The sequence below is a fragment of the Asterias rubens genome, chromosome 3 (assembly GCF_902459465.1).
Source record: "Asterias rubens chromosome 3, eAstRub1.3, whole genome shotgun sequence".
Classification (NCBI taxonomy): Eukaryota; Metazoa; Echinodermata; class Asteroidea; order Forcipulatida; family Asteriidae; genus Asterias; species Asterias rubens.
Window position 1 is genome coordinate 11,867,378 of NC_047064.1, and position 120,447 is coordinate 11,987,824.

Below are 120,447 nucleotides of genomic sequence, written 5' to 3' on the forward strand. Positions count from 1 at the left end.
TTTCATTGTACTTTCTTATGTTTTGTTAATTAGTATTACCTTTCCAACAACATGTATAATTTTTGTCATATAAACTACGTCAAACTAAAGGAATTGACAAAACAAAATCGCCACAGAAAACTCCATTTGGTTGGGACATTAATAGTCCGGAAGTTCGGATACGCTTGGATATTTGCGAGACTTGCACAGTCTATTGGTGCTATTCGAGTTGGCAAGTAGGGTTCCACTACGGAGCCAACTACGCCAGTTCCAGGCCTGCCACAGCTTGTTGCACTGGACCTGAAGGCTAATCAGACCGGTGTACACCTAAAATTCCTACCTTTCCAATCACCCTATATAAATTTGAGGCGTTTCCGTTCGGACATTTGACCTCACATTTGACCTCACCATTATTGCAAAGACAATCGAGGCAGCACTTAGGAGGCATGATCTTTTTTATCCCTTGACGATTTGCTGGTCGTGGGTTGTTCTCGGGAGGAAACACCCCAACTTACACGCCTCACTTTCCTTTGTGTGTCCCTCCACCTGCGCGAGGGGTTAGCGCGCCTATTGGAGTACCGCCTGTTGAACCTTCAACAGTGCGTGTCCCTCTTCTTCCTGGTGGTAGTGGCTCCTGCTCTGTCCTGGCTCAGGCAAACATCGTCCCTCGAAATGCTCAAGTACTGACCAAGATCAAGCGGTGATCTTATCAGGGCAAGTGGATTTCATCTATCATCCCAACTCTAGGGTGACTCAAAGTAAAGACCAGCTAAAAGATCTCAGCGCACAACTAAGAACATCATTTCCAATCGTTTTCATTTACCCAAATCTGTGCTGTCTCAGCAACAAACTACTACAGCCAGATGTTTTCACATAGGAATCAATCATTTTTCTCACGTACACACTATTCCTTGGATGGATGTTTTCAGCATACATGTACATGTATCTTCTGCCAATACTCAAGGTGGATCTCATCACTTCGCTAATTCTTGTTGTTAATTCATTCTACCCAAATCCAATCTTAGAGTATTTCAGTAAAATCTCTGTTCGCTACATGTGCAGAAGAACCTATAGAAGATTTAATGTGTGAAGTTTGAAATTTGGGGCAATGATAGAATGGCAGTCTAATGTGACTGTTTGGGACTTCTTATCCTGAACTCTTGGTTATGGATTTGTCCATGGAAAATTACCTTGTCTGTACACCATGTCTGAGGAAGGTCATTGATGATGTCATAACTTGGAATCAATGTATAATATTTAAAAAATTCATATATGGAAAACCAAAGAAGCCACGTACAGGAATTTTTTACCAAGCTATGAAAGCTCTTGTAGTATGTCTTACTTTAAAAAAATTGTCCCCTAAACCTGCAATTAAAGAGTGATAGACCTTTTTGCAAATACCCATTGCGCAAGTGCTTACTGTTGAATGTGGTGCAAGGGATCAAACTTGAGCACTAGCTAGCCCAGCATACACCTCATTCAGCTCCTACATTGCATGTATGCGATAAGGTCTATGTCATGAAACTATATTCAACAGTACCCTCTCGTGACAAGTTTGTTAAAAAAGAAAATATTTTGCTAAAAACCTCATCGAAGTTCAAAACAGTTGAAAACTTGCATTCATACATTTATCTCAATGTCTGGATAAAAATAAGCTACTGTATGACTTTAATGATAAAGACATCATTTTTCAAATAAGCCTTGCATCATGGTCACAGTTTCTATTTTTAAAAATCACCTTCAAGTTTATTTAGTAAATATTGTCTGGACTTTTTATTAGTGTTCAGTGAACACTGTTTTAAAATGGACATAAGTCAAATTGTATTAATTCTTTGTTTGTTTATAGCACAAATATAATGACTGAACCATACCAGTTAGAGACCAGTCCCAGGCATCAGGTATCACTTTCGAGTACTGTTAATATGAACCGTACCAGTTAGAGACCAGTCCCAGGCATCAGGTATCACTTTGGAGTACTGTTAATATGAACCATACCAGTTAGAGACCAGTCCCAGGCATCAGGTATCACTTTGGAGTACTGTTAATATGAACCATACCAGTTAGAGACCAGTCCCAGGCATCAGGTATCACTTTGGAGTACTGTTAATATGAACCATAGCAGTTAGAGACCAGTCCCAGGCATCAGGTATCACTTTGGAGTACTGTTAATATGAACCATACCAGTTAGAGACCAGTCCCAGGCATCAGGTATCACTTTGGAGTACTGTTAATATGAACCGTACCAGTTAGAGACCAGTCCCAGGCATCAGGTATCACTTTGGAGTACTGTTAATATGAACCATACCAGTTAGAGACCAGTCCCAGGCATCAGGTATCACTTTGGAGTACTGTTAATATGAACCATACCAGTTAGAGACCAGTCCCAGGCATCAGGTATCACTTTGGAGTACTGTTAATATGAACCATAGCAGTTAGAGACCAGTCCCAGGCATCAGGTATCACTTTGGAGTACTGTTAATATGAACCATACCAGTTAGAGACCAGTCCCAGGCATCAGGTATCACTTTGGAGTACTGTTAATATGAACCGTACCAGTTAGAGACCAGTCCCACAGGCATCAGGTATCACTTTGGAGTACTGTTAATATGAACCATACCAGTTAGAGACCAGTCCCAGGCATCAGGTATCACTTTGGAGTACTGTTAATATGAACCATACCAGTTAGAGACCAGTCCCAGGCATCAGGTATTGGTACTGTTAATATTGCTCTTGAAAATAGCCTTCCTTGGTTACTAGTGAAAAGCCAATTGGTCCTTATTGACATACAGCTAGAAATTCTCTATCCCTTGACTATGTAAATTTATCTTTAACTTTTACACGTAGGAGCTCCAAAGAGTGCATCACCATACAACAGAAGAAACGAACCCAGCAAAGACACCATTTTCACATTTGAAGACAAACCAGTACCAAAGCATGGAGACCTTTTGGGTGAGTAAAACAAATCACATAAAATTAACAATAAGAATATGGAAACTAGTAATAACAAGGGAATAAAAGGGTAGCGACGAGTTCTTAAAGGGGCATTTAAAACCGTCAGGGTCATTGCCGTGTGATAATCGCTCGGCAATGACCATGCAAGGTTTTAAACGGATGTTCAAGAACGAGTCCCTACTCTATTTTTCCGATTCGTAAATGCCCTCTTTTTTTTCCCCCTTTTTTTTGCAACGTTTAAAAAACAACTATAGACACTTTGACTTTGTGAAGAATCTGTTTGATGCGCGTGGGTTCTGTGTACGCGTGCGGGCACTGTTACTAATAGCTATGAATTGCGTTCTGCGTGCTAATCTTGCACGCGCGCGCTCGGCTCGCGGAAGCCAGTCGGTTAGCTCCAGCTGGTCATTATCAACCGTTTAAACATTATCAACCGTTTTGACGATACAAAAGTTGTTACGTCACGATGACGTCATCAGTTGACGAGATACATGTACACTAATTCAAAGTTTATTATTTCAAAAAATCATAACTTTTGATCTACATGAGGGATTTGTACAATCAATACATCATCGGAAAGTTCATTAAAAACTCTGTAAACGCATCACACCTTTTTGACCTTGTCTTCCGGTTCAAATCGAATTTATTGTATATTTTCTTCAAACGTACATTTTGTGGTTTTATCTACGACCGTACTGCAATGATAACACCGGTTCCCGTCCGATCACTGAAGTTAAACAAAATCGGGCCTGGCCAGTACTTGGATGGGAGACCAATTGGCGACCATATTTTGTATTATTTATTTTTTTATTTAATATTTTTCTTCTCCTATAAATAGCTTCGTTTTTAGTCTGTTTTCAAGGCGTTTTCAACCAACATTTCTTTTCCGGATAGTTAGTCTCTTCTTCAGCAGAGATACCAACATACACGATTTGGGCGTAGCAAATACGATTTCGAGCCGTGACTACGACGCTACGATAATACTCAATAAAACACGCTAAACAAGCCGCCCAATATAATTTTATTACATCGTACAATACATGCAAACAACTAATGAACTATTAAGTGGAAATAAAAATTAAGAAAAATATCAAAACAATTGTAACAGAAAAGAAATAAACACTTTTAATTTTAGAACGCAGTGTTGAATAATAGCGGCGAATTCACTCGAACAATGTACTCGACATAATGATTGTTGCGTGCCCTCCCCCGCTGAGTGTGCATTTTTTACGCTAGTGCATTTCTGCAAGATCGTACCCATTGATCTCTATTACACGATGGGGAATAGTGCACACGTGCGTGGGGAATGAGGTTGTGTGTGAGCTAACGTGTCACAGTAACCTCATTCCTCATGTATCCACTATTATTGTGCCCACGCTGGCTGTACATGTACTTCATCGAAGCTTGGCAAAAAAAGTACGAAATAATGGCGACAAAAAAAGGAGACCATCTGAACAAAAATACCTTCAACTGAGTGGCCTGTGAGGTCTAAGCTAGACAGTTTCCATGTTTTCCTACCAGTAATTGTAGCGTCGATGTCCAGACAATGCCCAAAATACGGACACGTATTTTTTGCCCAAAATCCGGACACGTTTTTTTTTTTTTTTTTTTTTTTTTTCTCTCTCTCCCAATAGCTTGTTGTGGCGTTTCTGATCATTAAAACAAAAACATTTAAGGAAGACCACCCTTTTTTATGTTACATTTAAGTAAGGCCACCTTTTTTTATGACACATGTATTTTTGAAACATAGTCAGAAGATGAGGGAAATCAGGGTTTTTTCAATTTTTTTTTCACTGGCCACTATAAACATTTGTAGCTGTTCTGTTGATGCATACAGGTAATTGTTATTTCACAACAATGCCTGAAAATGAGCTAATTAGCATTGTAGAGAGTAATAGAAAGATCGGTTTAGGGAGCCCAAGCTGCGCTCGCCCTAAACATTTGGGAGATGCTACTCTTTTTTAAAAATCAATGTTGGCATCTCTGCTTCAGTCGTAATTATGCATAAGGTCCTCAACCACAATAAGCTATTTTGACAATCTATACATCATATGAAGGGGCTTTAAGTACATAGTCTGTTTTCAAGGCGTTTTCAACAAACATTTCCTTTTCGGTTAGTTATGTCTCTTCTCCAGTCGTCATTATGCATAAGTTCACATTTCCTCAACCACAAAAGCTATTTTGACAATCTATACAGCATATGAAAGGGCCTCACGTACTTCACAAAAATAGGTTTGTTTGGTGACCTTCTCTTGACCTTTTGACCTTTTTAAACCGGAAGTGGCTGTAAAATGCTTTAAAAAGGCATTATTTAAAGGCTTTTAGGTTGAAATGTACACTTTTTGATGCTTAACCATAAAATTATTACACATATAGAAAACTGTTTGGTTTTGATTTCTTTGCAATTTGACGAGCTATTAACAACACTTTTTTCATTGATTCAAACACTGACCCAACAATAGCCGAACACCTAGTGTTTGTTTCTACAAACACTATATCTAGTTATTGTTTTTTGGGTGTTTTTTTTAGGTGTTCGGCAACAGCCCGAACAACTCTTTGATATTGTTTTTTTCTTTCTTTTTAGGTGTTCGGGCAATAGCCCGAACAAATCATTGTTATTGTTCGTTTTTTTTAGTTTTTTGTTTACTTCTTCATCTTCTTCTTCTCTCCGTCCCTCACAGACATGACCCCATTTTGACTTCGTCTTCTGGTTCAAATTTGTTTGTATATTTTTGACTACGACCATACTACATTGAAACATCGGGCCCGTCAGTACTTGGATAGAGACCTCTTGGCCACTTTTTATTTTTATTTTTATTTAGTCTTATAAATAGCTTAGTTTTTAGTCTCATTTTCAAGGCGTTTTCAACAAATATTTCCCTTTTGGTTAGTTAGTCTCTTCTCCAGTCGTCATTATTCATAAGTTCGTATGTCCTCAACCACAAAAGCTATTTTGGCAATCTGTATATCATATGTAAAAGGGCTTTACGTATTTAACAAAAATGGGTATGTTGGTGACCTCCTCGTGACCTTTTAACCTGTCTAAACCAGAAGTGCATGTGAAATGCTTTAAAAAGGCATTACTTCTTGGATTTGTCGCTTTGTTATTGTCCCCCAGGCTTGTATTTTTGTACTCCTGAAAGCTATAGATTTTATACTTACAACATGTGTAGTGTCACGCTCCAGTGCTCATCCATATACAGTATAGTCTGCGTTCAAGGCGTTTTCATAATAATTTCCCCTTTTCAATTTGTTAGTCTCTTCTTCAGTCGTCAGTATTTCATAGGTGCTTATTTCCTCAACCACAAGCTATTTTGACAATCTACACAGTTGACGAGATACACTAATTCAAAGTTTATTATTTCAAAAAATCATAACTTTTGATCTGCATGACGGATTTTTACAAGCAATACATCATCGGAAAGGGCATTAAAAACTCCGTAAACGCCTCACAGACATGATCCCATTTTGATTTTGTCTTCCGGCTCAAAAGAGAGGTTGAAAATTTCAAAATTCACGTCTAAAGAACAACGTAAATCCCCGTTGGTATGTGCATAAACATTACACTTGGGCATACACACAACGTGTAGTGTATTAGCTGTGCGGGAGAGTCACGCCTTAGTGATCATCCATAGAGCGCGAAAAAGCTTTAAGCTTGGGCGGTTCCAGAAATTTGGGGCTCGGTTCCGGTTCCGAAAAAAAGCTCGGTTCTGAGACATACCCGGTTCCAATTCAATATAAAACATAAGCCGCCCGTCCCGAGCTCACACACACACAATTGAGCCGATATATTTTAACTGAAAATAACCAAGTTAATCAGACATCGGTCCCGAGCTCACACACACACAATTGGAGCCGATCTATTTTTAACGAAAATACCAGAATACCCACCCCAAGTCAATCAGACATCGTGCCACCGAGCACCTATTCTCCCTGCATTTAAACAAGTCTTTGGTTTAGCCGGCAAGTCTTTGATTTAGCCGGCAGTATGTCCGTTGTGTAGCAGTACGTGCTTAGTGCAGTACGTCCGTAGTGCAGTACGTCCGTAGTGCATGCAGTGTGTCGTCTCTGTACATACAAGGGTACATGCCTGTACATGCCTGTACATGCATACAGTACTGTGTGTTTTGTGCATGGGGCAAGCTTTTATGAATATGGATATATCGGCAGCCAATCACAACGTGCTGTCTATTTGGACTTTGGACTCTGTACATGTACATGTATATGCATGAGATATAGATGCCTATGCATTGGAGGGGGCTGTGCACTGTGTATGCAGCCACACGTGATAGTTGATACTCATGTCGGCTTGAAGCCTTTGCACACTGTATCTGCGGTCACCGCTTTCAACATCAAGCCTCAATTTCTAGAGCCGGTTCGTCGCAGGATCGGCTCCACAGAGCCTTTTATAGTTGGGACTCGGTCTTTAAAAATCGGAACCAACAAAAGCGGGTACCCGGTTCCACAGAAGAGTGGAACCGCCGGTCCGGTTTTCAATTTGGAACCGGGTAGAACCGGGTAACCGAAGGAACCGCCCAAGCTTAAAAAGCTTCATGTAGAATAGTCTTCGTTCACGGCGTTTAACCTTTTGATCTTGTCTTCTGGTTCAAATCAAATTTATTGTACATTATCTACGACCGTACTGCGTTGATAACACCGGTTCCCGTCCGATCACTGAAGTTATGCTAAATCGGGCTTGGTCAGTACTTGGATGGGAGACCAATTTGCGACCAAATTTTGTATTATTATTTTTTTTTTTTTCCTTCTAATTTTTCTCTGCGTCGATTGTCCGCAAAAAAAAGGCATAGTTGCGAAGCTTGCATTAAGGTGAAACTTTGCACACAGGTAGACAATAAACAGTAGATGATTATAAAGTTGTGACGACACAATGACGTCATCAGTTGGTGAAATATGCTAATTTAAAGTGTATTGTTTTATACCTCATCTGAAAGGTCTTACAAAGGGCTTCAAACACTCCACAGACATGACCCTTCCGGTTAGTTAGTCTCTTCTCCAGTCGTCATTATTCATCAGTTCACATTTCCTCAACCACAAAAGCCTTTTTTACAATCTATACATCATATGACAGGGCCTTACATACTTTACAAAATGGGTATGTTGGTGACCTTCTCTTGACCTTTTGACCTTTCTAAACTGGAAGTGCCTGTAAAATGCTTTGAAAAGGTGTTAATTAATGGCTTTTAGGTTGAAATGTAGACAATGATGCTTTGCTATATCACAAATCGAGAAAACATTTTCGTTTGATTTCTTTGAACTTTGACGAGCTATTAACAACACTTTTTTCATTGATTCAAACATTGATGCAATAATAGCCGCACCTAGTGTTTGTTTCTACAAACACTAAATTCTAGTTGAATTTGATTTTGTGACCTCAATTAAAGATGGCGCTGTTTATTTTCTCTGCCAGTGTTTGCTTATTTTTATCCAAATAAACAATATTTATGGATATTGCTGTTAACCCAGGCCCTCGTATTGGATCCACTAGTCATGACGAGTTGCATTTTATACATATATTTCGCATTCTATCATGTCTAGTAATTCAACTTTAATGTATTCCTGTGGTCAGCTTTTAACATCCGTAAGACTTCTTGTCACTCCATTCAGCCTGGATTGCTTTCTATTCTAAAAGTGACCGGAATTTTTCGGTTCAGGGGTAATAGAGCGGGTCATTGTAACTATAAGTGTAAAATTCCTGTTCAAATTGGTCACAGGCTTGTCCTCCTGTCCTTAAACACATTGTTATGAATCCTGGCGATCCCTCTGATGATCTATTTAAACTCTGTAGCTTAAATACTAGACCTCTTAAAAATAAAGCAGGTTATTTTGTTTCTTGTGCTATTAATAGCAAGGCTGATTTGTTAGCCCTTACAGAGGCTTGGTTTACAGATATGGATGTTGCCCACAAGGTTGAAGCAACTCCACCTGGTTTTAGATTGCTATATCATCCCCGGAAAAAACATGTAGGGGAGGCACTGCTTTGTTGTTTTGTGATCATTTGAATGTCAAGAAAATTGCTTGAGATAAATTAGACTCATTTGAGTTTTCAGAATGGTCTGTAGGGTTTAATTCGTGTAAATTACGACTTGTAATTATTTATAGGCCACCTTACTCAGCTAGCCACCCTTGTACAGTTAATCGGTTTATCAATGATTTTGCTGATTATTAAGGGACACTCCTTATAAGGTCTTGATGAGCTTACCAAGAGCTATAATTCTCTGCTAGCTGGTGCCTTCAATACACATGCCCAATTAAAGTCTAAGATGGTCACCGCTAGGCCCCCTTGGTTTAGTCAAGAAATCAACTCTGCCTTGAGGATGAGGAGACGTGCAGAAAAGAAGTGGCGACGAACAAACATGGTCTCTGATCTTTCATAATAAAAGCTTATTAGAAATGAGGTTACCTTTCTTCTTAATACTAATAAAGCTCGCTGCAATTTTTACAAAGACTTTATCGAAAGTAATAGTTCCGACCAGAGGAAATTATTTAGAGCATCTAAAAAGCTGCTTAGGCATAGTGTTGACGTCCTCTCTCCACCTTTTAAAGATAAAATGACTCTTGCTAATGATGTGGGTAGTTTTTTTGTAAAGAAAATATCTAATATTCATGCTAAACTTGATGACTTGGAAGTTTCAACCTCTGTGGACAGACCGTTATCTTTTACAACTGAAACATTGTCCAGTAAAGTCCTGTTTGATAGTTTCATACCATTAACCGAGTCACAGGTAAAACAGCTTGTTGTTGATTCTGCTAAGGGATCATGTGTTCTGGATCCCATGCCTACTAACCTTGCGGGTGAGCGCCTTGATGTTTTTTTCTAATAAAGAGTTATTTATTATTAGAACATAATTTCTCTGTTGTTAAAAGCACAAACCGTTGATTGTTTTCTCTTATAATGTAGGCCTATCACTACTTAAACAGGTAGGCCTACCAGGTGTAGTCTAGACTCAACAATGATACAGAAAATTGTACTGTATATCAACTTTTAGTGGATTTTAAAGTAACTCATTTTCGATTACAATTCTCCCCCGTTTTAGAGAGTATTCACCACAGTTGACGAACCAATCTGACTGTTGTAGGCTAACAATTGAAAAAATAAGTTCCAGTTTGTTTGTTTGTTTGTTGGCAGTATAACGCATTGTTAATCGTGTTTGTACACACGGACAAATTGCACACAAGAAGACGATAGTAAGATTCCAAAACAAAGGACAACAACATATGTATCCCCTCCATTGATAAAACAATCCACCCCTCTCTTTTCAGCTGGGTGTGAAGAACAAGGAAACAACAAAATATCTCATTATTCATTATCATCGCTCAATCCACAAGTATAGACTGACTCCTATACTTTATTTTTGTATGTCAGCTAGGACGGTTCCCAGCAATGAATCATTCATGAAAGGTGTGCGTATCTTCGATATTATTAGCAATCATAGTTTGGAGTACAAACTGTGGCAAATTGTTTTGCTAAACAAAAAAGCTTAAGTCAAAAGACTGTTTTAGTTTTAGCTAAGTACACCAGGCTCTTACTTTGCTTTTCCAGCAATATTTTATTTGGGAAGAACAACAGGAGTTTAAACTTTTAAAACCAACTTCAAGAAAAGTCTTAAACCCCCCAAAAATGAAAATAGTAGGTTAAAAATGAACCTAATCGTAAAAATGTATAATAATGTGATAGTATATGATTTTTGATTTAGATGACTCTGTATATGTTATAGTATAGGGTTTAAGTGGATGCTGGAAAGGATGACATACACTGAAAAGAAGATGCCTCCTTGCACTAAGCTGTTGTATGTGTTTCAGTGTTGTATCAGTACCACATACCTTCTCCCGTATACTTCTATCATATAGTAGACCAGCCAAACTTTAAAAAATGCTCTAGAAAAAAAAACCACGGCATAGTTTGTTAATGGCTAGCATCCATGGTAGATGTATGGATCATGGGCTCGGGAAGACGATTAGGGTGGATGCCCAGCTTGATTTTGAATTTTAAGGTCATTTTGGGGTAAAAAGGTCAAAAAAGGTCAAAAATCAATATTTTCAAAATTTATGTCAAATTTATTCACATTTGATAGATCTATCCATAGAATGTATTTGTAACTTTATGTTGATACTACAAACCTATGTAATTAACGTATAAACTTTGACCTTGTGCACAAATGTATAGCAAAACAAAGTGTAAAAGTGTGATTATCTTGAAAAGGGTACATTTTGAGGACACCAATTGTTTTTGCACTCCCCATCCTCATTGGTGCATTTATTGGTTTCAAATAACTTTTTTTGAAAGGTAAATATACCCAGGCAGTTTTTGAGAAAAAAAAATAATTCAAATACCACCTTCATGTGGGGTCTTACCGACTTATTTTAAGGTCAAAGTTTCAAATAAAGCAAAAAATTAGCATTTTTGAAATTTTCACAAAATTTGATTCCAAGTGATAGATCTATCCATAAAATGTATTTTTACGTTAATGTTGATATGCCAAACGTATGTAATTAACGAATAAACTTTGACCTTGTACACAAACGTATAGCAAAGCAAAACGTGAAAGTGTGATTATCTTGAAAGTGTAAATTTTTAGTATACCAGCTTTTTTTGCACTCAATGGTGCAGTTATGTGTTTCAAACAACTATTTTTTTTGAAAGGTTAATGTACCCAGGCAGTTTTTGAAAAAAGAAATTACTCAAATACCACCTTCATGTAAGGTCATATTGAGGTCAAAAAGTGCCAAAAATGTCAAAATTTAATTTTTTAAAAAATTTTCGCCAAATTTTACCCCAGGCGGCAGATCTATCCATAAAAAATAGTTTCATCATCAAAATGACATGTCAAGTCTGTGAAATTATGAGTTAATCCTTTGTCTTGTACACAACGTATAGGAAAATTAAATCTTCAATTGCAATTTTCTCAAAAAGTGCGTATCTTGAGCAGTGTTTTTGCACTTTCTATCCCAGCAATGCATATAAATGTTTGAAAACAACTTTTTTTGTGAAAGGTCAATATACCAAGGCAGTTTTAGTTTAAACTAAATTCATATTACACCTTCCTCATTGGTAAATTGAAACAAGAAATGCGTATGCTGATTCATGCAATTAGTTTGATATAGTAGTTGTATAGTTTGACGTGCTCAAAAAATGCATGTTTGTATCAAAGTTATTTCAACACTCCCAATCTTTCCAAGTACATGTATGCAGTTAAATACACAACTTTTATTAGTGAATTAACAAAGTTGAACATTCTTTTTGCAGTCAAATTTTGTTTTTTCCTAGGTAGGCCTATACATTGTAGCTACAATGGGGGGTATGGGGTATCGTGCAGTGGAACATTGTATACTTTCTTATCTGGAGTGCCATTAGTCAAAGCTAACTCCAGAGCTACATGTAACCAGGCACACCAAAACCACTACAGCTTGACATACTTTTATGCCAAGTTTGTTTGATGAAAGAATTCTCACTACTCTTCAGGCACTAGCAGACAGCAATGACAATCTCATCACTTTGATCAATCAGTTTGTGGACATAACACAGGTCAGAAACATTCCATCATCACAGTTGCCCGGCCACTATACACTTCAGGAAGAAATGAACTTAAACGGGCAAGTCCAAAGTTTGAGATTTAAATCTCTTTCAAGGGAGGACTACGTCTGCTTAAACAAATTCAACAAGCACTCTAGAAATCCAAACTCCCGACTGTGGTCTCATTACATTGTGATGGTGGAGATTGAGATCCAGGACTCGGAAAGACAGATACTTGATCACCAATCTGGAAGCTTTTTCCGTAATGCTGCCGTCCCCATCATCTATGACCACAGTAACTTTGATCGATATGGATGTGTTCATCTGGCAGATATGAAACTCCTCAAGAAGACAGAGATGTTGATGATGTTTAGAAGCTTTCATAACAAACAGTAAGATTTGATGTGTTCCGACTAAACCCAACCTTGGCGAAGAAGATGACACAGACTCTGATATTGTTAGAGAGATACCACTGGTATCTTTGACAACAAAAGACATTGCACCAGTTGCTGTGGTAAAGTGATCTTCTAACAACTCCAAATCATGAAACGCAGTATATAATAACCATCTGGAAGCACCGTCTGCTTCAAGAAACTGATGGTTTTAGTGACGCCCTGAAGAAAACATTGCGCAAAAACTTTCTCTGATCTGTACAATGCAAATGTTTCAAACAAATGAATTATGTACGGTACAAAAGCCTATCAAAACGGACAGAAAGTTACTGCAACAATTGCTCAATGCTGCCACTGGAACCTACAACCTGGTCTTGATCGCTAGATTGGAGAGGGCTCCACCAAGGCAGTGACACAGTCGAAGAGAATGGGAAACAAAAGGCCAATTCGAAAGTTCATCGATAGACCGGGGTTCCACACCTATACACGTCAGGTATGGGCTATTGAACAAACCTGATCTCAAGTTCTTGTCAGACGTTTTTGTAGAAAGGGCAAGGGTCTACTGGAAAGATGAGGAATAGTACAGGCGGGGGTTCCTTTATGTTACGGAAGCCATGGTCCTTTAGGAGAGATGACGTTTTGAGGACACCTTAGCAGGCTGACACCCGGTTGATGCTCCATGCATAGAGGCAGTCAATGAAGGATAAGAGTGATTTGCAGGTGGAGAAATGTCACATTTGTGTGTTCAAAAGCGTCAGAAACTTGGAAATAAATGCACATTAGTTACCCGATAGGTGCAGTAACTGAGAGACTTGCCAAGCTTACATGCTCTTAAATGATGCAACACAGCCTCTCCTACATGACCATTGGGAAAAGCAAGTCTCCGAAAAGCAAAGTTAATATGTGTCAAGGGAATCGGCCGTTAAGGAGAACTTGCTCTCATTGAGCAGTTTGGTAACACTTGTGCACCTTGGTATAAAATCATCAACCTTGTCAGGCTCCAACTCTTTGATAAATAAGGCGAAGAAGTGTCTGGAGATGTTACCGCCAACAAGAGATGCACTGAAACTTCACACAGCATAAACTAGGAATGCATGGACGTCTCATCTCTCACACTGACACAGACACACATGAGCTTAAAAGAAAGAGTGGGGTTACCTGGAAGACTACCCCTATCTCAGATGCTTGATTTGAGCTAGTTTTATTAAGGTGCAAATCAAAGGGCACCAAGTCAAACTGTAAAACTATGTCAAACTGTTCTGCGTGAATAGCATACAAGTACCTTTTTGTTTCATTTTACCACATAAGAAAGTCTGATATGATTTTTTTTAATGCCTTGGTATATTGACCTTTCAAAAAAAAAGTTGTTTTCAAACAACTATATGCATTGCTGGGATAGGAAGTGCAAAACACCGTATTGTGCTCAAGATACGCACTTTTTGAGAAAATTGCAATTTAAGATTAAATTTTCCTACACGTTTGTGTACAAGACAAAAGATTAACTCATAATTTCACAGACTTGGCATGAAACTATATTAAATGGATAGATCTGCCGCCTGGGGTAAAATTAGGCGCAGAAAGTCAAAAAAATTAAATTTTGACATTTTTGGCACCTTTTGACCTCAAAATGACCTTACATGAAGGTGGTATTTGAATTATTTTTTTTTCTCAAAAACTGCCTAGGTATATTTACCTTTCAAAAAAAGTTGTTTGAAACCAATTTATGCACCAATGAGGATGGCGAGTGCAAAAACAATTGGTGTCCTCAAAATGTACCCTTTTCAAGATAATCACACTTTTACACTTCGTTTTGCTATACATTTGTGCACAAGGTCAAAGTTTATACGTTAATTACATAGGTTTGTAGTATCAACATAAAGTTTAAAATACATTGTATGGATAGATCTATCAAATGTGAATAAATTTGACACAAATTTTGAAAATATTGATTTTTGACCTTTTTTTACCTTTTTACCCCAAAATGACCTTAAAATTCAAAATCAAGCTGGGCATCCACCCTAATCGTCTTCCCGAGCCCATGATCCATACATCTAGCATGGATGCCAGCCATTAACAAACTATGCCGTCCAAAGTGTAATTTCACACTTTGGCTGGCCTACTAATAGCATAACATAAAATCAGGTTAATTTTAGGAAAAAAACACTATTGGATTTTGGGAAATATCAGCTTGAATGGAATGCTTTGATGCGTCGATTCCATAGAGGCATTTTTGTAATGTCATGTAACTGTATCTCCCCAAAGGAAATTTGCATGTTTACAAAATTATATGTTTGCTTATCAGTTTCCTGAATGATCACCGGTGGAATGATAGTCCATCTGCATGATGATTTGTGTTTTTTTCGCAAGCCATTATTCAATCGAATTGCAATGTGTTTCTTTTATAGAAATGTCTCTGAAGGACAGGGATGGGAGCCCAAATACTACAAAATATTGTATAATGTTTATAATTTATATACATTGGGTTATTTATTGGACATAATATTAAGTGACATCAAACTGAAACACTTCAAAATATCGCTTGATTTTCGCACTCTAAGTATCTTGAACTATTCTGACAAAAAAAAGCTGACATACAAAAATAAAGTAGGAGTCTATACTTGTGGATTAAGTGGTAATAATGAATAACGGTTTGTGCTTTTAACAACAGAGAAATTATGTTCAAATAATAAATAACTCTTTATTAGAAAAAAAACACCAACTAAAATACTTTCAAATTGACATTGAAAGCACCTGTTGGTCCCTCTGAAAGTGCAATTTGATTGCAGATCTATCCAGTACACTCAAAAGTTTGTTACGGATACCTGACCTGCACCCGGGTACCTGCCCTGTATGGTATCCTGACAACATCAATATGGAACCACAGCAGAACCTGACTATTTTTCATGTGAGAAGTCCGTCGTCTGCTAGGTTTTCTGTATTGTTTTAAATTTGATTTTTCAGGGTGAAGGACTAAAAATTAGCCTTGGTATCTGTCATTTTCGGATTCAGCACCCCCAAATTAGTTAAATCAGGTATGTTACCAACTTTTACTCAAAAATGCCGCTCGAAGTTTTTTTTTTTTTAAATCTGGTCTAGACTATAGGACTAGTCCTAAGTTAGGACTACCTTTGTGAAATCCACCCCTGCCCCGTTAATTTTTTTCCGTCCTGATTATTATTTTCTCGTCCTGTTTTCTTGTTTTATACTATTTGTCAGTCGAATTAATTTTGTTCCGTCCCGTTCATTATCCCCTGTTCGCGCACTTGTTTGCGTTTTTGCAATGTTTTGCAAAACTAAAAAACTTTCTCTGATCTGTACAATACAATTGTTTCAACCAAACGAATTACATACGGTACAAAAGCATTTTAAAACGGGCAGAAAGTTACTGCAACAATTGCTCAATGCTGCCACTGGAAGTACTTTGAAGAGAACAGCCTACAACGTGGTACTCGCTAAGAGGGCTCTGTGGTACTCGCCAAGGCAGTGACACGGTCAAAGAGAATGGGAAAGAAAAAGCCACTCCTACACGTCAGGTATGGGCTATTTAATGGCTTGAACAAAGCTGATCTCAAGTTCTTGTCAGACGTTTTTGTAGAGAAGGGCAAGGGTTTACTGGAAAAGATGAGGAATAGTACAGGTGGGGGTTCCTTTATTTTATGGAAGCCATGGTCCTTTAGGAGAGATGACGTTTTGAGGACACCTTAGCAGGCTGACACTAGGTTGATGCTCCATGCATAGAGGCAGTCAATGAAGGATAAGAGTGATTTGCAGGTGGAGAAATGTCACTTCTGGTGAACTTAATGTGCTCAAAAGCGTCAGAAACTTGGAAAGAAATGCATGTTACCCGATACGTGCAGTAACTGAGAGACTTGCACAACCTATGAGGCAGTTTCCATGCTCTTACATGATGCGACACAGCCTCTCCTACATGACCATTGGGGAAAAGAAAGTCTCTGAGAAGCAAAGTTAAGATGTCAAGGGAATTGGTCGTAATGGAGAACTTGCTTTCATTGACCAGTTTGTGTATCACATGTGCACCTTGGTAAAACCATCAACATGTCAGGCTCCAACTCTTTGCTTAAAGGTGAAGAAGCGTCTGGAGATGTTACCGCCAACAAAAGAGAGTTTTCCTCTGGTGTGAACGGTGCTCTTTGTTGAAACATTGTTGTCTATTGAGAATAAGGTTCTTTATAAGGCTAGTCATCCATGGCTTGGGAAGTGGGTATTTATTGACTTATTCAGAGTATCGTGGAAGGCAACACATTTGTCGGTAGCATTAGATTTAGAGTAGACTTCCTGCCAGTCATGATGAGTGATCCACATACCAAAATGTTGTATTGAGGAATCCTTCATTGGTCGTACTACTCATGTATATGAAGTGTTTTCCTTGTTGGTTGTTTTCAGCTTTGTTTTGTCAAGAATAGCACCTTCTCTAGTAGGTTGTGTAACCACCTGTAGGAGGCCATTTCCTAAGTTCTTGCAGAGTTCTAAACACAGTTGGCTCAGTGGAAATGTTAAAGTTTTTGGAATAATTTTTTTTAAAAGTTTTATTTCAGGCTCAAACATTGACATCTGGATTTTAAAGAACCAAACTCAAACATAAAGTCACCTGGAAGTGGTACACATGTATTTTGTCAAAACAAAGCTTTTGTCACTAAAATATGTGTTTTGATGAGTGGAATATGAATAAACAATTAACTAAGGTTTAAACAAATTAGTTTCCATGTTATTTACCAATTTGAAAATAAGCCCGACCCGAGAGGGCGCTGTTCGTGGCGTCAATCGAGGCGTGATGAATCGCATGCAGTGCCAACACAAGATAGTGACGCTTGGTGCAAGCTTAAAACATGCCCTCAAAGTTGAAACAATACCTGATTTTTATTTACGTAAGGCAAATGCTCCTTGAGGTTCGTACCGTCTTTCAGGTACCTTCTTCGACTTCCCCACTCTCTGGAAAAATTGTTGGGATGGCGTCATGTTTTAGAAAAGAACTTTTCTCTTCATGTCAAAATGTGTTGTGTATTCCGGATTCTCAAAGCCAACGGCTCGAAGTGATTGCTGCACAGCGCTGGAAAAGATGTCGGACCGGACCACTTTGCCCCATTAACCCCATCTTTAGTTGTTTTGCTGCATCAAGCAGCAATACAGTTGTTTTGCTGCATCCAGCAGCAATATACACCTGGTCGACTTTGCCAAAAAAATGCAAGATAAAACCTTTTTTCGAAACGTAAAACTCACGACTAGGACTTGAATGTACTTGCAGGTACGTGTGTTCGATGTTTGATCGTGGCAGTCTCCCTCGATTGACGTCACAACAGGGGTAGGCGGAGTCACCCCCCACACAACTGTTTTTTTTTATTTTTTTTAAATCGTTTAAAACAATACTCAAAAATTTATTTAATTGTTCAGAAACATATACTCTACTGTTTGAAGAAAAAATAGATATATTTCCAGGTGACTTTAAATCTTAAGGTTTTGAAATAATTTGCTTAAAAAAAAATCAATCTCTCTCACTGGTTTCAGTTTAATGAGCTGAAACAATAAAAACCTTAAATGGTCATAACTCCTGATTGCAATGATGTACTGACTTGAAACTTAAATCAAATATTGCTTCCTACATATAGATACATATGAAAAGATAAAACTCAAAGAGTGTATCACTGGTTCCAGTTGAATGAGCTAAAACAATCAAAAAACCTTAAATGGCCATTAATTCATACTTGTCAATGTCTCCACCCCTTTGACCATCAGTTGATCAAATGATTGGTTTTTCTGTCAGTCATTGGTTCTATCTGACGATCGGCAGCTCGTCATGGCAGCTTCGCTGTCTAGGTTAATATACTATTGTCAATCCAGTCATGTGGGTCAGCGGAGCAAGGTTGCAAATATAATTTACCGTCTAATTTTTGTTTACCCATTCAACTTAAGGGATTCGGGTACCACACGTACACAGACTGGAGTCTGCAGAGTTCTTGCAACCACTATTAACTGTATTTATTTTAATATGATCCTCTTTTCTTTGTAATTTTCAAGTTGCACGTCTGTTTTTTTTAAAACAGGTACTAGTCTACAAAGCAGGAAGACAATGGCAAGTTCAAGTAGTGCAATAAGCGTTGATAGTCAAAGTAATAGCCAAGAGAAAACACAGTTACTCTTACAGCCTCAACCAATTTTTATGTAAGTATCATACATGTTAGTGGAAGTGTCGTGGCCGAGCGGTTAATTAAAGAGCATCAAATTCAAACTAATCAGCAGAGTGTGGGTTAGAATCCCCAGCCGTGACACTTGTGTCCTTGAGCTTCGTCCTTCGGATGGGACGTAAAGACATTGGTCCCATGTGTTGTGTAACGCATGTAAAAAAACCAGTTCACTTATCGAAAAGAGAAGGAGTTGCTCAGGTGTTCCTGGTTGTGGCTGCTATATGCGCCGTAGCACCTTGTAAACCCTTATACGGTGCTAAATAATTGGGTCTCAGAATCCATCACTGCAATACCCTATCTTTCTGAAAGTTTGTACGTACTCAGCGCCTTGTTTGGTAGATACGTGCGCTATATATTATATAGCGCACGTATCTACCAAACAAGGCGCTGAGTATGTATAAGACTTTGATGTTATTATTATTATTACATGTTTATTAAAGTACATGTACCATTGAAAGCTTTGCATAGAAAAAATAATGCAATGCAATGAGAATGTAAAACATACATGTAGAAAGGGTTTCACCAGAATAACAAATCAAAGGTTTTGTACTGCCGGAGCAGGCAAGTATTTTTTAAGACCGGGAGGATATGAAAACTACATAGTGAAAAAAGTCAACTTTATAATACCTGAAGTATTATTCTGTTGTATTTTTGAAATTCTAGTTGTTTTTTATTGAATTCTTTTCCTGCTGTTTAATACTTTTCACGTCGTGACCAGACAGCAGCAAAAAGTAAGGTAAATATTTTGGTGTACAAATTTTTCCATTAGGACACTTGGGCAAATTGAACAAATAGGTGTTTAGATCCTGTAAATTTGTTTTGAACAAGTCCTTTTTCATCGCCGTGGTTAAAGGGACACACTGGCTCACCATTAACGCAATTGATTCTATGTAGAATCATAGATAAAATTTATCAATTTATTAAAAAAATCATCAAAATATGACGTAATTAGCAAACAATTATTAAAAACCCCCAAAGCGGTCTAAGATCAGCGTATACGCTTTTCCAGCCATTGAACTGTCAAATCTTGGGACATAGATGCGCACTGTTGTAAGTAGACTGGTGCTCTGTTTATATCAATGTTTTACTATGACGCAGCTTAATGATTCAGTCTACAAATCCATTATAACTTTAATAAGCAATCAACATATTACACGCATCAGGGGTGCGTTCCACTCGCGCAAACGTTGCCAACAGTTGCGCACGTTCGCCACCAATTTCAAGTGGAACGAGTTGTGTGCTGCCACCGTTGAGGAATGTTGGCAATTTTAGGCGAACATACTTCTGAGGTGTTGGCGAGTGGTTTTTGAAATGGTGGAAAAGCATACGGTATTATTTCTTTGTCACAAACATAATTGCATTGTATTTTCGGTGAGTTAATTAGTTGAACAAAGATGTAGAAAAGAGGACTACATACAGCAAAAACTAAAGTTTAAAAAAATATTATGTACGGTGCGCGCCATCTTCATTTCAGGGCGCCGCCATTGACATCGCATAATGCGCACCAATCAGTCCAAAGATAAAAAACGTTTGCGTGAACAGTTGCGAGTCGTTTGTGCGAGTGGAACGCACCCTAGGCAAATCCTTTCAAAGATCGTCCCAATCAAGAACACAAAGAAACTACCCCAAAATATGTTGGGACAAATTCAGAACAATTTAATAAAGCTTTTTAGATCCAAGGGTGACTGACATACCACAGGCACTAGTAAATAAGGCTCCACTGATTTGCTTTGATGCAGTTGGGAATGCGATCGTGGCGTTACATGCTCCTGACATGCCAGGGCCCAAAGTCACAAAGCCTGTACTAGCACAAAAATTTGCTTAGCACAGAATAGTATTTCTCAGCAGAAACTGGTTACTAGCCCAAAATACTTAAATTTGAATTGCTGTGGCTGGTGCCCGATTAAATTTTTGGTTAGTAAAGAAGTCGATTAAGCAGTATTTTCTGCTTTTAAAACCATGTTAACAGATGAAACTGGGAACTGGTGTTACATGAAAGATTTTTAAAGCATCTTGGAATTGAAAGCGTACCTTGATGGACTGAAAGCTTCTTGAGAGAACGTAAGCGTAGCTTACTATCACAGCAGCGTCAAAAAAACATTCAAAAGTTACAACGATCGTCATCATCTGCAGGCAGCATGAACTCATCCGTGTGGTATGATAGCGGCGAATTCACACGTGTTTTCGTTCATATATATTTAGTTACCAATCTCATCTCTATGATCCCATAGTCCATCACACATATTTGCCTACATGACGTCAGTGTAGGCAACCTTATACTGCATACATTCTACAGTTGCTTTGTAGAAATAGTTTCTACATCTTTTCTAAGACTTCATGACTTTCACGTGTGTGGGATGCAGCGGCAAGCGGCAAACATTCGCTGATGTGATGACTTTTTGTTTTGTAAGCAAAGTTCGGTGTATAGTTTGTTTGAAACATTGCGATCGATGCGTGCTACTTTTTTTCAGAATTCAGTGTTTGCATCTCTTTGGTATTTTAATGGACTGCACTTTATCCAAAGCATTCTTGTATAGACACCGCCTAGTGCTCTTTCTTGATTGGCAGTAAGAGTCCATGTGTCAGCTCCATACAGAAAATACAGACTCAAACAGATGTCTCTTGATGTCATCGTTGAGCCAAGGGGCCAATTTCACTAAACGCCAAAATCGGTCGCTAAACACGAAATCTATCACAACTTAGCGATGGATTTTGGATAACGATTTCACTAAAACTTTGCGATGTGTTTACTGATTGCGCACTTGTAACTTTTGTGCAATGTTTTTTGTTTTGTGCAAATTCCTGTACTGCGGGTCCCGCTACAGACTGGTATTAAAACTGGGCAGTTAGCTGCAGAATACCTGCTACGCTTAACAATGTGCACGGTTGATGATCTGATCATAGTGCAAAGGGGGGTTATGCGTTACACAATAACCACGTGACGAAAGTCAAGTTGCATTGACATCATCAGATCACAACAAGAAATCAGTGGTGTTAGTTTTATTGTCAACTTTCACTTTAAAAATAATAACAATATTCAGGAAACACCCATCAAATTGCGTTTTAAAGATATTGTGAAGCACATGTGTGACTTATGCAAGCTGCCATTTATTACACCAAACCAATCCAATGACTTCATAATTAAAGAATAGCTGATAATTAAGTGTGTAAACTTCGGCTGGTTCCGGGGAACTATTACTTGTGCGCGTTTGGTAATTAGCAAAATAAACACCTGACACGTGGTGATGAATGGACCAATGAGAACTCGACTCTTGGTCATGAATATGTATGAGGTATAGTAATATTTCGTATGCACCAACATGAAAATGATTTTTTTTTTTTTTTTTTTCTAGCAACGTCTGACAGTTTTGTGGCGGGTTATGTCAAAGGTCACTACTTTTAGTTTCATACCAAAACTTTATTTTCCTTTTTAAGTCATTGCAATTGCGATGACTTAAATGAAACGCAAAATTAGCGACATCGCAAATGCTATGGACTTGAGGTTTGCGATCTCATCACAAATGTTTTAGCGGTGAATGAAATATTATACAAATATTGACTGCTTCGAGTGCTATGGTTAAAACTATGACTTCCAAGGTGATCCCCAGAGCGTTCTATTTTCCCGAGGCGAAGCCGAGGGAAAATAGAACGCTACGGGGATCACCGAGGGAGTCATAATTTTAGCCATTGCACGAGTAAAAGCAGTCAATATTTGTTTTATAACACCCCAAACATTTCTAAATACTGTACTATTATTATTAAGTTACAGACCTGAAAGCTACAATCCACGGACGACGCGAATATAGATTGGAAAAACTTTTACTGTGCTGCGTGTAGTGTCGTGCAATCCGAAATGGTTACAGACTATTAATTTATGATCCTAGTATACGCAAAGGACGTCTGGGTACTGCACGCCGTGTGCTAGTCTTCGGACTAGCGCACGTCAAACCGACGCACTATCACACGGCCCTCATCTAGCAAAACTAAGACATGTCATGTGACGCGCTCTAAACCAATGAGCAGGCAGTATACTTGTAAGGGGTGTTATAAAGATGTTTAGTGAAATTGGCCATAGCTCTCCACAGTGGCCTCATGCCATGTAGGGCCTTCCATGCCATAGCTCTCCACAGTCGCCTCATGCCATGTAGGGCCTTCCATGCTAGAGCTCTCCACAGTCGCCTCATGCCATGTAGGGCCTTCCATGCCATAGCTCTCCACAGTCGCCTCATGCCATGTAGGGCCTTCCATGCCATAGCTCTCCACAGTCGCCTCATGCCATGTAGGGCCTTCCATGCCATAGCTCTCCACAGTCGCCTCATGCCATGTAGGGCCTTCCATGCCAGAGCTCTCCTCACTCTTATCTCCATAGCTCCTTATTAATCATGTTCTGACTTGAAACTTTAATCAAATATTGATTTTTACATAAATATGCATATGTTAAGATAAAACTCAAAAGAGTGCATCACTGGTTCCAGTTGAATGAGCTGAAACAATGAAAACCTTAAATGGTCATAACTCCTTATTGCAATGATGTATCAACTTGAAACTTAAATCAAAATTGCTCCGTACATGTAAATTCACATGAAAAGATAAAACTCAAAGAGTTTCTTACTGGTTCTAGTTGGCTGAGCTAAAACAATGAACACCTTAAATGATCTTAACTCCATATTGCAATGGTGCACTGACTTAAAAATAAGGTAAACTCATGAAAATATAAAACTCAAAGAGTTGATCACTGGTTCCAGTTCAATGAGCTAAAACAATAATTAGGGAATAACAGTGCGAGTACCCGGTCTTCACTGCGTGGTAATTTCCGGGTTGGTGGCTGGCGCTGTTAACGGACCGAGCCGGAGGCGAGGTCCATTAACAGCGCCAGCCACCAACCAAGGTCATTACCACGCAGTGAAGACCGGGTACGAACACTGTTATTCCCACTAATAAATACTTTTTTTTAGCGAATTAAACGGCTACAATTGTCCAAATTTTGTGACTTTTCTCTCCGCGGTACTTCCAGACATGTTCAGGGGCCATATTTGAGCTTTTGATGGTTCCCATCTCTTTCGTGCGTTAATCACATTACTGATCTTTGAGACCAGTGACTCTTTGAAATAATGATCTGTTCAGCGCCTTCACTGGGGTCAAAGGAGGCAAATGATTGGACGATAGCTGTTCCTTGTGCATTAAAACGCGCGCATGAGCGCGGCGTCAGTTTATACGCGCGCACTCAAAATTGATACATTTCCAGCGCGCGTACGCGTAAGTGCGCGAAGTTGCTAAGAAACTAACAGGGATATAAATAGGGGTGCGATACAGTGCAATGCGCAAGGTTTACACAATGTATGCTTAAGGTATTTATTAATATTAATAGTCTTATTTATTAATAGCCTTTAATGGTCATAACTCCTTATTGCACACTGTTCTGACTTGAAACTTCAACCAAATATTAGCTCTTGCATGTAGCTTCATACAAAAAGATAAATTTTAAAGAGTTTATCACTGGTTCAAGTTGTATGAGCTAAAACGACGAAAAACCTGTTAAGATCATCACTCTTTTTTGCAATGATGTACATATTTAAAACTTAAATCAAATATTGCTGCTTACTTGTAGATAATATGAAAAGATGAAACTCAAAGAGTTTATCACTGGTTTCAGTTGAATGAGCTAAAACAATGAAAACCTTAAAAGGTCATTACTTCATACTTGTCAATGTCTCCAGCCCTTTGACCATCAGATAATTGATCAAACAATTGGTTTGTTTTTCAGTCATTGGTTCTATCCACGACAGGAGGGTTAATACCTCCTCTAGGTGTTACCTCAATTTGTACCTTGGCTTAAAGGCAGTGGACACTATTGGTTATTGTCAAAGACTAGTCTTCTCTTTTGGTGTATCTCAACATATGCATAAAATAACAAACCTGTGAAACACCCTTGTCACACGAAGCTGTGTGCTTTCAGATGCTTGATTTTGAGTTCTAAACTTGAGGTCTCGAAATCAAATTCGTGGAAAATTACTTCTTTCTCCAAAACTACGTCACTTCAGAGGGAGACGTTTCTCACAATGTTTTATACTATCAACCTCTCCCCATTACTCTTTTCCAAGTAAGGTTTTATGCCAATAATTATTTTGAGTAATTACACTGCCTTTAAAAAATTTCATTACTATTATAACTGCTGTTATTTAATGTATTTTCAAGTTGTGCAAATTGAAATTAACCAAACAAACAAACTATTTGTATGTAAGTGATGGCTTGAATATCACCTTGCTTCCTGTGCAAATTGTATTACAAAGCTTAATTATACACTTAATTTTATTGGTCACGTTTTAGAACTTATAAGCGCTTCACTCAAATTTCTTTGCATAACGATTTAATATTGAGGTTCTCTTTACATTTACTTTTTATACAGACTTGGAACTGACAGAGATGATTTAAGTGAATCTTACCAAGTAACCCTCAGTAATGTACTTTGCCAAGGACATCATATGCTTGTGCAAGTTGAAACAACATGTCCTCCACCTCGGAAAAAGAGTAAAAGAAGAAAGCGAACTGTCATCAGGAAACTGTAAGTACATGCATACATGTACATTGTATACAAGACATTTATAAAGCGCATTACATCAAGAACGCAGTGCATTAAATTGGGTATAAATAATTTTTGATATACTTCTTGAATTTGCATAAAGAGTCTGATTCCCTGATTTAGACGGTGAGTGCATCCAAGGAGTGGACATAAAGTATTATGTTGGAGAAGATGGAGTCTTAAAAACTTGAAATTTGTATGACCTTGGTTTTTTTTTCATATCCTCGTTTTTGGTTTCTTTTTGTACTGAATATTTTACAATATCCTTATCTTAATTCACTTTATTGCAACGTCAAGTTATTTGCATTGACAACCATATTCTATTACAGGAAATACGTTACGTCCGATACCTACAAATACGTCACCTCCGATACCCACAAATGCATTGACAATGCGCAAGCGCAAGCGACTCCGCTGAACAAGAACAAAGCACCCCTCCTTGCTCTGCAGGTCCCGTGTGTACACATAAATTACGCCCTTTTTTTACAGCGCCCAGAGTGTCAAGTTGTTTTTTCCCAAGCTCTCTGAAAACAACGTAGCATTGCACACTATATAGGCAAGCAGTCCAGTTTCCGGACACCTCCATTACAATGTCAGAATCGACGAAAGGAAAGAAGAAACAGAAAATTGAAATTTAGATCCTGCGGTGGTCTTCCCTCGCCCTTAGAGTTCGACGTCCATGCAACATGTCAGAGATGTCGCGTTTGTTCGTAGGAAAAGCCTACAGGGTCTGCCCCGGCTGGTCTACCAGCGAATTAGCAGGATAGTCTGGCGTGCAAGTCACCTACCCAACGGAAAAATTTCCAGGGTTAAAGGGACAAACTAACATTTTACAGTTTCCTTCTCCTTCTCCAAAAGCCCTTTCGCAGAGGTTCTGCCCAACTCACTACTTCACCAAAGTTTACCATTCCTGTTGACAGCTTCTGCTCTGAGGCTACAATGTATATTGAAGAGGCTTTCTCAATCTTTCAAAAGAAAAAGCATGTGAGAATTCCTGCTCGTGTATCATCTCTCTTTAATATGAATACTGAAGATACTGAGAAATTTTTCACGGTGCCGACAATTTTATCTAAAGTTGAAGTTATGCTTTGGTCTGATAAACCAACCCTAACAAATATCTTCCCAGATAAACGCACTAAAGACCTAAACAGTTCATTTGAGAAGCTAGACCGTCATTTAGGCTATGGGGCCAAAGTAGCCATCATGTCTATTTTATTGTTGGAAACTCACGCTCGGGCTTCAAAGGACCCCACGACAGTGGATCAAGAGCTCCTGCCAGTCATGTTTAGTTTTCTTGATGACTGCCTCAGTTCATGTTTACAGTCAATTACTAGAAGTTTGGCTATGGCTACTTCCCTGCGTAGGTCACTTTTCCTCGATCAGCTCTACTGGCCCTCACAGTATTCCAGAGAACAGATGGAAAAATGACCTTTCCTCGGTAGTGATCTCTTCGCCAATAAATTTGATGATGGTATGCTTCAAGAAGCCAAGCTTCTTAAGACTGAAGTGAAGATCAACCTGCGTTATCGTTCCCAATCCTCTGCAGCCAAGGCAACACCCTCTAGCTCAACCCACTCCTTCAAGACCCAGTGGTCTCGAGGACCCAAGAGACAATGACTCAACAACGCCCCTTACCACATGTCTCACCAGCTACGGGACCGGTAGGAGGAATGTTGCTAGACTTTGGGACTCTGCTCGTCAAAGGTTTAGAAACAAAATTAAAAATGCTAAAGTTCCTCTTCCTAAATACTGGATCTGTTGGCTCCCGATCATCAACCTTCGGCCCCTCAGTGCCTTACTCAAACCAAGCATTTGCTGATGGAAACGCTTTGAGCTGTCCTAAAGAGTCATACATATCACCAGTTCCGATGCCTCCAAGGGTCTTTACAAGAATCATATTTCTATGAACCTGGACGACTGGCTGGTCATTTACATGGACACTCGTCGAAGCTCTTCAACAAACTAAGGCTCATCATCAACATAGAGAGGTCTTCTCTAGTTCCGTCTCAAAGATCACAATTTCTAGGGGCATCCCTCAACATGACGACCGGGAAGATTACCCACCCACCCCCCCTCTACTGTGGAATGTTGCCTCACCATAGCGGAATTTGTTCAAATATTCCTTACTCCATCAACTCTCCCAGCCAGGCGTGGCTTTGTCTTTTGGGATTGATGGCCAGTCTTGAAGACCTAGCACCGTGGTACAGAATGCTCATGTACCCTCTCCAGCTTCATCTGATTTTTTTCTTTACCGACCCCGAATAGACACTTTAACCAAACCAGTTCCAGTCAATCCCATCTGAAATGGTACATTCTTCTTCTTCTTCTTCCTTTAAAGTGCTGCTTCAGAAAATTTGAAGATTACCGCACTGTGGCTGGGCGCACGCGTGAAACCATGGGACCGAAAGCCAATCAGGTGCAAAATATACATGGTGCAAGTAAAAACTGGCCAGCAAGATAACTGACAAGGTGAGACCCTCAGTGCATTCTTGAATGCATCTAGAGGCGGTGAGAGTGCAGGGTCCGTCTTCAAGCAGTTCCAGTCCCTAATTGTGCGAGGAAAGAACGATGATACATAGACCTGATTGCTGCAGTGCGGGATGTAGAAGCGAGATTAGAATCTACCCTGCGGTAAAATAATTATACTCGCCACCCATTAGTGACTCTGAATACAGATTCCTCACTGCCGTGTTGTGGGGCGGCCACCTGGACACCTTTTCAGTGGCGGGAACTTGGTCACCTACAGAAAAGCTACATCTTCACATCAACCTGCTGAAGCTTCTACCAACTGAAGGGGCTCTTCAGCATTAGAAGAACAGAGTCATATATCGTACAGTGCTTATAAAGACAGACAATTCCACAGGAGGTTCCTACAGAAATCTGCCAAGGGGGTACCCAATCACCTTCCCTCTACACGCACACATGGGAACTCCTAAAGTGTTGCACTCCCCATCGGACCTTACTACCGGTACACCACCAGTTTTCATAAACAGTTATTTATGTGACAAAACCTTCCTCAATAAAAAACTAGTATTTATAACTTGACATGAGTGACCTTTTAAAATGAAACGAGTGATAAAATTTGCAAGTAGATGTAAATAACAACAATTAACGAATTCATTGGAAAAAAATACGCAAATAAATGGCCAAATAAAATAAAACTTGTGTTCCTAACTTGATAATTATTACGATTGACCTTTGAACATAAAATGAGTGCTAAATATGAACAATAGAGTAGATTTATAACTTAATTTGAGAGTTTATTTGCTGCCAAACGTCACGTAAGTTCAAACATTCCAAAACTAAGTAGATGCAAATAAAATTTTACAAAATTGATACCAAAATATCAGACAGTTTAAATAAATAAATAGAATTTGATGAAGGCCATTTAAGTAGTTTTCATAAAGTTATTTATGTAAAAAAAGCTTAGTTAAGTTAGATTTGCGTTAAAAATAAATAATTAATTATAAATTAAAAACTTAAAATAAAATAAAAAAGGAAAAGAGTGTATCAATTGACTATCAAGTTAATTATACAACAACAATTTAGTTATAATAATAATGAAATACTAATAAATACAAATAAATATAAATATATAAATACAAATAGTAATACTTAAAGGCCTAGCTTCGTAGCTAATTTTCAGCACTTGCCGTTCAATGCATCCTTCAGTGTTTTGGTGTAACTGTCCCGTGCCGTTGCAACCGGCCACTGTAAGTCTGCTTGGGCCGCTATGGCCTGAAAAGTAGGATTTCTTTTTAGCACCATTTTTTAAACTTCCTGTCCCTTGCTCAGATCTCACAACCAACTTCAAGACGAAGTCCTTCGGATTGTAGACCTTCTCAAAAATGTCTAAATATACAGTTTTAGACATCACATAGACGGCTATGTCCGGATGTCCGATTAAGATTTCCCCATCTGCTCCACCAACGACCTCGACGTAGTTTGGGACTCCTTTCCCAGCCGCCCTTAACCCCCACTGCTCCCGTAGCTTAGAACCTCCATGAGCAAAACTGAGAGCATATCTCTGTTTTGACGGGCTACATTGTATTCTAGCACAGCATTTGCCAACTTGTTCTGTTTGACAGGACTGGTTGATGGAGGCAGGCGGAGCTGGGCCGGTGGAGGATGTAGGATGGCTGGAGGCAGGCAGAGTCGGGCGGCTTGAGGCAGGCGTAATGGGATGGCTTGGGGCAGGCTGAATAGGATGGCTGGAGGCAGGCAGAGTCGAGCGTCTTGAGGCAGGCGTAGTTGGATGGCTTGGGGCAGCAGGCGTAGATGATGGGGGAACAAAGTCCACCACAGTTGGATCAGGAGAACCAAGTGCTACTCGTTTTTTCCTCAGCTCGTTCAGTGGAATGTCCTCGTCGCTCTCATCGCTGCTCTCATCAAGGCTTCGCTTTTGTCCTTTAAAAAAAAAAAAAATAACCATAATTAAAAACATTGTTTATGAACGAAAGTCAAACGTCCATTCCTTCTTAAAGTGGTAGACTCCAATATTCATTTAAGGATTTACAGTCGATTAAAACTTAAACTTTTTAGTTTGAGGTTCTGCTCTCTCATAAAATTTTGATCCAAAAAAGTTATTAAGTGCAGCAAATAGGGGACAAGAACGCAAACAAATTAAATAATAATAATTTGGATTTTCAGTTTTTTATTTAGACCCACAACTTCGGAAAAAATAGGTCTGCTGTTTTAATTTCTGTTTCAGGCAACTTATTGCTTTCAGTTGAAAATTGTTATATTTAACGTCAAACAAAATGGTTCAAATGAGATAAAATTTGTCGATTCACCTGAAAAATGGAAAGTCTCTTTTTAGGGATTTGTAAGTTTCAGTGTAGGTTAAGGTTGTTACTGGTTGTTAATGAAGATAATAGTATTTATAATACAACTTGCCTCCATTGACGTTCACTACTTTTGCCTTGAAAACTCCGGACTTGTAAGTCGTAAGAGACCTTGATCTCCTGTCCGATGTCAAACGGTCCTTTGGTTTTCACACGGCCAACTGGCACCTCTTCCTGCACACCTAACCACTTGGACGCGAGCCATTCGATGCAGACAGTTTTTGACATGACGACGATGTTAAATTGAAGAGTCTTGCGAGCAAAGTGAAGACTTACAAAAATATGCAGAGTTTAAATGGAAAGTTATCCTTATTAGGCATAGACAAAGCTTATTATGGTGGTAGTTTGATTGACATATAGGACGCTTTTTAAGTGCTTAAAGCAAATCACAAAGGTATATTGGCCACCCGCAGTGATTTCTTTAATACAGAAGGATGATCACAATGCTTGCAGTGGTCTGTTGCTAAGGGTATTCGTTGCTAATCAAGTGCCCCCACTGAAATTTCCCCCACTGAAAGTGCCCCCACTGAAAGTGCCCCCCATGCATTGCTGCTTCCGCATCAGTGTTTGTTCGTTCTCTTGCCTTTCATCTGTTAACATGGCTCTTGAGAGAATTGAAAATTTTGACCACCTTTTCCAGAATCGTCCAAAGGTAGATATAAGCCATTTGCAGAAAAGTCCCTAAAAACAGAAATCTGTAGCAAAACGGCCTCCAGAAACTCACGACTCCTCCAGAAACTCACAACAAATTTTACATACACTTTAAAAAGACATTTGAACACCAGTCAACTGTTACATAAGCGACAGAAAGCGAGGCTGCCCATCGGTGAAGGGAATTTTTCCAACCTGTGTCGATTCAGCTCGAAACTTCGTGGACAACAACGGTTTCAAGGCCCATCGAAGGCGTATCGAAGACACAGGAACTTGTGGGTCTACGATTCCTCAAATCAGGGCTCACCTTTTTCAGGCGGTTCCAGACTTGGAGACACACAGACCGAATCTAGGTAAGGTTTATACAAAAACTAACATTCAAATGCAATAATTGAAAGTCGGGATCCTGGTCGCTTTTACATGCTCTTACTGAAACATTTAAATTAAACCATTTCTACATCCATGATTAAACTATGGTTTATAGAAACTTTAATGCGCTGGACACCTTTGGTAATAAAAATTGTCAAAGACCAGTCTTCTCACTTGGTGTATCCGTTCATCCAAACAAATGCATAAAATAACCAACCTGTGAAACTTTAAGCTCAATTGGGCGCCGAAGTTGCGAGAGAATAATGAACAAAAACACCCTTGTCACACGAAGTTGTGTGTTTTCCCTGTTCCAGTCAAACTACATACTGAAAACTCACGACTCCTCCAGAAACTCACAACAACAAATTTTAAATACACTTTAAAAAGACATTTGAACACCAGTCAACTGTTACATAAATGTAGAAGAATCATGATATGCATCTACATGTACATCACCTTTAAACTATTGTTTTAACTTAAAAACAACTTATCACGCCCAATATAGTATCCGCCGTGTTGTCTTTCGATGTACCTGGACAATACCATTATACTGCAGGGGTAAGGGCTGAGCTGTATTATTTTCTTTTTGGTATTAGTTGCTGTTTTTTTAAGTTAAATAACTAAGCTGCCACTCTGGAATTTGAAGTTACGAGTGGAGATTTAAGTATAATATTTGTTTTCCACTCCATGAGAGGAACATAAAATGGTAAATAATGATCTTGAACGGTGCATTACCCCTGCGGTATAATAGTATCGTCCAGGTACGTCGAAAGACAACAATGCGAATATTAAAGGATGATCTACCATAATAAAAAAATTAAAAATTAAGACGGTCACATGATTAAAAATTAATAAATATTGACATGTTGAAGACAAAGTGTTTCCTGATTTCGTAAAGAATGTAGACAGAAATTTTAACCCTGTATTTTTTTTATTTTTTTTTAAAATGCTGACAAGTGAGAGAACGATGATGGATGCAGCCGCCCAACAAGACATTCCACTCGGCATCCATGTACCAAGGCCTGATTGACGCCAGAATCCCCAACAAGGAGAACTTGGTGAGAAAAGATGACGCCAATAGCCATTTCTTTTCCGCACGAAAGCGATATGCGCTTGAGTTGGCGGCGAAGTTCCCTGTAACGGCCATGATCTACTCTGTAGACAATTAGAACAAGATAAAGTTAGGGAGTCAAGTAACAGCAGTGGACAGAAGAATTCAGATCAACCGTTTCTTCCCCGCAATGGACAAACCCAACCTTTCTGACCAGGACTTCCCCACCCCTTGGTACTACATAATGCCTTGTGGGTATCTGAAGCTGGACCCCATATCCCCATCCTCGCTGACAGTGGATCATCTCGGACGACAACAGTTTAAGTAAGTTTATTTATTGCTTGCAGAACCAACTTTGGTGCAACATCAGTTTTTTCTTCATGTTCAAAGTGGTGAAAAATAAAGGTCTACTTCACTCTACTTACCTGTAGAGCGAATACTACAATTGCATTGTTCCCTATGCTGGCAGGCAAAAGCTAAGAGTTTTACACACAATAGCGCCCTCAAGAGTCCTATCCCCAACGCCCTGTGACATGCGCAACACGTCGGCGTCCTCTTTTTCTCTTAGCCGGCAAAGACAGCGGACGTGAGTACGTGATTGTCCGTATTGAGGTAGATTTCTTTGCCCCTTTTAGCATGTAGTTTAGCAGATATCCGATAGAAAATAAAACAGGATAGTCTGTAAGAGAATTTCTTGTAGAGTTGTTGTGAAATTCTAGAAGTGAGATTTAATATGAGTTATAAGAAATCGGGGAGGACAGGGTTTGTCGTTGAAGGTGGGACCTACATCCCTCCGAGACAGCCCGAGTCCTCGGGGGATTGCGGCGGTGACATTACGTCGCCGCCAAAGCAATCTCCCAGTCAGCCCCCTCAGCCACAGCCGGCTGCCGGGGCTGACGGATCTGTAACCGGCCGAGCGGGGGACCTTACGGTCTCGCCGTCTCCGCCGGGATCCGCCCGACAGAAAGGGAAACGCCCCGGTAAGGCCAAAAATCGCTTATTACCGGGGCGACACCCAAGAAGGGACGAGTTGGTAAGCGGGACTCCACTACCGGGCCCGCCCCATCGATCCCAGGCCAGCCAGCGGGGCACACACAGCCAGAGGGGGTACCCCTCCACGGCTCGGTGCACCCAGGGCTGGGTACAGGGTATGCACAGCCGGAGAAATTACCTCTCCATGGCTCAGTGCACCCGGCCCCCCACAGTGCACACGCGAGTACCGCGGTGCCCAGGGATGGCCTTTTATACCGCCGCCCCGACCAGGCAGCCTGCGCTATCGGGCTCGGGGCACTGGCGCACAGTGGGCCAGGCCGAAACCAAAGTGCGCCAAAAAGGGTGAAACGTGACCCTGCTAGTTTGAATTTTTTCAACACTTTTGAGGTTGCTTATACCCCATGGGACCATTTTATGGGGAAATTAAGCAAAAAAAATATATATTGACTTATCAGACTTACCTCTTAAAGGTATGCAAATCCACAGAAATTGGCCATAAAATGAAAATAGTTGCAGAAATCTTCATAAAGCAAAATTAGACACCTTGCATTGAGTTACGGAGCTAAACTTTCACTTGGCTCTAGTTTAGGGTTCATATTTGAAGGAAATTAAATCAGTTTTTATTTTTGTTGAAGTTTTCTATGAATAAATACTGACAATTATGTCAACATTTACATGAAATTTACGTTTTCTGTGTTCAGCAATACAGGAAACTAAAGATTGCCGTCGATTGCTGCCTAAAGTCTACTCATTTCTAATAGAGCAACTTGTTTGCATCATTTTGGTACCAAATTTAGCTGCGACAACCTGCGATACACGATTTTAGAGCAGTTTTTCTAAAGCGATCACTGTACGTTTTCGCCCCTTTTCTGATTATTACATATGGCGCGCTCCACTGAGAAACACGACACCCAAGCAAGGCTGCGTTCGCCGGAAAGGTGCAATATGATACCCCTATGTATGTCTGATTGCGCAGTTGAAATTTCAATGTACTTGGTGTCTCATATGTTGTGATGAGGGATACTGTCGCTAGTTGTCTTTAAATCTGTCAGCTGTACCACAGTGCACAATGGCGTCTTTACCAAGAAAGCGATTATTTGAAGTTGTTAGTTCTGTTGATGATGCATCAAACATTGAAAACTCTTTTCGTGGTTGCTTAGAATTATTCACAGATGTGTTTCATGTTCCGCAATGTGATATTCCGGAGGAGATTCGTCAGTCAGTGACAAAAAGCATTCGGGATTTCATTTACAAATTGAGGAGGAAATGGGCAGAAAGCAGCCGAAACAAACAGAGTTTTGAACGTAAGAACACAGACTGGCTGAAAGGAGAATTGTGTTTTGACACGAAAGTGGAAGACTGGCTTTCAAGAAGAGGAACAAAACCAACGGTAACATTCGTTGAGGATGCCACATCATCCGAGCCTAGTACGTCAAAAGGTCGTCCAAAAACAGACTGGTTGTCTTCGTCAAAGCGCACCAAGCAAAGGAAAGCACAGGCACTCCTTCAAGAGCGAAGACAGAGCGAACTGCTCTTTGCAGCTTCTCAGGGGGGCTTATGGTAAAAACCCTGATTTGAAGTATGTTTTAAAGTTTACAATAATGACTCCAACCAAACCAACAAAGCTGAGAAAACTAATCTCAAAGGAATCTACCGACCCAGAACCTTTCACGTCAGATGAGGCATTAGCTCTTTTGATAGAGACTGGGATGACCAAATCTTCTTATCAAACATTGAGGACTTCTGCTAAAGATAAGCATGCAGACATCTACCCCCCTTACAACATGGTTAGAGAAGCCAAACGAAAATGTTACCCTGAAGGTATTTCAGTCACTGAGAAATCAGCAAAGGTTCCACTGCAAACCCTTCTTGACCACACTGCTCTCCGAATTATTGAACAACAAAAGGAAGAAATAAATGAACTGCTTGAAGGTCTGGAAGAAGAAGACCCTATCTCCTTCGATTTGACTTGTAAGTGGGGTTTTGATGGCTCATTAGGCCAGAGTGAGTACAAACAAAGTTTCAAATCCACAGATACGTCAGACGGTAGTTTGTTCTGCACGACACTTGTTCCCTTGCAACTCAAGTGGAAAGACAAAGTTATCTTGGTGAATCCAGTTCCAGCATCGAAGAGATTTTGCAGACCAGTGCATCTCCAATACCAGAAGGAAACTACAGAACTATCTCTAGAAGAAGAGAGGTGTATCAAAGAAGAAATTCAAGCTCTCAAACCAATCACTGTGAAATTGGACATTGAAAATGAAACAGGAGAACAGACAGCAAATGTAACTGTTCAAGTACACTATGATCTGCACTTGACAATGGTGGATCAAAAAGTAATAAACGCAATCACATCCACCAAGTCATCAATGCGATGCTACATATGTGGTGCAACCCCCAAAGACTTCCTTAACATCAATCAGCTACCGCAACCGGTCGAAGATAAATACAGATTCGGAATATGCCCACTCCATAAATGGATACGTTGTTTTGAGATGCTGCTTCACATTGCTTACAGAATTTCACTGAAGACATGGCGAGTGCAGTCTGATCACGACAAAGCAGTGAAGAAAAACAGAAAAGAGGAGATACAGGAACGTTTCAAAGTTGAACTTGGATTGACAGTGGATAAACCAAAGCCAGGATATGGGAGCACTAATGACGGGAATACAGCTCGCAGAGCATTTCAAGCAGAGAAGATCTTCTCTTCCATCTGTGGACTGGATGAGAACCTCATTCACAAAATTCACGTCATTCTCATTGCATTGTCTTGTGGTCTACCCATAGACTCCAAAAAGTTCGGGTCATATTGTAAGGACACAGCAAATCTATACATCCAGTTGTATCCCTGGTTCACAATGCCAGTTAGTGTTCATGTGGTGCTTATCCACGGAGCAAATATTATGTCCTCCTCCGTCCTCCCAATCGGGATGATGAGCGAAGAAGCTCAAGAGGCAAGAAACAAAGACAACAAGATGTTCCGCCTAAGACATGCAAGGAAAACTTCTAGAGTTCATACCATGAGTGATGTCTTTCAGAGGCTTATGGTGACAGGCGATATTGTGGTCAGCAGTAGGTCTGTGTATCACAGGAGAAAATCAAGACCTCTTCCTCAAGAAGTTGTAGATATGACAACCAATCCTGAAATGTGCCTATCTTGTGAGAGCGACAGACCTGATCATGATCAAAGTAGTGAGTCATCAGATAGTGACACTTCATAGCATGTGAGTAAACGTCCTTTTCATTTCTATTACAGTTTTGATAACGGGGTTGTCCTGTGTATGTTTATATCAAAAGTACAAGTAAAGTCTGTATATATTCCTTCACAACTGCCATGACTCAACCATCAATGGAACATCTGTTTTAGAAATAGATGCCGTCATGACATTGCAGTTAAAAATTTGCATATTATTTAATCGTAAAAAAAAACACGATGTTAGCAATTTCCCCTGTTTGTTCTAATTTTTTATACTGAAAAGCAATAATTTGTCACAATTTTACCGCGATAAACAGTCCATTACATCAGGACCAATCAAAAATCGGTATTTTGGTGACGTCATACTCCGATCTAATTATCACCATTGGATTCTACGGGTCGGAAAAGCTAAGTAGGTGAACCTTCCTGCACAAAACTTAATGATTTATATTTTTGGCGCACTTTCATCCCATTCTGGCCCACTGTGTGGCGGTCGCCAGAGAGATTGGCAACGGGGTACAGACCCCTTGGGGCCCCGTCGGAACGCTACGTTCCGAAGGGTCGCCCTCTACTTCAGGGTTTACCCACTGCTCGTGTATTCCCGCCCCGCAGCCGACCTCCGACACTACAACGGAGTCTGCTCGGGGACGCCCCTCCAAAAAGGGCAAGAAAGCCCGCCCTCGTAGTCCCAGCTCGAGCGGCTCTACCTCCGATCGTCCCCACCGTGACAAACGTCACAAGGGCGGGGACCCGATCTCGAGGGAGGAATTTTTGGAAGCTTTTCACACCCTCGCGGCCTCAATTACGGGTCGTCGCGAGGGTGGTGGACAAGGCCCGTCTGACTTGGCCACCGAACCGGTGCCCCACAGTCAGCACGGCCATGGGTGGCTTGCACCGGGCCAACGGGGACTCCCCCACACGGCTAGCCGTGCGCCGGATTCCCCCCCGGGTTTGCCACAACCGCCCGCTAACCCATACGTTCAGGGGCGTGTGGCTACCACCCAATGGGGACCCCCTCAGGGGGGCCCGCCATGCATCAGCCTGCACCCGTCGGCGGCCTTTGAATCCGACCATGGGCGCCGTGATGATGCCGGTTCGGAATCCCGTTCTTCGATGACATCTCGTCCCTCCGACTCGGCCGACTCGGCCAATGAGGAGGACGAGTTGGTCAGCTCCATTCAACGGTTGTCAGTCTCCGAGACCGAGCTACGCTTGGTTCAGAGAGACATGATAAGAGTTATGAATCTCCCCTGTGAGCCGGAACCCCCCTCCGACGAACGCCAATCGTTCAAGAAGAGGGCGGGCCCCGCAACGGGCGTGACTAAACCCTTCCCGGTGATGCCCCTGGATCGGGTGTGCAGCGACCGGATGGATGGGGTAATGGGAACGAAGAAACACCGTACTCCAAACGTACGGAGCCGTATTACCGTTTCCCTCCAGCGGATTTTCAGAAATATTTCGCCACTCCCGTTCTGCCGGACTCAGCCTCCGACAAGCTGATCGCGGACAGGGGATCATCATCTTCCAAGCTCCCGTTTGCGGACAAGATCCGCGGCAAATTGGAGGACGTCACCCGAAAAATGGATTCTTCGGCACGCATGGGTATACGCACAACATCCTTTCTCCTGCTCCTATCAGAATATCTGGAGCAGGGGTGCGACGAGGAAAACATGGTGCCGGGGGACATGATGATTGCGGCCCTTCATTGTTTGGACAACGGTCTTTGTTACATCCTCGACCAGTTCACTAAGATAACGACCCTGGCGACGACGTCACGCCGCCCCAATGTGCTAGATGCACTTTTCCTGCCATCAGACGGGGCGCATAAACGCCTTGACGATCTACCACTCACCGGCGCCGACTTATTTTCTGGGCAGTTTCAGACGTCCATGGAGGCTGAAGCGAAGCGCCTCAAAGCCACGGACAAAATCAATCTGAAAAAGCCCAACGCCCCGCCTAAGGCCGTGGGTAACAAGGCGAAGAAACAACCTTCATTCGTCATCCCCCATCGCCGCCAACAAAAGGCGGCCCGTGGCAGTTTTCGTGGCCGCGCCGATAACACGGCGGGCGCACGTTACCCACAGACTCAACCTGGCCAACCACGCACCCAGTCTGGTCGTGGTTTCCGAGCGCCCGCCCCCCGATATACCGGGGCGTGGCGCAAGTGACTTGACAAACTCCGAGCGGCCTCCCACCGACGGACCCGTGGGGGGCCGCCTCCGGAATTTTCTGGGGTCCTGGGGGCAAGTGACCTCCAACCGGGTGGTCCTCGAAACGATCGGCCGCGGTTACGCGCTCGAGTTTACGAGGACCCCCCCGTCGGACATGCTCAGCCGGCCGACACCCGTGCCGTCCGACTTAGCAAAGCGCCGCTCCCTCGAGGGGGAAATAAACGCCCTCCTCCTCAAGGGGGCGGTGCGTATCGTCCCCCGTTCTGGGACTCAGACAGGCTTCATGTCAACCTTCTTCTTGACTCCCAAGAAGGAGGCTGGCGTGTGGCGCCCGATTTTGAACTTAAAACCCCTCAACAAGTTCATCCGTCCGAAGCGTTTCCGTATGGAGACGCTCAGGACTATACTGAGTTCCATAGTGCCACCCGCATGGGCGGCGAGTCTCGACCTGAAGGACGCATACCTACACGTCCCAGTCAGGCCGGAGCACCACAAATTCCTACGTTTCCTATACAACGATACCCTGTACGAATTTGTGGTGCTCCCATTCGGACTCTCCACCGCACCTCGGGTGTTCACCCGCATTGTAAAGACAATCGGGGCGGCACTACGGAGGCGGGGCATCATGATATTTGTATATCTGGACGACTGGTTGGTCGTGGGCCGTTCTCGAGAGGAGACGAAGGCAGCGCTCCAATATACCTGGCGCCTGACCTCAGACCTCGGATTCATAATCAATACCGAGAAATCCCACCTTATCCCCTCGCAGGTTCCCACCTTTCTGGGTGCGTCTCTCGACCTGCGCAGGGGATTGGCCCGCCCTTCGGAGGAACGCCTACTGAACCTTCGGCAGTGCGTTTCTCTCTTCCTCCCAGCAGTGGTGGCCCCAGCGCTGGCCTGGCTCAGACTGTTGGGCCTTATGGCCAGCATGGTGGATTTGGTGGACTTCTGCAGGTTGAGGATGAGGCCCATTCAACTTCACCTGCTCTCCTTTTACAGGCCCATCTGTCACCGAATCCACCACCCGGTGCCGACCACGCCCTGGCTAGTCCCCCACCTTCGCTGGTGGCTAGCCGATGCGAACATCTCGCAGGGCCGGGCCTTTCGTCCGCCCCCACCGTCGGTGACCGTCACGACCGACGCGTCACTCCTCGGCTGGGGGGGGCAACCCTCCACCCGCGTCAAATCGCAGGCGTGTGGGGTTCCGAACACCGATCGGCCCACATCAACGTCCTTGAAATGTTGGCAGTCTCCAAGGCACTACGGCATTTCCAGTCGGATGACAGGGGCCGTGCTGTCCTGGTGAGATGCGACAACGCCACAGTCGTGGCCTACATCAATCACCAGGGGGGCACCCGGTCGGGTCGCCTGTGTGCACTGGCCTGGGACCTCATCCACTGGTGCACACTGTGGGGAACAGCACTATCAGCAGTACACATTCCGGGCGTAGAGAATGTCACAGCCGACGCTCTCTCAAGGGGCTGGATTGCCCCCACGGAGTGGTCCCTTCTCCCACAGGTGGCTCGGTCGCTCTTCCACTTGATCGACCGGCCACACGTGGACCTGTTCGCCTCCCATGCGAACCACCAGTTGCCGATCTACTGCGCAAGGGGCCCAGACCCCAATGCATGGAAGATCGACGCTCTATCAGTAGAATGGGACGGCCTACTGGCTTATGCGTTCCCACCCATCTCGCTCGTCTCTCGGGTTCTGACCAAGATCGAGAAAGAGGATTGCCGGGTCCTTCTCATAGCCCCGTTCTGGCCCCGCCAACCGTGGTTCCCACGACTCATCAGGTTACTGGTCCACCGTCCGGTGATCCTACCAGGGCGAGCGGATCTCCTGTACCAGCCCAGTTCGGGGATGGTCCATTCGGCTCCGGGGGATCTTCACCTGACGTGCTGGGTGCTGTCACGCGATCCCTCCGCTCAGCAGGCCTTTCGCAACGGGCTGCAACAATCGCAGCCCAGTCACGACGGGCCTCCACCAGGAAGGTATACAACAGCCGACTACGCCATTTCTTTAAATGGTGTGGCCGGGAATCCCTCCATCCTACCAATATTTCTGTAGGGGAGGTGGGGGATTTCCTGGTGTATCTCCTAGATAGCGGCCTGACGACCGGTACGGTCAGAAATTACAGGTCAGCCGTCGCTGCGATCCACCCCGGATTCCCAGACGGTTCCTCCGTCTCAGACAACGGGGCCCTTAGCCAGTTGATTAAGGGGATGTTTGTCACCCGTCCCCCAGAACGCAAACTCGTCCCGTCTTGGGACCTGTTCGACATTCTGTCAACCTTAGCAGGGCCTCCTTACGAGCCTATGGATTGCTCCACACTCCTACAGCTCTCAGTCAAGTTGGCGTTTCTCCTGGCCGTCGCTACTTCGCGACGGCGCAGTGAGCTGCACGCCCTGTCGGTAGAGACCGGACATATCCGATGGGAACCAGGCGGAGTCCGCCTGGTCCCCACGACCGGCTTTTTAACCAAGAACCAGTCAAGTTCCTTCACGCCCCCGGATATTTTTGTCCCGGACATCAAGTCCTTTTCATCAGAGGCGAAGGACAAACTGTGGTGCCCCGTCCGGGCACTTAAGTGGTACTTGAATCGTACGAAGTCGCTTCGTACGGACCATAAAAAGCTGTTCGTGATGACAACACCGCCCTTTCGGCCGGTGTCACAGTGCACCATCTCACGATGGATCGTGACTGCCATCCGCTCCATGCCGGGCGGCTGGCCGGCGACCGAGAATACGATTCGGGCGCATGATGTTAGGGGGGTATCCGCCTCTTGGGCCTTCTTTAAAGGGGTTCCCTTAGCAGATATCACCAAGGCGGCCTGCTGGAAGTGTCCTAACACCTTCAGCGACCTCTTCCTGAAGGATGTCCTCCAGACAGACGGCAGAGCCGGGAGAGAAGTGCTGAAGACGGCCAGTCAAGCTTCCCAGAAACGCTAACTGGTGAGTCCACTTTCCTCTCTTATACATGTAATAATTTATATATTACCTATGTGCATTGGACATTTAACGAGGTGTACCTATTATGTTTTTACCCCATAATGGCGATACCCCCTAAGGTCTTGCGCACGATTCGCGGGCCCCCAGGGCCGCGCGCGTCATTCTCGCGGTTCCACGCGCTTGGACCGACCTGTTAACCCTGGTCCGGCCCTCTGTTGCGTAGCCCGTCTCTGGCCCCTTGGCGCCCGCTTACCGGCGGGCAGGCTAGGGCCCTCCATTGGGGTTCTTAGGCACGCCCCGTGTCCTACGCCCCTGTAGACATACGATAGCCTGCGTATACCCACCGCCTACTCGGTGCGAGTCTATGCAATTGTAGTATTCGCTCTACAGGTAAGTAGAGTGAAGTAGACCCCCACCCCACAGTAGTGTGGGTGGGTCTACGAGCGAATACTTACCTGTAGAGCACCCTCCCTCCTACCCCACTATACGAGTGGTTCTTGAGTACTTAGGCGCGTATCGCTTGACGAAAAAGAGGACGCCGACGTGTTGCGCATGTCACAGGGCGTTGGGGATAGGACTCTTGAGGGCGCTATTGTGTGTAAAACTCTTAGCTTTTGCCTGCCGGCATAGGGAACAATGCAATTGTAGTATTCGCTCTACAGGTAAGTATTTGCTCGTAGACCCACCCACACTACTGTGGGGTGGGGAATTACATTAAATTACTTGGCACTAGTTTGGCACGATTTTTTGCTTGTCTGTACACAGAGACATGAACATTTTACCGACTGGCACAAACAAAATAAGTTATAAATTAAAATGAACAAAAAACCTCCTGAAGAAAGACCAACTCGACCGATCCAAGGCAACGTGTTCCTTGATCCTTTGTGCAGTTTGTATTCATTGTTTAACATTTAAAACACTATTCAGGCTTTTAATGTTTCATCCTTCCTTTTCCTTAGGAGAAAAAAATAAATCACTAAGGCCTAAGTTCATGCCATTGAAAACGAGATGGCCTAAACCTTTATATTAATTCTCTTTTGTCAATTTTAGCATGGAGTTAGGCTACCTCTATGATGTTTTAGGCAACAAAACAAATTTCAGGATAAAAAGAAGAGGACGCGGGCCTCTTTATTTTTTATTTGTTTCAAGTGGCCGCCAAGCATTTCAATTCAAACTGGACATAAATTATTCAGTTCAAAGGCCTTCTTTATGTTGTTACAAGTTGTTGAAAGATTAGTAAATTTAATGACAAATTCACAGAAAGATGACAGAAAAAGTAAACATTTGTGACTGCTATTTTAAATTTATTTTGTACATCATATTTCTTGGGGCTGATCGTAAACATGTACCATGCATGTATTTATGCATTACATTTGGACTCGGACAGTCCGTTTAATACGGAATGTACGGAATATTTCACTTTACGAAATCCTTTAACTTACAGACATTTTTTTACAGTGTACATTTAAAAAATGCACTGATAATTGTAAAACCAAAGTATTGTTGGATTTTGAGAGTAGTCTTTGCTTAGTAATAACATTATACACATTTTGTTTCCCTTTTCTGCAGACTCCCTTTTAGAGGCCAGGCCACCATTGTCAGCAGGAGCCCACAAAATCCCTGTCACATTTCATCACACATGAATGCCATCATCAACGCCAACAGGTGCAAGATGGGCATTCATTGCTTGTACTGCTTGCTGATGGTGGCCCAGACTTCAACATTAATCATGTGGTTAATGAGATGTACTATGGCCACCTCTTCAAGCAGTGCAAGCTGGATGCCCTACTTGTAACCAGCTATGTAACCAGGGACATTTGGCTCTCAACCCAGTCGAACGTTTGTGGTCACTGTGCACACGAGCTTTGACATCATTGTCAATCTACAACAGGTACCGTCTGATCGCGCGGGTCACACGTGGCGTTCAGCGCTCCCGAGTTTTTAAACAGTTTTAAACTGTTTCTGCTGTCATGTCTTCTGTGCCATTTGTTTTCGCCAGTCTGTGAGTGTTTGTGAACGTTGCTGTCTTCAGTTTTTTAATCAGTCTTCGAGGAATTGCGAAGGAAATCGACTTTAGAATGATTCCAGGTATGAATGAGAATAACATGTTTCACGCTATGCACAACGTGGTGTTAGCACTGAGTAAAATAAATAGCCTCGCTGGTACCCAGCATTTTGACTCTGTACAATCAACGTATCAAAGCTGTGACTTTATCACCGGCGAAAATATTCACGTTCAGATATCATAAGCCTCAGACCAAGCAACGTGTGGAACACTTTGAAGTCTTTGAACCTCTGCAAGGGGAAGAAAAAACGGACTAAAAGTGGTAAGCGTGGTGGAGTGAAGCACCAATATGCCTTCACACAAAGAATAGAAGTTATTATTTCACCATGTAGAACACAATGGCCTTGGGTTATATCGTCCTGCCTTCTACAACAGACCTCAACAATCTCATTTCTGTTAAAACTGAAACTAGACGTCAACGGCAAGCCGATCCCTTACACTTCCATCATTTACCCTTTTAAACGCCAGATCACTTGTTAAGAGGACTGATGAATTGTCAACGATCCTGAATATTAATAAAATAGACATTGCAGCAGTCTCCGAAACCTGGTTTCCAGCTAACATTGACACTAGCCATTTTGACATCCCTGGCTTTAACTTGTATAGCAGACCAAGGAAACACAAGAGAGGAGGGGGTGTTGCCCTCTATGTACGGGAGAGCATACAAACGATAAATCTGCAGATCATTAACGTACCGGATGAACTTGAAGTACAATGGATTTGGGCGCGACCCCCACGTCTACCAAGAACAGTTTCTGGGCTTTTAGTTGCCGTACTCTATCACCCACCATCATCACCATACGAAGACTTACTTATTGAACACCTTGTTACAACACTGGACACGCTTCAAATAAAATACCCATCGTCTGGTATAGCCATCCTTGGGGACTTTAACAATCTCGACACTGATACCATCAGTCGGTTAACTGGCTTGGTCCAGGTTGTTAATGCTCCTACAAGAGGACAAGCCATTCTCCACAAGATCCTAACTAATTTAAAGAGTCACTACAATGTTCCCCAGATAAATTCACCCATCGGTTTGAGTGACCATAGCACAGTCCTGTGGCTTCATTTTAACTACTCTCACAAGTCTAATGCCATCCAACGCCGGACTGTTCGACCTCTCAGAGATTCGGATAAACGTCAGTTTGGACAGTGGATCACAAGTTTCGACTGGAATGATGTTATTGCAGCCCCAACAACGAGTACTAAAGTAGAAGAATTTTACCAATCTCTGCAGAAAGCCTTGGATAAGTACTTTCCTACTCGTACTATCACTGTTCATAACAGTGATAAGCAGTGGATGACTCCTGAGTTAAAAACTCTTATTGTTAAACGACAAAGGGCTTTTAACTGTGGTAAATTGAATCTTTGGAAATTACTTCGTAATAAGATCATTAGACTTATCAAGTTAGCCAGGTCTGCATTTTTCAGCTCTAGTGTTTCAAAGCTTAGCATTAGTAACCCTAGGCAGTGGCACAAACAAATTAAGAAAATGACAGGTGTTAAGGTGTTACTCTACCTGGTAGAGATTGCTAACAAAATAAACAAACAATTTACCTCCATTGCTGTTGATATTCCTACTCTAGATCTCGATAATTTACCTGCTTACTTACCGTCTGCATCATCAGTCCCCGCTGTAACACTTCAAATGGTTTTTAACAAGCTGAAAAAGGTCAAGTTAGGTAAATCTGGAGGGCCAGACTGCCTTCCACCACGCATAATTAAAGAGTTTGCCTATGAGTTATTCTTTCCTTTGGCCAATATTTTTAATTGTTCTCTTTGTGAAGGTGTAGTTCCTGAAATTTGGAAAAAGGCTTTTGTTGTACCGGTCCCTAAGACTAATCATCCAACCATTGATACTCTGCGCCCCATCTTACTCACTTGTATTTTCTCTAAGGTGTTCGAAGAGTTTGTTGTGGAATGGATCCTTAGTGACATACAGTCTTTCATTGACAAATTTCAATTTGGTTCTTTGAAAGGATCCTCTACATTTACATCCCACTGTTTGGTCAAACTCCTGGACGATATACATTGTGTTCTTGATAAACCAAATAATTCTGCTGTGTTGATAGCCACTGATTTTAGTAAGGCATTTGATAGAGTTGACCACAACTTAGTTATTAATAAATTTATTAAGCTTGGGGTCAGAACTTCCTTAATTCCTTGGCTATGTGGATTTTTATCAGATCGTCTTCAGGCTGTTAGATATAAGGGTGATATTTCTGATTGGGAGAGATTGCATCTGGAGTTCCCCAAGGAACAAAAATTGGGCCCATTGCCTTTTTAGTAATGATCAATGATTTTGTTCCTGATCTTCCAGCGGTCAAACATTACAAATATGTCGATGACCTGACTTTAAGTCAGACCCTCTCTAATCCTAACGAGAGCTCCAATATGCAAAATGTGCTTAATGACCTAAATCACTGGACTGATCTGAATAAAATGAAACTTAATCCCGCCAAATGCCAGTACATGAATATCAGTTTTCAACGTAACCAACCTGATCCACCCACTTTTGACATTTTAGATTCTCACATTAATCAAACTGATTGTTTGAAATTGTTGGGTATTTATATACAGAGTAATTTGAAGTGGGATTCCCAAGTGAACAACATGTATGGTAATTTTAACAGTTGACTGTTCTCTTAAGGCAAGCTTAAACGTTGTTTTATTTCTGTCAAGGATCTGTTAACTGTATATGTTATGTATGTCCAACCCACTATCGAATACGCCTGTCCTGTCTGGTACTCTGGACTTACTAAAACACAACTCATAACCCTTGAAAGGTTACAAAAAAGGGCTTTTCGTATCATTCTGGCTGGTCAGCCAAATACACCAACATCATACATGTACATGTATGTGGAAATATGCCAATTGTTCAGTTTACCTACAATCACTGATAGACTGAGCAATTTATTTGTAAATTTTGGTAAGACCTTGTTTGAATCTGAAAATTACAGGCACTGGCTCCCACCAAACAAAAACAACAACTTGCGGAATGCCAACAAAATGTGCCCCCCAAAATGCAGAACTGGTCGTTACAAAAACAGTTGCATTCCATCCCTTGTCCAAGCACTCAACAATTGATTTTTGTTCACTCAGCTGGCTTGCCTTTTGTCCCCAACCCTTCGCCTTGTTCCTTTAATATGACTTGCTGTGCAATTTTTTGTTTTATCTAATTTGTTACTGGCACTAGCCAGTTTGCCCTTTTAATGTATAAAAACAAATTGTAATTCTTAATGTTTTTTTGTAATTTTTAAACATTTTGAATTTTTATTAATCTCTGTATTTTAAACTCAATTCAGCTTGTAGCTGCGATGTTTGAATGTGTTTTAATAAACCAATAATAAAAAATATCAAAAATCCCTGCCAATCTGCCTGGCGAACTCCCACCTTGCCAGCAGAGACAATTGAGTGCTGATGAACGTGTTGCCAAGGAGAAAACTGTTTTCGACAACGCCATGGCCCGTATTAACCACTACTGGGCATGCTGGGAGAACACTAAATATGCCGATAAACGTATTACTTTGTCTGCCATACCAAGTGGGTCAGATGAAGGACCATTCAAAGATTTTGGACAGGTACATGCTGCAGTGCGTCATCAGCTACAAGGTTGCGAGAGGTCCGCTCAGTGTATGACTAATTTTAATTCGTCATGCGACATATGGATTGGCGCATTGGCATGGTCTTGTTTGCTAAATGCACCGATCCAGCATGTCAACACTGCGTGTCCAATCCACCTGTAAATGATGAGATGCTGCAGTTTGTATGGAATTTCCCAACCCCGAAACCTTCTTCCAGTCATCCTGGTCATTTCTTGACATTTCTTGAAACTTTGCACCAACCCAGGGACTTGCCCTGTGAACACATGCCTTTGTTCCAGGACAAGAACCTGGGAAGGTGTGAAGTTGTAAATATGTATTTACAAGTAAGAAAGACAAGGATGACCACCGGAAGAAGGTTCATCCTCATAGATAATCTATTCTTCATTTTCATTTTCTTTTTTATTTGTTTTTTATACCAGATAATTTGTTTACTTACTCCTGTTATAACTGAACGAGTAGGGTTGAACTACTTGTTGTTTTTGGTTCATTTTAAATGCTCCATCTGATTGTTGTTGGGTTTTTTTAGTGGTTATATTTTATATGTTTTTATTTAAATGCAAAATAAAGCAAATCTGCTTTATACTACCAAAAGTTCTGTTTTTGTACATTGTACAGCAGTTTTCATAGCAATTTACGCAATCGGTTACTTCTATGTTTTTTAACTTGATTTTGCATTCGAAAAAATATTGGTTAATGGTAGGGAGGGAGAGGTTGAAGTGCTGGTTTTGTCTTTAATTTATTACAACTGTATGACATTTTTTTGTGTAAAAAAAGAGCAGATTTCATTCATAAAGAGCAGATTTCATTCAGGCGCTGTCGTTACTTTTTAAATCTGATATTATAATTCGTAGTATTCTTATTTGATATGTGGTGCGTTTTGATAGAACTGCATTTATTAGGTGACCTGTGGTTCCATTTTGACTATTGCGCGAGTATATACTGTAATTTTCGGATTATAAACCGCGGTTTCTACGTTGATTTTGAAAAAAAAATTGAACTCATGCGGTTTATTCTCCGGGCGGCTTGTTTGCCGACGTATAAATATTTAAGAGACAAAACGGCATTTTAAAAAAAAAAATCGTTTGTAAAATATTTTAAATAATGTTTTTTTCTTAAACGAGAACAAAAAACTGCCTGTGTGATGACACACACGCTACATCCGTCCGTTCGTCGTTGCAATATCTGTTGTGGATCCTTGTTGTGGGACTACAATAAAAGTGAGGGAGAAACACAGGCCAACCACTTTTCTTTAATTCCCTTATTGAAAGACCCATTTCAACCTTATTTCCCGTCTACTCCAATGTTTAATAAAAGTGAATCCCCTGTCCTTGTGATTACGCAAACAATAAGGTAGCGCATTTTATTTCATTACTACCGCTATACAATAAAAGTGAGGGAAAAACTTTAGCCGTCCTCATTATTATTCCTTTTATATTGTAAAAAGGAATTTTGTTAGGAACTGTTTACATGTTTAAAAAATGTTACGATATACATTGTAAACAGAAACAACAGTCATAGCCAATACTCTCTTTTGTGTTGTGTAAGCCCTGAAACTGAAAGGACTGTTTGGTTTTGGTTTTGTCAATTTTTTAAATTGTATTGGATTTGTTCAGTATCACAATGATAAACGTATTTTTAGTTGTAACTCTCTTCAATATTTATCCAACACAAACAATAATGTGGTCCCGCAAAGGGGGTGCTGCCAGCTTACAAAAAGAATGCTATCCTATAATAGATCATTTCAATTACGATCAATAGTGTAAACTTCAATACATTTCCACTTTAATTACGACGCAACTCCCACATTGTGGCAACTATACAAAACTGACTGATGTACCGCCCGCCTGTCACTGCACATCGCCACAAAGAGGACCGCAAACAAGCACTGCCCCTTTGTGTGTACACATGCTTTGATTGGCCGTTTGATGATTGGCCGTTGATAGTTCCATTCATACAATCTTGGCTAGACTTCGGAGGATCGAGTAGAGTGGCTGCCAGCGCAGTCTAATCAAACGTGAACAACTTTTGTCAACAGAGGGCGATGGGATGCAGGGCAAAGTTCAACTATTTCTCGATGTGCGTTGTCGACCGATCTTTGATTCACAGAGATTTTGTTGCCAAAGAAGTTCACAAAACATGGTCAACACAACCGATCATCAAATCGCAAATTCTTGAAAAGGGTTGTTCATGGAAAAAAAAGTAAAATTCAGGACTGATAGTGTGAGATAAAAAATCACCGGTAACGCGGCAGGTTTGCGTACTTCACTTCCGTGTTTTAAGGTTATTTTTTTCATGTTTTTATTTTATATTGGTCGTGGTTTATACAACATCCTTCTCTCTCGGCTCAAGAATCACCTTGGCATAGAGGACACGGGCCTAGCATGGTGTAAATCGTATCTCTACAAGTATCTCTACAATAGAACTCATCATGTATTTAATTGGCACCGCGATATCCGACCCTGTTGTTTTAAACTCCTCTGTGCCACAGGGGTCCGTACTCGGCCCACAGTGGTTTACGCTGTACACTTTACCGATTCATGACATCATCCTGAAATTTAATTTGATTTACCATGTGTGCAGACGACACTCGGCTATACATCAGGTTTAAATCTTCTCAAGAAACGCCAATGCATCCATTGCAAGACTTGAGAAATGCATCCAAGAGATTCGACGTTGGACAAAACAAAACTTCCTGAAGTTAAATGATGATAAGACAGAGTTCCTTCTATTTGGGTCACGTCAACAGTTAACAAAGGTTTCAGTGCCATACATTTCCATCGGTGATGCTCGGATAGCTCCCTCGCTGAAAGCTCAGAACTTAGGGGTTATTTTTTATTCATCGATGACACTTCAACCACACATCAAAAACATTGTTCGTCTATCATCACATTCACATCAGGAATATAGGTAAGATTCGCAAGTACTTGGACCAAAGTGCCACTGAAAAGGTCATTCATGCATTTGTTACTTCTCGTCTTGACAACGGCAATGCTCTTCTCTACAGCCTTCCTAACAACCAGATTTCTCGACTTCAACGGCTCCAAAATACTGCTACCCGCATTGTGACACTGTCTAGAAAATCCTGTTCTGTCACCCCATTCTGAAACAACTACCTACACTGGCTCCCTATCTCTCAATGAATCATCTTCAAGCTGATGCTCATTGTCCACAAAGCTCTTTATGGCAAGGCTCCCACCTATATTTCTGAACTGCTTCATGTTTACACTCCATCAAGGAATCTTCGATCAAGTTCCATGCTTCTCCTGATTTAAACCCAAGTTTCGACACTCATGGGGTGGCATGTCTTTTCTTCAGCTGCGCCACGCATCTGGAACTCTCTACCATTTAATCTTCGATCTTGTCTTTTTTTCACAAAATTCAAATCTCTTCTCAAAACTCTCTTCTCAAATTCTCCCTCTGAACCAGCTGGTCTATTCTACCAATTCGGGATGAACCGTTTACGGCATGAATATCTGCCTAGGTTCAATCTCAGCCACCACAGATGTGAATGGCATCTTTGCTGGCTATGGTTAGACCCTCTCTGCAAGCTCCACTTGGGTCAATAAATGGTTCTCCAAGTAAAGCATATGAAAACCAGCCAGCGTCAGCTCTGCCAGGCGAACTGCGAACAGCGTGAAAAGCGTCTCGGGTTCATCAAAGGCCGCCACAGATGCAAAAGTCATCTCTTTGGCAATACCCATTCTACTACCTTCTCAGGAAGAATCGTTTACGGCATGAATATCCGCCCAGATTCAATCTCAGCCACCACAGATGCGAATGGCATCTCCGCTTGCTATGGGTAGATCCTCTCTGCAAGCCTTGAGTACATCAAAGATGATACGAAAGGCATCAAAGGCTCAGAACCATGTGCCAGACGCTAACCAGGTTCCACTTCGAGCTCACCAAACAAGGAGCATGACTACATCTTTAGCTCTCTTTCAGGGGGCGACCATTCCAGAGATTGTGCAGGATGCCTGCTGGGAAAATCTCTTAACATGCACATCCCGCTTCCTGCGTAATGTGCTGCAGTCAGATGGTCGCATGGACAGACAAGTTCTACACAGTCAACAGCCCAGAGACACAGTAAGTGTACCGTCTTGACCTCTTAAGAGCACCTCAAGCACAGCATACTGGTATGTCTTAACATCTCCTGTTTTTCATTTGTTTCCGGCATAATGAGTTAAGACTTGTACTCTCTGGGCACTACACTGCATGTCCTGTTACCTCCCTATATTGCCGCTTAACGGTGCTACTCTGCATTTGTAGGTATCGGAGGTTACGTATTTTCTGTAATTTCTGAAAATCCACGAGGATTTTCTATTCTATATGAGAAAATACACTGTGTCCAGTGTCTTTAAAGTGCGAAAAGTAAAACTTAAAAATTACACAAACAAAAAGAATAAATAAATGGATCATTCCTGCAATGGCTAAAAAGGAATATAAACAAGGCACTTAAATAGGAAACCAGGTGTTACTGATTATATAGGGAAGCTGTATTTGTGTGTGCATACAGGGTATTTGTTGTAAGTCTTACTTAAAGGGATCTACAATACAATATATACTGAAATGTAATGATTATTAATTAGGGATTAACAGACTTCACTGGGTGGTATTATGACCGGGTTGGTGGCTGGCCCTGTTAAGGGACCGAGCCAGAGGCGAGGTCTGTTAACAGCGCCAGCCACCAACCAAGGTCAATATTCCCATTAATAAATACCTTTTTTAAACAAAATTAACGGGGGTTACGTATTTTACGTAATTATCAAGTCAATGCGTTAGGTTATACAACAGTCCATATATATCTTTCGTACCGAACGAGTTTTACTCTCCCACACTCCTCCAAAGTGAGATCCTGTAGGAGTGTTGAATTCCCACTTGATACCTTTATTACACAGGGTATCTCTTATAGATAGATAGATAGATACATGTAGATAGATATAAACGTTTATTCAATGTTGCAAATAGTGTATAATACAGAGTAATATGGACAAAATTACTGTAAATATAAAATATATTAAAAGGTGAAACTTTAAACAAAAGGCAACATCTAGGTCCGGGGAGAAGCACAGCTTTTGTTCCCCAGCCTATGAACAGACAGACCAAAAAACCAGACAGACATTAAAAATACAGGACAAAACTAACAGGACAAAACTAACAGGTGTAAGACAGAAAATAAAGCCATTACAATTTCTACATACAAAAATAACATCAGAATCTTAATAACAGATGTTATCGGGGATAAAGAATATTAACTTTGGTTTTTACCCATACACCGATGTGTGTTAGCACTGTATACTCAGTACTTTCCCGAGTCCTGTGAAAAAATATCACAGACATGTTACTCGGGTGGGATTCGAACCCATGACCCTTGCAATTCTAGAGCAGTGTCTTACCAACTAGACTACCGAGGTTGCCCGGTAGCTAGAGGCAGTTCGAATTCTATGTTTTCGCAGCGGGTACCGCATTGATAATAAGAGATGTTAAATTTGCAAAACAATACCAAGCCATTACTCTTCTAAGTCGGTTCCAGCTGGAGTATTTATTCAGCAACCTGTCTATTATCGGGGATGATTCATCAACGATGGCATCTCCACAAGACTGCTTTGACTTCTGGGTCATCCGCATCAACTTGAAAGCAGCTCCATACACTTTTGAATTACAAAGCACTTCCGTCTTTGACCCGTTTCGACGTCACGTGACATGTGATGACATCATCATGCTGCCATTTTAATATGCTGACCATTACATCAATACCTTTCATATCCCTGAAAGTTTCATTGTAATCGCTTATTTGGAACATTGCAAAACAGCGCTTACGAATTTCAGTTCTGAAAAATACAGATAAATACAATTGAAAATTAAGACTTAAACAAAAACAAGAGCTGTTTGCTTTGCTGCGCTACTAAACAGCTAATAATAATAGTAGTACTGTCTTTTTTAAAGCTTGCATATCCATCACTCAGTGATGCTCAAGGCACTTTAACATTTAGTCCGTTCCTGCAAGGTACGTGAGACTTTGTTTATGAGACCGACTCCTTTTGCATTGCCCCAAGTAATGGTTTACAATCCACTGTGGTGCTATATGTTGCCAATCAAACTCTGCTGATCAGAAACACCTGAGTTTGAATTTGGTGCTTTTAACCGCTAGACCATCACATGCAACTTGCATATTATGTCTCTGAACTTGGGTTCCCTTTTATTTTTATATTAAAATCATATATTGAAAAACAATCTGATTTCTTTTTGTTAAGGAATGGGCAAGGTCTTCAGGTCCCTGAGTCTTCTTTTCCACACTCTGCCAACAGTGGTGATGGTGGTGATGAATATACAAGCTCTGAAGCTTCTGAGCTTGACACACTGGGAACGGTTAGTCTAAAACTTAAATTAATCTTTTATCATCTTACATTTTTATATTGAAACAATATTGGCAAAAAGGTAGATTCAACTCTTGAAAACAACTTGTACTTTTTATTAATAATTTCTTGGAGGTAATATTTCTATGGAGTGTGCTGTAGTTTTTTTCTTCTTAAAAACATATTTTTTCTTAGAAAAGATGATATGTTTAATTTTTATTTATTTTTGTCTGTTATCAGATTCCAACATGGATTAAAAAAGAGTTAAGAGATTCTGCAGCTGTTACAGAGGAGAATGATGCAGATGACAGTGATGATGGGGGGAATACAGAAGAACATGTTGAAAATGACTTCACTTTAGCCAGTATCAAAATCAACAAAGATCTGAAGTTGTTTAATGGTATGAAAATTTGTTAATTAAGGAATAACAGTACAGGATTGGTGGCTGGCGCTGTTAACAGACCAAAACTCTTAGCTATTTGCCTGCCAGCTTAGGGAACAATGCAATTGTAGTATTCACTCTACAGATAAGTATTCGCTCGTAGACCCACCCACACTTCTTTGGGGTGGGGGTTTGTTTCAGGCTCAAACATGACATCTGGGTTTTAAAGAACCAAACTCAAACTTAAATCTTATATCTTTTTTTTTTAAACAAAAATCGATCCCTGTCACTGGTTCCAGTTGAATGAGCTGAAACAAATTAAAATCTTAAATGGCTATAGCTCCTCATTGCAATGATGTTCTGACTTGAAACTGAAATCAAATATTGCTTCTTAAATATAGATTCAAATAAAAAGATAAAACTCAAAGAGTGCATCACTGGTTCCAGTAAAATGAGCTAAACAATGAGAACCTTAAATGGTCTTAACTTCTTATTGCAATGTCAATCTATGGTTAGACCTAGACAAAATTGCAACAGAAATGATTTTATTAGCAACTGTCTCCTGAAACCCTCTAAAAAAACATATCCAAAAAGAAGAAAAAAATGCATAATATGCATAGTTTGCATACATTAAAAATTAACATTTCCCCCTGCCTTTGCACACCCTATACAAAATGGGAGTTTTTTTTCACATAATTTGTTTTCATGGGAATGGTCACTGCATTGTTTCTTAACATTATGAGTACAAAGAAATTCAAGATGGCTTTAAATAGGGTAATAATCTGAGTTAATCAAACCACTATGCCGATGTACATGCTTTAGACTCTGTGGTAGGTTTAAATGTGATTGTTCAATGTTTATAAGTGACATTGTTTTTAAGTCCCATGACAGTCTTTCAGTATTTATCACTAAAGTATTCCCATTTTAAAAACTATATTTGTGACAATGGTATATTCAAATAAACAACTATCAACTTTATTACACTTATACATAGGAGACATTCAAAAGCAACTCTAACTTGCATGCAGTGTTTAACTGGAAAAGTTGCATGACCCCCAAATATTGGTTTGCAACGGATTTTGATGTAACACTACATGGTTTTAATAGTTTTGAGAACTAAAAGGGGGCAAAGAACATTAGAGCTCCTTGCTAAGCTGTCAGTGGCTACATGTACCTGAGGCGAATTCCTACAGTTTATTCCCTTGCATTCGCCACACACACTACTGAGCATTCCAAGCCCAGCTTCTTGCAGGTACATCTCCGGGTATCACAGTATGTTTTGCATTTGCATCGGATCACCTTCACTATTAGATTGTATAGTTATCTTACATTTATGTTAACTGGCGATAAGACGGTTTTGGCGGGAAAATGGCGGCCATCTTGAAAAATTGCCATCATCTTGGATCTGTGGTTGCTCATAAGTGGTTGGAAAACATTTGGACCATTGCCATGAAAAAAATCATGTGAACAAAATAAAATTTCTCCTTTGTATAGGGTGTGCATAAGTATTTTAGGGGGAACACGGTAATTTTTGAATTTATGCAAATTATGCATATTTCCCCTGCTTACTTTTTTTCTACTTTTTTGATATGTTGTTTTAGAGAGTTTCAGGAGACACTTGCAAAAATCATTTTGTGTTGCTATTTTGTCTAGGTCAAGCCATGATTGACTAGACTATGACTTAAAAGTAAGGATACTCATACGAAAAGATAAAATTAAAAGAGTTTGCAACGGATTTTGATGTAACACTACATGGTTTTAATAGTTTTGAGAGCTGCTGCTTCAATTCTAGCTCACCAAACAACTAGTATTAAATGAGGGATTCTGCCTGGTCCTGCAGTTCAACCAGATTTACCAGGTGAACTGTTGACGGGAGCACTTCATAGCCCCCTAGGTTCACACTCAGCCATACCACAGGTGCACCTAGTACCGAACTCTGGTACGGATTACACCCCCTCATCCAGCTGCTGATTCAATTCTAGCTCACCAAACAACTAGTATGAAATGAGGGCTTCTGCCTGGTCCTGCAGTTCAACCAGATTTACAAGGTGAGCCGTTGGCGGGAGCACTTCATAGCCCCGTAGGTTCACACTCAGCCATACCACAGGTGCACCTAGTACCTAACTCTGGTACGAATTACACCCCCTCATCCAGCTGCTGCTTCAATCCTAGCTCACCAAACAACTACATGTAGTATGAAATGGGGGCTTTTGCCTGGTGCTGCAGTTCAACCAGATTTACCAGGTGAACTGTTGGCAGGAGCACTTCATAGCCCCCTAGGTTCACACTAGGGAAACATGCAGCAGGCAAGGAGTTCCAAAGAGATGCATTACCAGGGAAAAAGCTACTGGAGTAGCTCTTTGTTCTACATCTCGGCACAGCCACAGTATAGGGATGAGAACAAGCAGAAAGCCTGGTCTCACGCTCAAACACCCTGGAAGGAGGAACAAGGTTGGATAGACTGGGGGAACATTTACTATGGAAATATCTGTTAAGCAGACAGAGGCTGGCTACAGACCTTCGGTGAGAAAGGGGTTATAGTGTAGATCTTAACTCTTCTCAAACCAGGTTAACAATGCGCTTCTGCACTTGATCTATTAAAGATAAAAGGCAGGCAGAAACTCCAGCCCAAATATGGCAACAGTACTCCAGGAGGGGATGTATAGTTGTCTTGTACAGGTAGAGAGTAGCCTCAGGAGGTAAGAACTTCCGAGCTCGGTACAGACAACCTACTCGCATGGAAGCACTCTTGGCGATACCTGAGATATACACCTCCCAACCCGAATTACTGGAGATGTCCAAGCAAACGAAAGTGTGATACCTCGGGCAAAGTCGACGAACCCACATGAATGGAGGGAAATGTATCATCTCTAGAGTGAGAAAGGGGCAGTAGTTTAGTTTTCTTAGAATTGAAGGTTACGTCTTACGCGTCTTATCCGCAGGAAAATACGATACCAGCGAGTTGTTTCCCCACTTCAGTGCATTGTCTAAATCATTGTTGAGTGAGGCACCCACCCCACCACGGGAAGTGCTAGAAGAGTTGGAGGAAACAGTAGAGAGTTGAATCATCAGCATACATGGCTAGCTGAGACAAGATTACATCAGGTAAATTGTTTATGTACAGAAGCAAGAGAGAAGGACCAAGGACTGAGCTCTAGGGAACACCTGAACTGATAGAATGAGTAAGAGAAGATTGACCCTCAAGCTTCAACTTGTGGTTGTAAAGGAAGGCAGAAATTATAGCTAACATTCTACCCAACATGCACTTTCGCAAACCTTGGCCTGGGCTCCAGCTGCGTACACATTAGAAACGCAGCTATGCTTTTAACCTGAATTTTTAGAGCAGCGCGAATTGCACGCCAAAGTTGGAACATCAGCAGAACTTTTAGTTAGAAGTCGTGACAGTATTGTTAAGTTTCCGGAATGGTGCGTTTTCCTTTTAAGTTAACATTGTTAAGTTACCCTCACTCAAATCGGCCTGTTAACTTGACAGCCCGGTGGTGGTAAGTTACCACCCAGGTAAGTTACCGGCTGTTCACACTGGGACTTAATATCGAAAGTTACCAAGTTGCAGCAGTTAACCATTGAAGTTGAATGCGAACACTGCTATATACCTGTTATATACCTAATTATCAACACCTAACTAAAAGCAAAGTCATCATTGCGATGATATAATTAACTGCCACATATACATTTTTACAATCTATTTACATCATTTGCTTAAAAAGTTACATTACAGAATTGGTAAGCAACAAAAATTGTCTATTGGGTCACAGATTTACATTAAACTTACACAATCGGTCTAATGATGACGAAAGTAGAAATAATCCCTTGAAAATATTTCTGTTTGAAATGTCATATTTGATGAGAAATAAATAAAACTAATTTCCAGTTTATTGTTCAGTGAGCGTTTTATTCAATTTTTTGTTATCGATGTCATGCAAAATGTGTAATTGGTTTTTCACACTATTTTCTCGTGACATGTAGATGGCCGATCGATCTCAAACTTTTTCTGGTTTGTCTGCAGTTTATGTGTATGGTGGATTATATAAATTACTGACACTGCCAGCAACTTTTTTGTTAGCAAGAACCTATTTTGTAATGTTCCTTTAACATCTATGAAACTATAATTGATGTCTTCTGTTTTAGGAAATAATCAAATCGAGAGGGAGAGTAAAGGACAAGTGGTTGTTAAAAGTAAACTTGGACAATCATCAGATCATCAGGTAAATTTTATTTTTAATTTCTAAATTTACCAGTATGGGAGGTCCTTCGTATAATTGGGACAAGGCTGTGGTATACCTCAAGTGGCAGTTGGATAATACATGTACAATGTAATATAGCCTCACTGTTATCACATCAATTTCATTCTAAATTTCACTACAATATTTAACAGGTACCTAAAGTAACTGGACACTATTGATAATTGTCAAATACCAGTCTTCACACTTAGTGTATCTCAACATATGCATCAAATAACAAACCTGTGAAAATTTGAGCTCAATTGGTCATCGAAGTTGCGAGATAATAATGAATGAAAAAACACACTTGTCACACGAAGGTGTGTGCTTTCAGATGCTTGATTTCGAGACCACAAAAGTTAATTCTGAGGTCACGAAATCAAGTTCGTGGAAAATTACTTCTTTCTCGAAAACTCCCTCACTTCAGAGGGAGCCGGTTCTCACAATGTTTTATACTATCAACCTCTCCCCATTACATGTTACCAAGTGAGGTTTTATGCTAATAATTAGTTTGATTAATTACCAATAGTGTCCACTGATTTTAAGCAAATTTGTTTTTGACAGAATGCTATTTGATTTTGTTACAACGTGTTTTTTACCATTTAACTTTAATTTTGATATTTGTACACTTCTGAACTTTTCACAATTATCAAAAGAAAAAAATCTTAAAAAATCAGGCCCCAACCGAAAGGTTTTGAAAAACTAAAAACACTTCTGCCATTGACAGCGTGCGTCAAAATGACAATGACATCATGTTTGAGAGTTTGCTTTGTTATACCTCGACGCTGCAACAAAGTGGCTATACAAATTGGAGCTCCCAACTATGACGTAATGAGTTATGACTAAACAGAGCTTTTTGCGAATCTTTAAAAAAAAAGCTGGATCAGGGTATTTGAATTGTTTGTTTACACAATTAAAATCTATTGATAGTCATATGACTCGATTTCCTTATTGATTGAAAACATTTCAGCAAAGATCACGATTTGCCATTTTCGTCTTTAAGGAAAGACCAACCAAATGATCCAAAGCTCCTTACCATTGTTATTTCAAGCTTTTGTAACCATTAAACACGTTAAACTTCTGTCATTTATCTGGCGTGGCATGTTGTGTCCCAAAGGTATCATAGGCCAAATTTCATAGATTATGAAAGCACAAAAAGTTCTTAGCAAAACTTTTACTTAGCAAAAATAATTAAACAGCCAGAACACCGTACAGTTGCCATCGCTGCGATTGGTGCCCCTGTAATTTCTTGCTTAGCCATGAAATTTGCTGCTTGAATTTTCTGCATTTAAGTTCAGTTGTCTAGTGGTAGACATCTGCTTTGGCAATGCAAAGGTCCTAGGTACAAACCCCACCTGATTGGTTTGCATGTGAACAGTGCTTAAAGTGGGTTTATAGCGGTAAAGTAAAATGAAAGAAGAATAAGTATGTTATAAAACAAATCCTACTGATTCTAAATAAAATATGACAAACAAAACGACAAACCCAGCACTGTTTTGAACGCCTCCTGACCCATTATGAAAACAAACAAATTAAGATAATAGTGCGTGTGACCCCAACACGTCACTGACATGACACGGCGAAAATCACGTGACGCGGAAGTAATCTGTACATAATACGTACTACATTGTAGTACAATGCACTGTCACAGTGTTCGGAGTTCACTCGACACACGCTGCAGTCATTGTAGTACACAATGCACTGTCACAGTGTTCGGAGTTCACTCGACACACGCTGCTGTCATTGTAGTACACAATGCACTGTCACAGTGTTCGGAGTTCACTTGACACATGCTGCAGTCATTGTAGTACACAATGCACTGTCACAGTGTTCGGAGTTCACTCGACACACGCTGCAGTCATTGTAGTACACAATGCACTGTCACAGTGTTCGGAGTTCACTCGACACACGCTGCAGTCATTGTAGTACACAATGCACTGTCACAGTGTTCGGAGTTCACTTGACACACGCTGCAGTCATTGTAGTACACAATGCACTGTCACAGTGTTCGGAGTTCACTTGACACACGCTGCAGTCATTGTAGTACACAATGCACTGTCACAGTGTTCGGAGTTCACTCGACACACGCTGCAGTCATTGTAGTACACAATGCACTGTCACAGTGTTCGGAGTTCACTCGACACACGCTGCAGTCATTGTAGTACAATGCACTGTCACAGTGTTCGGAGTTCACTTGACACACGCTGCAGTCATTGTAGTACACAATGCACTGTCACAGTGTTCGGAGTTCACTCGACACACGCTGCAGTCATTGTAGTACACAATGCACTGTCACAGTGTTCGGAGTTCACTCGACACACGCTGCAGTCATTGTAGTACACAATGCACTGTCACAGTGTTCGGAGTTCACTCGACACACGCTGCAGTCATTGTAGTACACAATGCACTGTCACAGTGTTCGGAGTTCACTCGACACACGCTGCTGTCATTGTAGTACACAATGCACTGTCACAGTGTTCGGAGTTCACTTGACACATGCTGCAGTCATTGTAGTACACAATGCACTGTCACAGTGTTCGGAGTTCACTCGACACACGCTGCAGTCATTGTAGTACACAATGCACTGTCACAGTGTTCGGAGTTCACTCGACACACGCTGCAGTCATTGTAGTACACAATGCACTGTCACAGTGTTCGGAGTTCACTTGACACACGCTGCAGTCATTGTAGTACACAATGCACTGTCACAGTGTTCGGAGTTCACTTGACACACGCTGCAGTCATTGTAGTACACAATGCACTGTCACAGTGTTCGGAGTTCACTCGACACACGCTGCAGTCATTGTAGTACACAATGCACTGTCACAGTGTTCGGAGTTCACTCGACACACGCTGCAGTCATTGTAGTACAATGCACTGTCACAGTGTTCGGAGTTCACTTGACACACGCTGCAGTCATTGTAGTACACAATGCACTGTCACAGTGTTCGGAGTTCACTTGACACACGCTGCAGTCATTGTAGTACACAATGCACTGTCACAGTGTTCGGAGTTCACTCGACACACGCTGCAGTCATTGTAGTACACAATGCACTGTCACAGTGTTCGGAGTTCACTCGACACACGCTGCAGTCATTGTAGTACACAATGCACTGTCACAGTGTTCGGAGTTCACTCGACACACGCTGCAGTCATTGTAGTACACAATGCACTGTCACAGTGTTCGGAGTTCACTTGACACACGCTAGTACACAATGCACTGTCACAGTGTTCGGAGTTCACTTGACACACGCTGCAGTCATTGTAGTACACAATGCACTGTCACAGTGTTCGGAGTTCACTTGACACACGCTGCAGTCATTGTAGTACACAATGCACTGTCACAGTGTTCGGAGTTCACTCGACACACGCTGCAGTCATTGTAGTACAATGCACTGTCACAGTGTTCGGAGTTCACTTGACACACGCTGCAGTCATTGTAGTACACAATGCACTGTCACAGTGTTCGGAGTTCACTCGACACACGCTGCAGTCATTGTAGTACACAATGCACTGTCACAGTGTTCGGAGTTCACTCGACACACGCTGCAGTCATTGTAATACACAATGCACTGTCACAGTGTTCGGAGTTCACTCGACACACGCTGCAGTCATTGTAGTACACAATGCACTGTCACAGTGTTCGGAGTTCACTTGACACACGCTGCAGTCATTGTAGTACACAATGCACTGTCACAGTGTTCGGAGTTCACTTGACACACGCTGCAGTCATTGTAGTACACAATGCACTGTCACAGTGTTCGGAGTTCACTCGACACACGCTGCAGTCATTGTAGTATACAATGCACTTTACAGTGTTCGGAGTTCACTCGACACACGCTGCAGTCATTGTAGTACAATGCACTGTCACAGTGTTCGGAGTTCACTCGACACACGCTGCAGTCATTGTAGTACAATGCACTGTCACAGTGTTCGGAGTTCACTCGACACACGCTGCAGTCATTGTAGTACAATGCACTGTCACAGTGTTCGGAGTTCACTCGACACACGCTGCAGTCATTGTAGTACAATGCACTGTCACAGTGTTCGGAGTTCACTCGACACACGCTGCAGTCATTGTAGTACAATGCACTTTACAGTGTTCGGAGTTCACTCGACACACGCTGCAGTCATTGTAGTACACAATGCACTGTCACAGTGTTCGGAGTTCACTTGACACACGCTGCAGTCATTGTAGTCCACTTCAGGGGACTCCCTTACCTGTTAAACCTACAATTTGCATATTTCTCTTAGCCTTAGGCTTCCACGCTAGAATTTTATACCACAATAGGGCGCCCTCCATCGTCCGCCCCTGCCCACGGCCAACTCGTCCTCTTTTCTCTAGCGTTCAGCGAAGACAGACGTGTTTTTGTTACGGACGGATCCTTAAGTGATTTTTGGTATTTTCGGAGGAAGTTGTGAGTTTTTCCTTTAGTGATTATACTGTGCTTCTTACGTTTTATATTGTAAAGACGTTTACTTACTGTACAGAGTACACTCGTTTTCTGTTTTTGGTAATTAAAATTACACGAGTTGTGTCAGTGCTTTATTTTTGAATTGTTAAAAGATTTCACGTTACATTTTCAGTTATTAGGATGGCGGACTCACGCAAAAGCAAGCGTGGGGTGACGCCCAAAAATTTTGTTCCATGTTCTTCTTGCCGACGTATTAAGCCCCGTCCCGAGCAAGATTTACATGCCTTGTGCCCCCGTTGTAGACCGTGTAACCGGCAAGTGTCGTGCTCGGTTTGCAAGGACTGGGGGTCAGCAGATTGGGAGGCCGTAGCGGCATGGGTTCGTTCCCGGTCTCCCTCGGGTGAATCGGCAGCCAGTGCATCTTCCGGAGCTGTGTCCAGAGCCAAAAAGACGACATCGGCAGGACGATCGCCGCTTTCCGGGGTCATGCCTAAAGGGTCTCTGGCCACCGGTAAAGCATCGGGCCATACTACTAAATCCGTGCCTGTGAGGCCTCCGGAATTTAGTATAGTCACTGGCGCCGAGAGTCCAAGCAAGATCACTCAATCGGGGGAAATGTCCCAGGCCGTTTTGAGTGATGGATCCGACACGGCGCCCCCAGCCGGGCAGCCCGTGATCGCTTCCAAACGTAAGCAGGGGAAGAAAAAGGGTACTTCCCGGGCCAAAGCTGTGCCTGCGGTGCAGGTAGCGACAGGCCACGTTAGCCCCGGTGAAACCGGAACAGACTCCGGTAAGACGGGAACGGTACCCGGAAACACCAGTGCCCGGCCAAAGACATTGGCGGGTGTTTATGTGGCCCCGGCCCCGAGCCACGGACAGCATCGGAGCCGGGATAAGTCCGATGGTGAGGAACGCCACCGGCGTAAAAGACGCCGAAGATATACTAGTTCCAGTTCATCATCCTCATCTTCCCGATCGCCACGGGGTCATCGCCGGCATCATAGTAAGCGGGAAGACCCCACATCGGCCCTTCTATTACAAGGGTTCCGTGAACTGACGGCCAGTATCACGTCACTAATACCCAAGCCGACAGCGCCGGCTCAACCGGTGGCTCCACCGGAGCCAAGGCAGGTTTTACCGAGGATGGAGGACGTAATGTCAATCACCGTCTCGGATAGTTTTTCCGACCCGGGCAGTGTGTCAGATAGGGATCCACGCCGTGTTTCAGCAGCGGTAGCGGTCCCAGACACCGAACAATCCTCGGGAAATGAGGAAACTGTTCCCCTGACACAGCGACGGGATAACCGGGAACGACCCCCAGGGCGGGAGGATGATTCATCGGGTGATGAATCATCCTACCAATCCACAACCGACCAGCGATTGCGTATGGTCATGAAAGATATGGTACGGGTGTTGCACATACCTTCCAATGAAGAACCAGACCCGGTAGACGGCGCTAGACAATCGTTTAAGCGTCGTACCGCGCCGGTCGAACCAAAGGAATTTTTTCCGGTTCTTCCAATTGATCGGCTGTGTGCCGATCGTATGAACGCACTTTCGGAAGTGAAAAAGATACGTCCGTTCGTGCGCCGGGAAACTCGCCCGTTCAGAGTACCTCAGGCAGACTTTGATAATTTTTTATCAGTGCCGCCCATGCCCGCTACAGTGCGTGATAAAATCACGGCGGATTCGGGCGGTCGAAGTACTTTGAAGTCACCTTTTCCGTCCAAGGAAAAAAATGTGTTTGAGGAGTCATTAATAAAAATTGATACGGCTTCACGGGCAGGAATTCGGGTGGCATGTTTTTTACAACTCCTTTCCGAATATTTGGTGTGTTCTTGTGAAGCAGATTCACCTGTATCACCAGAGGAAACCGAGACAGCTTTTCGTTGCCTTGACGACGGGCTACGGCTGTGTATGGACCAGTTTATGCGGGTGTCCTTGATGACAATCAATGCACGGAGGACAAACGTTTTGGATACGATTTTTGTTCCCTCCGATGGATTGAGGTCCAACCTGGAATCTCTCCCCCGGCTGAGTTCCGATTTATTTGGAGGAAAATTCCAGGAGGTCATGCAAGCCGAGGCGAAGCGAATTAAAGCCACAGACAAGATTAACCTCAATAAACAATCAAGTCAAGGAGGCAGCTCTCGTCCGGCAAGAGGCAACAGTGGAGCTACTAAGGGCAAAACGTTCCCCCGTAAACCTTTGAAGCCGTTTGCTCCAAATCCATCGGGCTCTGCTTTCAAGCCCACTACAACTGTTGTACAGAGTCAGGCTTTTGGGTCGCGTTCACGAGGTAGAGCCGGCTTCACCCCCCGCTCCAAAGCTTCGCGCGGAGGTTACCGGGGTGGTGCTTGGCGCCGGTGACGCCCCCCTTCCCACGACCCCCTTTCCAGGGCCCGTGGGGGGTCGACTCATTTATTTCGCAAAGACTTGGGCCCTTTTGTGCAACGACGGGTGGGTACAAAAAACGGTAGCTTCCGGCTACAAAATAGAGTTTACAAGTACTCCCCCGTCTGCATACCTACCGAGAACAACACCGATTCCAACCGACCGAACCAAGCGTCATGCTCTGGAGTCGGAGATATCCGCCCTCTTGCAAAAACAAGCCATATGCAGAGTGCAAACAGAGGATGCGAATCGAGGGTTTTTCTCAACCTTTTTTCTAGCTCCAAAGAAAAACACAGGAGAATGGCGACCGATTTTAAACCTTCGGCCATTAAACAAATATGTCCGACCAAAACGGTTTCGGATGGAGTCGCTGCGGACAGTTTTGGATGCATTACCCATTCCAACCTGGGCAGTGTTGATCGATCTAAAGGATGCCTATCTACATGTTCCGATGTGGGCCGAACATCGAGCGTTCCTACGGTTTTGTTACGACCAAAGGACTTACGAATTTCTGACACTACCGTTCGGCCTTTCCACTGCCCCGAGGGTGTTTACACGGCTGGTGAAAGTCGTAGCAGGAATCCTCCGGCGACGTCAGGTACAGATTTTTGTTTACCTGGACGATTGGCTCATTGTTGGGGAGACAAAGGAGGAAACAAGCTGGGCACTCAAACTAACTGCAAACATCATTTCGGAGTTAGGTTTTCTGATCAACATCGAAAAATCGCAGCCAAATCCGACAAGGCACCCAGTTTTCTTAGGAGCAAAACTGGACCTCCAGCGAGGACTAGCTTTTCCTACCGAGGATCGAGTCCACAATCTTTTGGACTGCATCACTCTGTTCAGAACTGCCAGTGTGGCCCCAGCAGTGGCATGGCTTCGGCTATTGGGCCTAATGGCAAGCATGGTGGACGTACTCCCATGGTGCAGATTGCGGATGCGCCCGATACAGTTGCATCTACTTGCATACTACCGACCATGTATTCACCATATCCAGCGGCCAGTGCCAATCCCAAATATGATTTGCCCCCACCTGGACTGGTGGTCGCGGCGAACAAACATCATGGTGGGACTGATTTTCCCACGACCGCGACCTACCTTAACTCTGGTGACCGATGCCTCCAACACAGGTTGGGGGGCACACATTGGAATGGAATCAGTAGCGGGCTCTTGGTCCCAGGCGGACAGTCAATACCACATCAATGTCCTAGAACTGCTCGCAGTTTTTCGGGCACTGAAACATTTTGTCAGAATAGTGACAGGGGAAGTGGTCCTCATAAAATCGGACAACTCAACGGTTGTCTCTTACATAAACCGCCAGGGCGGAACGCATTCCCCGCAGTTGTGCATGCACACATGGGAGCTTCTGCTTTGGTGCCAGGCGAGACAGATCAATCTTACGGCGGTCCACTTAGCCGGAAAGCTGAATATCATGGCGGATGCTCTGTCTCGGGGGAAGGTCCTTCCAACCGAATGGACTCTGCACCCGGCAGTGGTTCAATCGATCTTCCAAGTATGGGATCGTCCTCACATCGATCTGTTTGCGTCGGCACTGAACCATCAGTTACCGGTGTATTGTACACGCAACCAGGATCCGAAGGGATGGGCAGCAGACGCTTTTTCCATCAGTTGGAAAAACATGCTAGCATACGCGTTTCCCCCGATCTCGCTTCTACCAAGGGTACTGACAAAGATCGAGGCGGAAGAGTGCAGAATCATCCTCATCGCACCATTTTGGCCACGCCAGCCTTGGTTTCAGAAAATAGTTCGCCTCTTGTGCAAGCCGCCGATAATTCTACCGGTGCGATCAGACCTACTGCGTCAACCACGGTCCCTGATCCCGCAACCAGGGGTAGAGTCCCTCCACCTAACATCTTGGATGCTGTCAAGCAATCACTGCGATCAGCGGGCCTTTCAGCAGACGCTGCCTCATTGGCAGCCCAAGGCCGCAGACTGTCTACCCGTAGGACTTACGACAGCCGATTACGACATTATCATAGGTGGTGCGAAGAACACACTTATGATCCATGCACAACGCCTCTAGCAGTGGTTGGAGATTTCTTTATGTACCTGTTTCATAAGGATTTGACGATATCCACTATTCGGGGCTATAGATCAGCTATAGCGGCTGTCCATAAAGGGTTCGCAGATGGATCTACTGTGTCCAATAACGCTAGCCTGGCTCAGCTCCTGCGGGGGATGTATGTTGAAAGGCCTCCATCTAGGAAGCTGGTTCCATCCTGGGATCTTGCACAAGTTCTTAAGGTCCTGGCGGAACCGCCATATGAACCATTGGCGAATGCCCCCTTATTGGACCTATCAGTCAAAACAGTTTTCCTGTTGGCTACAGCCACAGCTAGACGAAGAAGTGAGCTCCATGCCCTTTCAGTTGAACCAGGGCACATTAGATGGGAGCCAAGTGGAGTAAGACTGGTGCCTCGTCAGGGGTTTTTAACGAAGAATCAATCTCCTTCCTTCCTTCCTCCACCAATTTTCGTGCCGGACCTTAAAAGTTTTTCCTCGGTCCCACAAGATAAACTGTGGTGCCCAGTTCGAGCACTCAAGTGGTACCTGGCTCAAACAAAACCCTTGAGAGGAGACACCACCCAACTGTTTATTTCAACAAATAAACCACACAAAGCAGTCTCTGCAGACTCCATTTCCCGGTGGATAGTTACAGCTATCCAGGCATCTATCAAAGACTGGCCAAAGGTACCGGACATTCGGGTCAATGCCCATGACACCAGAGCCATGACGACATCATGGGCCTACTTTAAAGGTGTCCCCATTCAGGACATTTTGCAAGCAGCAGCCTGGAAAATACCATCAACATTCACATCCTGCTACCTGCGGGATGTTCTCCAAGCAGAAGGAAGGACGGGCCGTACAGCCCTCTCAATAGGAGCATCCAAGGAAGGTTCTACCCTGGAGTGATGGGGGCATTACCTCTGGATCAAGAAAGAATAAGCTTTCTGGTGAGTTCTTTAGTTTTTTATTCATACCTTTTGGTATGGGACAACGCGAAGGGACATTAAGTTTTAGGTTTCCCGAGACGCGGTTTTTTGAATAGGCTCGCTCTGAAGCCCACCATCCATTTTTCGGGGCTAGTCTATGCAAATTGTAGGTTTAACAGGTAAGGGAGTCCCCTGAAGTGGACTCCCCCAAATCTAGGTGATTTGGGAGTCCGCGAAGGGACGATACTTACCTGTTAAACCCTCCCTCCCTCCTTCCCCACAGTGGCTCGCCTTACTAAGTTCTAGAGAAAAAGAGGACGAGTTGGCCGTGGGCAGGGGCGGACGATGGAGGGCGCCCTATTGTGGTATAAAATTCTAGCGTGGAAGCCTAAGGCTAAGAGAAATATGCAAATTGTAGGTTTAACAGGTAAGTATCGTCCCTTCGCGGACTCCCAAATCACCTAGATTTGGGGGAGTACAATGCACTGTCACAGTGTTCGGAGTTCACTCGACACACGCTGCAGTCATTGTAGTACACAATGCACTGTCACAGTGTTCGGAGTTCACTCGACACACGCTGCAGTCATTGTAGTACAATGCACTGTCACAGTGTTCGGAGTTCACTCGACACACACACGCTGCAGTCGTTTTATGCAATATTCCTTCTACTTTTAATGCTGGATTGAGTTGTTATTGTACAATTTGGCCATCAAAGTTAAGTGTAAATGGTACAAAATGTCAGTATCGTGTGTCATCTTGGGTGGATGCTCATAAGGCGAAAAATGTGGACGTATTTTGGTTGACTTTTTTCAAAGAACGGGCCACAGCGAGCATGGGTTTGACTCATAAACAACACACGCTCCGACTTCTGATTTACAAGTTCATCATAGGCCTATAATTTGCTAGGCACACTTTTGTGATGATTGCGTGGTCAAAATCGTGGATTATATGAAACGAATTTGTCTTGGTTCCAGAGGAAGAGACCCAGAGAGAGAGAAAGTGAGCAAGGGTATGTACACTTAATGCTTATTTCGTTTTTAATATCGTGGGAAGTATTTTTTCATTTCATTTAAGTTTTTATTTATTTGTATTTTATTTTATTTTATTTTATTTTATTTATTCATTTATTTCTTCTTCATTTTTTGAGAGGGGGGGGGATGGGGGTGGTCGATCATATGTAGAAAGAACCATGTATGATAAATTTTAGTGAGATGCAGTAGTTGTTTATCGGATTGGATGTCATTTAAGCTGTGAACTTCCATTTTGTAAGTGTACAAAACAAATATCTTTATGTTGTGTTACCTAATTAAGTAAGACAGATAACCACAAAGTTTCCAATAACCCAAACAGCCATATATTAAAATGTGTTGTTGTTGTTGGCCCTCTGAAAATTTGGTTCTTAATCGTTAGTTGTCCATTGATTTGTTCTCATTTTAAACGTTAAACAGGTATTCAACAAGTGGAAGATGAATACAGTGAGCAACTCAGAGATTTGTATGAACCAGAAATACTGGTTGGATGTGAGTAATAATCAACAATCTCAAATCATTAGTCTGTTGCTTTAATAAAAGCGCACTGCATTTTCCATTCCCATTGCTATCAATTCTGAAAGTATTTGGTGGAGATTTTTCTCCCAGCCTAACTGTCACATCCCGGAATTTGAGATAAGCCAAAACGGGACACAACCTTTGGTAGATAGTTTCACACACACACACAAGAGAGGGTAAAATCAAACGCATTGTCCACAAATTCATTTACGAATGAAAGAAGGAGGCTCCACCCATTTAGTTTGCTTGGGGTGCGGTGCCTGGGGTGTCGGAATCAGGCCCGCTGAACACCAAGTCATTCCCGTCTCGCTGTAGTCTATATCAACTCTTTCATTTCTTCCTTCCCATCTCTCTACATCCCTCTCTCCCTCTCTCTTCTCCCATGTGCGGTTCTCCCTTCATGGGTAATTTGGGGGTTTCCTCTCCAAAATTGGGACCCTGGAAAGAACACATAATAACACCTTATTCCTCTGCAATATTATATACAAAAACTAATACCAATGGGCGACATCTTAATGTTTGAACACTTATCATTTTGACAATATTACAAAAATAAAAGCTCCACTTAGTTGTTTTAAAGGAAATTCTTCTTTAAACACAAACTCCAAACTACTTGATCTCAATTTCTAAATCAAACAAATACTTTCTCAAATTAAATTATTAAACACAACAAAATATGATTACTTACAGCTGTAAATAATCATATTTTGTCGTTCTTTCGATCCTGGCCTAGAGTAGTACGCCAACGAAACTGCTTTTAATGATCAGTTGACATAATATTACTTATGCCGTACTTGACGCTCTAGGAGCACTCATTTGCTCATTCAATATATACCTCTATAGAACTTAATCTGGAAACTGCTCAGTTCTCAATAACTGGCTCTAAAATATCGAGGCTGACAAACACACCGTCCTCTCCTCAGATATCTCAAGTCGCAAGTGCCCACTCAAATAATATTTGCTCCCAACAAATTTATGAAACCCGCGAAAAGGTGTACCCTGTGACTCCAATGTATTGTTACCAAAGGGGTGCATAATGAAACAGAAGCACTACTGGCCCCATATTAATACAGCCAATCACAGAGGATTCTATTAACTTTACGTAACTCCCATTCTTTAAAATGAAGTCTACGAACTTTACAGGCCCATTGGCCATAAAAACCAAAATGATGTTACTCTTAAACGAGTGGTTAAGAGCATCGAATTCAAGTTCTGGTGCAGTCACCGGAGTGTGGGTTCAAATCCCGGTCGTGACACTTGTGTCCTTGAGCAAGATACTTTACTATAATTGCTTCTCTTCACGGAATAAATGGGTACCTGCGAGGGTAGAAGTTGATATTGTGAATGAAAAAGCCTTTGGAGCGATATAAACTGTTGCCCAGTTGTATACTCCCAAGGGAGCTGAGAAACATTAAAAGGGATGTTATAGGCCCTATGACCAGGGCACTAATGTAAAGCGCATTGATACGTGTAATATTCGGGAATAACTGGAGAGTATTCAAGACAAGATGTCTGCCTTTATGAGCATGTTAACATGTGCTAATAATATGAACACTTGAGGGCGCAATAACAATAGTGCGGAGTCATTATTCTACATCTCCCCCCAAGTACAGATTGGTGTACTTTAATCCCAAAAATTTTTCAACAAATCCAAGAGTGTCCATGAAAAGATCTCTAGAGTCCATGAATCATGTACGAATGTTAACGCTTAAACAACTTTAATAATTTTAAAAACCAAAACAGTAACTAGAATTTTTAGCAAACAAGACAACTGGAATAACAACTTCAAAAAATTCTGCATGATTTTTATGCAGAGAGAGCAACAACTTCCCAACTCTCAATTTTTTAGCCTGCAATGTTTTTAATGCAGCTATTTGCTTTTTTGGGAACGTTTTTTGTTTTGTTTATAAATCAAGGCGGTTAGGCGGCTTCACTAAATGTCCTGATTGGGTCGTCATCACCGCTGGTGGTGGAGTACTCGATGGTGGGGACAACTCCACTCTGGAGAAGTGGATGGAGGAAACTGCTGCATTGGAGTAGGAAGTACTGTCTGCGTTGTTACATCAGAGGCTGGAGACAGTAGTGCATCTGGGTCGGGTGTTTGAGGGGTGTGGTCTGGTGTGGGGACGAGAGCTGATCGATTTCGGCGAACTGTGCCAAGATGGCTGGGATGATTTAGCGAGGATGGTCTCTTGGCGGTTCTGGTCTCGGATCCAAACTGAGTCACCAGGGTGTAGTGTTGGTAGAGTCGTAGCACGGTGACGAAGATTGAAGTTGTGCTGTTGCTTTGTGCGTTACGCTTCTTCTTTCTGTCTGATCGTCTGGTCCTGTTGAGCTTTCGGATGTAGATTTGATGGAAGGATAGGCAGGGTTGTCTTTAGTTTCCTGCCCATCAATAGTTCGCTTGGGGACAGGCCATTTTGAAGTAGGGATGAGCGATACATCAGAAGGGCGAGGTACGGGTCTGTGTTCTTCTTAAGCAGCCCTTTGATCGTGCGAACTGCTCTCTCGGCTTCCCCATTTGCCTGTGGGTTCCGTGGGGAACTAGTTGTGTGGATGAATCCATACGTCTTTGCAAACTGGAGGAATGAGGCTGAGCTAAATTGTGGCCCATTGTCGGACATAATCACATCTGGGATTCCGTGTACTGCAAAGATTTCCTTCAAGGCTTGGATCACAGCAGCTGAGGTTTGGACAGATGAGAGAGACTTTATTTCTATCCAGCGTGAATAGTAGTCAATGACGATGAGGTAGATTTTCCCCCGATACTCAAACAAATCCGCTCCCAGTCTTTCCCAGGGGCGTGACGGGAATGATGCTGGCATAAGAGGTTCACGCTGTTCTGGTCGATGCTTTGCACAGGTCACACATTTGGAGATCATGTCTTCAATACTCTTGGAGAGACCAGGCCACCAAACAGATGTGCGTGCTCGGGCTCGGCATTTAGTGATACCAAGATGGCCTTGATGGATACGATCAAGTATATCCAATCTCATGGATCGTGGGATAACAATGCGATCATCATACAGAAGAAGATCATCGAGGATAGAGAGATGACTTCGGTTTTCCCAGTACTGGCGCAGTAGTGTGGAGTGTGTGGCATGTATACGGGCCAACCGCCAATGCAGAACTCCTTTATCTGTGTGCATTCCTCGTCTGATTTCTGTGCTGCAGCTATTTCGAGTAGACGTTGCGAAGTTGCTGGTAGTGAAGTCAAAACGTGATTACAGAAATTCTCTATTTTGGATATCAGAGCTGTGTCGGTTTCATCTGGTGTACCAACAGGAGCACGGGATAGTGCATCAGCAGTAGTCTGGAGCTTGCCGGGAACATACTCAACAGTCGGACTAAATCTCATCAATCGAAGACGGAACCAAAGAATACATGGGGGCATCTTGGAAAGTTCCTTTGTCTGAAGGAGAGACACAAGTGGTTTGTGGTCTGTCTCAAGAGTGAAGTGGAGACCGAGGACATAGTCAGAGAACTTTTCACAACCCCAGGTTGCAGCTAATGCTTCCTTCTCGATGACTGCATGTCGCTTCTCCGTGTCAGATAGAGAACGCGATGCGTAGCAGATTGGGTGACGTTTCCAATTGTCTTGAGTCTGAAGCAGAACGGCGCCAATTCCAGATGAAGAAGTATCCGTGGCTACAAAGGTTGGACGGGATGGTTCATAGTGAGCCAGGACTGCAGATGAGAGAAGTAGATCTTTCACTCGTTGAAAAGAACTCTGCTGGGCTTCCCCCCAATACCAGATTGTGTCTTTCCTGAGCAACTGGCGTAATGGCTTGTTAATCTCTGCCAAACCAGGGACAAATTTGCCGAGTTGGTTGACCATTCCCATGAATCTCTGAAGCTCAGTGATGTTGGATGGGACAGGATATTCTGCGATGGCTGTAGTTTTGCCTTTATCTGCGTGAATCCCTTCTGTGTCTATCACGTGGCCCAAGAACTTGATGGAGTGTTTGGAGCAGTTGAAGCAATATCGGCCTGAAGGACTCCAGTAGTCGCTGTTACTTGTGACTTCACCAAGGAATGGTAAATCATCGTCGAAAGAATCCTGGACTTCATGTACCTTTGTGGTGTTGCGTTTGGATGTATTTCCACTTAAGCATACTGGCTTGAAATGTCCTGGTTTTGAGCAGGTGTCACATACAGCATCTTTCGCTGGGCAGTCACGACGGGGATGGCTTGTTCTTCCACACCATCTACAACTGCGTGACTTTGAATCATGTTCGTGGGTGTACTGTTTGGTGCGAGGCTGTCCCTTAGGTTTCGCAACATGATCAACGCTAGAAGAAGTGGCCATGTCACCACATACTATGTCACGACTATCCTTTCTAGCTGCAGACTGGCGGCATATCTGGACTGCTTTGGTCAGATTGAGATCAGCTTTGGTTTGAAGAGAGTCAGACAGTTTATCATCTAGTACTCCCACAACGATTCTATCTCTGATGAGGCTTTCTTCAAGATCACCATATTGACAATTGTCAGCCAGTCTAAACAGATCTTGGATAAATATGTCGATTAATTCATTTGGCAGCTGTTTACTTCGATTAAATCGAGCCCTCTCGACGATCACGTTGCGTCTGCTTTCATAATGCTTATCGAGAGCTGCCTAAACTTCAACATATGTGGCCGTTTCCTCTTTAATACTGAGTGCCACAATGATATCGTCGGCACATTCCCCCATAGAATACAACAGAGTGCTCACCTGTTCCCGGTCGCCTTTGATGTTGAGGCTGGAGGCGATTCAATAGCGCTCGAATCTGTTGACCCATTTTTGCTAAAGTTCACTCTGGTGTGGTCCGTTTCCACCTTCAAACTTGCCTGGCAAGGGTAAATGGGTTCGTGGGGCGTTTTCCATGTCAGATGTGGGTCTTGATAACCGCTGCCACCATGTAATATTCGGGAATAACTGGAGAGTATTCGAGACAAGATGTCTGCCTTTATGAGCATGTTTACATGTGCTTTAATATGAACACTTGAGGACGTTATAACAACAGTGCGGAGGCATTATCCTACAATACGGTTATTGTGAAATGCGCTATATATAGTATTGGTTATTATTATGATTATTATTAAACTTAAAGCAATTGAACACTTTTGGTAAACAGTATTGTCCAAGGCCCACAATTCGTGTATCACAACTTATATATAAAATAACAAACCTGTGAAACTTAAGGATCAATCGATCATCGGAGTCTGGAGAAAATAACGGGAAAACCCATCCTTGTTTCCGCACGTTTCGCCATGTCATGACATGTGTTGAAAATAAACCGTAAATCTCGATACTGATAATTGATGTTGTTTTAATGTTTTCTCAAAAAGTTAAGTATTTCGTGGAATAATATTTCCTTCTGTAAACCCTGTAAGTTATTTGTAAACCTGTGAACTTTTAAAATTGTTTCTGTTCCAAAAGTGTCCAATGGCTTTAACTTTGTACATGTACAACTAGTAATTTCTCTAAACCAATTCACTTTGTGACACTAACAAATTGATTCTGTCATTGATATATTAGGGGTGGGGAAAGTTTTCCTGAGAACCGGCCAACTATTATTGCTGTTGGGATGCAGATTCTGAAGACCAAGACCCTTTCAAGAACCCTTTAAGACGCCTCAATCTGACCATCAACCTGAATGTTGTCCATGATTCGTACCCACCTCTCTCCTACGATTTCCTGTACAGAATAAAGGTACTTTCTTTGTTTTTGCAATAAGTTATTTCAAAATATTTACAACATGACATAACATTACACCCATGTTAGAATATCAAGCAACAAAGCCAATATCCAGAAAAAGAGCTTCACATTATAAAGCCAGTTTGGGAGACTACTGCAACTAGTGTCATAGTCGCAACTATTGATTGCTTATTCGTGTCGCCAAGTCGCTATGACTACTACAAAAATAGTTGCAACTACCTGCTTGGTTAACCAATTGTGTCGTTCAAGACTATTCACGACAACAACATAGTTCACTTACGAAACACAATCAGACATCATAACCTTTTTAAAACATGTTTGGTTTTTATTTTGTTTTCTTTTTGTTTAGATAGAGCTCTTCTTCAAAAACGCAAGAGAGGGACCCACAGAAAACTAGTATCCAAACATATTTAAGTATCCAAACATGTTCAAGTCGGTTTGATACCAGTGTCTTCTTGGTTCTTGCCTGTTTTTCTTCTCAAAAATACTCTATGGAAGAGTTTTGACATTCATCATATCAGAGGAGAGGAAAACTATTATTAATGAGGGGTGAAGGGGAAATAATTATTTTAATATTTATATTTAAATAATCATTTATTGGTCATCTTTGTAACATTAAAGTTATTGAAATTGTTTAAACACCAAACTAATAAAAGGATGGTTAATGTTTTTGCCAAAAAATTACAAAACTTGGTAACTCTATTTTAAAAAATAACTCAAAACAAACGATAGGTCAATTAGTAGTACATGTGTTGAACATATCATTTTTATCGAGTTATATTTTAAATAGTGTTACCCTATCCAACAATTTAAATGGTTCTGTAAATCTTTTTGAAAGAATATCATTACGTGCAGTGATTTTAAACAACTCCAATATTTTTTTTGTTTCCCTGTATTACTTGACAAATATAGGTTAGAAAATCAAAAAATTGAAAATATGTGTACCAATATCTCAAGCAAGTTTGCCAATTTATCCACGCATTTACTGTTACTTTCAAGTATTTCTCTTTAACCATTGCAAATCCTGTCAACTTAATTAAATAAATCAAAATATGTTCTCAAATTAGTTTGGTAACTTGTTCTTTTGATAAACTTTGTGATAACCATTACATTTCATCCTCCGAAAGCTAAGTTTACATAATATCGTCATGTAGATATAAAACAATTCTTGATCATTTTTTTATAAATATTTGCTGTGAAATTTTTGGTTGGGTTCAACTTATTTGTTTGTTGCAGCAATAAATAAAAGAATGTTTATAGGTGAAAGGGAAAGTTCATTAAAAAAGTTAATTTAATTTAATTTGACTTGTCTTTTGTGTATACAAATTTTAATTCTGTTTTGACTTGGGAGGTAAAATAAAGTTTATAATGGAGAAACAAAAACTCAGGATTGATTTGTGAAATGGATTAGGGTCTGTTGATCGGAACCTACGATTGGCAAATAAATTATTTAAGACGACAGTTTTTACTGAAGTTGTATTTTGTGGTTGCACTGGTTTTTTTATGAACCCCCAAAATCTTGACAAATTTAACCGTTTATTTCCCATAAAAACGTGAGACTTATTTAATAATAGTACAATAACAAAAGAGAATTGTTGTAGCCCCTTGCCAGGCCTCACGGCCCTTACCACTGAAGTAAACAATATTTTAAAAAACAACACAAAATATAGAAACGGCAGTTTAAAAACCACAAGAAATGTAAAAAAAAAATTAAGCTAAACAAAACCACCAGGAGCAAAACATTCTTTAAAAATTAGTTACTTAAACTAAATAAAATAAATAAAATAAAAATATATCATAAACCCCAAAATACTAGAGTATTAAATTTAAAGTAGAACGCAGGCCTAATTGTAAACCAATGGCTGATGAAGGTGTTTTTCATTTATTTTCTGTTGAAAAATAGAATGCAGTGTCTTTCGGGAAACACTGAACCCTTGTCGCTGCCAAAGGATAGCGCAGGCTCCTACCAGTGCAAAACACATTGTGCCGGGGCAGTTGATTAACTTGCAAAAATAAAATACTGACCCACGCCATCAAAATCGAGTGCGAAAGCGCAACTTTCAGATTTGAGCAACTTGAAATGAGGCGTAACTTTTCGTGAAACTGATGGATTTGAACCATAAATTAGTGGCCCAAACTTACGCCATAAATGTTGGGCTAGTGGACTTACACCATTGTAAAGTTTCATGAAGTTGGCTGCAAATGTGTCACTAAACCCTTCAGAAACTCCATGTACGCTGATTTTATCTCAATTTTCATCACCAGAGTTATCCATATTAGACATGCTTGCTTGTGAACTACATGTGTGTATTCTGTAGGCAGCGGTCAAAGCGTGTGTGATCACCTCGTATAATGCTTCAATATGGTGTGTCTGCAGTGTACGTGGTGTGAGTCTGGGTGTTAGACACAGTCAGTCGTTTGTATTCGTGTAAGTGCCATCATGTGGCAACAATTGTGACCTTGGCCTTTTCAGATTTGCAGCACACAGGCTTTTCAAAAAATAGATTTTTGTTGGATTTTGTCGATTCATTAATTCAACAGTAAGTACTTTAATGTTATCAATGTTATATCAGCTACTAGTTTTGAAAGCGGATTTAAATTGGAATTTCATAGTCACTGTTAATGCACTTTAAAGCCATTATACACTTTCTGAACAGAACAAAAATTAAAAGTTCACAGATTTACAAATAACTTACTGGGTTTACAGAAGGTATGGTGAAAGACTTCCCTTGAAATATTATTCCATGAATTGCTTTACTTTTTGAGAAAATATTAAAACAATGATCAATTCTCGATATCGAGAATAACTGATTTATTTTAAACACATGTCATGACACGGCGAAACGCGCGGAAACAAGGGTGGGTTTTCCTCTATTTTCTCCCGAATCCGATGACCGATTGAGCCTAAATTTTCACAGGTTTGTTATTTTATATATAAGTTGTGATACACGAAGTGTGGGCCGTTGGACAATATTGTTTACCCATGTTGTGCGATTGCTTTAAGACACATTTGTGTAAGGGAAGAAAAAACAAGTTATATATAAGCTTTGAATGTTTGTGACAATGTTCTTGCCTCATTAGCCATACTAATATTTATTTACTTCGTCGTCGTCGTCGTCCTATGAGTCATGGCTGACCCTTTGTGACCCTGGTTATGATGGAGTTCCACTTCTGTCTATCCAGTGCAGAACGATTCTGTCTGTCCAACAAAGTTTTTGACGGCCAAGTGCGACTACCTGCAACACATCCTTGCACAAAGACCTTTTCAAGGTTGTCCCCTCTTCTGGATATTATTTACTTACCTGACCCAAATTGACCTCTCATTTCAGTCCAAACAGGAACTTCCAACAAACAAATTTTTTTTACACGAATTTGAAAAATGGTTCAATTTCAAATGTGAAACACTTTGGATTCTTGTCGAAGAAATTTGGTATAATTTAAAATGCACTCCTTGCATCAAATTAGATGTGTGTAAATGTGGTTTTGGTAAGTTTTAAATATTTGAAATATATATTGTAGTTAATGCTATTATACCGTGTCAAATGTAAGTGATTTGAACAAAATCAGAGAAGCAACTTTTGTCACTATACATGTAGTTATCAACATTATCAGAATACCATTGTGATCATACTTGTGGACAAACACTCGGTGTCTCACTATTATAAAAAGTTAACAATGGCTTTCATATTGATTATAAAGGCATATATTTTTTTTCCACAATGTACAGTGTGAAACAAAAGAGACCTCTAAAAGTACAGCCAATATATTTTCACCAGAGAGTGGCATTCAACTATCAAGTGATTCAAGTTCATGTGATATCCAGACAGACACACATGGGTAAGATACAGATAACGTTTCAGGTAGGGTTTTACCTTTAATAACCATGTTTTCCTGCATCAAGTCACAAAACATGTGGATTGACAGTGTATTTTTTTTAAAAGTACAACAAACGGTTATCTAATTTATTAATGCATACTTATGGCAGGAGGAGTCTATGATTCCAACATTGTACCTAACATTTTGAATATTTGTCTACTGATGATGACTAGAGCAAGCTAGTTGAAATCGTTGAGACCAATGTAGGGTGTCATGGCCGAGCGGATAAGAGCACCAAACTCAAGCTCTGGTGCTTCTGTTCAGCAGAGTGTGGGTTCAAATCTCGGTCGTGACACTTGTAGAACGTTTAATTTTAGGGGTGCCAAGGCTTGGAACAACTTGCCGCTTAATCTGAAATCTCTGCAGCCAATAGAACTCAAGCTATTTTAAAATCAACTCAAACAGCTCAGTTAGTCCCATTTTTACTGACATTTTTTATCTCATTTTTACTGGCATTTGTTATTACTCTATTGTGGTTCATCTGTTTATTTTGTATTTGGTTGAGTGTTTTTAATGGATGTGTATTTTTGTTCCCCTTTATTTTTCTTCGTCCTATTTAAAAATGCTATTTTGTAGTTTATGTGTGCTTGGATCTAGTGTTTTTTAAATGATTGTGCAATGTTTTACTGTGTAAATTTTTAATCTTTTATCTTAAGTGCACTTCTGTAGATTGTTATTAGCTGGGATCCATGGGAGATCAGTGAGTTTTTCTTACTGAATGGATCAAGAAATAAATAAATAATAAATAAATAAATACTGACGAGCCTGTATCAAGTAAAAACTCCACATTAACACCATGAACATCACCATGAACAAAGGAGACTGGAGACTGGGCCTTAAAATTTACTGGGGACTGGGCAGTGGCCTCTTTATCAGTCCACTGTCGTTTCCCTTATCCGAAGAGACTGGCAATACTGGGCATGTTTTGAGTCGCTTGACCAAGTAGGGGACACTGTGCTCTTCTGTGTCCTACTTGCTTACACTCCCAACGAGGAAAAGGAAAACTGCGTGAAGTGTTGCGGTTAGGGTTGGGTGTTAGTGCCCTTTTTAGCTCGCTTAATGTCTGTTCTATTGCTCTAAGCTTGTTTTCTAATTTTGATTTCACTTGGGTGCTTCGTTGTGTTAATGAATTAGCCGTGTGCGGATTAGTAGTGGCCACAAACTGTTTAGGGAGACGGTCTTTACTATACTCCAGTTGAAGGAATGGCTTCTCCTCTGGAGCCAAAGTCAGTGCTTCACCTTAATTTTGGGGCTTTGCACGTCCAACCTGTGTTCTTACATCAGGTACATGTAAGTCAAGGGTCTCTATGAACTGATCCCTAGCCATCTCTTCCCAGAATTCACTAGAGCCACTAGGAAAAGCCTTCATAACCAATCTTTGAATACCACTAGCAAGCTGTTGTATGGACTCTCTTTTCTAGGACTCTAAGTTGAGCTCTGAAAAGACCTACTTGTCCCCAAGGACAAAATTGTTCTTTGAGAGCACGTACAAGTTTGGTGTAACTGTGTTTCATTGCCTAGGGCAAATATGTATAAACCTGTAATGCTGGGCACCCTAAAATTCACAACAAGAAATCTAGTTTTCTGTGTAATGTTCCAACCATTAATCTTACTATTCTATATGACTAAGTCAGTCTTCAAATGGTGGTTTTCCATCATAATTGTCAGGCTGGACAACAGGTTTTGTTACTTATTGTTCAACCAAACTGGGTGAACTTGTGAGTATCACTTATATTAGTATTAGTTGGTGTACAGGATGTACAGGAATCTGTTCACACCCACTCAAACTTTGAGTTTGGCCTGGCAGAGAAAAACTAACTCAAGATGTTTGCGTTGATACGTCATTCTCTGGCGTATCAACACTAATATGTTCTGTTGTTATCATCTGCATTTCTACCTTGGGCACCACCGAATCTACCTGTGGGGAAGAACATGTGACTGGAGTATATTAGACTATTTCCCACGGGCAAAGGGGCGGAACCCGTTCCAGCCTAACATGTCCAGATAACGCTTCATCTAGTTCTTTTTCTAGCATTCGTAATGTACGGCTCAACTGGTCAATGACATCATATCCTCCTGAGGTCATAGCAAGAACTCTTTTTGTGTTTTTTGTGTTTTTATAAATCTCACCGCTGCCACCAAACACTGTAATGGAACCCTCTGGAATTTCGCCAGTCGTGGATTTATTTTAAAAAATGGCCAGATAAATTACCAAAAGAAAAATGAACAAGCCAATTCTTTTTGAACTCGTAACGATTCAAAAGTTTCCAGTTGTCGTCACGGTAATTTCTTTGCGACTTTTTATTCAGCTAACAAAAAAACTTCCAAATCTCAATAAAAACGGGAGGCAGTATGGACTAAAAATCAATGAATGCCGCTATTTTGACCAAACCATTGAACCTTACACTTAATTCACCAGAATAAACAGGAGAGGAACCCCAAATTCCTTCCAGTGTATCTCCTGTACATGCAGCAATGTTACAAGAATTAAGTTTGGGTTAAAACTAGGCCGAATCGTCTGTTGAATTTGGAGGGCTAAAAAAGCCTGTAGCACACAACAACTTTCCCCCAAATTATACCCCAAAAATGTTTCCCTGCCGCATGACACAGAAAACAATGTATAAGCATATATGAATTAAGGCACTACAAAATGGAGTGGCATGGCTGAAACGTACCCGGGGTATGAAGAAATACAAATGTAAACTTACTAAGGCGCGGCTATACACTACACATCCTACATGTACACCAAGTAGAGGCAAGCATATGTCACCACATGAAAACCCAGCCATAAAAACACTGACTTGGAATTCAGACATGATGCTCACACCCTGGTGACCCAGTCACAAGTCCTTAATGTGAAACTGAGCACAATGTTTTATACCAAAACTAAAGTCAGCTGATAGTGGATTCAAATTCACTAATATAAATCACAAAGCATGAGAAATGAAAATAGGGTCTTTAAACTTTCTGAGACCAAGGTAAACACAATGTACGTGTATAAAGAAAGAACACTAAAGGCTCAGCTACTGAATGAACGTATGTAGCCATGGTGTAGCTTATCATTAGTAAAATAGCTTATCATTAAAAAAAAAAAAAAAAACTTAGCAAAGCATGACTCCCTCTGGGGCGTGGCATGCTACATTCTTGCACACTAACCCGTGTTTGTTGCAATACACACAAAAAGGTCTGACTAGGGTCATCTGGTTGGTCAGCTATGGGCAGCCAATTCTAGCAAAACAAACCCACCACAACAACATACAAGTTAAAATATGATGTACAGCCAAAAGGGCAAAAATCACCCAAACTAACTTTTGTTACAACATGCCCAAGTAATTGGTTCTTAGCAGCCACTATTTCCTGATGAAAGCAAATAGCTATGCCTGTGCACCAACAGCATTGGACTCCATACAGTTGTATTACCAAAGGTAGGGATCGAGGAGGTGGGTGAAAAAAAGGTTCACAAACATGCATGTAAGCTGTGGCAATGTAACAATAAACTTGCATGTAAGCTGTGGCAATGTAACAATAAACTTGCATGTAAGCTGTGGCAATGTAACAATAAACTTGCATGTAAGCTGTGGCAATGTAACAATAAACTTGCATGTAAGCTGTGGCAATGTAACAATAAACTTGCATGTAAGCTGTGGCAATGTAACAATAAACTTGCATGTAAGCTGTGGCAATGTAACAATAAACTTGCATGTAAGCTGTGGCAATGTAACAATAAACTTGCATTTAAGCTGTGGCAATGTAACAATAAACTTGCATGTAAGCTGTGGCAATGTAACAATAAACTTGCTACTGCTCATGTAACTTTCGCTGCTCAGTTACAAGACCAATCCTTATTGGTCAAACAATCCAAACCAAACAATTTCTTAGATTCAATATTTCCATATTATAAATAGCTTCACAGGTGACAGACTATTCATATGAATCCTGAACGAACACCACATGTAACCATGTAAGCCATTAAGGAAAACTTAACTGACACCAAGTCTCACTGTGATTGACAAGAGCTAACCCCGGCGTGAACTACAGGAGATTCATGTGTGTCATGTATAGAGCATGTGACCGTTTACTCGATAAAGCAAATTACTGTCATCCTTTCTCCAGTAGACGATCAGAGCATACTGATGGAAACGTCAAGTTGAAACCAACGGTTCTTTTCAGAACCACCCCAACTCTTTAGAGATAGTCATTACGTGATGTTACCGCAGACCTTTCCATATCCATACTGTCATCCTTTCAAAACTCATTTCAAATGTTATTTTTTGTGTGTTTTACTCCATTTTTCTTTCCAAAAAATGTAGTTAAATATTACTTTCGTAGAGTCCCCCCATGTTTTAAGAGCATCAAACATGTCTAACGGTACATATAAAAAGAAAAAAGTTGAAATCACTGTAAAATCAATAATGTCTTCACACAGGTGCAGGTAATAGAATCATGTGGCCTTTAAACATTTATCAAAGCTTGTTTTTCGTGTGAATACATAATTCCTGTTATCTAAATTATTTGTGTGTTTTTTTCCCCTTCATTATTGATACTAAAATTGCTCAAAACCGTAGCCCCCACTACTGTTGTCATCGTCGTCGTCGTCCTCGTCGTCGTCGTCCTCGTCCTCGTCGTCCTCGTCCTCGTTCTCGTTCTCGTTCTCGTCCTTGTCCTTGTCCTCGTCCTCGTCGTCGTTCTCGTTCTCGTTCTCGTTCTCGTTTATTCGAACAATAACAATACATGTAATTGCAAATAAAATTATAGTAATAGGGAAAACAAAACAAAAAAATATGTTGAACCAAACTACATAAAGACATTCTTGCTAAATAATGGCAACTAAAGCACTGGTCCTGAATGGTGATGACTGACGAAAGGTTTGGATACAACAAGAAACATGTGAAGAATAGATGAGAGAGTAGGGTAGATTGGGAAAGGACAGGAAAACAGGATGAGAGAGGGAAGAGCAGGGAACTGAAACCAACAGTTCTTTTCAGAAAGGAAAAGGACAGGAAAACAGACATTATTGATTTGACAGTGATTTCAACTTTTTTCTTTTTATACGTTAATGCTTAAACATGAGGGGACTCTACGAAAGTAATATTTAATTACATTTTTTGGAAAGTATGTAGGTATGAAATAAAATACTGAAAACCCATTACTTGTTGATGCTTGGCGAAAATCCTGCACGAATCTCGAAAAGAAACAATTACGGCGACAAGTAGTGATCTAAAAATCCTCGGAAGCCTGCGATGTGGGTGACGTCATTCAAAGCATTATTAAGGGAATCAATGTGTGGTGAAGAGGTTTTCAACAAGTGGTTTAATCCTAACGAGGCCTGGTTCTTGATAATTTTACCGAGATGAAGTCGAGGTAAATTATCAAGAACAGGCCTCGGCGGGTTTAAACCATTAGTTGAAAACCGATTCAACACACTTTGATTCCAATTCATAAATAACTTTTTGGTTAAAAGGCGTAATAAAGTAAGAAACTCTGTAAAACTTATCCGTTTCCGAGTACTTGAGCTCTGTATGTTTCCACCTCCATGGTATGTTCAGTATACATGTACATGTTACATGCACATGTACAACTCCGTACGCGTGTGTTTTCGGTTCCGTTCGTGGCGCATGCACGTATAGTCTCGGTGCATTTTCGCTGGTTTTCCTTTCACACACAGCGCGGCCAACTCACCAAACGTCTTGCATCAAGACTAGCGCGGAGTCTCTGCTTACAATTGGTTATAAACACTGGTCATTATCAACGGTTTAAACACCCCCACGTGACGCGCTCTCCACCAATAGGAATAGCGAAACTGTCTGAGGTATTTATGAATGTGTTTTTCGTTCCCAACTGTACCATTAAACACAGTGTATTGCTTTAAACCCCTGAATAAAAGTATGCCGATTTACAGGCTCCTGCGATAAAGTTATCACACAAGCGCGAGTGGAATACAAACAAAATAGCGCGTCTGCGTCCCATATCCAACTCGACTGCGTTTGTGATAATAAAAATTTAACACACGCACGTCTCAGCAACCAAAATTAAATGGCATCGTACTTGATGTTCAATAAAAAAATGTTTATCGGAAAGAAAAGGGGAAAATTTACATCGTTCACATTAACCGATCAGAGAAAGTTCATGCACTGCCATGAACGATGGGTAAATATTTCTATGAATAAAGATGTTTTAAAAAAAATACTGTTTTTGACCAAAAATTACCCAAAAATTGGTCCGTTCACGAACTGCAGTTTTAGAGCTTAGTAACAAGCAAATTTGGATTCAGTACCATTAAAAACCCTTGTGCGTCAAATTTCATGCGGTGTTGAGATGGGGACCAAGGAAGCCAAAAAATATTGTCCGTCGCCCATCAGACATCATCATCATTTGGGTGCATTCGGGCGCATTTCTTTAATGTTAATTGGTTTTACTGTGTTTTTTCTTTCAGGGTGAAAACAGATCCTGAGAGTTTAAAGAAAATCAGCTTTGGAGCATCATTGTAAGTATTGCAAAACAACATAGGGTGTTGGTCAAAATGTGGTAAACATGCAAGGCTCAAAGATTTTTTCAGTGACATACATGTATTATATGGAAAGGTTTGCGGCAACACCATGTAATGACTATCTCTAGGTGGTTCTGAAAAGAACCGTCATGGTTTCAACTCGACGTTTCGATCAGTAGGCTCTGATCGTATTCTGGAGAAAGCTTAAGTACTGTGGAGGCGGATTAGCTTGGTAATGCATGAAGGCGGGAAATAGAGGCGGGAAGTGGAGCTCAGTGATGCGTGGTAAAACTGGATCTGGAGCCTTTGGGGTTGTGTGTGGGGAGTGTGTGCTCACTGAACTGTGTCAGTAGGATCAAGCACACAGAATAACGAGGGTGTGGGGCCTAGACTGAGGGTATCAAAGACCCAAAGCAGTCTAAATAAATAATGGTGTGGGGGCCTAGGTGACTTGGGTTATAGATGACCCAAAGCAGTCAAAGTGGTGGGTGACTAGTTTGGGGGGGGGGGATAAGACGAAGTTGAGACAGTTGGTGCCTAGGGAGTGACCGTGGATATCCATTGGTCGGGAGGAGGGGGAGCCAGATGTCACTAATGTGGAAGCCGATGCCTTAGGATGAGGGTTTTGTCTCATGATCCGGTCCAAGTACATGAAACTAGGATTCTGTTCTGCATATTATTGTTTCTTCAGTCCGTGCCGGACTCTTTATTTCTGTTGCCCTCGCTGAGCTTGAAATCCTCCCTCATGTAGATGTCTCGATACAAGAGAGTGATCTTGTGGGCTTGCCTATCGGGTTAGATACAGATGCAAGTCAGCCACTCCAGATATTGCCACCTGTGCCTCTAAGAAGAATGTCGTCCGCTCCAGCCATAAACTTCCAAGACATCCCCAAGATTATTTCAGAGCGCCTTTTCTGTTTAAAGACCACCTACATATAGTAGCATATGCTTACTCTCACAGTGAGTGTCTGGTCATTTCTTGTACAGACTTTGCCAGGATGAACACAGGTTGGTCAAAGTAATGACTGGATTTGTCCTAGATTCAGAAATTTGACAGTTTGTCTCTCAACATCCATTGCATGCTTGATCATAGCAGGAGTGGGGACTTCTCATAGAATAGAGGAGAGTTCTTTGTTTGTGTGTGAATGCTTTATCCATCTAAGCACCTCTCGACTGGAAACACAACACGACACTCTGGACTTGTCTTTTGGCTGGTGCATTAGCAGAGCAGCTGTCGGGAAAGAGTGTGCTTTTCCTTTCCAGAAGGGTGATATTTACAGCGTACACTGTATGTTTTTTCTACTTGACTTTTAAAGGCAGTGGACACTATTGGCAACTACTCAAAATAATTATTAGCATAAAACCTTTCTTGGGGACGAGATAATGGAGAGGTTGATGGTATAAAACATTGTGAGAAACAGCTCCCTCTGAAGTGCCATAGTTTTCGAGAAAGAAGTAATTTTCCACGAATTTGATTTCGAGACCTCAGATTTAGAACTTGAGGTCTCGAAATCAACCATCTAAACAGGCACAACTTCGTGTGACATGGGTGTTTTTTCTTTCATTATTATCTCGCAAGTTCGATGACCGATTAAGCTCAAATTTTCACAGGTTTGTTATTTTATGCATATGTTGAGATACACCAACTGTGAAGGCTACTCTTTGACAATTACCAATAGTGTCCACTGCCTTTAACATACATGTACTTTGATAAATGAGAACTCATTGAAAGTGTCTTTTACACTTTTTTATAGTCTCTGTGGTGTGAAATAGTATACAAATAATGAATGTTTATGAGTGCAATATGGTGCGAATATACACAAAACTACTATAAAATGATTATAAAATGTGACCAACCGTCGTTTCACAACGTATAATGGTGTTTAGATAGTGTTGTTACTACTTTGAGATATCAAATTCATTGAAACTGTTACATAACCAACGGGGGAACAGTTTAAGTCAGAGAATAGACACTAAAGTGTAGATTCGTGACTGCATTGTACTTGCCTTCGGCTCATACATTCTATTCACAAATCTACACTTTCTTGTCCAAATTCTCCTTTACTGAATACAGTGGTCTATATGTATGGGCAATAATGTCTGTGATGACAATCCTAACATAAAGCACACATAACTAGACATGATTGCATTTGTACACATCACAAATGCCGAGCTGTTTCGTCAATTAATTGTTAAAAAATAACTCATCTCAATATAAATTTAAAAAATTGTATTCCAAGCAGTTATGACAACAAGTTCGCACTAATACTTCATGAGTTATATGACTTAAAAAGTTACACCTTTAATGCCACTTCACGTGACCCTCGATGACGTCATTGATCTAAAACTTCACACATGATGGCTGCCTGACAATCAACATATGTGTAATTTTTACGTGATTCTACAAAACTTCACCTACACATCTTCAAAAAGTCAATTTTGAAGATTTTCAACCTATCCCTAGAGGGCGCTGTTGTAATTTGTGACGTCATCAATATTTTTTTAACTGCCCACCCTTGCCAGACACTAACATCGTTGAAAGCAACTTCATACCTTTTGCCAATTTTGAATTGAAGGGGCACATAGGTCATGTGAGGTCACGCACACAAAACAAAATGAAGACCTAATTTATCCCTACCCAATTCCCCAAACAGAAATCTACGGTCTCTTGTGGTTGATTTGATATAGATTTTCAAAGATACGCTGAGCAATCAATGGATTTTTAAATTTTGAGTGTATCGGCGTGTATTCATAGCGAGTTGGACGTACATGTATGCATACAGTATTAGTAACTTACTAGAACGTTTCCATAAGGAATGCATATTGCTGGCGTTGACAACTTATGTCCTACGATAGTCTAACTACTGCATAGTGCGCGGCAGCATTGCCGATGTACATGTAGTAGCCTACAACGAGGGTGCCTCTCGATGATTGAAATAATAACTGCACTTGACATCGTAGTATCCTGCGAACCCAATTTGTATATAAATACCGATTCCCTTAAATGCTGCCATTACGCCATTATATGGTAGCTGTAAGTTAGAAACATGTTCAGTAAGTTCTGTGGTCATCTAGAACATGTCAAATATGTCTGACATACATGTGGGTTCAAAGCATTGAGGTTAAACATAAGTTTTGGGTGTACGCTAGACATTGGGCCGTATAAATAAAAACTAGCAATTACTTATTAAGTAAAAGATCAGGCATGAGCATTTGTTCAAATCTCTATAAATAATCTTTTACTTGACTAACTTTTTACTTGACTCGGGATAAGTAAAAGATCGTACTAGTAAGTAAAAGCAATTACTTGGATTTTTAAGTAAATGCTCGCGGGATTACCTTCACTTATAGACATATAAATAAAAACGACCTTTTCCTAACATCCTGTAGCAATATTACTTGTAGTTTTACAAGCTACTGCATGAGGATCTTGAGATTTTACTTGCACAACAGTGTTGCATATATGGCTCGGTATCGGGTCAGTATTAAAGGGTTATTTTTCCCTTGGCCTAATGATCCAACAATAAATGTTACTTATAAATTTGTTATGTACTTTAATTGCTCTAAAAGTACCAATCTCTGGAGCTCTGGCGTGGAGAGGCTGGCTGTTTCCTCATCATAGACACTGCCGCCATAAAAAACTTGTTAATTGCCTATGAGTCCATGCCCGCTATTGTTACTCCTGAATACCCCGCCAATGTGCTGTTCTCTGACCATTTACTAATCCGTTTAAGTAAATGGTGTTTAGTCCAGTAAAAAAAGGTTATGTATAAAGATTTGAGCAAGTGCTCATGCCTGATCTTTTATTATCAACCTTTTGCTAATGCTGGCCTTTATACGGCTCAGTAGCTTGTAAGACTACAAGTAAATGCTACAGGACAATAATAAAAGGTTGGTTTTATTTACATGTCAATAAGAAGATTCCCTCACGCAAGTGCTGTTACTTACAAGCTCGACTAGTTCCTAGCAAGTTAAAGCTACTTTTATTTATAACGATTTACGTAAAAGGCTAGTAAAAGCAAATGCTAGTTTTTGATTATACGGCCCATTATCTTGACGTATGTCGATTTATTATTAACTTACAAGTAATGTGTGCCAACATGTGTCAACGATCGTACTTACCTACAACTTATGTGGAACTTATGAGCCACACGCTGAGAAATTGTGTGCATGCACAAAATTTCTTGACAACTTCGCCTTACAACGCATATATCACTGTGTTTCAGCATGCTCTTAACTTATACAAAACTTACCCATAACTTATTCGAGGTACGCTACACATGTAGCATATTTGCCAAAATTGTCATAGGTCGGCATATGCTGGCTTAAACGTCAAGATGTGCAGGGCCTTAACAAGCATAATGTTGTGTAAAAGTTCTGTATGCACTATATGCTTGTTTTGTGGAAACCGTCTCAACTTTTTTGGGGCAAGGAGAGATTATGTCGAGTGCATGCACGCACATAATGTACCTCTTAATGTACAGGCCACAACAACAAAACAAGTTTTCTAACAAAATTTTATGTGTCTTTGTATGCTGAAAGGCATGGTACCAGCAAGCCAGTCACATCTAAACAACAAAAGCAATCAGTAGGAAATTCACGCCCCCTGAATCGTATCAGAGCTGGTCGAGGAAGAGCTCGCACAAGGTTAGTTTTGTTTTCACAGTTATAATGAAAGAATTAAATGACGAATACCCTTTTGTTTAAGAGATGTTAACTTTGCATCAGAATAAATAATATCATTTTGTTTTTACCATACACACTGTATACTCTGTACATGTACAGTGTATGTACTTTCCAGAGTTCTGTAAAAGAGTTAGGTGGTCTAGAAGACAATTTATAATAACAAGTCCAAAACCAGAATCATTTAAGTTGTCTTATTTACTTTAAGGAACAAGTTGCCTGGATCGGTCGAGTTGGTCTTTGAAAAGCGTTTGTAACCGTTTGTTATAAAATGCATATGGTTAGAAGGATGTTGTTTAAAGTAGAATACAATAATCCACACAAATTTGCCTCGAAATTGCGTGGTTTTCCTTTTACTTTGCGAACTAACACGGTCGGCCATCCATAAATAGCCGACTGTGTTAGTCAACGAGGTAAAAGGAAAACCAATCAAGTTCGAGTGATACTTGTGTGGATCATTATATTCTACTTTTAAAATATCTTTCTAGTCATCATGGTCATATGCATTTTATAACAAATGGTTACAAACGCTTTTCAAATACCAACTTGATCGATCCAAGGCAACGTGTTCCTTTAAACTGTACAAGTTTTATTAAGGGAATCAATGTGTGGAGAAGAGGTTTTAAACTAGTGGTTTAAACCCGCTGAGGCCTGGTTCTTGATAATTTTACCGAGGTGAACTTTAATACACTTTACATAATTCCCATTCATATATACCTTTACCTTCATAATGTTTTTTTTTAAAACAGTAAATTTGAGAATGAAATTCTGCTACAGTGTGCTAGCTTTGCCCCTCGCCGCTCGCCACTCACTCGTCCCGTACGCGATTTATTGGTTATTTTCTATCCATGTTGATGGACCAATTTAATAATAAATGAAACTAACATCTTGTTTCTGCTTCTCATAACAGCTAATCACGCGCGACCATTGATCTCCATTATACTGACTGGATAGGACATCGCCCTATGCTGCGTGCATAAACATGCGGCCGAACAATGGCGGCGCAATTCCTTCAAATAGGTTGTTGTGCACTTGGTTCAGTCTATGTAGTGTCAGTTGAAGGTGTTTTGAAAATTGAGATTGTTGTATAGGAATGAGGAGAAAATCAGTCATCATGGTCATAACTCCACTATCGTATACTGTACATGTATTTTTGCTGAAGTTTCCCATCAATCAAATTAACCATAGGCCTATATTTTATAAGAAAAATGGCCTGATTACCTGGTGATCTAAACTAGTTTGAGTTATGCTAACTGTTCCATTAGGTTTGTAAAATGTTAAGTTGAAATAAGGACTGATTCATTCTCTCCGCAGGTAAGTAACAAAATAAAGGCACAATTTAATCTACATTGTGACAGCATGCAGGTTGCCATAAATATGGCAGCATCCCATATTAGTGTGGCATCATGTGAGAACTATCTTACCATTTTCTGAAGTTTTCCATTTTATACTTCCAGTTCGTGGACAATAGAAGGATCTCTTCGTGATGGGAAAAAAACAGAAAAGTTCCATGAAGAAAATTTGAAGATGGAATTGCAGAAGGTTAAAAATGAAAAACAAAACACACTTGAACAATTAATTCGACTGGAGGAAAAACAAGAGAAACAGCAACAGTACCTTAAAGTTGAAGCGAATAAGGTTGCAGAGGTAAGATTACAGTCAGAGATGTGGACAGAGAGAAAAACAGAAACAATATGCGAACATTGCATTTTATTTGTGCATGTTCATGACACGCATTCAGACGGGATAAATCTTTAACTTGTTGTCGTGCGAATACCACTAATAATATCCCTTTTACCTCTTTGTACTTAATTCTTTTATTTCCCATTCCTTACTGTCAGAACAATGGGTAACCGATCCGCCTCCCGAATTCAAACTACAATAAATAATACGTGAAAGACAACTTCTTGCACTGGTATTACTTTATTATAAAACAAAACACCTCCAGCACCAATCAATCTATATGTACACTTGCACATTTATTAATTCTAACCCCCAATTCTCCCTCGAGGTCGAGTTAAACCAAATGAATATCCTTAGCCCATTTTAGGCTCTACAATTAACGGCAAAATAGTGAATTGGTTACACAGCAGTATTCTCAAACTTTAGAATGTTAAATAAATTACAAACTGAGGATGAATGTCCCCCGCCACCGTTCTTCAAAATATGTTGTTCGTCACTTCCCAAAACTAAAATACTTCTCGTCTGTCCCCACCTTGGGATGCACTCCACTTTACTCACGATTTATACTTCCCCGAGGGGAATTATATTAATATTGTTCACAGTTCACTTTTGTGCTGTACACTCCAAACTTGCCCATCCAGCGAATCCTACTTCCACGATGGTGGGCGTACGTTCCCCCTCGCCGTACAAATATGACTATATCGTCCTCTCACTTCCACTCCGTCCAGGGATGGTTTGTTGATGTGACACCACTGAAAATTACACTTGGGTGCGCCTTGTTGCGCCCGCCCTTCACACTCCCATAAAGGCCATCTGAAAATTCATATGAAACACACTTTGCCATAATTTCGGCCATCTGATAATAATACACCATCCTTCATAAATAACTTAAGTTTGAGTTTATACACCAATATATATACACATCCAAGATCGTCGATCTTAATACTTGATGGGTAACTTTCTCCGTTTCCCTAGACACCTCAGCTCAAATTAGCTCAACGTCATTTCAAACTTATCAATACCTTACTTAGGTTTTCACTTAAATCAAACACCACTGTAGTAGTTCTTCCATGAAAATAATAATAAAATGATTTAACTTACGGTTGATGATCGGGTCGTCAAACCTGTCTCCCTTGTTGCCAAAGTCAAAAATTTGGTGAATAAATCAAACCCTCCGCACTCAGCTGGCATAAATTTAATCTGGCTGCAAAATATTATATGGCTTGCAGAAAATGTTCCCTCAAATTTATTGGTTCTTAGGAACAGCTTGTACCTATACCATGTATACCTGTACAAATAATTTAGCAGCAGAGCAGCAGAACAAGTGGCATGTACTCTTCACCACTGGAGACTCAACTGAATTCTTCCCACTATCCTTTCTCATACTTCACACACACTTCATGTACAAACTATCAGCCGACACCCTGATCCTTTCTTATGATACACTTACCCCCAAGATTATGCAATCAAGCTGTAAGGTTAAACTTGAGGTTCACTGCTCCTCATGTTGGGGTATCCCCTCTGGGTCAAAAGTGCGCATAATGAATAATTAATATTGACCCCAAACAACCATGGCCAATTGGGTCCTGGCACCAAGCCCTTCATGAATATTTACACAAAGTTAAAATGAACTTGAATAAATTTAGGCAGTATCTCTGAGGGAAAGGAATGAATATTCATATAACATCCAAGCATTTGCATTTTTCTGTGACACTTACCATTTTTATCGTGACACAGCAAATACTCTGTGAAAGTGTTTATGGTAAATTTGTATAGCACCTCTTGTATTTGAAACAAGTACGGTGGATGAGAATGGTCATGTCGACAAGTAACGGAGAGACGACAAAGAAAAACTTAAATATTGTCATCAAAAGCTGAAAAACACTTGAAAAAACCTCATACCTGTCAATTTGATAGACAACTACATATGTGAATTCAGTGCCAAATCATACAAATAGCATGTCATCATTGAAAATAAAGAGGTTGTCCGCCACAATAATGATTCATTCATTCATTCATTGAGTCGGTGCGAAGCACCGATTGATGGCCCTGCCAAACACGCTGTACGCAACTCTTCCCATCGCTGGCCCGAGTCCCCGCACAAGGTGTCTTCATAAGTGGTTTGTGGTTTTCCACAGGAACAGTGACCCTGAGTAGGGGCCCATAGCACCAGCCTGTTAACTGCCAGCTCAGTATGTCTGATGAGGCAGTGACCTGCTGATCTCAGCCTTCCTGTTCTAATCTTGGTGCTAACTCTCAGTAGCCCACCGTAGAGATCCAGGTTTGTAACATGCCTCTCCCAATGAATCTGTTTTATACAACGAAGCATTCTTATAGCAGTTGTCCAGTCTCTTCTCTAAACGACTGGTTAGTGTCCATGACTCACGTCCGTACAGCAGTACTGATTCCACAGTGGCAGTGAAGAACTTCACCTCGAGGGACTGTGGGACATCTGACTTGACCATGTTCTTCATGGAGTTGAGTGCCTTCCAGGCAAGAGCAATACGACATTATCTTTTTCGGTGTCTTCAGCCCACGAGCCCAAGTATTTTAAATCTGTCACCCGGTTCAGCTCTGAACTGATGGTTGTCTTCAAGGGAGCGGCAGTGGTGCAGTTAAATATCATGTTCTTTGTCTTCCTGGTGTTGAGAAATAGCCATACTCTGGCACATTTGGTCTCTGTTCTTTGCAGAATCAGATGAGCTTGCTCAATCTCATCAGATGATTAATTATCTATAAAAACAGGTAAATGTAAGACTGACACAACGGTGACGCCATGTTTTCACTTGTATTGGGGTATGTACCTTGGGCCAGTAAGAAAAATAACAAACAGGTTTATTTTTTTAATCATGACGAGTTCAACAGACCTTTGAAGCAAAGAATACATATGATGAGTTTGCATGCGCACAAGAAAAAATACCACTGCTAAGCTGTGAAATACGCTTTACGAAAGCGCACAATTTCGCCGCTTTTCACAAGTTTGAGGTGTAGACCTTACGCAGAACAGGGCAAAATTTCATGGCTCTAATTACCACCAAACTCTGTGCTTACGATCACCATTCTCCGCTTACTGTGCAAGCGCGGAATATAATGTGCTACATGTAGCTTAGAAGCATACAAGCAAAAGAAATCCCTGCTAAGCTATGAAATACGTAAGAAGTAAGCGCATAATTCACTGCTTCTGTTAAGTGCTTAATCTTTGCTTCCAGAGTAGAGCCATGACTTTGTCATGTGAAGCAAGTTCCCTTCATATACATGTAGGCATTGGTGATTAGTGAAATTTACTAATAGGCCATTTGCGCCTCAAAACCAACTATGACACCTGTTGCAAATAATCTTTTATTCTCAAGATGCTTTGTGGAAATGTGTGCCGCATGCGGATATTATTATTTTGTTGTGAATAGTAGTAAGAGATACAACTGGTTCACCAAACAGGTAGACGCGACTATTTTTGTAGTCTTAGTGAGAGCACGATTAACTGAGTAGAGAAATCATTAGTCTGACACTAGTCGCACTAGAAACCCAGGCATACTTTTGCACAAGTAAACAGGCATGCAACTCTACCGCGTTTCCGCAGAATTTTTTTTTTTTTTTAAACAAGAAAAGAAAAAAAACGTTTGAAAAAAAGTATTAAAATAAAACCTTTTGTTTTTTCGGGGGTTTTTTTTCCAGATTTTTTTTTTTAGCCTAATATATGCCTGGCATTAACAGTGTACAACTACAATCATGTAAACAAAAGCCTACTGCATGCTAAAAATGCACCTAAGAGCAAAATAACTTGACCTCAACAATTTATCACACTCACGTTCGCAGGAAGTATGAACCGTGAGCTGAAGTATAAGTCAAAGTAAACTTTACGTACATTTAGGGCCCAGTCATGGTTCTGCTTTCTACCAAATTTTGCGCTTACAATCGCCTTTCTCCACAAATACCTGCGGTAGTTTAGCTATAGTATTGCACAGTAATGATAGAGATATGCACGCGCTCAGGAACACATTTCCTGCTAAGCTGTGAATACGCTTAACGTAAGTGCAAAATTCCCTGATTACGTAAGCGCTGCAATTCTTTCCTTAAGCCGTTGGCCCAGAACTAAATTACATAAAGCTTTTTGAGCACAAAAGCAGCTTAAAACAGCAAATTATGCTTTTAAGGTAACCATAGACAGTTCCATATGCCTCATGTACAAGTTGTGACTGCAGGTACTCTGCTCAATATCTGCAATTATTAAGCTGAATTGTTTGCCTATTAGCAGCTCTATGAAAATGAGCCACTCAACCACCAGAGAATGTCGTCATAATAAAATCTCTGCTTTTTTTGACAGAAAAGATTTTTTGTTTGACATGGTAATTTTCAGAAGTAAAACAAAATACTATAATAATAATTTGGGGGGGCTAATCGTCCTTACTCGCAGCTAGAGCTGATTTGCGAAGGACGCGGCTGCAACGTAATCGAGAAGCAGGAATGCAAGGGCGCATTCAGCTGCCAGCCACATCAACCCATTATGACCACGGAACACAGCCAAGATCGAAAGTGTTTGATTTTTTCCTGAGGGAGGAAAACCGGATAGTCTGGAAAACCCTCGTGGCACAGCAGAGAACCAACGCACAACTCAACTCACATATGGCCCCGACCGGGAATCGAACCGGGGTCACCTTGGTGAGAGGCGAGCGCTTTACGCACAAGCCAACCGTGCCACTGGAATTTGTTTAGGCCAAGGGTCCCAGTGCAAACAAGACGACTTTCTAAATCCAAGGCGGTCTGTTTTCTTCGTTCACGCTGTCGCCTGAAATGAACCAAGTCCACGACGGCGCCACACTGAGAGCTTCTCAAACCTACGGAAAAAGTTTAAGACTTGTGTTAGTTGGTGACCATAAGAAATGTACGTGTATTGAAAAAAATGCAGTAACACCGATCATAAATAGGATTATGACTTTATCAACTTAAGAATTATACAAGTCTAATACTTACCTGTAGAGCACAGTAATATTTTTGCATATTTCCCTATACCGGCAGGTAATACCGCTAAGAATTAAGAAGCGCACCCTATTGGCCGCCCCATAGCGCCCTGCGACGTACCGCGTGATCTTCCTTAGCGGCAGGTCGGTAGGCCGTGTATTTGATAGGCTAAAGAATTTATCCTAGAACGTCTCCCTAAAATTTCGTTGAGAGATTTATCAAAGATATTTTCAGTTCATGAAACTGCTTGTAGTTTTTGTGTTGTGTTGTTGTTGAGTGAGTAGAATTATGAAGCCTTTTGGGAGGACCCAGGCTGTCGTATCCGAGGGCAATTACACCCCCTTGGGACAGTCTGAATCCTCGGTAGGCTGTGTTGGAACGTTACGTTGCCAACCCAGTCTACCGCCCAGCACCCACAGCCACTCGCGGCTGTGGGTAGGGGCAGCCCCACTGGTGATGTCGCGGGGCCGAGTACCGTCCCTTGCTAAAATCAGCCTTATGTTTTGCAACCCCACTATCATTGGTCGACGCCCCTAAAGCTGAACCAAAGCCCAAGAAAGGTCAAACTGCAATGGTGAACTGGGCCTCATCTTTGCCACCGACCATACCCAAAGCACGGGGCAGCCCATTGTGCCTAGCCTTCGTGGCTCAGTGGGTTCTGGCCACTTGGGTCTCTACATTTCGAACAATATACTCTGAAAAGAGCCGGTTGGGTCTTGACATTTCGAACAGTATAGTCTGCTCGTCTACAGGAGAAGACGAGCAAAGTATTCTGTTCGAAACTTCGAGACCCAACCGGCTCTTTTCAGAGCCAACACTCACCCTAAGAGATTTACACATGGTTGTACCCGCAAGTTTACTATTTATTTATAGTTTCTTCTTTTGTCTCAACACCATGCAAAGCTTCAAACAATACTTACAGCTTTTAATGTACAATTTTCAATCCAGTTACAAAAAAGCATTTTAGTAACACAATTACAAACTGATAATTATGCATTTTCAAAACAAGTTATACATTTAACCAAACATCTTTTTACAAAGTACACAAAATAATTAGATAACTTAAAGGCACTGGACACCATTGGTAATCATGGAAGAAAATACCCTTATCACATGAATTTGTGTGCTTTCAAATGCTTAAATTCGGGATCTAAAAATCTAATTTTGATGTCTCGAAATCAAATTCGTGGAAAATTACTTCTTTCTCGAAAACTACGTTACTTCAGAGGGAGCCGTCTCTCACAATGTTTTATACTATCAACAGCTCTCCATTGCTTGTTTACAAGTAAGTTTTATGCTAACAATTATTTTGAGTAATTACCAATAGTGTCCACTGCACTCAATCACATGTAGGAATCTAATAAACAACTGGTAACAAGCTAAATTAACAACATGATCGAAAAATTAAGCATGGAGGAAAGATTCAAAGTTATTGTGGATCATAACATTAACAGTAATGTGAACTGCCCGGTTGTCTGTTGATGAAGATGCTCCCGAGTTCATAGATACAGTACTTGGATGTGGGGCGAGTCGTAAGCAGTATAGAGAGCTTTGCTGATTGCCTCTCGTTGTCCATCAGTTATTATTTTGTAGGATCTTAATTACGGCCGATGAATGGTGGCCAGTGGTTTCACATATGAATGAGCTGCTCATCAAAGGTTTGCTGGTACAGCCTTGAAGCAGCTGTTGCTCTTAGCGAATGGTTGGAGTAGAAACCTGTAAAACCTGCTTGATCACACATTCGTTTAACAGTGTTGGTAGTTGGTGAACACCCTGGTGGTTGACAGCTGTACCAAACTTCACCATTTGGTTTGGCAAGGGGTCGAAGGTAGAATGCCGGGGAGCACTTTGGAGTGGTGGGCCTACGACGAATGTATTTGTCATCCAACTTGACAATGCATCTTTCCGGATCTGCAGTATTCTCATAGGCATCTACTGTTTTAGGTGTTATTCTCCTGTGTTTTAATCCCCCCTGGCAGGCTTTGGAAACATCTTCGGTGTATCTCAGTAAGCGTTTACCATCTTTGCTTGTATGAATGGCGAGTTGTGAGTTTATAAAGCGGAGCTGCCTGTGCTCTTCTCCAGCAAGTAGAGCAAAATTTATACCAATAAGGTACAAAATTGTATCAACTAAAGAATTGTTAGACAGAATGTTCTTGTCCCACATGAGTTTCTCCTCGTCAATGCTGATGATTTCAGCCTGCTTTCTCTTAACTCAAAAACCTCCTGCTGCCCAGCTCTTTCATTCTAGTGTCCAGTGTGTTTTTCAGTGAAACACATTCATCGTCTTGGAGTAAGTGATACTCTATCCCGTGAATCGACAAATATAGTTGGATGCTCAACACTAACTCGAACAAAGTCTCACTCAGGTACTCCTGTCCATTTACTTTTCGTACCTCTAGAACAAAACGGGCGAGGGTGTAGCAAAGCTCATCTGTTGTCATTTCAAGCAGCTCTCGCCTGATGGCACTCCGGTTTTATGAAACATCCTGAATAGCTTGCTCGTTCCGACTGGTTTTCCATTCGTTGAAAGTACGTACTGCCCATGCACATTTCTTTTGAGTTGCTTTTAATGTGACCCGACAAGATTGGTTCTTTATACAAGTATTTTATTCACAAGCACAAAAGATTTTTTTAAAAAGGGTTGATGCGTAAGTATTTAAAAGAACAGAAAAGAAAAAGATTATAAGCAAACATAAGATTATACAATAGAAATGTAGAAAATACAAACATTAAATCAAAATAACCAAAGTAAACCTGAAACATTAAATTCTATGGCAAAGAGCAAATGTCTCAAGCTTAAGAAGATAACTTTTACAATAGAGAAACACATTTATTATTATACCCTTTAGCCAAAGATAAAATAGTTCCTCAGTCCACCTTATTAAGGTCTAAAACGACAAATAACTATACACTCCATCTTCAATGAAATGTAAAGTAAATTATAATAAACCAAACTATTTCTTAAGGAAACTTGTAAAAGAACTCTTTCCTTCCTCTATATAGCAAGGTAAATTAATCCAAGGAAACATTATCCTCAACTGTTTCAAATATAAACAGAGTAAAGACAATCCAAAAAGGACAAGTTTGGGCAAAACACTGGCTTAATTAGTGCTTCCAAACTAAAACAAAAGTAACAACAAATGCAAAGAACTACAATTGTATAGACAAAGGAAACTTATTCAAACCCACTTAAAATACAAGGAATCTCCTCAGAAACGGCAATAATAATAAACACAAATATGGATTGTAGTCTAGCAGTAATAAGAAACAAAGGAAGATTTGGTACTTATGCCTGGTCACATTAAGTATCTAGTAAGTTAAAAAAAAAAGGAGGAAAAAATACCTTAGCGCCACAAGAGTACGTTTGTTTTCACTGTTCACCAGCAAAATCTGTTAGCTTTTGTTAATCTCACTAAAATATATATGCATAACTATCATCCTGATATATACATACCCTTTTTTCGTTTTCTCACTAACTTCTTTGTCGGTCAAGGGGGATTTAAACCTGTTGACAACCCCAGCAGTCTCACTAGAAAACGCAACATCATTCACCGTAGATAATATATCAAAGTCGTCCCCAGTTCTAACAGAAACTTCGCAGCTTGTGAGGCATTTTCACCAGAGGGTCTAAATGTGCTTTGCGTCAAGGCAACATCATCAGAACTTTCGCTGTCCGACATGACTACTGTATTCCGCAAGCAAGCCAACGCACAACTGACACGATCACACTACTCTCTGTATGAATGCTTGTCTTATGAATCAACACTTATTGAATATCAAACTTATTGAAACAACAGTCAATGGACTTAACAATAGGAGAGTACTTTAGACCAGTCAGAAGCAACCACAAGCCTAAACATACAGCACGCATTGGTACTTTTATTAGATCCACACCAGTATCGATAATTGATTTTATTGATTCCATTGTTACATAATCAAAGGCTTTTAGGAAATAGTTTAAGTCAGAGAATAGACTCTAAAGTGTAGATTCGTGTACACAATGTACATGTACTCGCCTTCGGCTCGTACATTCTACACTACACTTTCTCGTCCATTCTCCTCACAGAATGGACGTTGCGTCCTCAGGCTGTGCAATCGTTGTTCCGGTTGATCAACCGCCTATTATGTTGATTTGTCATGTTCGCTTTGTCATGTTCGCTTCAAGCAACAACCACCAGCTCCTGACGTACTGCACAAGGGGTCCCGACCCCGGTGCATGGCGGAGGGACGCTCTGACTTTTCAGTGGGACGGGCTCCTAGCTATGCTTCTCCCCGATCTCGCTCCTCGCCCGGGTCATCACCAAACTGGAGCAGGAGAATCTTCCTTATAGCCCCTTTTTGGCCTCGCCAGCCATGGTTCACCCATCTGACCAGGCTGCTGGTTCACCGCCCGGTGGTTCTCCCCCAAAGGGCGGACATCCTGTTCCAACCCGGCTTGGGTCTCCAGCACCCAGCCCCCAACATCTCCACCTGACGTGCTGGGTGCTGTCGCGCATTCACTCTGCGCAGCAGGCCTTTCACAGCTAGCTGCGAAAATTGCAGCATGTAGCCGGCGGGCATCCACCAGAAAAGTGTATGACAGCTTGCTACAACATTTTTACCTTTTTAATACATGTGTAGATATGGCGGTCTAAAGATTAGCTAAATAAATATTCATGCCATCATAACTAAGTAAATTAATTGATTAATTAATTAATTAATTTAAGCTTAATAAATTTAACCGTAACTTCAAGACTTAGCCAAGTATGACTTTTGGCTTTGATAAAACCTGTGGTTGTGGTTAAACCTGTGGTTAAACCTATGGGCTTTTGATGGATATAAAGAATAAGTATAATAAACAACGAAGACAAATCTTGACGAAAACAATAGCTGTTAAAACTTCAACAAAAACAATAGCTGTTCCAGCTAAGCTGCTCTAGCTGGAACAACTAACAAAGTTGGCACTAAACAAGAAGAATCTATTACAGTGTCATATTCCCTGTGCAACAAATGTTTTGTACACCCCAGGGTGTGGTTTTGCCTGGGTGTCATTTGCCCCATCTGGTGTACAAAAACATGTTGTGCACTGGCAACAATTGTTTAATGTTAACTCTAGTAGACTTGTGAACAAGTCTTTAAATGTCTGTTGCGATGGTAGCGTTCCGACTCTCCCTGGTGTTCCTGCGGTATTCTACTACAGCTGTCACTACTACGGTCTGAGTAGAAGTCGGCAACCAGCAGTTCGGGCGAGAGCAGTGATCTCGCCATCTCGCCACAACTCAACTATCTCACCACGTGGGATCGACCACTAACGACTTGTCCACAAGTCTACTCTAGTATATGAATGTTGCTGATTTTGTTTCCACATTTTGTTTATTTATTAAGGAAAGAGAAACTAAGATGAAAGAAGAGATAGACAAGTTGAGAGAAGAATTGCATTGTCAAAGTAAAAAAATGGCAGAAAACAACAACCTCGTACTCCATCTTCAAGAACAGCTCGTAAAGTTACAGTCTGAACAACTACGACAAACTGCAAGAGAAAAAAGAGCTGCAAGCGCTGACCACAAAAATAACTCATCTGTCAGTCAAAGTAGAGTGTGTGTTGTCAGTTGAAGGTTATTTTCTTGAAAACTGCAAGAATTGGTTACCCCAGTTTTGTTTTGTATTTAATTTAATTTATTTATGTGTTTATTTATTTTTCATTTTTGTTCATTCAAGTGAGGTTAAACTACGTTTATTTCAGAAAGGTACATGTTCAAAAACATGTGCAAATGCTAAACACATGCAAACAAGATAAATGAGAAGGAAATTAATTTTAAAATGCAGGGCAGTTTAAAACATTGAGTTAGGAACATAAATAAAATTCAAAGTCATTCATAATAAAAACAGGAAGACTAATTAATGAACATCAGAAGGTATAAGCTTGTCATTTTTAAAGTACCACAGTACAATGTTTTAGTATCCTGGTGAAAATCTTCTTCACATACAGTGTCTGCTGTTTTCCATTATAATGAATTCTTTCAGTTATCTTTTTAAAGAATATCAGCGTGATCATCACTACCGTTTGCCGGTACTTCACAATTATGTTCCAAATACCTTGATGCAATTTACCAATTAAAAGTAAAACTACATTGTCTGTAATATGAATACCAAGAGTTATAGCAAAATCAACGAGATCTTTTTCCTTACGACTATTTTCCCAATGATTAACATCAGATTTAGTTTTATGAAAAGAACTAATCCAATATTGTAAAAGTGAAGGAGACATATACTTTTATTGTTTATAAAACACATGTAACCATCATTAACATTATTGTCCAAAAGTCTTCTACTTCTGCCCTTCTGTTCATTTTCAATGGTAGCATTATTCAAAAATAATTAGGTGGACCTGGGCAGTTCCATGGTAATGGAAGTACGTTTTGACTCATTAAAGAACATTTAAATCATGGATATAGTTTAACTAGTTATCAAGAAAATGTCACAATTTGTTTTATTATTTACTGCCTTCAAAATGACCTCTTCTTTTTGGCTGAAATACTTTTAGTTTATAAAATATGAATGTTAATAAGGTTGGTACGACAAAACGGACATGGTTCTTCCATCTATCATGTGTTTAACATCGGGTTGGATATGACCTGGATAAAATAAAAAGAAATTATATACATTCTGCATAATTCTTTAATACAGTTTTAGGTAAGTATTTATCCAATTGTTTTTTTCATAACTGGATTGATGATTTATTGATATTTACGGATACCCAAATAAATCAAAATCAATATTCTGAGTAAAGATCTTGAAAATATAGACCTTTAGCTCGATTTGACACCTAATTTGTTTTTGTGACATGCATTTAAATTTGTTGATGTCATGTCCACTTTGGTGTAGGGTCCTCTCTGTTGTCAGTGTTGATAGAAACATTTCTTCAGACTATAGCTATTTCTACCTTGCATTTGGAGGCAAAATTGTACCAACTTTTGTCTGGGTTTGGTTATTAGTCATCAACCAATCATTTTCAAGAATATATTTTAAACGATTTTTCCCATGGGGTTAAGAAGTTCGCTGTTTACGTGTAATTCTGTATTCCTATCTTTATAGTAATAGTGCTCATGTTGACACAGGAGAACATGCCCTTTTTCTCATTTTCGAGACCACTCTGCACCTCTTTTCGCGTGTCTATGCACACTTACCCTAACTGACATCAATAAACTTCAAACTCGGATGCGGATCCGGGGGGGGGGGGGTTGGGGGTGCACACGGGCCCCCCCCCCCCTTTTTGTCGGGCCAACAAACAAAAAAAAAGAGGGAGAAAAAAAATAAAATAGAGAAAAAAAGGCGGGGATGAGGGGGGACGACACAAAATAAACTATTGACTGGGTATTTTCTATCAAAAAAACTATTAATAACCCGTCGTATGCCTACCTTGTTCCACGTTTCATTGTGGACCACTATTGTTTCGCTCATAGACATTGTCTCATGAGGAATTTAACATGAATCTGGGCGTGTGGAAAGCGTGTTTTCCCAAAATGAACATCGGCACTGAAATACTTGTGCCCAATTTCAGCTGTTTACCCGTGAATTCATCGTGATCACCATTCCACTTCCATCGATCAGCCCTGATTTCGAGGATCCCCCTGCGTGCGAATAAAATCACATGCCTGATCCCTCTTGAAAATGCTTGCCCTAGCATACATTTCCGGGTGTAACGTCGTAAAAATTGTTTTTTGTTGTTTAGTAATTCATATTAATGACCCTGTTAACAAATTTTAGGTCTGAAAATGCAAGTATTTTGATATCGATTAATTAGAAATGTGCAAAAAAATGATCGCCACCGACCTACAGGGTCAGCAGATTGGGGGAAAACTAGCCCCCATAAATCGGTCCAATCCACTCCGTATCTTTGGCCCAAGAACCTTTGATATAAAATTCTTCTGCTTTTTGAAAGAAAAGAAAAAATGATCTGCAACGATCTGCATCATGAAACACCATATGTAATGCTTCTGAAGTTGTACGAGATTTGTTAACAAAATTTGAGTGTGAACTTTCTAAGATCTTGCTCGTTTTCGGCGGAGCGCGCATACGGATGTTCTTATAGTTAGTCGGGTTCCTTCAATTGTAGCAATTAATTGTACCATCATAATTGATAAGTTGTAACGGGTACCCGGGGAAAAAAACGAAATAACTTTTTAAAAATGTGCTGGGGCCAAGGATATGGAGTGGATTGGACCAACTTATGGGGCTTAGGAAAATCATGACCTTCACTGTACGTTCTAACAGGTTTACTCCCCACTAAATTTGTATTTACCCTCCTTACTCAGCATTCATCCACAATCAAGACAGCTTAAATCTGCTTTATTCAAACACACACAAGAGTGTTCACTCATTCAGGCTTATTTGACTGTAAACTAACGGTAAGCAGAGCCATGACATTTTGCCCTGCACATGTCTGGCGGCAATTTTTTCCTAATTTTTTTAAGGATTCCTTTGTTTAAAAAAACGATTTAGAAGAAACAACTTTCCTATTGAAAGCACTAATGACAGTGGCAATTTCGTAATACAGAATTAAAAAATGCTGCCTGGGGTCTTTCATTCTGAAAAAATCAGGCCGTCCAAACTGAATTTATTATTATTGGTCCATTGCAATTATCTAAACTAACAATATCAGATTTAAGAGTAGGTGATTGTGTCATCAGTACATGTATGCAACTTAGGCTGCTGGTTTGACTCAAAATTCACAACAAACAAGCAAATTACTAAGACTTGTTCCACTGCATTTTATCATATTCATAATATCAGAAGAAGAATGTCTAGAGAAGAGTTAATTGTTTTGGTTAATGCTTTTATAACCGTCCGTCTTGATTACTGCAATAGTTTAATTTATGGTCTACCGCACTCACAATTATCTAGACTGCAAAAAGCTCAAAATGACGCTGCTATAGGCTTGTATGTGGTACGCCTAGATGGAGCCACTTACTCCATCAATTGCATTGGCTGCCGATTCACTATTGTTTTCAGTTCAAATATGTGTTATTGACATTAAAAGCCATTCATGACCTGGCTCCAAAGTACATCATTGATATGTTGCATGTTAAAGGCAGTGGACACTATTGGTAATTGTCAAAGACTAGCCTTCACAGTTGGTGTATCTCAACATATGCATAAAATAACAAACCTGTGAAAATTTGAGCTCAATTGGTCATCAAAGTTGCGAGATAATAATGAAAGAAAAATAACCCTTGTCACACAAAGTTGTGTGCGTTTAGATTGTTGATTTCGAGACCTCAAGTTCTAAATCTGAGGTCTCGAAATCAAGTTCGTGGAAAATTACTTCTTTCTCGCAAACTATGGCACTTCAGAGGGAGCCGTTTCTCACAATGTTTTATACAATCAACCTCTCCCCATTACTCATCACCAAGAAAGGTTTTATGCCAATAATTATTTTGAGTAGTTACCAATAGTGTCCACTGCCTTTAAGGACCATTCTAACTATTTTCTGCGTTCAAATAACAAGTTACTCCTAAATACTAATTTACCCAAAAGGTTAACTGCAAAAATCCACTGGGTATTGGTCATAATATTCAAGCTGCACTGACACTTTGGAATGGATTACCCTCACACATTCAATAAATACAGTCTCTTTCGGTGCATTTGGGCGACACGTTATTGTTCTAGTGATCAAGGGGGCGTGTTTGTCGAGGAGATTGCTTAGAACTGACTCATACTGTTCAACTAACTGGTTGAGATCTGTTGATGGAGCTGTGCATAAATTAGAATCAAGAATGTCCCGTCGAAATGTATCGATGTCAATTTGACCAAGAGATGGCGTAGTTCCATCAGCAAAAGTAAAAAAGTCCACTGTTATAACCAGTCGTTGAGACGATTCTTTACCGAACTGAACGTAGCTTTATTAAACAAGACTGAACTCAACAACAGCCATTTTGTAAACAACAATAATACTAAACAGTAACAACCAAGAGGGCGCTATATCGAAAATCTACTTTGCAAGTTACTACATCCACTCAAGAGCCTTTAAACTTGTCGTACTGGTTCACTATCAGATGATCAAACAATATTATGCTTATTTATGATGAATGCAGAAAAGACACCATAATAAACGAGAGCAGTGTGAAAGGGCAACACGGAGGCGCACACTACTCTACCAAACACCCCTATTTATTTAGCTCAAGGATATTTTTCTCAAGTGTGGGCATTTTTCTATATTATTTACACGTGGTTGGCTCGAGAATTGTTTATTGAAGTGTTGGCCTGTTCTATATTGCATATTATTTTCATGTGGTTGGCTCTAGAACTGTTTTCTCCAGGGAGAGAACAGAGAATGGGTGTAATATGTTCAGTGACTGCTCTATATTCCGACATCCCTATGTTCCGACACCCCTATGTTCCGACACCCCTATGTTCTGACAACTCAACCTATATTCCGACACCCCTATAAACCGACACCCCTATGTTTCTAAACCCATATATTCCGACAACCCAAACACCCCATGTTCCGACAACCTAGCAAATTTTCAAGAAAGTAGTGCGACTTGAAAACCTGACTGCAATTTAATCTATAAATGAACCGGTAACCTATTTTTATGTAGTCTCTCAGAGGAGTTTAATTTAAGTGTTACTCTTCTATTACATGTAGCAAGAAGAGCTGGGTAATTGGGAGGGGTGTGAGGACTTATTTATTTATTATTATTAGGCCTTATTGTGCAAATATTAATATTATTATCATTTTTTTGGGGGGTGCTAATTAAAGAAATTACACATCGGCGCAATAAATGCAATGGAGAGTTGGAATTTTTTGAAATTGAAGGCTCATGAAATCAACACGGACACGCAGCTTATTACAAAGAACATTAAGTAAAGTGCACTAGTGTTTCACTGCCAGCTTACTCAGGGAGCCATAACGCAACAAAATGAAATACATAACTTAAAAAGCAACAAGTTAATGTGCGATTCGATTATCTTAATTTGACTCGATCGCTTTTTAAAAAATAGTAAAAATTCAAGTTATGAATGGTCAAACTCATTCTCGGCCTAAATTCGCCGGGAAACATGTAATACAAGTTGTGTAGGGGTGTCGGAATATTGGGGTGTCGGAACATATGGGTGTTGAATATAGGTTCAGTTGTCGGAACATAGGGGTGTCGGAATATAGGGGTGTCGGAACATAGGGGTGTCTGAATATAGGCCGAGTTGTCGGAACATAGGGGTGTCGGAATATAGGGTGTCAGAAAGGTGTGTAACCATGTTCACAATGCTTTACTCTCATGACCTTGCGTGCAGCAGTGTTTTGTACACGTTAAAGTGGGGTGATGTGGTTAGCTGGCAAGGCATACAATTAAACTATTGCAATAGTCAAGATGGGATGTGCTGAAAGCATGGACTAGGGGCTCTGTTGATTTGACGTCATACATGTACATGTAGTTGCAGAGTTTCCCAATGTTATAAATACCAAAAGATGCTGCAAGGCAAACATTCTTTATGTGTTTATCTAACTGAAGATAGCTGTCAAGAATGACCCCGAGGTCACGAGCCGACTTGTGCCCAGATTTTGCCATTAGACACTCACAAGCTGTCATTTTGCCTCTCGAACCTCCTCCGTATACCAAGGTGCAAGTGGTCTGATCATTACGTCCATGGCTGTTTCAGGTGCGTACTTATCGACAAGCTCACGTAGAACATGGTTTTACTGTTCGGCTCACAAGAAGCGCTCATGGTCGACGACTGAGTGAGTACAGAGCTGACAATATCTGAATGATGAAATTTGTCAAAGTTGATTGCTCGTAACTTACGGCAGCAGATACATCTCTTCGACAATCCCGGGCGAGTAAAGTCAAGGGTAAAGGATTGCATGGTGGTCAGATGGTAATCCAGTTACTACAGAATTCCCCAGAAAAGTCATTAACAATGTTGCTCAACTTGGGTGTGATGAGCAGATCAAGTATGTGTGGTGAGTTGAGCAATTTTTGTGCTGCTTTAAGTTGGCCATGTCTAACAAATCATTGAAGGATTTTGCCTCCTTGTTAGTTTCAACGTCTTCATGAATGTAAGTCTCCTACCATGATGAGATGAATCCCTATATCTGGCAGTGATTCAAGTAACTTTGAGCAACCACGTAGAAACATTTGAGGCATATTGTTTTTCTTAGGTGACGGCGGAGGACGGTTATGGCAAACAATCTGATAGTATGCACTGTCAGATCCATCAATTCAACTGTTTTTGTTTTGAGTCGAGGGAAGGTGGTCCCGGTATATGGCTGCACATATGCCACCACCAGCAGATTTTGTAATTCGGTAGCGTTGTCACAATATCAGCCAAAACAATGTCATCACAGGGATCCCCCTTTGAGCCAAGACTCAGTTATGATCAAAAACCCAAGTTTGCTATAAATTATAAGATCACATATCTGGGTTGTTTTTGTAGTCATAGATCGAGAATTCCAATGCCCGATTTGCAATCAAGTGTTATGTTTTCTTACTGCAGTGAGGTGGATTAAAGGCAGTGGACACTATTGGTAAATACTCAGTGTAAGAAACGGCTCCCTCTGAAATGGCGTAGTTTTCGAGAATGAAGTCATTTTATTTCAAGACCTCAGATTTAGAATTTGAGGTCTCAAAATCAAACATCTGAAAGCACACAACTTTGTGTAAGGATGTTTTTTTGCTTTTATAGTTACATGTATCTCGCAACTTTGACAACCAATTGAGCTCAAATTTTCACAGGTTTGTTATTTTATGCATATGTTAAGATACAGCAAGTGAGAAGACTCTGGTCTTTGACAGTTACCAATAGTGTCCAGCGTCTTTAAGGACAAAAAAACACGAAGATCGTGATACAGCAGACAAAAGCACCCAATTTGTTTTAAAAACTCCTATGGGTTTGTAGATTGATAAAATCCCATGCTCCAAAAAAATTGCAATGACCTTGACCTATAATTATGAGGTAATATATTAAAAATGGCCACCACTTACTTAAAATGGCATAAATTTAGTTATGTAATGCAGAGGCAAGTGATTTTTGTGGCGAATTATATGATCAGAGGTCAGGGAATCGAATGGCAACGTTCGTGTTGCGCTTAAACACACAGTTTTATCATGTTTGTATTAAATTGGTCTATTTAAAATATGATGGTTAAAAATAAATCATCCTCACCGAGGACGATAAGTGCTTTGTATTAATAAATAATAATAATATGAACACTTATAGTGCGCCGGTATCCACCACAAGTGATGCTCATGGCGCAAGGAAGAAACACAAAATTAATGAAAAGCAGCTGTGAAAAAGTGGGTTTTGAGGGCCTCTTTGAACTTATGAATAGAGGACATGTTACGGATATTAAGAGGCAGATTATTCCAAAGTAAAGGACCAGCATGAGAAAAAGCCCTGTCACCCCAATTGTTGTGGGTTTGGGGAACAACCAGTAACGAAGAAGTGGATGATCTAAGACATCTGGAAGGATTGTAACGGGTAATTAATTGACAATTATACTGAGGAGCAGAACCATGTAAAGAATGAAAAACAAGCAGAAGTAATTTGTATTGAATGCGATATTGAACAGGGAGCCAGTGAAGAGCATTTAAAACCGGAGTGATATGGGTTCTCCTGGAGGACAAAGTGACCAGCCGAGCTGCAGTGTTTTGCAGTCGTTGCAAACGAGAGATTTGATTCTGTTGTAGAAGACAGAAGAGAGAATTACAATAATCAAACCGGGAAGAAATCAGAGCATGAACAATCTTTTCTGTTGTAGAACGAGTTAAGTATTTGCGGATAAAGCCCAGATTTCTTAATTGATACCAAACTGAATTACATATGTTAGAAACCTGGTTAGACATAGACATAGCAGAGTCAAATGTAACACCTAGATTTTTACAGACTACAGAAGGCTTAATTTTACAATTACCAATGTTGATATGAGAGACTTTGACCTTAGCCAGATGAGCTACAGAACCAAGTAAAATCATTTCAGATTTGTCATTGTTTAACTTGAGTGAATGGGATCCCATCCATTGTATAACATCAACTAAGCATGATTCTAGTTTTTGGATGGCACTAGAAGCATTCTGTTGATTAGGAACAAAAGAAACATAGATTTGAACATCATCAGCATAGCAATGGTATCTAATGTGATGGCGACTTAAAACATCCCTGAGTTCACTCAAATATATAGAAAATAACATTGGCCCACCAACTGAACCTTGTGGGACACCACAGTTCAAGGAGATAGGATCAGATTGAGTCCCATTTATGTACATGACTTGCTGGCTAGGATTTAAACCAATCTAGCACAACGTCTTGAATACCAAGGGATGAGAGAATATTTAAGAGAATGTTATGATGAACAGTGTCGAAAGCGGATGAAAGGTCTAACGAAACTAAGACAGTTATCCGCCCATGAGAATGTCATTAGATAAGTTCACGAGGAGTGTCTCAACACTGTGGTGTGCCCGATACGCAGACTGTCGACTATCGACTGTCGACTGTCGACTACGGAGGTAGTCTGACAGTCTTGAGAAGACCACTCGTTCGAGTACTTGGATATGTATGGAAGATTCGAGATAAGACGGTAGTTTTTGAGCAATTCTGGATTTAAAGACGATTTTTTGAGTGTAGGATGAACGTGGGCTAACTTGAGAGCTGCAGGAACAACACCATTGTTCATACTCAAATTAACAATCTCCGCAACAATGGGTGCAAATATATGAGAACAATCTTTCAACAAGATAGTGGGGATGGGGTCCAAGTCACAAGATTTCGCAGGAGTGTGACGAATGAGAGACTCAATTTCCTCTGTAGAAGTATAGACTCAAAGGAATCGAAAACTGTAATTGCTCTAGAAGGTCGTTGCGAGACGTCAGGAGATAGGCTGGTGCATATAGCATCGATCTTGTTTGTGAAGAACTCACCAAAGAGCCGAGCAAGAGATATACTGCAACTGTGAGTAGGAAGTGGAGAAGCTTGCTTGCGATTAAGAAGTTGATTAGCCACACAATGTGTCATTTCCACAGTCATCAACAACTTCATTATAATAAGCACGTTTATACTTGCAGTTGAGGGAACTGACGTGCTGACGTTGCTTGCGGTAAAGGTCACGATCCACCTCCAATCCAGAGGATCGCCTCTGGATTAAATATCTTAACATGGTCAGTTTATGGTTGTGATGGTTAGCAGACCAACCTTAGTAGCATTTGAAATTAGAACCTCGATTTCAGATTTAAATGGTTTCGTTTCAGTTTTAGACAATGCATGCCATATATAACTTTGTAAACTGTTTCTTGGGCAAATGGTGTCGCAAATGCCCTACGATGACCAAACCACAGATAGTTTTGGAAATCAAAATACAAATTGTAGAGCCCCTCCCAGAATATACAGCTTTTATAATGTGTCACCCCTCTGTTTAAAATGGTATTGGCCAAAGACACCAGAGTGCCACATGTTGAGTGTGTCTGTTCACTTTCATATATTTTGGCAAAGTGATAAGACCATACTCAATCCAGTTCCATTCTTTTGTCTTTGCCCAATACAGGTATGTACTAACTTTTCTTTCTTTTACATATAGGTACAAGTTCTGTATTTCCATTGTTCACATTTTATATTACTTGAAGTATAGACGACTTGAATTGATCTACTTGGTAAGAGTACTTTATTCTTTGAAGTTATCATTTATTCTTAGAACATGACAAGATCTACTCTTTTTCCTTTTTGACATTGATATTTTCTGTTACTGTTTGTTGTTAAACTATATTCTGAAAGGATATTCTGATGTTTAGTTTAGATGATTTGGTTTTTTATTAGTTATAGTTGTTTCTAAAATCCATGGCAAGTTTTACAAAGTTTCCTAGAAGTGAGAAACAAGTATGCAAGTTGGTTAAGATTTATAAAGTTGTTTAGCTTTAATAGTTTATCAGTATTGGCTATACTATTTTGGTGCTTTGTTATCGGTTAACTTATATTGTTATTATTTTGTGTTTATTGTGTTAAATAAACCACTTTCATATATTTTGGCAAAGTGATAATTGGTAATCCAGTTCCATTCTTTTGTCTTTTCCCAATACAGAACTTAACGTTACTGCTGAGAGGAGCGTAACAAAATAAAATATAAACACCTTGCATCTGGATTGCATCTGGTGGTGTCTTGACTGCCATTCTTAGATAATTGAATGGTATCCAGATCTGTACCACACACTGATTTTTGTTTGAAACTGGAACATGTTCTAGCTAACTGGTCGGAGTCTATAATGACAAATTGTACGACGATCTACATGTAAGCTCCATTATCAGCGAAGTCCCAGAGCAAGATCCAATCTTCATCCTTGGGAATCTCAAAGCCAGAGTTGGTGCCGATCACAAATCCTTGTCTTCCTGTATTGGACAGTTTGGCATCGGAGAGTTAAATGAAAACAGTCAGCGTCTTCTTGAGAATTCTTGACTGGCAACATAATCTCTGCATCACTAACACATTCTTCAACACAAAGCCCCAACACAAGGTATTCTGGAGACGCCCTAAATCAAAGCATTGGCACCAACTTGACCTTGTGCTCACGAGACGTAGGGACCTGGGCAGCGTCAAGATAACCCGCAGCTACCAAAGTGCAGATGACCACTCCCTTGTGTGCAGCAAAGTAAAGCTTCAACTAAGGAGAGTTCACAGATCATACAAGGCAGGGTAGCCTCGCATTGACACGAACAAGACACACAACCCAGAGATGGTGGAAGCATTTGTCCAGGTCCTGGAAGATGTCTTGCCAAGAATACCAAGTTCCGATGACAACAGGAGATGGGAACAACTCAGGGATGCTGTCTACAATGCCGCTATTTCGGCAAGAGGCCAATCAAGTCACCCGATTGGTTCGAAGATCATGATGAGGAGATGTCACCTCTCATAGAAAAGAAGAGCCAGGCCCTCTCAGCATACAAACACTCGCCTTCTGTGAGAAACTTACAGGCATCACGGACCACGTGAAACCGAGTCCAGCAAACCGCAAGGCAATGCGCCATTGACTACTGGGCCCAACTCTGCTTACAGATCTAGACCTCTGCTGCCAGAGAGGACCGCTCCTCTAAAGTCAGTGACCGGTAAGGTCCTAAAGGACCCTGTGAAGTAGATGGATCGATAGGTGTAGCACTACTCAGAGCTGTACTCCAGACAGAGAGAATGTTGTCAACACAGAAGTTCTGAAAAACAAAGATTGCTTGTGTATCATGGACAAACTGGACAGTGAACCAACACTAGAAGAACTTGGCAAAGCGCTAGATACACTCTCCCAAGGAAAAACTCCAAGAAAAGATGGCATCCCCGAAGTCCTCAAGTGCGCAAAAGGAATCCTCATCAAGGATCTGCATGAGATATTTCGCCAGTGCTGGAGATAACTAGGTACAGTGCCACAATACATGAGAGATGCCAACATTGTCACTCTCTACAAACACAAAGGTGACAGGAGCGAATGCAACAACTATCGCAGCATCTCTCTTCTTAGCATTGTGGGGAAACTCTTTGCTCGAGCTGTCCTACAAGTATAAGAGACTTTGAATTCTTGCTGAAAGAGTCTACCCAGATTCTCAGTGTGGTTTCAAGTCAAACTGTCGAACATTGATGCAAGAAAAAGTGTAGGGAGCAGGGAAAGCTATACTCTACATCGCCGTCATAGACCTCACCACGGGCTTTGACCTTGTGAGCAGAGACGGCCTTACTTAGATCTTCGCCAAGATTGGTTGCCCTCCTGCTTTGCTTCGCCATCGTTAAGTCCTTCCACGAAAACTTGAAGGGATCCATCGTTTCAGTGGCTCAACATCTGAACCCTTCTACAACTGCAATGGTGTAAAGCAGGGCTGTGTCTGGCTCCCTTTTTGGCATTTTCTTCTCTATTCTACCCAAGTATGCTCTTGGGTCAGCCTTCGTACGAGGTCGGATGGAATCCTCTTCAACCTCTAAAGACTCAAAGCAAAGATAAGAGTCCGAACGAGATGCCTTAGAGATTTCCTGTTTGCAGACGAGGCAGCCATCACTACACACACACCAGATGACCTGCAGCAGTTCATGGAACAATTTTCTGCAGCTTGCGTAGACTTCAGACTTACCATTAGTCTATTACAACAACGCAGGTAAGGGGCCAGGACGTGGATGAACCACTGTCTACCAGCATCGCCAACCATGAGCGTGAGGCTGTCCATGAGTTTGTGTATCTTGTCTCAACCATCTCCGACAATCTCTCCCTTGAAGTAGAACTCAACAGGGGTATAGGAAAGGCTGCCAGAACACTCTCCAGGCTGACAGAGAGTATGATGCAACAAAAAGCTTTCAGAGCATACCAACAACCAGGTCTACAAGGTTTGTTTGGTGAGTACGCTCCTCTACGGCAGTGAACCCCACATGCTTTCCACATACAATGCCTGAGGCGCATCTCGCCATCTCCTGGAGAGACCACATACCAAAACACAGTGCTCAAAAAGAGACGCATGCGTTGGCTAGGACATGTCACTCATTATGGAGGACGGCTGTATCCATAAAGACCTCCTGTATGGAGAGCTGGCATCAGGGAAGAGGTCGTTCAGAAGACCCAACTGTGCTACAAAGACACTACCAAGTTCGAGGAAGACCTGTCGCAACGGGCGGATGACTCCCAATGAAGGCTCAGCTGCAATCAGTTAGAACAGCTTCACCTTTCACCTGTACTTATTGCGGTAGAGAGTGCCATTCTTGCATTGGACTCTACAGCCACACCATACGCTATTCCCAAACCGCACCAACGGCACAACTCTGTGGTCCTCTGGGATGGACGGATGCCCACTACTATTGATACAACAAGTTTCATTTTTGACCCTCCGTGAGACTTTTTTGCAACCTTTCCTGTGAAGTTCCCCAAATGCGCTATTTAACATAATTAATCTCCCCTACATGTATAACCTATATCTGGTCAGAATCATTGTGTTAATGTGTTTTGTTTTGGTTGATAGTATATTGTTTATGAAACCATAATGACATCATGACATCTTATAAACACATCAACAAAAGTAAGTCCCCCCCCCCCCTCAACAATTCGTCATAACATCGTTAGGTAAAACATTTTACCATAACAACTAATTAAGAAATAATTCTATGACATGTTTCCTAAGTGTTGTTGAAAAATGAAAGATGTCCATGAATTCATGGCTGAATGAGCTCAAATGGAAGAAAAAACTGCCTTTCTCAAAAGTCACAAAGGTTGCGTTGTGTTGTTCACCGATGAAACGAGAAGTTGCCTGCGTCACATTGATGGCCGGAGACGGGTGTGGCGTCGAGTTGGAGAGCAGCATGCAGAGTGCTGATCAACCAGTTACAGCCTATGGTGTTTGGAGTATCATGGTGTGGGGTGGTATAAGCCTTACCAGGAAAACTCCACATGTGCACATTGCTTGCAACCTGACAGCGCAACGATATGTTGACGAAGTGCTGCGTCCACAAGTTGCACCACTTGCTGCAGCCAATGGTGGAGCATTTGTGTACATGGATGACATTAATGCCCGACCACACAGAGGGAGAGTAGCTACTGCATTCTTGGCTGGTGAATTCACCAGCCAAGAATGCAGTAGCATCGAGCGAATGGTGTGGCCAGCAAGCTCGCCTGACCTCAATCCCATCCCTGTGAGTGTGGGACTAGCTGAAGCGATCTGCATATCCCCACATCAACGCCAACAGCAACCTGGCTCACCTGTCCCAACTTCTGCAGGTTTAGTGAAATGCCATCACACAGCAGCGTGTCATCAGACTGATCAACACCATGACCATAGAGGTAGACCTCCATGCCATGACGGTGCCGGGCGGTCATTGACGGCCGTGGTGGATACTTTACTGGCCTGCAGATTTGATAAACCTTTGTGACTTTTGAAACTGCAGGTTTATCTTCCATTTGAGCTCATTCAGCCATGAATTCATGGACATCTTTAATTTTTCAACAACACTTAGGAAACATGTCATAGAATTATTTCTTAATTAGTTGTATTGGTAAAATGTTTTTCCTTATGATGTTATGACAAACTGTTGAGGGGCGACTTACTTTTGTTGATGTGTTTAGATCAGTGCCAGGGTAATTATACTTTTACCATATGAACACAAAAATATTATAGTCTAGTGGGATTTCTGAAAAAGTGCCATATTTAAAGCGATTGAGGCATTTTGGGGTAAAAGTTGGGTATTTTTTTTTTTTTTTTTCATAATTCCGTCATGCTGAATCCGAAAAAGTGGTTCCCAAGCGAAATTCAGAGTTTCTGACCGTCTAATTTGCATAACAAAACATTACGACTTTTTGGCAATAAGTCCTTCTCCAGGCAGCAAAAATGACAAATGAAAGGCATTTTTCTATGTTTTGAAGGCCTAAGTATTTGATTAAAAGATTTTGGGAGTGATCAGTGTTAAACAAAATTTTGCAATATTGAGTATTATGCAAATTAGGTACCGCCATTTCTTAAAAATTGTTTTATAGCAATATCTCTGTAATTAGACAAGCAAACATGACAAATAATATGTCTGTAGGGTCAGAAAATAGGAAAAACGACATTTCTTAAGTATGAGCAGTAAAACAATGACTCCAAATTCAACGACTTTGAGATGATGGAAATCCCTTTTAACACATTTTCTAGCTTTTTTGCATTGTCCTCGACAATTTCTTAGGTTTCTATAGTTGTTTATGCTGTTTCTATTTAACTTACTACATGTTTCCACCAATGTACTTTACTAACGAACTGTGTGGAGACGGTCTAATAAACAAACAGGCAAACAAGAAACCAACAACTTTACAGTTTTGGGAAAGTGAGGCAAACTTTATAGTGCATGCAGTCACTAAACACATATTGATGAGTGGTGGAGCTATTTCTTTTATCTCTCTCTTGTGTGACCTTCTTGATAAGATTCTTGATAAGATTCTTGGTAAGATTTTTAGTTTGATTTTAATCCTCAATCATCATATATCTAGATATAGAAAGGTTTGCGGTAACACCATGTAATGACTATCTCTAATGAGTTGGGGTGGTTCTGAAAGAGTGATGGAGACCCAGCATCCTTTACTTTAATAAATTGCGAAAAGATTGTAGATCACTGCTGTGATAATTTTTTATCTTTGCTCAAAAGAGAAAGGGTGATTTAAATGTAAGAAACGTCAAGAAAAAAGTAGGCAATTTATTTAAGGAATGGGCATTGTTTAAGATACACATGTGGTTTAGAAATGCACATGAGCCCTCTAACCCTTTTTGAAGTATGGCATGACAATGCGGACGTGCAAGGAATGTACTCTTTGAGCCCTAGCCGTATTGAGGTATGGCAGACAATGCGGACGTAACAGGAGTGTACTCTTTGGATTGGGTGTATGCAGACAAACCTACCCTTATAGTGTTACAGTACTGTGTCCGCCATAATTCTTATCTCAAACTGGCTTTTTAAATGAATATGCATCACATTTAGGGAAAGTTAAAAAGTGGCTTTGTCATTATACCCTTTTGATACATGGTCGGGACTTCTATCGGCATGACATTGTCACCGTGGTTTTAGGACAGTTGTGAATTTATACATGTATATGACCTTTTAAAGAATTGAGTGAAGCACTTTGAGAAAACGAACCAAAGGCCTACATATTCAAATTAAATTGTTCTTTATTCGAATCTTTGGGTGTCTTGGCCTAAACTATATAGTTTTTAACTTTATCCAAACTGGCAGTGACTTCAACTATAGACCTGAGTAGGCCTACTGATTTATGTGTGATCGGGCTTCGTGAACTATCTTAAATTGTAAATGAGTTCTCTGTCGGGGTTTAGCGTACGCGCAACCTACTGGTGCCGTCTGCTCCCTTAACCTTATCATTTTTATTTTGTTCATGTGACTAATTTATGTTTTGGTTTGCAGTCAATGATGGAGCCAGTAATTATTGGCCTAAAGAGGCCATCACCTGTAGATTACAGCTTGTGCATATTCTGTCAAACCACTAGTCCACTGGGTGTTCATAGAGGAAGTGCCATAGAGTTGCCAAAGTCAGGCATGCTACCAATACGAGAAGAAAGCTTAGGGACTCCAAGAATTATGATTTGATCGACCGTCTTGAGGATGCCTTTGGTTCTGATGAAGCCAAGGCTCTTGTATGGCACAAAATGTGCTATGCCCATTTCACAGACAAAAGCAAACTTGGATGTTTGCAGTAGCCGCTTGCAGTGGATTCTATACAAATAGAACCAAGTTGCAGCAGCAGTGGTAACTTGCGTTCTTTGCGAAGGGGTGATGTAGAACCAGTAAAGTGGAATCTCTGTGTTTTTTGTCAAACGGTTTTACCGAAAGCACGATTGATAGCAGTCTTGACAAAACAAATGAGTGACCAGATAATTCAAGCTTCCTCTTTGGACTACAAAATTGGCCTTAGGTTAGCTGGAGTGATTGACTTAATTGCAGCTAGATCCAAATACCAGTTGACCTGTCTGAGAGCATTCACAAGATCTACCAATAAAACAAAGAAGGACCCCAACAATACAGACCTTGCCATGATATTGGTGTGCCAGGAGTTGCATCAATCAGCAGACAAAGGACACGTTATCTTGCTGGATGATGTCTGGGAACGTTACAAAGAGCTTTCTGAAGATAACCTTAATCAAACCACCTTACTACAGTAGAAGGGCAACATTCAAGGAAAAGTTGCAATCACAAGTAGGAGACATATATTTGACTTCTTCCAGCCCCTGAAGAGAAGCAGATCTGAAAAAAAAAGTCATGCTGATTCCCCGAAAAATATCAGCATACTGCAACTTTGCAAGTGAAGGAAATTTAGGAGACTCGGGATGTGTTGCCTCAATATGTGCTTGATGATGACATCTTCTTATCACTTGTACACGTGGCACTGAAAATTCTCTGTTAGTGAAGATGAAGCAATTGCATGCATTCCAGACAGTTTATATACGCTACTGACATTGTTCTGAAAGTAATGAAGATCTTGTCCGAAGCAGAGTTTTGAGTGTAGCACAGGATTTAGTCTACTGCATCAGTAGTGGCAAAAAATGGACTCCCAAACATATTGGACATGCCAACACACTACATCAAGCCACACGATCAAAAGATCTAGTAGAATTGTTCAACAAGGCAGGTCATTGTTTGAACTATGAGCAGGTGTTGCAAGTAGATACTTCCCTAGCTGAGAGCACCCTGAAATCTATGGACCAAGCAACAGGGGCTGTTATACCGCCAAACCTTTTACCCAACGAGTTTATCCACTTCACCGCGGATAACAGTGACATTCTTGATGA

General features: G+C 41.0%; 1 protein-coding gene across 1 annotated transcript; it reads left to right on the forward strand.

Moving 5' to 3' along the window:
• Window positions 1-1,845: 1,845 nt before the first annotated feature.
• On the forward strand, window positions 1,846-104,018 carry LOC117288623. The gene is made up of 12 exons (XM_033769545.1): window positions 1,846-1,877; window positions 2,824-2,928; window positions 18,915-19,032; window positions 25,462-25,617; window positions 53,786-53,900; window positions 54,128-54,287; window positions 58,419-58,495; window positions 79,249-79,358; window positions 85,831-85,881; window positions 90,427-90,531; window positions 92,025-92,214; window positions 102,574-104,018. The coding sequence occupies exons 3-12, from the start codon at window positions 18,941-18,943 to the stop codon at window positions 102,799-102,801; spliced, it is 1,284 nt and encodes a 427-aa protein (XP_033625436.1). The 5' UTR covers window positions 1,846-1,877; window positions 2,824-2,928; window positions 18,915-18,940; the 3' UTR covers window positions 102,802-104,018.
• Window positions 104,019-120,447: the final 16,429 nt, after the last annotated feature.

Excerpts from the sequence above, each read along its gene's own strand:
- LOC117288623 (XM_033769545.1), top strand. The coding sequence starts at position 18,941 with ATGGCAAGTTCAAGTAGTGCAATAAGCGTTGATAGTCAAAGTAATAGC. Across the intron at positions 19,033-25,461 it reads CAGCCTCAACCAATTTTTAT|ACTTGGAACTGACAGAGATG; the intron begins GTAAGTATCATA and ends CTTTTTATACAG. Across the intron at positions 79,359-85,830 it reads ATCCAGACAGACACACATGG|GGTGAAAACAGATCCTGAGA; the intron begins GTAAGATACAGA and ends TTTTTCTTTCAG.